Source organism: Dendropsophus ebraccatus, chromosome 6 (genome assembly GCF_027789765.1).
Source record: "Dendropsophus ebraccatus isolate aDenEbr1 chromosome 6, aDenEbr1.pat, whole genome shotgun sequence".
Taxonomy (NCBI): Eukaryota; Metazoa; Chordata; class Amphibia; order Anura; family Hylidae; genus Dendropsophus; species Dendropsophus ebraccatus.
The window spans coordinates 48296265-48404913 of NC_091459.1; the positions used below are offsets into that span (position 1 = coordinate 48296265).

The 108649-nt window shown below is 47.2% G+C and overlaps 2 protein-coding genes, 1 long non-coding RNA gene, 6 other non-coding genes and 2 pseudogenes across 12 annotated transcripts; 1 reads left to right on the top strand and 10 right to left on the bottom strand.

Moving 5' to 3' along the window:
* Nucleotides 1-18053: 18053 nt before the first annotated feature.
* Nucleotides 18054-71998, top strand: LOC138794806 (uncharacterized). Of its 4 annotated transcripts, XM_069973687.1 has the most exons (7): nucleotides 18054-18477; nucleotides 50958-51091; nucleotides 53789-53942; nucleotides 55627-55721; nucleotides 69889-70030; nucleotides 70237-70387; nucleotides 71010-71998. In XM_069973687.1, the coding sequence occupies exons 4-7, from the start codon at nucleotides 55638-55640 to the stop codon at nucleotides 71728-71730; spliced, it is 1098 nt and encodes a 365-aa protein (XP_069829788.1). In that variant the 5' UTR covers nucleotides 18054-18477; nucleotides 50958-51091; nucleotides 53789-53942; nucleotides 55627-55637; the 3' UTR covers nucleotides 71731-71998. The 4 variants fall into 4 exon arrangements, with proteins under 4 accessions (XP_069829788.1, XP_069829786.1, XP_069829787.1 ...); XM_069973685.1 differs by lacking the exon at nucleotides 53789-53942 and having other exon boundaries at nucleotides 50958-51087; XM_069973686.1 differs by lacking the exons at nucleotides 18054-18477; nucleotides 53789-53942 and adding an exon at nucleotides 22599-22618 and having other exon boundaries at nucleotides 50958-51087.
* Nucleotides 43965-44145, bottom strand: LOC138796078 (U2 spliceosomal RNA; annotated as a pseudogene).
* Nucleotides 44749-44930, bottom strand: LOC138796184 (U2 spliceosomal RNA). Its single transcript, XR_011363771.1, has one exon. It is a non-coding gene; the product is annotated as a U2 spliceosomal RNA (small nuclear RNA).
* Nucleotides 57891-58072, bottom strand: LOC138796084 (U2 spliceosomal RNA). The gene has a single exon (XR_011363714.1). It is a non-coding gene; the product is annotated as a U2 spliceosomal RNA (small nuclear RNA).
* LOC138796076 (U2 spliceosomal RNA) lies at nucleotides 63287-63468 on the bottom strand. Its single transcript, XR_011363712.1, has one exon. It is a non-coding gene; the product is annotated as a U2 spliceosomal RNA (small nuclear RNA).
* Nucleotides 71999-72949: 951 nt separating the features above from the next.
* Nucleotides 72950-74887, bottom strand: LOC138795616 (uncharacterized). Its single transcript, XR_011363641.1, has 3 exons — nucleotides 74811-74887; nucleotides 73526-73652; nucleotides 72950-73107 (listed from the first exon to the last, which is right to left on the bottom strand). It is a non-coding gene; the product is annotated as an uncharacterized lncRNA (long non-coding RNA).
* Nucleotides 74888-75746: 859 nt separating this feature from the next.
* LOC138795204 (uncharacterized) lies at nucleotides 75747-81616 on the bottom strand. The gene is made up of 3 exons (XM_069974201.1): nucleotides 81522-81616; nucleotides 77857-78003; nucleotides 75747-76635 (listed from the first exon to the last, which is right to left on the bottom strand). The coding sequence occupies exons 1-3, from the start codon at nucleotides 81614-81616 to the stop codon at nucleotides 75747-75749; spliced, it is 1131 nt and encodes a 376-aa protein (XP_069830302.1).
* Nucleotides 80733-80914, bottom strand: LOC138796177 (U2 spliceosomal RNA). Its single transcript, XR_011363766.1, has one exon. It is a non-coding gene; the product is annotated as a U2 spliceosomal RNA (small nuclear RNA).
* Nucleotides 81617-92096: 10480 nt separating the features above from the next.
* LOC138796075 (U2 spliceosomal RNA) lies at nucleotides 92097-92278 on the bottom strand. Its single transcript, XR_011363711.1, has one exon. It is a non-coding gene; the product is annotated as a U2 spliceosomal RNA (small nuclear RNA).
* A 13171-nt stretch (nucleotides 92279-105449) lies between these two features.
* LOC138796170 (U2 spliceosomal RNA) lies at nucleotides 105450-105630 on the bottom strand (annotated as a pseudogene).
* Nucleotides 105631-106236: 606 nt separating this feature from the next.
* Nucleotides 106237-106428, bottom strand: LOC138796181 (U2 spliceosomal RNA). The gene has a single exon (XR_011363768.1). It is a non-coding gene; the product is annotated as a U2 spliceosomal RNA (small nuclear RNA).
* Nucleotides 106429-108649: the final 2221 nt, after the last annotated feature.

Consider the following 108649-nt stretch of genomic DNA (forward strand, 5'->3'; position numbering starts at 1 on the left):
TTGCTCATGTTTTATTTTTCTTTATGTTTTGTCAATCGGTGCAGCCTATACTATGTCTCATATGTTCCTGTTGTCCGTTCTTCCTTCCCTGAGCTGATATTTCTTACCCCTTGGAGTTTTTTCATACTGCTGTTTGTCTACTTATCCTTCCTGATCTACTTGGCATTTTCCTCTGTTATTTTCTATGTGTAGAATAATATCTCATAATGTCAGGGGGTTTAATTCCCCTGTAAAAAGGAAAAAAAGCGTTCAGGGATTACATTAAACACAAACCTGACATTATTGCACTACAAGAATGCCACTTTACTCCTGACTCCCATCCTAAATATTTTCACCCTCAGTACTCGGAGTATTATATAGCCATATATCATTCTAAATCCCGTGGAGTAAAGTTATTATTTCATAATTCTTTTTCTATAAAAATTCATACTACCATTGTAGATCCTGATGGTAGGTTTCTTGTCCTACTAGGGAGAGTATATGATAAAAATATCTGTTTGGTTAATTTATACGCTCCGACAGATGATCCCCTGACTTTTTTTACTTCCTTATGCACCACCCTCTCCACTCTCCAATATGACATGTTGCTTTGGGCGGGTGACTTTAATGGTGCGTTCACACCTACAGGATCTGCAGCTGATTTTCTGCAGCAGATTTCATTTAAATAACTGAACACAGCATCAAATCTGCTGCAAATCTGCTGCAGATCCTGTAGGTGTGAACGCACCCTAATATGGTATATAACGGTAAACTGGATAGATCTAATACAGCTCCCTTACGACGTACAGGTACCCAACACTGTCTCTTAACATCGTCCTTCCAGAATTTAGGCATTGCAAATGTTTGGAGGGAATTTAATGGCACAGCTAGGGGGTACTCTTATTTCTCCCCTTCCCACCACCACTACAATAGGATAGCCACTAGGATAGACTGGATCCTGACTAATTCCTCTGCCCTACCGCACTTACTGTATGCTAGGCATGTTCTTTCTGCTTGGTCAGACCACAAAGTGGTGTTAGCAGAGTTTGATCTTACAGGAAAATTATCTACGCCATTCAAGTGGCGACTTAATGAATCTTTGCTTACTAATCCCCGCATTAGACAACAACTGCAGGATGATCTTCAGTCCTTTTTTCAGACTAACACCACGTCGTCATCGGATCCTTGCTGGGTTTGGTTGTCCCATAAGGCCTATATTAGAGGACGGCTGATTGCTGTTGCCACTGGAATTAAAAGGGACCGTAATAAAACTCAAATTGCCCTAGAAAACAAACTTCTTAGGCTGCAGATTGCACACCAGCGTAACCCTACTGTATTTCTGTATAAAGCTATATCTGATACTAAATTGCAACTTAATGCTTTACTTTGCCACAGAACTGAGAAGGCACTCCGTTGGACCCAAGCTACATATTATAAATGGGCAAATAAGCCAGATAGACTCCTGGCTCGCATGCTGGCACAGAAACAAAAACTGAACCAGATTCTGAGACTACAGGTACGTCTGGGACTTTATTCCTCCCATCCTGACCGCATTTATAAGGCATTTTATTCTTTCTATTCTTCTCTTTACTCTGAATCTTCTCCTCCCTCCCTATCTAAGATACAGGACTTCCTGCGTACTCTTCCTCTCCCCACCATTTCTCAGGAAGCTTGTGATGCTTTAAGCTGCCCCATATCCTCTGAAGAGCTTTCTGCGGCTATCAGATGTCTGAAACTGGGGAAAACCTCAGGCCCTGATGGCTTTTCAGCATTGTACATTAAGAAGTTTCTACCTCTCCTCCTTATTCCTCTTCTTTCCTTTTATAATTCACTATATGGGAATAAACGTAGTAGAAATAAGAGAAATCCAATGTGGTTAACTACAGCTGTAAGGGGTGCAATAAATGATAAGAAACAAGCATTCAGACAATTAAAACAAGAAGGTAGTGGGGAAGCATTGAGCAACTATAGACAGAAGAATAGAATGTGTAAAACGCAAATAAAAGAAGCAAAAATAGCAACAGAAAGAAGGATAGCCAAAGAAAGTAAAACAAATCCCAAAATGTTCTTCACCTATATAAATAACAAAAGACTTAAACCGAAAATGTTGGTCCCCTCAAAATAATCTGGGTGTAATGGTGGAGGGGGAAGAGGAAAAGGCCAATCTACTAAATACATTCTTCTCTACTGTATTCACAGAGGAGAATCCCATAACAGACGATATGACTAGGGATAATGTTAATCCTCCCATAAATCTCACCTGCCTAACACAACAAGAAGTGGGGAAACGCCTTAAAAATATTAAAATCCATAAGTCACCGGGCCCAGAAGGTATCCATCCTAGAGTTTTGCAAGAATTAAATACTGTGTTAGACAGACCGTTATTCCTATTATTTAAAGATTCTATTACGACAGGGATTCTTCCACAGGACTGGCGCATAGCTAATGTGGTACCAATATTCAAGAAGGGGTCAAGGAGTGATCCTGGAAACTACAGGCCCGTAAGTCTAACATCTATAGTAGGTAAAGTATTTGAGGGGATTGTAAGAGATGCTATACTGGAGTATCTTAATGAAAATAATCTTATGACTCAGCACCAGCATGGATTTATGAGGGATCGGTCCTGTCAGACTAATCTGATCGGCTTCTATGAAGAGGTAAGTTATAGACTGGACCTGGGGGAGGCTGTGGATGTTGTGTATCTGGACTTTTCAAAGGCATTTGATACTGTGCCGCATGAAAGGTTGGTCTACAAAATGAGGATGCTGGGACTCGGGGAAAACGTATGCAAATGGGTAAGTAACTGGTTGTGTGATAGAAAACAGAGGGTGGTCATTGATGGAACATATTCAGATTGGGTTTTAGTTACTAGTGGGGTACCACAGGGGTCAGTGTTGGGTCCACTTCTTTTTAATATTTTTATTAATGATCTTGTAGAGGGGCTACAGAGCAGAATCTCCATTTTTGCAGATGATACTAAACTGGGTAAAGTAATCAGTACAGAGGAGGATAATATCATATTACAGAGGGATTTGGAGAAGCTAGAGGCTTGGGCGGAGAAATGGCAAATGAAGTTTAATGTGGATAAATGTAAGGTTATGCATTTGGGCCATAGAAATAATAAGTACAGTTATGTGCTAAATAATAAAACACTGGGTAAAACTACTTCCGAAAAGGACCTGGGGGTATTGGTGGACAGTAAACTCAACTTTAGTGATCAGTGCCAGGCAGCAGCTGCCAAGGCTAATAAAATAATGGGATGCATCAAAAGAGGTATAGATGCTAAAGATGAGAACATAGTTTTGCCTCTTTATAAATCACTGGTCCGACCACACTTGGAATACTGTGTACAGTTTTGGGCACCGGTATATAAGAAGGACACAGCTGACCTAGAGCGGGTGCAGAGGAGGGCAACAAAGGTCATTAAGGGAATGGGTGGGTTACAGTACCAGGACAGGTTATCACGCTTGGGGTTATTTACGCTAGAAAAAAGACGTCTTAGGGGCGATCTGATCACAATGTACAAATATATGAATGGACAGTACAGAGATTTTTGTAGTGGTCTTTTTACTCCTAGGTCTGTAACAATGACAAGGGGGCATCCTCTACGTCTAGAGGAAAGAAGATTTCATCATCAGCATCGACGCGGGTTCTTTACTGTACGAGCGGTAAGACTGTGGAACTCTCTGCCACATGATGTTGTCATGGCTGATTCAGTAAATAAGTTCAAGGGAGGCCTGGATGCTTTTCTTGAAAAATATAATATTACAAGTTATGGGCATTAGATTTCTGGTGATGCGTTGATCCGGGGATTGTTCTGGTTGCCATTGCAGTCGGGGGAGGGGGGGGGGAGTTTCTCCCTGTGGTGGGGCGTTTGTCTTCTGCCCCATAGGGGTTTTTCGCCTTCCTGGATCAACACAGTAGGATTTTCCTAGGTTGAACCTGGTGGACTCTTGTCTTCTTTCAACCTTATTTATTTACTATGTTACTATCCGACCATACTTCAATTCCCTCTGAATTCCTTGATGCACTGATCACAGTAATCCCAAAGCCCAACAAAGACCCTACCGTAACTGCAAATTATCGCCCCATATCGCTCATAAATTTAGATGCCAAGCTCCTCACTTCTATTCTCTCTTCCCGTCTCAATCTCCTTCTTCCTTTGCTAATTCACCTAGATCAGGTAAGCTTCATCCCAGGGAGGCAGGCTCCGGACAACGTCCGCAAAGTTTTAGACCTAATACAATGTTCTAACGCCCACTCACAGCCTTTGATGTTATTGGGCCTTGATATAGAAAAGGCGTTTGATAGTTTGTCCTGGGCCTATCTCTTCGAAGTCATGCACTGCATGGGATTGGGAGGTTCTTTTATACGTATTCTTCACCTTCTGTATTCCCCCCCTTCTGCTCATCTGAAGCTTCCCTCTTCTTCTGCCCATCTTATACAGATAGCTTGTGGAACTCGCCAGGGGTGCCCACTTTCTCCTGCTCTCTTTGCGCTTGCTATGGAGCCCCTGGCGGCTTCCATTCGCTTGCACCCAGATATTAGGGGAGTGGACATTGCAGGGCGCTCCTATAAATTGCATCTCTTTGCTGACGACTCACTCCTTACCCTAACTTCTCCCTTATCCTCTTTACCAAATCTTTTTGCTACTTTGGCAGACTTTGCCAAACTTTCTGGTCTTAGGTTTAACCAGTCTAAATCAGAGACTTTGTATTGCAATATTCCCTCTTCGCAACAACAGCTGATTAACTCCAATTTTGTTATTTTCCTCTCATTTTTGCACATTGTCTTACTTGGGAGTCAAACTTTCTCCTTCTCTTTCTACCCTTTATTCTTCTAATTATCCATCTTTTCCTCAATACGTGCAGATCTTAAGAAATGGAATGTCCCTCATCTTTCTTGGCTAGGAAGAATAAATGTGGTCAGGATGGTGGTACTCCCGCGTGTCTGATATTACTTTAGATGTCTGCCAATACCTGTAGTGAATTCAGATTTAGTTAGCCTACAGCGTGATCTTTTACGTTTTATTTGGAATGGAAAGCGTCCACGGATCGCTAGGTCTGTAATGTTTATTCATAAGCGTTCTGGGGGCCTATCTGTTCCTCACCTTCGTCACTACTATAATGCTGCTCAATTGGCCCAAGTACTCTAGGTCAATATCAAGGGTACTGCTCCTAGCTGGGTCCAACTAGAGTCTGACTTAGTTTTGCCTTACTCTGTACAAGCTTTGATGTGGTCCTGTACGCCTACTATACCACGATTACAAGCATCTGCACAGATAGTATTATATTCTCTTGCATTGTGGAGAAGGGTAAGATTTAAGAATAAGCTCCAATCGGGGGTTTCCCCTCTGACCCCCCTTTTGGGTAATCCTCATTTTCCACCCGGTCTTTTGCGATCTCAATTTACCTTGTGGAAAAATAAAGAAAGCTTTTGTATACTATGGAGGAATGTGATCGCCAGTTTAGTCCACCCCTATCTGAGAGGTTTCGTCTCCAGCAAATTTACTCATTTTTTGGTTCACTCAAGGCATTGGGGGTCGATATTTCCCCCACTGATTTTGAGCGCCTGGCACTATACACCCCTGGTAGATCCGGCATGCTGTCTACACTTTATTCATTATTGAGTGCATTGCCTGCTGACACCAAACTCCCTTATATGACCCAATTGGAGTCTGATTTGCATATAACAATGTCACCATTGCAATGGAAAACTAGTAGTGGAAAACTAGTTGCCTAGCAAAGGGAGTTGGCAGGTGACCCTTGCAGAGACTGCCCTTAAGATACTACATAGGACTTACTATGTTCCTGCTAGGTTGCACCTACCCAGAGGTGACTACTTTTTGTTTCCGAGGCTGTCAAGCGATTGGAGACATGCACCACATTTGGTGGTCCTGCCCTGTGGTCCAAAGACTGTGGACGCAGGTAGTTCAGTTGGTGGAGGACGTGATTGGCCGATCCTTCCCTAGGACACCTCAAGCGTGTTTATTTGGAGTTAAGCCCTCCAGGCTTCCTTATAGGTTTTTAAATTGGCACAATTTATATTACTAGCAGCTAGGATTTATGTAGCTTCTTGTTGGAAAAAGCCTCATCTTTTTCTTGGTAAGGTTAAAGATCGTGTAAATGATATTATGCTTTCGGAAAAAATTGCGGCTGTGAGGGGGGACTCTGTGGAAGCTTTTGAGAAGACTTGGACACCCTGGATTACTTCAGCTCATGTGAAGGACATCTCATATTACATCACCATATCATAGAGGACACTGGACTATTATGCTTGTATTCTTGCACCTATCTGCACCTGATTGTCATGTTATTGTTTGTTTTACTCTTTTCATTTCGGAGGCGGTTTATAGTCCCATTGGCTTTGTACTATGCTTCTTTATGCTTTTAATAAAATTGATATGTTTGATACTAAAGGGGAGTAAACAAGCCATGTCAGAACCAAACAGGCAACAGAGTACAAAATCAGGAAACAATCGGATAGTCAAAGATCAGGCGGGAGGTCAGGTAACAAGTCGAGCAAGCAGAGAAATTAGGAACGGGGATCACAGGAATAGACAGGGGGAGCTGGGATCAGGTTATAAAGCTTAATAGCCAGCAGAGAAAGACTGTCTCTGCTTTCATTTATGAGGATCGACTGAGGTAACCGGTGAACCACTCAAAAATTTAGTTGGCCCACAGAACTATGTCCTCTGCAGCTAACGGTGTCAGATGGGTAGGATAGTTTCAGCTTGTGCACCAGGGCCTGTTAATATTGATTCACTCTCATACTACTTTCCTCTGCAGGAATAAGAGTGGAAAAGTTCTGCTTGTACCGGGGGTCCAGGAGGGTGAACACCCAGTAATCGGTATTGTCAAAAATGTTTCTAACGCGAAGGTCACGGGAAAGGCAGCCTAACATGAAGTCAGCCATGTGCGCCAGAGTCCCAACACGCAAGAATTCCCTCTCCTCAATAGGCTGACTCTCCATTTCCTCCTTCTTCAACCTCTCCTCTTCACTCTGTTGCCAACCCCATGCTGTGTCAGGCTTCATTTTTTGGGTGGTTAAGCTGCTAACTCATCTAACTTGGTCACTCTGTTGTCACTGCCTGGCGTGGCACAGGTTGCACACCACACCACGTGGCACAGTCCATAGGTCACCCTCACTTTCTTTAACCCCTTAAGGACCATGCCTGAAATGGCCTTAAGGACCGGGCCAATTGTCACTTTTGCTTTTTCATTTTTTCCTCCTCGCCTTCTAAGACCCATAACATAACCCACATTTTTTCACCTACAGGGCGATGTGGGGGCTTGTTTTTTTCAGGAGTAGGTGTACTTTGTAATGGCATCTTTCAATCAGCCATAAAATGAATGACGGAACCCCCAAAATATAATTTATGGGGTGAATTTGGGTCAAAGAATGCGATTCCGCAAATTTTGGGGGGTCTTCATGTTTACGTAATGCACTTTACAGTAAACTGGCATTTTTCCTTTATTCTATAGGTCAGTCTGAACACAGCGATATACAGGTTTACTAGGTTTTCTATAATTTTACCATTTTTATTAGCAGTAAAACATTTTTTTTGCAAATAGGCATATTTAAAATGGCCCTATTGTAACTCCTATAGCGCTTTTATTTTTTCACCTACGGGGTCGTATGGGGTGTCATTTTTTGCGTCATTATCTCTAGTTTTTAATTAATAACATTTTTTTCTAGATCAAACGTATTGATCGCTTTTTATAATTTTTTTTTATACATAAAATGTCATTTAAAGAAAGCAATCTCTGTGGGTTTTTTTAACGCTTTTTGTTCACACCGTTCACCGTGTGGGAATAGTATTAGTTTTTTTTTAATAGATCGGGTGATTACGCACTCTACGGTATATAATATGTTAATTAACTTTATTACTTTCTATGTGTTTAATGTGTGAAATGGGAAGGGGGGTGATTTTCACTTTTATTGGGGGAGGGGCTTTGGGGCATTTTGTAAAACATTTATTTATTTTTTTACACTTTTATAGTTCCTTTAGGGAACTATCACTTTCATACATTGGATCAGTAACACTGATCCCTGCTATGCCATAGCATTGCAGGGATCAGTGTTATCTGTGATCTGTGAGGAAATGCGATCGGGACCCCCGCAGACACGCTGTGGGGGTCCTGATCGTTAAGTGACCGGAGATGCTCCGGTCACTTATACTTAAACGCTGCGGTTGCGGCGCGATCGAGACGTTTAAGGGGTTAATGGTGGCCGGCTGCGCGATCGCATCGGCCCACCATTGAGGGTGAGCGCTTGGCTGCAGATAGCCAATGTACGCCCGCGGTCCTTAAGGGGTTAAATAACCTCCAGACTTGTGAACATCTAGGCCTTGACACGGGAGCTTCACTCCGAGAAACAGTTGCTGATCTACTTGCTCTGGCCCTGCTTCTCACTCTGGCCACCCCATTGCCTCTTCCAACCTGTTCTGGTGCTGCACTTGCCTCCCCCTCAGAAGCACTGTCTTGACTAGGGTTACCAACCCAGCTCAGGTCAGTCACCTTATCATCCACCAGCTCTTCCTCCAATTCCTCCCTCTACTGCCCCCTCGGACTTACAGCCCTGACAACAACGTCACTGTCTGACAACCGTGTCTCATCATCATCATCATCTCACACCTCTTCACACACTACTTGCAAGTCCCCACTCTCATCACCCACAGACTGCAAAAGTTTAATATTTTGGTCATCGGGACAGAACAACTGCTGAGGTTGCTGCTGAGCAGTGGTTTGTGACTCTGAGAAGGGTCCTGAAAAGAGTTCCTGGGAGTATACCGCATCTGAATCCCTAATTTCCATGGAGGGGCCAGGCTGGGGGGAAGGAGGTTGAACTGAACGAGCCACAGTTTTACTTCCTTGGCTAGCATGGATGGACTGCGTGGAAGACTGAAGTGAATGTAACTGAGAGGACACACTGATTCACTGGACTGGAGTGAATGTAACTGAGAGGACACAAACATTCACTCAAGAGCAGTGAATCAAACAGATAGCAGAAATGTATTCACTAGACTATTGTGAATAGTACGGAAGAGCACACATCAGTATTTCACGAGCCTACAATGTACTGCTAAAATGCTTTTATAACTAACAGCACTCATAACTAGACAGCACTCATTAGCATTAAAGGGGTAGTGCACCAAAAAATGTTTTCTTTCAAATCAACTGCTGCCATGAAGTGCCAGAGATTTGTAATTTACTTCTATTAAAAAATCTCAAGCCTTCCAGTACTTATCAGCTGCTGTGTGTCCAGCAGGAAGTGGAGTTTTCTTTCCTGTCTGACACAGTGCTCTCTGTTGCCTCCTCTGTCCATGTCAGGAACTGTCCAGAGAAGGAGCAAATCCCCATAGAAAACCTCTCCTGCTCTCCAGACTGGAAATAATACCACTTCCTGCTGGGCATACAGCAGCTGATAAGTACTGGAAGGCTTGAGATTTTTTAATAGAAGTAAATTACAAATCTATGGCACTTCATGGCAGCAGTTGATTTGAAAGAAAACGTTTTTAGGTGCACTACCCCTAGCGTTTAGACGGTACTATATATCGTACGGAAAAATCGTTTTGCGACCGCACGCCCGCAGCCCGGCCCGCTCGCTGCCCGGCCCCCCGCTCGCAGCCCGGCCCCCCGCTCATCCGCAGCCCGGCCCCCTGCTCATCCGCAGCCCCCTGCGCCGGCTCGATCGCCACCCCCGCCACTCTCATCGCCGCCGCTCCGGTCGCTACCCCCGCCGCTCCGGTCAAAACCCGCCCCCCCCCCGGTCGCCGTCGCCTCACCGATCGCCCCCGCCGGCCAACGGTCATACGTTACCTGCTCCGCGCAGCAGGTCTTCAGCCATCCCCGGCTCCGCTCTTCAGTGCACTGATTGGCTGAAGAGGGGAGCCGGGAATTTCAAACGCCTCCCCTTCAGCCAATCAGTGCTCCTCTTCCGCACTGATTGGCTGAAGAGGAGCTGTTTGAAATTCCCGGCTCCCCTCTTCAGCCAATCACTGCTGCCTTGCACTGATTGGCTGAAGAGGAGCCGTTTGAAATTCCCCGCTCCCCTCTTCAGCGGGCAGCACTGATTGGCTGAAGAGGGGATCCGGGAATTTCAAACGGCTCCTCTTCAGCCAATCAGTGCTGCCTTGCACTGATTGGCTGAAGAGGGGAGCAGGGAATTTCAAACGGCTCCTCTTCAGCCAATCAGTGCGGAAGAGGAGCACTGATTGGCTGAAGGGGAGGCGTTTGAAATTCCCGGCTCCCCTCTTCAGCCAATCAGTGCACTGAAGAGCGGAGGCGGGGATGGCTGAAGACCTGCTGCGCGGAGCAGGTAAAGTATGACCGTGGGCCAGCCGGGGCGATCGGGGCGGCCCCGGCGCCAGGGGGTTGGCGACCGGAGCGGCGGCGGGGGTGGCGATCAGAGCGGCGGGGGTGGCGATCAGAGCGGCGGGGGTGGCGATCGGAGCGGCGGCGGCGACCGAGGCGGCGGTGGCGATGAGAGCGGCAGGGGTGGCGATCAAGCCGGCGCAGGGGGCTGCGGATGAGCGGGGGGCCGGGCTGCGGGCGGCCGGACTATCGCGCGACGACTGTTTACACGGAACGATCGGCGAATTTTTTGCGAACGACGATTTGATGACATGTTGAAAGATCAAAATGGACGATTTCTCGTTCGTCGTTTGATCGTTCGCTGCGTTTACACGTACGATAATCGTTCGAATTCGACCGTTATCGTGCAAAAACGAACGATCAATCGTCCCGTGTAAAAGTACCATTAGTGAGGTGTGTGTGTTTTAGTGAGGTGTGTGTGTTAGTGAGGTGTGTGCGTTAGTGAGGTCTGTGTATGTGTTAGTGATGTGTGTGTGTTAGTGAGTTGTGTGTGTATTAGTGAGGTGTGTGTTAGTGAGGTGTGTGTGTGTTAGTGAGTTGTGTGTGTGTTAGTGAGGTGTCTGTGTGTTAGTGATGTGTGTGTGTGCGTTAGTGAGGTGTGTGTGTGTGTTAGTGAGTTGTGTGTGTGTTAGTGAGGTGTGTGCGTTAGTGAGGTGTGTGTGTGTTAGTGAGATGTGTGTGTTAGTGAGGTGTGTGTATGTGTTAGTGAGGTGTGTGTGTGTTAGTGAGGTGTGTGTGTGTGTGTGTGTGTGTGCGTTAGTGAGGTGTGTGTGTGTGCGTTAGTAAAGTGTGTGTGTATGTGTGTTAGTGAGGTGTGTGTGTGTGTATGTTTGAGAATTGGGGGGTCGTCTGGAGTGGGAGTTAGGCTACCACCCTGTGCACACCAGATAGTAATGGTGAGCACAGCTCTGGATATCTGTATCCTCAGCCCCTCTGTGCTGTATGCTGAAACTTGTACAATTATAGCTAAAAGATGATGCTTGGTTCTTTATAAAGTGAGAGGCTTATGAGGTTCTGTAGCAGGTGGAGGTGTGTATTATGAGGTTCTGCTGCAGGTTGAGGTGTATGATGAGGTTCTGCAGCAGCTGAGAGGTGTGTATTATGAGGTTCTGCTGCAGGTTGAGGTGTATGATGATGTTCTGCAGCAGCTGAGGTGTATGATGATGTTCTGCAGCAGATGAGGTGTATGATGAGGTTCTGCAGCAGCTGATGTGTGTATTATTAGATTCTGTAGCAGCTGAGGTGTAGTATGAGGTTCTACGGCATCGCTATCCAGGCTAAACAATGGTTTGGTACACAGATTTCCTGGTATTCATATCAAGCTGCATAATAGCGCAGTGTAACATAAAGGGGGAGATTTATCAAAGGGTGTAAATATACACCTGGTGTAAACTGCCCACAGCAGCCAATCACAGTTTAGCTTTCCTTTCACCAGAGCTGGAAGGTGAGCTGTGATTGGTTGCTGTGGGCAGTTTACACCAGGTGTATATTTACACCCTTTGATAAATCTCCCCCAAAGTATAGTACAGAGAACACATCGGGCAGCTTGCTGAGCGACAGCCATGTTCTCTGTGCGCCCCTTGCCCCTAGTGTCACCTCCGCTGCCCGGCCCACTCTCCGCTCCCAATGGCCCCAACTTCAAATAGTCGGCACTTAGCGATCACTTGTGACGGCTATTTTACAGTATATGGTCCAGCCCCCCCATCCTCTCCCTAGGACCCGCCATTGCAGTGGCCCTTCATCTCCACCCAGGGATCGCTGGTACAGTGGTACAGCAACTCCCAGCATACCTCTTTGTGCACAAGGAGGTATGCTGGGAGTTGTAGTGCACAAGAAGGTATGCTGGGAGTTGTTGTGTCGGGAGGCTGTTGCTGCAGCATATCTCCTTGTGCACTAGTATGAGGTTCTGCAGCAGCTGAGGTGTAATATGTAGTTCTGCTGCAGCTGAAGTGTATGAGGAGGTTCTGCAGCAGCTGAGGTGTGTATTATGTTCTGCAGCAGCTGAGGTGTATTATGATGTTATGCAGCAGCTGAGGTGTAGGATGAGGCTCTGCAGCAGCTGAGGTGTATGATGAGGCTCTGTAGCATCATAATAAACCTCAGCTGCTGCATAACATCATAATACACCTCAGCTGCTGCATAACATCATAATACACCTCAGCTGCTGCAGAACATCATAATACACCTCAGCTGCTGCAGAACATCACAATACACCTCAGCTGCTGCAGAACATCATAATACACCTCAGCTGCTGCAGAACATCATAATACACCTCAGCTGCTGCATAACATCATAATACACCTCAGCTGCTGCATAACATCATCATACACCTCAGCTGCTGCATAACATCATCATACACACCTCAGCTGCTGGAGAACCTCATCCTACACCTTAGCTGCAGCAGAACATCATAATACACCTCAGCTGCTGCAGAACCTCATCATACACCTCAGCTGCTGCAGAACCTCATCATACACCTCAGCTGCTGCAGAACATCATAATACACCTCAGCTGCTACATAACATCATCATACACCTCAGCTGCTGCAGAACATCATAATACACCTCAGCTGCTGCAGAACCTCATCCTACACCTCAGTTGCTGCATAACATCATCATACACCTCAGCTGCTGCAGAACATCATAATACACCTGAGCTGCTGCAGAACATCATAATACACCTCAGCTGCTGGAGAACCTCATCCTACACCTCAGCTGCTGCAGAACCTCATACTACGCCTCAGTTGCTGCATAACATCATCATACACCTTAGCTGCTGCAGAACCTCATAATACACCTCAGCTTCTGCAGAACCTCATCATACACCTCAGCTGCTGCATAACATCATAATACACCTCAGCTGCTGCATAACATCATCATACACCTCAGCTGCTGCATAACATCATAATACACCTCAGCTGCTGCATAACATCATCATACACCTCAGCTGCTGCATAACATCATAATACACCTCAGCTGCTGGAGAACCTCATCCTACACCTTAGCTGCAGCAGAACGTCATAATACACCTCAGCTGCTGCAGAACCTCATAATACACCTAAGCTACTGCAGAACCTCATCATACACCTCAGCTGCTGCAGAACCTCATCCTACACCTCAGCTGCAGCATAACCTCATAATACACCTCAGCTGCTGCAGAACCTCATCATACACCTCAGCTGCTGCATAACATCATCATACACCTCAGCTGCTGCATAACATCAAAATACACCCCAGCTGCTGCAGAACATCATAATACACCTCAGCTGCTGGAGAACCTCATCCTACACCTTAGCTGCAGCAGAACGTCATAATACACCTCAGCTGCTGCAGAACCTCATACTACACCTCAGCTGCAGCAGAACCTCATCATACACTTCAGCTGCTGCAGAACCTCATCATACACCTCAGCTGCTGCAGAACATCATCATACACCTCAGCTGCAGCAGAACCTTATCATACACCTCAGCTGCTGCAGATCATAATACACACCTCAGCTGCTAAAGAACATCATAATACACCTCAGTTGCTGCAGAACAGCAATAATTTTACCCTCAGGCAGCAGAAAAACTAGAATTGGCCCTGTGTATTAGTAGTATGGATGTAAATATAAAATGTACATACGTGTATATATCTGTTTAGGCCAGGTTCAGACTATGTAACTGTGCGGCTGTATTTGCGGCTGTAATTGTGCGGCGGTATTTTTGGTGGTTCATGCGTACGCTGGAAAGTATAGGATATACGGCTGAACAGTGCACACTATGTATGAATCTACGGCCCGATCGTAAACGGACCCGTAAAAAATGAACAAGACCATTGTTTGCGGCTGGACATGCGGCCGAGGATTGACAGGCGGTCCGTACGGAGTACTTCAAAAATAGCCGGCAATGATGCCGAATGCCGATGCCTCTAATAGTTAATATATTAAATTAATAAAACACTAAAATAAAGTCCCTTTCGTTTGTCAATAATTTAATTCTAACGAATCCATCATTTGGCAATTAAATATACTGTTAAAATAAATAGATATATAAATAAATGTATATTTATATATATATTTATTTTTTGACAGTATATTTAATTGCACAATGATGGATTCGTTAGAATTAAATTATTGACCAATGAAACAGAATTTATTTCATCGAAAATGTGTTTTCTTAATTAAATATTAATTAGTAGAGGAAGCTCCATAAGCCGTTAATTCATATTGCCGGCAAAAGAGCTTTCTGTACTAATCATCACTTTACTTTAATGAAAACATCAAATGTTTCTTCTAATTATGTTATGACAATAGCATTATTAGAAGAAACATTTAGAATTATATGTGCGCTCAGCTGATTGGCTGATCGGCTGAGCGCACATATAATGAGCCGGTCCGCAGCACAGTGACTTCATTGTGCTGCGGACCAGCGAAGAGGCAACATCGGGGTGAGTATAGAGCTCTCCCCACCCCCTCCCCAGCACTGCACCCCTCCCAGCAAGGAAGGGGGGGTCAGTTAACCCCTTCCTTGCTGGGATGGGTGCAGTCTGACATCAGTCTGGCCCCCAAGGGGTTAAGGGGGATGCAATACATCCTCCCTTAACCCCTTGGGGGCCAGACTGTAAGCAGCGATCTGTAAAGATGCTGCATACTGTAAGGTGCACAACACCGCTCACAATGATGGGTGTTGTGCTCCTGTTTGTGTGTTTTTTGTGTGTTTCTCCCTTTTTGTTTTTCAGATATCGGTATCCTGGGGATTACGTCGATTTCCGTGGACTACGTCGATGACCAGCGTTTTTTTAATGTTTTTTTTTAATAATATGGTCAATGAGGGGTGTGGGGGTGTTTTTATTTGAATAAAAAATTTTTTTAACTTGTCTCTTGTCTTTATTTCTTTACTTTATAGACTTAGTAGTGGAAGCCGTCTAATAGACGGAATCCATTACTAAGTTGGGGCCTAGTGTTAGCCGGTATAAAATGGTTAACACTAACCCCCTATTATTACCCAAGTACCCAATGCCACCAGGGGTACTGGGAAGAGCCGGGTGCCAGTGGTCCCGGAGCGTCAAAATTGGCGCTCCTGGACCGGGCGGCAGCAGGCTGGTAAGATTTAGGCTGGGGAGGGCCTAAACCAATGGCTCTTCCCACCCTGGTGTTACCAGGCTGCTGTCGTTTGGTTTTTAACCCGGCTGGTTATAAAAATAGGGGGGACCCTATGCGGTTTTTTTTTAAATAAATAAATAATTAATTAAAAAACGCATAGGGTCCCCCCTATTTTTATAACCAGACAATCTCCTGCAGTTCAAACCGAGCATCAGTATGGGGAAGAAAGGTGATTTGAGTGCCTTTGAACGTGGCATGGTTGTTGGTGCCAGAAGGGCTGGTCTGAGTATTTCAGAAACTGCTGATCTACTGGGATTTTCACGCACAACCATCTCTAGGGTTTACAGAGAATGGTCCGAAAAAGAAAAAACATCCAGTGAGCAGCAGTTCTGTGGGCGGAAATGCCTTGTTGATGCCAGAGGTCAGAGGAGAATGGGCAGACTGGTTCGAGCTGATAGAAAGGCAACAGTGACTCAAATAGCCAACCGTTACAACCAAGGTAGGCAGAAGAGCATCTCTGAACGCACAGTACGTCCAACTTTGAGGCAGATGGGCTACAGCAGCAGAAGACCACACCGGGTGCCACTCCTTTCAGCTAAGAACAGGAAACTGAGGCTACAATTTGCACAAGCTCATCGAAATTGGACAGTAGAAGATTGGAAAAACGTTGCCTGGTCTGATGAGTCTCGATTTCTGCTGCGACATTCGGATGGTAGGGTCAGAATTTGGCGTTACCAACATGAAAGCATGGATCCATCCTGCCTTGTATCAAGGGTTCAGGCTGGTGGTGGTGGTGTCATGGTGTGGGGAATATTTTCTTGGCACTCTTTGGGCCCCTTGGTACCAATTGAGCATCGTTGCAACGCCACAGCCTACCTGAGTATTGTTGCTGACCATGTCCATCCCTTTATGACCACAATGTACCCAACATCTGATGGCTACTTTCAGCAGGATAATGCGCCATGTCATAAAGCTAGAATCATCTCAGACTGGTTTCTTGAACATGACAATGAGTTCACTGTACTCCAATGGCCTCCACAGTCACCAGATCTCAATCCAATAGAGCATCTTTGGGATGTGGTGGAATGGGAGATTCGCATCATGGATGTGCAGCCGACAAATCTGCGGCAACTGTGTGATGCCATCATGTCAATATGGACCAAAATCTCTGAGAAATGCTTCCAGCACCTTGTTGTATCTATGCCACCAAGAATTGAGGCAGTTCTGAAGGCAAAAGGGGGTCCAACCCGTTACTAGCATGGTGTACCTAATAAAGTGGCCGGTGAGTGTATATGGTGTGTGTTATGTGTATACGATGTATGTAATATATATGGTATATGTTGTCTGTATATGATGTATGTAATATATATGGTATGTGCTGTGTGTATACGATGTATGTGTGTTATTTTAATGGGGGTCATCTCTTCATGGTAAGCCAGGATATATTGTCAGTCTGTTATTTTACCCAGCAATGACGTCAGCACTTGGGAAACCATGACTTCTTCGCCACATGACTACATGGGGTAATTTACATATGGTTTTTCAAAGTGTTTTTTTTGGGGACGACTACAGCACGGTCCACTCCCGCTCTGTGTTTGAAAAAAAAAAACAGGCTTATAATGTTAGTCGTCTATGGTGTCTTTTTTTTATTACACAGAGCGGGGGAGAGGATGCGCTGCAGCAGTCTTCTCCTGATCGGTATGGGTCTGAATACTCGGACCCAGACCGATAAAACTTTTGATATGTCTCTATAACATGTCAAAAGTTTTTCTTTAAATGACAGGTACACTTAAAATGGTACCTGTTACAAAGGTGATGTCTCTGGTGTTCAGACGCAGGTGCTGCTGGGAGATTGGGTGGAACTGGTCTGGTGTGGGACATATCGAATGAAACCCAATCCTCTATATGCGGCTGCATCTGCACACCATACCAGAGACATTAGTCAAAGATATGTCCCAGATATTTTGTTAATGAGGGGCCCAGACACTTTGGGTGTTTGTGGCCCAGAAATTCCTGATGGCGGCCCTGCTAGGAGGTCCGAAGCCTCCCCTGCATGTTGATTGGCTGAGAAAAAGCCACCAAACATGCAGGAAGAGGAAGATGCCATTTCGTCACAGGCACCTTCGAGTACACTAATACTTGAATGAGTACAAAGTTCGGACAAGCACGTTTGCTCATCTCTATTATCTATGTATCTAATCTATGTACAGTATGGATAGCTACACATTGATAACTAATTATGAAAAACTATGGTGAATCTTCATCAGTGCAGCCGTATTAACGAAAGCATACACTGACCCCCAAAGAATCCAAATTAAATGGTTTAACCCCTTAAGGACCGGACCTGAAATGGCCTTAAAGGGGTTCTGCCACGAACGGACTTAAATATATTTTACTCCAGAACAGGAATTTAAACATATTTGTAATTTACACTTCATTAAAATAATGCCCCCCTATCAAGATAAATACCTGTCAATAGAGGAATGACACCCCCTGCTGGTTGTAGTAAAGGCTCCTCTGTCCGACCATCTAACAGATTTTCTGGTCGAGCATGCGTATATCTGCCTTCCCTGTGTGTGTGTGTGCTGTAGTGAAATCCCTCCACCTGCCGGATCTACAACAAGCCGGCATTGCTGTCAGCAGGGCTGCCATCAAAACAGTACTGGTGTATGGGGCCGCACTGCATCCCACACACGTCTGAAAAGCCTGGGTTACGCAGGGGCAGGGGACAGACAGCTCCCTGATGCAGAGGCCCCCTCCCTCCTCCCCCCTGCACTCTGTGGACCGGACTGCAGAACTCCCCCTCCCCCACTGACCGGGCTCCCTGCTCAGCAGCTCAGCACAGACACAGCGACTGCCACCCTCTCAGGTGACAGGAAGATGCAGTGGGCCCCCTCTATCCTGCCTCCCCCCTCCCAGCTGTGACGTCTGTTCCCTCCTGTATACAGCTGCAGTCGGAGCAGGGGAGGAGGGGCTGCAGGCAGCTGGACTGGGAGCAGAAACTTCAGTAGTAACCCCCCAGGAGCATCTTGCATAGAAAGTGTGTGTGTGTGTGTGTGTGTGTGTGTGTGTCCATATGTCTGTGTAATCTGCCTGTGTGTGATTGATCATGTATCTGTGTAATCTGCCTGTGTGTGACTGACCATATATCTGTGTAATCTGCCTGTGTGTGACTGACCATATATCTGTGTAATCAGGAGGTGACCGCAGGGGGGCAGGGGGCGGCACACAGAGAACACGGCCGGCGCTCACCTAGCCGCCGGCTGTGTTCTCTGCTCTATACTTTATATCAAGCTGTGTTATTATGCAGCTTAATATAAAATATCGATACCGGGAAATCCTGGTACCGAACCGTATTTTTGCCCGAAATATCGATAGTATTATCGATATTTCGGTGCATCGTGCATCCCTACACTGTAGTGACTATATGGGTCTAATGTTGGTCTTTATATTGTGTTTTGTATAATAAACAGTATGATAGTGCTATCCAGTCATTTGGCTGTGGGAATTTGTGGTCATGGTGTAGCTGTAGTATTTTCTGGTAATTTTTATTCAGTATTGGTATATGGCATCATTATTCATTCAATTGGGATGATTGTATATGAATATATGATGTGTCAGTATTTGTGGAAAAAAACATGACATTTTCAGCCATTCTTGTATAAAACAATAGTTATTTTTAAGGCTGAAAACATGGCCTAATTGACTCGTAATTTAGCACATATTATGGGCTTTAAATAGCCAAACGTATGTCCTGAGTTGACTGTTTTTTTTTGGATTATTGCTTTTGGTAAGGTGGGGGCCCAGACATGGCCGGCGTTAGGGGGGGGCAAGCAGGGCAAATGCCCAGGGCCCCCATCCCCCAGGGGCCCCCTCCCGCAGTTCCAGTAGGAGAGGAGAGCACAGACAGCGTCCTCCAGCGTCTGGCAGTGATCCCCGGCTGCTGCCATCAGGGGTCACGCAGAGGCTGCAGGACGCTGGGCTCCGTGTGTGTAGCTCCCCCTCCCCCTCCCCCTCCCTCCAGCTCCTCTCTGCACGTGACTTCCTCCTCTGGTCTGGAGCTGTCGGGACGATGGAGGAGAGGGCTGCCGGGTGAGGATGACAGCCTGCTGCTGCTGCAAGGAACATGAGGGGGATTCACCACTACAACCAGCATGCTAGAGGGAGTAAGTATTCTGTACATGTAGTGTGTAATGTGTATGAATGTAGGTGTATAATGCATGAATGTAGTGTGTGTTACATGTCATGTGTATAGTGTGTGGACTGGATGGTTTGTATCTGTATAATGTGTTTTCATGGATGTGTGTGTGTGTGTATATATATATATAGCTGTGTGTGTGTATATGTATGTATGTATATATATATATATATATATATATATATATATAGCTGTTTGTGATTGGGTGAATAAATTCTCACTATACACTACTGGAGTGCCGTCCTCGTGTTCAATTTTTATATATATATATATATATATATATATATATATATATATATATATAATGGTGTGTGTGTATATATATATATATATATATATATATATATATATATATATATATAATGGTGTGTGTGTATTAGCACTGCTGACTCCAAGTGTTGAGGTGAATAGACTGTATATAGGAGCTGCAGCCATTCTCTGGCCTCATCAGTCCTATGTAATTGCTGCAGGTGACCACTGAGGCCGCTGATTGGCTGCAGCTCCTATGTATATAAGGCAATACGGTGAGAAAAAAAAATAAGGTGGTATTCAGTCCTTAGGTGGTGGTCACTGTATGGCGGTAATATTGGTCTGTATATAGAGTCATTATGTGGCGGTCACTCTTTGGCATTAATATTGCTCTGTATATAGTGTATATATAGTCATTACTGCCATAGATTGACTACCACATAATGACACTATATAAAGACCAATATTACCGCCATACAGTGACCACCACATAATGACTATATACACTATATACAGACCAATAGTACAGCCATAGAGTGATCGCCACATAATATTGGTCTGGATACAGAGTCATTATGCAGTGGTCAATCTATGGCGGTAATATTGGTCTGTATATAGTGTGTATATAGAGTTATGTGGCGGTCACTCTATGGCGGTAATATTGGTCTGTATATAGTGTGTATATAGAGTTATGTGGCGGACACTCTATGGCGGTAATATTGGTCTGTATATAGTGTGTATATAGAGTTATGTGGTGGTCACTGTATGGCAGTAATATTGGTCTGTATATAGAGTTAGGGTACTATTACACCAACAGATCTGACGAAAGATTATCTGCCAAAGATTTGAAGCCAAACCCAGGAGTGGATTTGAAAAGAGGAGAAATCTCAGTCTTTCCTTTATGACCTGTTCTCTGTTTATAGTCTGTTCCTGGGTTTGGCTTCAAATCTTTGGCAGATAATCTGTCGTCAGATCTGTTGGTGTAATAGTACCCTTATTATGTGGTGGTCAGTCTATGGCGGTAATATTGGTCTGTATATAGAGCCATTATGCGGTGGTCACTCTTTGGCAATAATATTGGTCTGTATAAAGTGTCATTATGCGGTGGTCACTCTTTGGCATTAATATTGGTCTGTATATAGTGTATATATAGTCATTACTGCCATAGATTGACCACCACATAATGATATTGCCAAATTGCCGCCATACAGTGACCACCACATAATGACTCTATATATAAACTATATACAGATCAAAAGTAAAGCCATAGAGTTACAGACACATAATATTGGTCTGTATACAGTGTATATAGAGTCATTCATTATACAGTGGTCAGTCTATAGCGGTAATATTGGTCTGTATATAGTGTATATAAAGAGTCATGCGGTGGTCACTCTATGGCGGTAATATTGGTCTGTATATAGTGTATATAAAGTCATTATGGGGCGGTCACTTTATGGTGGTAATATTGGCCTATATATAGTGTGTTTTCATCAATAACGGTATGGAGGTAATATTTGGTCCTGATTATAGTGATTTTTTTATTTTATTTTTTTAATGCAATTCATATAAATAGTTCTTGTGTTTACACCACTAGCGGCAGTCCTGGCATGTAGTGGCAGTCCCATAATGTAGCGGCAGTCCCAGAATGTAGCGGCAGTCCTGCCATGTAGGGGCAGTCCCATAATGTAGGGGCAGTTCCATAATGTAGGGGCAGTCCCATAATGTAGCGGCAGTCCCGGCATGTAGGGGCAGTCCCGGCATGTAGCGGCAGTCCTGACATGTAGCGGCAGTCCTGACATGTAGCGGCAGTCCCGACATGTAGCGGCAGTCCCGACATGTAGCGGCAGACCCATAATGTAGCTGCAGTCCTGACATGTAGCGGCAGTCCTGGCATATAGCGGCAGTCCCGGCATGTAACCTTCTGAACTGAGTAAGGGCCCTAATACATGGAGCGAAAATTGTCCGAATCAGGACGCTATCGCTCTGTGAGGACACTGGGGAACATAATCAGGTAGTATATATCACAGACAAGGCCTGAGGACACCGGGGGACCTTAATCAGGTAGTATATATCTTTATTGTTTACTATATACAGCAAGGATTGCACACACATCACTAATGATATACTGTATATATACACATAGGGGGGGAAATTTATCAAACATGGTGTAAAATGAAACTGGCTCAGTTGCCCCTAGCAACCAATCAGATTCCACCTTTCATTACTCACATTCTAAGTAGGTGGAATCTGATTGGTTGCTAGGGGCAACTGAGCCAATTCTTCTTTACACCAGTTTGATAAATCTCCTCCATAGCTTTTGCTGCATCATAAAAGAGCCATGTAGTAGGCTCTCTAAGCGAGCTCCATTCTACCAGATTGGCGCTCGCTTCTGCGGAATATCAGGCCGTGTAATACGGCCTTAAAAGTGGCCGTACACTTCCAATAACTGCTGGCTGAACAATCCTTCAGCTGACAATTATCTGTCCCATCCGGTCCCGTCCTCCCCATACACAGAAATTTGGCACATCTGAGTGTTCCTGTGTTCTCTATGAGAGGGGAAAGCCATAGCCATACAGATCTGATGCCGGCTTATCTCTCTGAGAACAAAGAGGTTGGGCGTTGATTTTCCATCAAGCTCGACCCCCTATGTCCACTGATATCATCTGTCAGAGGACTGTGCAGAGAGCCCCATACACCTTACGCTGATGGCCGAACCCACCAGGAGCAACAGGTACCACCAACAAAAGAGTAACATGTATGGGGACCTTAAATTGTTGCTAAAATATTTCAGCATTTGGGGCCCCACCTTTAACTTTGCCCAGGGCCACATCTAGTCTAAAACCGGCCCTGGGCCCAGACAAGTTGGCAGTATGGGGCCCTGGAATTCCTGATGGCGGCCCTGGCTGTCAGTCCTCACAGACACACAGTTTGTGCCTTTCCCCTCACACAACATAAGAAGTGAGTCTTGTGAGGTAAAACTAGTTTGTAGGACAGTATACTAAGTTTCTGTGTCAGGGACAGTAAATCATTGTGACAACTGAAGGATTTCTGCAGTGGCTAGTCTGTATATTGAAATAGCATATACAGCTCAGCCACTACAGGGAGCCATCAGATCAGGGGCGGACCCACCGCCGTAGCAGCCGTAGCGGCCGCTACGGGGCCCCTGGCCTGGGCCCCCCAGAGCTGACTGTCTGAAGCACCCGGGGGCCGAGCGGGCCTCCCGGGTGTTAAGTGTCGTGATTGACAGCGCGAGAAACCATAGGCTTCCCGCGCTGTCAATCACTCTTGTGACCGCAAGCAGCGTTTTGCTTGCGATCACAAGAGTTTCCGCCCGGCCCCCGCCCGATGTGCAGCTCCCTGCCAAAGTCCCGGGCAGCACCATCATTGAGCGCCGCGGCGGCTGGGACTTCCAGTTTGCGTTCCCTGTACAGGAAGTCCCAGCCACCGGGGCGCAGCCTGAGCTCAGTGATGGCGCTGCCTGGGACTTCAGCAGGGAGCGGCTTATTGGTCGGAGGAAGAGAGAAGAGGAGACCGGCGACCGACGGGGGAGCGTGTGGTTAGGTGAGTTGTATTTTGTTTATTTTTATCAGAGGGGAACACTGGGGGCTATATGGGGGCTGAGGATGCACAATACTGGGGGCTATATGGGGGCTGGGGATGCACAATACTGGGGGCTACGTGGGGGCTGGGGATGCACAATACTGGGGGCTACGTGGGGGCTGGGGATGCACAATACTGGGGGCTATGTGGGGAAGGGGATGCACAATACTGGGGGCTACGTGGGGGCTGGGGATGCACAATACTGGGGGCTATATGGGGGCTGGGGATGCACAATACTGGGGGCTACGTGGGGGCTGGGGATGCACAATACTGGGGGCTACGTGGGGGCTGGGGATGCACAATACTGGGGGCTATGTGGGGAAGGGGATGCACAATACTGGGGGCTATGTGGTGGCTGGGGATGCACAATACTGGGGGCTATGTGGGGAAGGGGATGCACAATACTGGGGGCTATGTGGGGGCTGGGGATGCACAATACTGGGGGCTATGTGGGGAAGGGGATGCACAATACTGGGGGCTATGTGGGGAAGGGGATGCACAATACTGGGGGCTTTGTGGGGGCTGGGGATGCACAATACTGGGGGCTATGTGGGGGCTGGGGATGCACAATACTGGGGGCTATGTGGGGATGGGGATGCACAATACTGGGGGCTATGTGGGGAAGGGGATGGACAATACTGGGGGCTATGTGGGGGCTGGGGATGCACAATACTGGGGGCTATGTGGGGAAGGGGATGGACAATACTGGGGGCTATGTGGGGGCTGGGGATGCACAATACTGGGGGCTATGTGGGGAAGGGGATGCACAATACTGGGGGCTATGTGGGGAAGGGGATGCACAATACTGGGGGCTATGTGGGGAAGGGGATGCACAATACTAGGGGCTATGTGGGGGCTGGGGATGCACAATACTGGGGGCTATGTGGGGGCTGGGGATGCATAATACTGGGGGCTATGTGGGATGGGGATGGACAACACTGGGAGCTATACGGGGGGGGGGGGGGCGGGACATCATAAGGGGGCTATGTGGGGGAGTGGACAACATACAGGGTCATCTCTAAGAGGACTACACAGAAGTAATCTCGGCTCTCCAGCTGTTGCAAAACTACAGCTTTAGCTGTCCAGGCATGATGGGAGTTGTAGTTTTGCAACAGCTGGAGAGTCGAGGTTCCCTCCCCCTGATATAGGTGATGCACATGGGGCCATCTATACGGAGCACTGAACAAGGGGCAATCTATAAGCTGTCTACACAGAGGGGGGCATATACTATAAGGGATATATATATATATATATATATGTTCCTATACAAGGAGTCAGGGCTACTCACTGAAAGAGGGTACAAAGGGGCCATTACAGATGTGCAGTTTGTATACAGATGAGGATGGTGTCAGTGTGAGGAGCCTAATATGTCTGTCTGGCAGATTCTGTGGATTCGTGGCTCCGAGAAGTTCTCATAACGGCCCAGGACAGATGGAGAAGATGATGAAAAGGGAAGAACTCCGATCAGAGAAGACGTCCCCTGTGAGTCACCTGATGTAACTGCACTGTAATTTATATGGAGTACAGAACCTGTGTAGATCTGGGTGTGTTGATGGCGTAGTGGTCGGTCAGGGGTGGGGGTGGATTTGGGGTAGGGGGGGGCCCCAATCAAAGGTTTGCTATGGGGCCCAGCCATTTCTAGTTACGCCCCTGCATCAGATGTCACACTGATGCCTGACCAAATATTAAAGCCATAATCCCCTAACCGTTGTACCTGAGAGGAATCCCTTTCCACCATCACAGAACCCCCCTCCCCCCCAGAAAGCACCCCCAGCTGAGAGGCAATCTCCTCCTACCTCATAGAAAATGCCTGATTTTACAGCAACCAGGGATTGCCTATCAGCTGGGGGGCTATGCTGGGGCATTTTCTATAATGCTGCTGCTGTGGGACACTAAATATGATCTATAATGCTGCTTGATGACTGTAACAGCTGAGGGCACTCTGGCAGACGGACTGTATATACAGGGCTGATGGGCCCTGGTGCAAAATTTTAGTTTGGTCCCCCCCCCCACCCTATAGTCACTCTAAGGTGCCGCCCCCTAATGTGGCACTGTGTCCCCTCATGTACTGTACTACTGCCCCCTATTATTAATTGACTGTACTGTGTCATTCTCTAATTGTTTTCTAACCTTTGAATCAACAGCTGTATCCCTCCCTGTGTCCCCCTGTATATAGCAGACCAGTATCCCTCCCTGTGTCCCCCTGTATATAGCAGAACAGTATCCCTCCCTGTGTCCCCTGTATATAGCAGACCAGTATCCCTCCCTGTGTCCCCTGTATATAGCAGACCAGTATCCCTCCCTGTGTCCCCCTGTATATAGCAGACCAGTATCCCTCCCTGTGTCCCCTGTATATAGCAGACCAGTATCCCTCCCTGTGTCCCCTGTATAAAGCAAACCAGTACTCCTCCATGTGCCCCTGTATATAGCAGACCAGTACTCCTCCATGTGCCCCTGTATATAGCAGACCAGTATCCCTCAATGTCCCCTTGTATATAGCAAAACAGTACTCGACCCTGTGCCCCCTGTGTATAGCAGACCAGTACTCCTCTATGTGCCCCCTCTGTGTGTGTATACATATATATGTAGTGGTATCTTTCCATATCCCCCCACTGCACTCCTCTCCTCCATGGCATAAGCAGGATCCTGCAGGGCTGAGGCTCCTCCCCCTGCTCGGATCCCCATACCCCTCAGCCCTGCAGGATCCAGCATACACCACTGAGGAGAGGAGGATGGCAGCGTCCCTGCAGTCAGCACCTCAGAGGAACTTGAGTGGATTACGCTGCTGCAATCCTCCTCTCATCTCCTCATCACTGTGAGCGGCTCCTGCAGGGTGGAGGCCCCTCCCCCAGACAAGGTCATGACCCCATACTCACTGATGCTTTCCTTTCCTGCTGCACAGCGTTGTTACCTGACCTGGGAGAGGGGGCTCCACCCTGCAGGAGCCGCTCACAGTAATAAGAAGATGAGAGGAGGATTGCAGCAGCGTGATCCTCTCAGATGAATGGCCGCCTGCACGGAGGAGGCAGGAGGAGAGGACGCTGGTACTTGCTGTCATCTGACTAGGTAAGAGATCCAGTCAGATGACAGCAAGTGCCATCAGTTATGTGTGTGGGCTGGGGGCCCACAGGAGGAAGTGGCGAGGGGGGCCCGCGTAGGGCCCGACCGCCATGGCGACCGTTGCGAGCCCTATAGCTACACCACTGAGCCCAGCCACAGGGTATCCCCAGCTGTAACAGTCATGTGGCAGCATATTGGATAGCACCCCTATTCAGTGTTCCCCAGCAGCAGCATAATAGATTATACCCTTATACAGTGTCCCCCAGCAGCAGCATGATAGATAGACACTGAATGGGGGTATGATCTATAATGCTGCTTGATGACTGTAACAGCCGGGGGCACTCTGTGGCAGATGGACTGTATATATTATGTGAGTATGTAGCCTGGCCGCCACAGGGTATCCCCAGCTGTAACAGTCATGTGGCAGAATGAGAGATAATGCCCTTATATAGTGTCTCCCAGAAGCAGAATAATAGATCATACCCCCATACAGGATCCCCAACTGAGAGGGAAATCCCTGTAGCCTTATAATATCCAGTATTCTCTATATGTGCTGGGGCACATGAATCGCTTGTCCCATGGGACCATCTAATACGGCCTTTCGAAAGGAGTAGAGATTTTTTTAAATAATTTAAGGGTGCTTTCACACTTACCGAATCTGCAGAATCGCTGCGGATCCAGTGCCATTCACCCCAATTATAACATATACTCGCAGCGGGATTGACATCCCGCTGTAAATATGTGGTTTAACCCCCTGGCGCCCGCATCAGCCCCAGCATCCCCGCTTGCAGCCCCGGCATCTCCGCCCCTATCAGCCCCGGCATCCCCGCCCGCAGCCCCCATCAGCCCCGGCATCCCCGCCCGCAGCCCCCATCAGCCCCGGTATCCCCGCCCGCAGCCCCGACGCCGCCCCCATCAGCCCCAGCATCCCCGCCCCCCCTGCACGCCCGATCGCAGCCCCGGCCCCAAGCATACATCACCTGCTCGGGCCGTGGCTGTGTGATGCTCCCCGCTGCCCATCAGCATCAGTGCTGCCTTGCAGGGGAGCCAGGAGCATCACACAGCCACGACCCGAGCAGGTGATGTATGCTCGGGGCGGCGATCGGGCGCTTGGGGGTCCGGGGCTGAGATCGGGCGTTCGGGGGGGGGGGGGTTGTTTCTGCGATCAGGCGTGCGGGGGGTCCGGGGCTGCCATCGGGGGTGCGGGCAGGGATGCTGAGGCTGATGGGGGCTGCGGGCAGGGATGCCGGGGCTGATGGGGGCGGAGATGCCGGGGCTGATGCGAGCACCAGGGGGTTAAAGCACATACTCACAGGGGGATGTCAATCCCACTGCGAGTATGTGCTATCATTGGGGCGAATGGTACCGGATTTGCAGCGGTTCTCGCTGCGCATCCGCAGTGCGAGATCCGCAGCAGATCCGGTAGGTGTGAAAGCACCCTAAAGCAAATATATCAACACAAAAAATCATTGACAATCTCTGATCGGAACCAGCTCCTGACGAAGTTGTATAGCGCAACGTAACGCGTTGGGACATTTGTCTTTGTCTGTCGGACATCTATGCTTTGCAGGTTGTATTGATTTTGTATTACCATGCTGTAGCATTCTCATATACAGGGGTTGGGCCACTGCTTAAGGTGCGTTTACACGTAACGATTATCGTGCGAATTTGCGAAACAAATGTATGGTGGCACAGTGTTTGCTGCACTGAATCTATTTGTTTTGATATTTATTATTAGTGAGACCGTATAGAAGTATGGGGTCTCTTTCCACATTTAGCAGCTGGCAATTTATTCTAGCACAGCGCTGTGCCCTTGGCTTTGTGAGGAACCATATTGTATTTTATTTTGTACGTAATATGGATGATTGTGCCCCTTACCAAGGCCTCTACTTCCGCTAGCATACTCTATCTATCTACCTACCTACCTACCTATCAATCAATCTCCTATCTATCTACCTACCTACCTCCTATCCAGGCCTGTATTTAGAGTTCATGCTGCCCTAGGCACTTTGCAAGCAGAGGCGCCCCCCCCCTCACCCCCCCCCCCCCGCCGCGCCGTTACTGTACATGCACGGTATATACCCTGGCACTTGGGTGCTGCTCTGCTTGATGCCCGCTGTTCTCATCAAACAGACGTGATGGAGGAAGGAAGGAGGCCGGGGACGTCTTAGTTTGGGGACTGGTTCTGTCCAGTGTTGGACTGGGGTACCTGGGGCCACCAATATACAACCAGTGAGACACGACATGCTGACCCACTCCTTTCCTGAATTCATCTGTATCTGTGACAAATCTCAGAACACCCTCCATTTATACAGCTCTCAGGGTATGCTGGGAGTTGTAGTCTCTGAGAGGACAACCCTGTAATAAATCACTGTGTGCAGAGGCTCCTGGTGGCTGCAATCTGTGGGTGACAACCATCAGCCCTGAAGGTCCAGCAATACATCTGTCTACAGCGGCAGCTATTAGAGGATTGTACTTCTGTACTACAACTCCCAGCATATCCTGAGGGCTGCAGACTGTCACTACATGCTGGGAGTTGTAGTGCCTGCAGCTGTTGTAGTTGGGTCCTATACACTGAATGCTTTGTGGCATATAAGAATAAAGAGATCTGTGGAGGCTCAGTGTAGGGAAGTGACCCCAGAACATCACTAATAGGGGAAAGAACAAAAACATCTCCCCCCCCCCCCTATTAGTGATGTTCTGGGGTCACGTCCCTGCACTGAGCCCCCACAGATCTCTGTATTCTTATATGCCACAAAGCATCCAGTGTATGATGCACCTAGGACCCAACTACAACAGCTGTAGGCACTACAACTCCCAGCAAGTACTGACAGTCTGCAGCCCTCAGGATATGCTGGGAGTTGTAGTGCCTGCAGCTCTTGTAGTTGGGTCCTAGTTTAAAAGTTTGCACTAGTGTACTGTAGTGACCGCAGGGCTGTGTCAGTACACTACCGCAAACAATAAACTGACCCTTATAGACCCCAATGGTACACAGGCTCTGCACACTATAGAAGTGATTACAGTGCAGTTACTAATGACTCACAGGTGACGTCTTCTCCCATTGCCGTCGCTAACTTTTTGCTTTCTTCTCCATCTGGCGCAGCATCATGAAGACTTCTCCGACCACAACTTGTCTGCAAGCGGGCAGCTGGGGGGGACTGGGGAAGGGAGGCAGCTGGGGGGTGACTGGGGAAGGGAGGCAGCTGGGGGTGACTGGGGAAGGGAGGCAGCTGGGGGGGGGCTGGGAAAGGGAGGCAGCTGGGGGTGACTGGGGAAGGGAGGCAGCTGGGGGGGGCTGGGAAAGGGAGGCAGCTGGGGGTGACTGGGGAAGGGAGGCAACTGGGGGTGACTGGGGAAGGGAGGCAGCTGGGGGAAAGGGAGAGCAGCTGGGGGAAAGGAAGAGCAGCTGGGGGGCAGGGGACCAGCAGGGAGGGGCAGCTAGGGTGGCAGGGGAGAAGCTGGGGTTCAGGGGGGGCTGGGGCTCAGGGGGAGAGGCTGGGGGTCAGGGGGAGCGGTAGGGGGGCAGGGAAGAAGCTGGGATTCAGGGGGAGAGGCTGGGGGTCAGAGGGAGAAGCTGTGGGTCAGGGGGAGGGGCTGGGAGGCTGGGGAGCAGCTGAGAATGCAGGGGAGAGAGGCTGGGGGCAGGGGAGAGGCTGAGAATGCAGGGGGGAGAGGCTGGGGGCAGGGGAGAGGCTGAGAATGTAGGGGGGAGAGGTTGGGGACCAGGGGAGAGAGGCTGGGGTCAGGGAAGAGGCTGAGAATGCAGGGGGGAGAGGCTGGGGACCAGGGGAGAGGCTGAGGGTTAGGGGGAGAGTCTGGGGGGGGGGCAGGGGAAAGGCTGGGGGCAGGGGAGAGGCTGGGGGGGCAGGGGAGAGGCTGGGGGGGGGCAGGGGAGAGGCTGGGGGGGGCAGGGGAGAGGCTGGGGGGGCAGGGGAGAGGCTGGGGGGGCAGGGGAGAGGCTGGGGGGCAGGGGAGAGGCTGAGGGTTAGGTGGAGAGGCTAAGGGGTTAGGTGGAGAGGCTGGGGGGGCAGTGGAGAGGCTGGGGGGCAGGGGAGAGGCTGGGGGGCAGGGGAGAGGCTGAGGGTTAGGTGGAGAGGCTAAGGGGTTAGGTGGAGAGGCTGGGGGGGGCAGGGGAGAGGCTGGGGGGCAGGGGAGAGGCTGAGGGTTAGGTGGAGAGGCTGGGGGGGGCAGGGGAGAGGCTGGGGGGCAGGGGAGAGGCTGAGGGTTAGGTGGAGAGGCTGGGGGGGGGGCAGGGGAGAGGCTTGGGGGCAGGGGAGAGGCTGAGGGTTAGGGGGAGAGGCTGGGGGGCAGTGGGAGAGGCTGAGGTTTGGGGGGAGAGGCTGATGGTTAGGTGGAGAGGCTGGGGGGAGCAGGTGAGAGGCTGGGGGGCAGGTGAGAGGCTGAGGGGCAGGTGAGAGGCTGGGGGGCAGGTGAGAGGCTGAGGGGCAGGTGAGAGGCTGGGGGCAGGGGAGAGGCTGGGGGGGCAGGTGAGAGGCTGGGGGGCAGGTGAGAGGCTGAGGGGCAGGTGAGAGGCTGGGGGGGCAGGTGAGAGGCTGGGGGGCAGGTGAGAGGCTGAGGGGCAGGTGAGAGGCTGGGGGGGCAGGTGAGAGGCTGGGGGGCAGGGGAGAGGCTGGGGGTAGGGGAGAGGCTGGGGGGGCAGGTGAGAGGCTGGGGGGCAGGTGAGAGGCTGAGGGGCAGGTGAGAGGCTGGGGGGCAGGTGAGAGGCTGGGGGGGCAGGTGAGAGGCTGGGGGGGCAGGTGAGAGGCTGGGGGGAGCAGGTGAGAGGCTGGGGGGGCAGGTGAGAGGCTGGGGGGCAGGTGAGAGGCTGAGGGGCAGGTGAGAGGCTGGGGGGCAGGTGAGAGGCTGAGGGGCAGGTGAGAGGCTGGGGGGGCAGGTGAGAGGCTGGGGGGCAAGGGAGAGGCTGGGGGGGCAGGTGAGAGGCTGGGGGGGCAGGGGAGAGGCTGGGGGGCAGGTGAGAGGCTGGGGGGGGGTAGGGAAGAGGCTGAGAATGCAGGGGGGAGAGGCTGGGGACCAGGGGAGAGGCTGAGGGTTAGGGGGAGAGTCTGGGGGGGGCAGGGGAAAGGCTGGGGGCAGTGGAGAGGCTGCAGGGGGGCCGGGGGGCGGGCAGACGCTGTGGGGCTGGGGGGAGACGGGGCGGCCGGGAGTAGGCTGGTGGGCAGGCTGGTTCCCTCCCCCCATGCAGCGCCGAGGTCCGGGGTCCGGGGTGCGAGGCAGGGGGTGAGCTTCCGGCACACACAGTGTGACAGAGGCCGGAAGCTCACAGCTGCAGCCCCGCGTTCCTGGATCTTCTCTCCTGCTAGGCGATGACGTCACATCACGTGAGCGCCGCCGAGCAGGAGAGAAGATCCGGGACCGAGGGGCTGCAGCTGGGAGCTTCCGGCCTCTGTCACACTGTGTGTGCCGGAAGCTCAACACCTGCCTCGCACCCCGGACCCCGGACCTCGGCGCTGCATGGGGGGAGGGAACCAGCCTGCCCACCAGCCTGCTCCCGGCCGCTCCGTCACACCTACAGCCCCCCCCCGGCGCGGACTAGGCACCCGTGGGCCGGTGCCTACGGACGTTTTTTTTTTTTTTTTTTTTTTTAATAATAAAAAAAGTGTTCCCTGCGGGTGCCGCCCTAGGCACCGGACCACGGGTGCCTAGTGACAAATACGGCCCTGCTCCTATCTATCAATCAATCAATCTCCTATCTATCTATCTATCTATCTATCTACCTACCTACCTCCTATCTATCAATCAATCAATCTCCTATCTATCTATCTATCTATCTATCTAAAATGTCATGTCATATGTATGTAAATATCTAAAATGTCAGGCTGTGTGTGTGTGTGTGTGTGTGTATGTGTATATATAAATATATATATATATATATATATATATATATATATATACAGTGGCGGTCTTCGGCACCAAGCACCCCAAGCGATCGCTTGGGGCCCCCAACATCCAAGGGGCCCCCAAGCCCCGCTCTTGTGCTCAAGACCGCTGGACAGGGCTGCTGCCCCGCTCGCTGCTGCCATCTGAACTGTAACTATGAGCACTCGTAATGAGTGCTCATAGTTACATGCAGCAGCACTGACAGGGCGGGAGACATTGGCTCCCTTCCTGTCAGTCACTCTTGTGGCCGCAGGAAGGGTTTTCCCTGCGGTCACAAGTGGCAACTTTGTCCTTGTGGTGCCGGCGCTCCAGTGACATCACTGGAGCATCGGCGCCAGGACAAGGGGAGTGTGGTCTCTTGTGATCGCATGTGTTTATCCCGCGCTTCATAGCGGGAGAAACACCCAGGGCGTACAGTTACGCCCTAGGTCGTCTGGGGACAGACTTCCATGGCGTAACTATACGCCCTGGGTCGTCTAGGGGTTAAAGAGAACCAATCATGGGCGAAAAATAAAATTTTTTTTTTAGCCAATTAGATGTAAAATGTGATTTTATTAATATTTGTAAATATAATTAATTATTTTTATTGTTTCGTTTTTTCACTATACACACTGTCATTTTCCTGTCTCGAGCCGGCTCTTTTCAAAAGAGCCGGCGCGAGACAGGAAGCTCCCGACATGCAGAGCGGCGGTTTAGGGTCACATGATCCTTTAGCCGCTCCGCTGCCAATCACTGAAATCGCGCTATGCGCGCGATGCCAGTGCTTTGCATTGCTTATATATAAAAGGCGCTGTATTCAAGTTTCTCGGCATGTTACCTAAACAGTAATACAACAAATCGTGCAGCCAGCGGAGAGTGAGCAGCAACACAAACAGTACTTTTCAGTACTATTTTTTTATTTTATTTTTTATTTTTTCCCCCTGTCTGGCGGTTCCCAGAAGGAGGAGGAGGAGTGGGTTCCCGGCGGGGAGGGGGGTGGAGAGAGAACGTGCTCCCGGCGGAGCGGAAATGCCGGAGGCCGACACCAGCGAGCACCAGCCGGCAGCACCTAGCCAGCCTCCCCCCCAGCCCCATCTCCAGCCCCATCTCCAGCCTCCCCCCCAGCCCCATCTCCAGCCTCCTTTCCCCATCTCCAGCCTCCCCCCAGCCCCATCTCCAGCCTCCCCCCCAGCCCCATCTCCAGCCTCCTTTCCCCATCTCCAGCCTCCTTTCCCCATCTCCAGCCTCCTTTCCCCATCTCCAGCCTCCTTTCCCCATCTCCAGCCTCCCCCCCAGCCCCATCTCCAGCCTCCTTTCCCCATCTCCAGCCTCCCCCCCAGCCCCATCTCCAGCCTCCTTCCCCCCATCTCCAGCCTCCCCCCCCAGCCCCATTTCCAGCCTCCTTCCCCCCATCTCCAGCCTCCTTCCCCCCCATCCCGGGTGTCAGGGGCCCCAAAATATCCGGCACCCACCCCTCACAAAACAGACATATAAATACATTTCATAATCACCAAATGAGGCTCTTCTTCTTTATTCTTCTATCTTCTGCTCTTCTATCTTCTGCTCTTCTATCTTCTGCTCTTCTTCTTTATTCTTCTATCTTCTGCTCTTCTATCTTCTGCTCTTCTATCTTCCTACTCCTTTGCTATGCACTCCGCTGTGTTCCGGCCAGCCACTGCGACTGCGCATGCGCCGGAAGATCCAGAAGAGGCGGGACATCAGTGGAACGCACTGATGACCCGCATGGAGGGAAACAAAGATGGCGGACAAGATGGCGGCGCCCGACGGGACCCAACCGGAGCAGCAGAATACCGTAACTTCTTAGATACAGACTGCAGAAGTAGTCTGTATCTATAGAAAAGCATTATGGCAGCCAGTTAGAATAATATTACCTAGTAAAAAAACTAGGACCGAGACAAATTTCAGGAATATGACCAGTGTCACTTTATTCATTAATAACTTCGGGATGCTTTTACCTATCCGGCCGATTCTGAGATTGTTTTCTCGTGACATGTGGTACTTTACATTTCTGGTAAATTGGAGTCGATACTTATAACGTATCTTTATGAAAAAGAAAAAAAAATTGAAGAATTGTGAAAAAAAGCATTTTTCCAACTTTGAAACTTTCCTGCTTATACAGAAAATGGTTATACCACATAAATTATATATTAAATAGCATTAGCAACATGTCTACTTTATGTTGGCGGCATTTATTAAACTATCTTTAATTTTTTTTAGACAATAGGAAGCTTAAAACATTAGCAGCAATTTTCCAAATTTTCAGTAAAATTTAAAAATCATATTTTTTTAGGGACCTGTTTAGGTTTACAGTGTATTTGAGGGGACTGTATGTTAGAAAGCCCCACAAAGCACCCCATTTCAGAAACTGCACCCCCCAAACTCTGCAAAAGCACATAACCCTTAACCTTTTAGGGAAGTCACAGAAATAAAAGCTAAGTGTGTAAGAAATTTGAAAAATTTAATTTTCTGTGCAGAGATTTTATTGTAATCCAATATCTTTCATAATTTTAAACCTATTATCAGAGAAATGCACCCAAATATTGATTGCCCCGTTTCTGCAGTTTATAGAAATACCCCATATGTGGCCCTAATGCGTTGTTTGACGCAACCACAAGCCTCAGATACAGAGGAGCATTTTTGACTGTACCACTTCAGGTTGGCAGAGGCTCTGGGGTGCCAAAACATAAAAAACACCCCTAAAGGGACACCATTTAGAAAACTACATCCCTCAAGGAATGTAACAAGGGGTTCGGTGAGCATTTGGACCCCACAGGTGCTTCACAGATTTTCAGAACAATGTGGCGTGAAAAAGGAAAAATTAAATTTTTTACACTAAAACGTTGTTCTAGCCTTCAATTTTTCATTTTTATAAGGGGATAAAAGAAAAAAAAAAAACACAAAATGTGTAGCGCATCCGCATGGCACTTTAAGTCACATGTGGGGTATTTTCGTACTCAGGGGAAATTTCTCTACACATTTGGTGTTTTTTTTAATCTTTTAACCCCTTGTGCAAATGAAAAAATCAAGACAAAATCAATGACTTAGTGTAAAAATTAAAAATGTTTTACACTAAATGTTGGTCTGGCCTTGATTTTTCTATTTCCACAAGGGGTTAAAAACGCAAAACGTGTAGGGTAATTTCCCCTGAGTAGGAAAATACCCCGCGTGTGGACATAATGTGACATATGGGCATAGGGCAAGCCACCAAAAGGATAGAGCGCCATTTAGAGGCTGGAATGGAGGATGGAGGCAATTACAAAGCTCCTGTGCTGCCAGGACAGTAGAAACCCCCCCCCACAAGTGACCCCATTCTGGAAACTACACCAGGAAGGAATCTAACAAGGGGTGCAGTGAGCATATGGACCCCACTGGTGGCTGGCACATATGTAGAACATGTGCTGTGAAAATAAAAAATACCATTTTTTTATTTTCACAGCACAAATGTGCCCGTCACCATGGGGCCATATCCCGGCTGCACCCCTTGTTAGATTCCTTATGGGGTGTAGTTTCCAGAATGGGGTCACTTGTGGGGGGTTTCTACTGTCCTGGCAGCACAGAGGCTTTGTAATTGCATCATGGCAAGTCTCTAATGGGAATGGCGGCCATACCTACTTAGCTGAGGAAAAGGGACAATTATTAAAGGACAACTCCCACGAAAAAATTTTTTAGCTTATTTAACACACATTACAAAGTTATATAACTTTGTAATGTGGTTAAATACCCGGTCTGGCCCCCTTCCCCCACTTTCGCACCCCCGACCCCCCCGCCCGGAAGTTAAAGAATATATACATTACCTATTACGATCGTCACGGTCCTCTTCTCCCGGGCGGCATCTGGTGACGACGACGTCAGAGCCGGGGGGCGGTCCGGGTCTTCTTCCTCCTCGGCGTCTTCATAGAGAGTGAATGGGACGGAAAAGGCTGCTGGTGCACATGCGCACCAGCAGCCTTTTCATTGGCTGGAGCGCATCACATGGCTTCCAGCTTCGTCAGCCCTGATTGGCTGAGGTTGCTGGAAGCCATGTGATGCGCTCCAGCCAATGAAAAGGCTGCCGGTGCGCAAGCGCACCGGCAGCCTTTTCCATCCCCAGGACCCGGAAATCAGAAACATCGCTGAACGGCGGACGGCGGTGACGGTGAGGCGGGCGGCGGGCGAATGGAGTGGCGATCGTCACCGGAGGGATGGTGAGTATGGTGTCTGTGTGTGTCTGTGTTTTTTTTTTTTGGGGGGGGGGGGGTCCCGCGGGAGTTGTCCTTTAATTTATTTGGGGGTATTAGGCCAATTATTAGTTTATAAGGTTGAAAATGACAGGTGTCCATCAAATTCAACCTGTGTTGATCCAGAGGAAGACCCTTGTGAGGCAGACGACAGTAGCCTTATCACAGGGAAAAAATTCCTTCCTGACTCCATAATGGCAATCAGAATAATCCCTGGATCAACGTGACCCCTGAAATAGGAATAAGAGACAGAATTTAGAAAATGTAGAACTCCGATGACGTGTGGTACGCCTTGAAGTGATCCAGTATGCAGAGGCCGGGGTGATCAGGACAGGTGTCACACTGGAAAATGGTGTCCCTCCTGATCCCTCTGTTACACCACACTATGCACTTCTTCTGGGGTCTCCTGTTTTTCAGTGTGGGGGACGTCACCCGGAAAATGTTGCCCTGGTGCGATACAAAGTCCTTCATATCCGGAAGCGCTGGGTCCGCTCCATGGCTGCTAAATATTAGGGCTCGATTACTGCTTATGATATTTTCGGATTGTGCCGCAAGCTACAGTAGCTCAGGCAGCAAGGGACCGGAAGAGGGGGTGCTGGTATAAAAGTTATCCCCGTACAAGTGGTAACCTTTATCCAGCAGTGGGAAGATCAGTTCCTGAACGATCTTCCCACTAACTCGGAGGATGGGGGGGGGGGGGGGTATCTGGGGGCTGGATTCGGGTTTCCCTTCCTTCATACACTCTAAGGGTACGTGCACACTGCGGAATGGTAAAGGATAACCCTTTGTGCATTCCGCAGCTGGCACCCGCCGGCGTACTGATGGAGGCGCGCGTCTCCGTCCGTGTCACAGACTCCATCCTATGCAGGGGCGGATTCCGTGTTCATTCTTTGGACAGACGACGGAATCCGCCGGCGGGTGCCAGCTGCGGAATTCACAAAGGTTTATCCTTCGCCATTCTGCAGTGTGCACGTACCCTCATAAATCTGTAAGTGTACCCTGAGGTATTCTCACAAAGTTTGTAGAATTTCACGCCATACCGTCATCTCCTATTGGGACGGTACTGGCGGAAAAGACGTGTCTGGGGGGCAGCGTACACTACACTACCCCCAGAAACGTCACTGGATGATGAGGATGAATGGAGGAAAAACAGATCCCCCCATGCATTCTCGCTGGCTGTTTCGGTGTCGGAGGCAACAATAGCATATGCCTCCACCGCCGAAAACACTCTGGGGGTCATTTTTATAAGGGGATTAGTATATGGGGTATGTAAATGTGTAGTGTAAAAATTTATTTCGTGTAGTGTAGTGTTTTTTACATTTTTTTTTAACAGTAGGAAAAAAAAAAAACCTACGCCAAGAAAGGAGTTGCTGATCCGTGCCGACGAGCAGAGATGGCCTGCTATACATTATAGCAGACCATCTTCCCCGATTGCTGTGTGTGTACACACAGCGATCGGGGAAACCGCGGGCGTACATTTACGCCCTGTTGCCTTAAAGCCCAGGCAGCCGGGGCGTAAATGTACGCCTGCGGTCCTTAAGGGGTTAATCCGCACCTACCTGCGTCTTCCTTGCTGGCAAGCAACCAAGCAATCAACCAGCCTACCTGCTTGGTTCCTGCCTGCAGATGAACTGCTAGCCTTTCTGTCAGCTGTATATGTCAGCACAGCCTTGATGACATCACCAGCCCTGCCCTGGCAGGCTAGTGGTAAACAACTTTGTTGCCATGGCAACAGGCTGCCAGAGACAAACAAGTGTTTACTAAACAAACCTTTATTAGCAATGCCAAGTCTTAAATCTTGAGGTGCAGCTGTGCACCCCACTTGGGGGGTTTTCTTGCAATGCTGGTGCAGCTGTGTTAACAAAAGCATACACTGGCCCCCAAAGAATCCAAATTAAATGGTTTAAATCTCACCTACCTGCGTCTTCCTTGCTGGCAAGCAACCAACCAGCCTACTTACTTGGTTTCCTGCCTGCAGATGAACTGCTAGCCTTTCTGTCAGCTGTATACAGTATGTCAGCACAGCCTTGATGACATCACCAGCCCGGCCCTGGCAGGCTAGTGGTAAACAACTTTGTTGCCATGGCAACAGGCTGCCAGAGACAAACAAGTGTTTACCAAACAAACTTTTATTAGCAATGCCAAGCCTTAACCCCTTAAGGACAGAGCCTGAAATGGCCTTAATGACAGAGACAAATTTTATGAATATGACCTGTGTCACTTTATTCATTAATAACTTCGGGATGCTTTTACCAATCCGGCTGATTCTGAGATTGTTTTCTCGTGACATATTGTACTTTACATTTCTGGTAAATTGGAGTCGATACTCATAACGAATCTTTATGAAAAAAAAAACAAATAATGTGAAAAAATGCATTTTTCCAACTTTGAAACTTTTTTGCTTATACAGAAAGTGGTTATACCACATAAATTATATATTAAATAGCATTAGCAACATGTCTACATTATGTTGGCGGCATTTATTAAATGATCTTTCATTTTTTTTAGACAATAGGAAGCTTAAAACATTAGCAGCAAATTTTCAGTAAAATTTCAAAATCAGATATTTTTAGGGACCTGTTCAGGTTTAAAGTGTATTTGAGGGGCCTGTATGTTAGAAAGCCCCACAAAGCACCCCATTTCAGAAACTGCACCCCCCACACTCTGCAAAAGCATATCCAGAAAGTGTTTTAACCCTTGAGGGGAGTCACAGAAATAAAAGCCAAGTGTGTAAGAAATTTGAACATTTTAATTTTCTGTGCAGAGATTTTATTGTAATCCAATATTTTTCATAATTATAAACCTATTATCAGAGAAATGCACCCCAATAATTATTGCCCTGTTTCTGCAGTTTATAGAAATACCCCATATGTGGCCCTATTGCGCTATTTGACGCAACCACAAGCCTCAGATATAAGGGAGCGCCTAGTGAATTTCAACGCCTCCATTATATTTGGTCATTTTTGACTGTACCACTTCAGGTTGGCAGAGGCTCTGGGGTGCCAAAACCTAAAAAACACCCCTAAAAGGGACACCATTTAGAAAACTACACCCCTCAAGGAATGTAACAAGGGGTGCGGTGAGCATTTGGACCCCACAGGTGCTTCACAGATTTTCCGAACAATATGGCGTGAAAAAAGAAAAATTTATTTTTTACACTAAAACATTGTTCTAGCCTTCAATTTTTCATTTTCTTAAAGGGATAAGAGGAAAAAAAAAGACACAAAATGTGTAGCGCAGTTTCTCCCGAAAACGGAAATACCCCACATGTGGCGATAGAGTGCCAAGGGAGCGCAGGACGAGCCTCCAAAGGGAAGGAGCGCCAATTGGCTTTTGGAAGCTGGATTTCACTGGAATGGATTTCAAGGGCCACGTCGCATTTACAGAGCCCTCGTGCTGCCAAGACACTGGAAACCCCCCACAAGTGACCCTATTCTGGAAACTACACCCCTCAAGGAATCTAACAAGGGGTGCAGTGAGCATATGGACCCCACTGGTGACGGGCACAAATGTGGAACAATTTGACGTGAAAGGGAAAATTTTAATTTTTTCACTTTCATGGCACAAATGTGCCCGTCATCAAGGGGTCCATATCCTCACTGCACCCCTTGTTAGATTCCCTGAGGGGTGCAGTTTCCAGAATGGGGTCACTTGTGGGGGGTTTCCAGTGTTTTGGCAGCACGAGGGCTCTGTAAATGCGACATGGCGTTCATCATCCATTCTAGCCAAATCCAACCTCCAAAATCCAAATGGCGCTCCTTCCCTTCGGAGGCTTGCCCTGCGCCCACATGGCGCTTTATGTCCACATGTGGGGTATTTACGGACTCGTGGGAAATTGCTCTACACATTTTGTTTTTTTTTCCCCTCTTTTAACCCCTTGTGAAAATGATAAATTCAAGGCTAAACCAACATTATAATGTAAAAAATTTAATATTTCATTTTCACGCCACATTGTTCCACATTTGTGCCCGTCACCAGTAGGGTCCATATGCTCACTACACCCCTTGTTACATTCCCTGAGGGGTGTAGTTTCCATAATGGGGTCACTTGTGGGGGGTTTCAACTGTCTTGGCAACACAGGGGCCTTTTGAATGCAACATGGCCCCTCGAAATCCATTCCATCCAAATCCAGCCTTCAAAAACCAAATGGCGCTCCTTCCCTTTGGAGGCTTACCCTGCACCCGCATGGCGCTTTATGTCCACATGTGGGGTATTTCCGTACTCAGAGGAAATTGCGCTACACATTTAGTGTTTTTTTTTATCTTTTAGCCTCTTGTGAAAATGAAAAAATCATGACAAGATTAATGATTTAGAGTAAAAATTTTACAAAAATTACACTAAATGTTGGTCTAGCCTTGATTTTTTCCATTTCCACAAGGGGTTAAAAAAGAAAATGAACACAAAACGTGTAGGGTAGTTTCCCCTGAGTACGAAAATACCCCACATGTCGGAATAATGTGCCATATGGGCACAGGGCAAGCCACCAAAGGGACAGAGCGCCATTTAGAGGCTGGAATGGAGGATGGAGGCCATGTCACATTTACAAAGCTCCTGTTCTGCCAAGACAGTGGAAACCCCCAACAAGTGACCCCATTCTGGAAACTACAGCCCATAAGGAATCTAACAAGGGGTGCAGTGAGCATATGGACCCCACTGGTGACGGGCACTTACGTAGAACATGTGCTGAGAAAATAAAAAATACCATTTTTTTCATTTTCACGTCTCAAATGTGGCCGTCACCAGGGGGCCATATCCCCGCTGCCCCCCTTGTTAGATTCCTTATGGGGTGTAGTTTCCAGAATGGGGTCACTTGTGGGGGGTTTCTACTGTCCTGGCCGCACAGAGGCTTTGTAATTGCATCATGGCATCCTCTAATGGGAATGGCGGCCATACCTACTTAGCTGGGGAAAAGGGACAATTCTGATTTATTTGGGGGTATTAGGCCAATTATTGGTTTATAAGGTTGAAAATGACAGGTGTCCATCAAATTCAACCTGTGTTGACCCAGAGGAAGGCAAAAAACCCTCGTAAGGCAGACGACAGTAGCCTCATCACAGGGAAAAAATTCCTTCCTGACTCCATAATGGCGATCAGAATAATCCCTGGATCAACGTGACCCCTGAAATAGGAATAAGGGACAGAATTTAGATAATGTAGAACCCCAGTGACGTGTGGTACGCCTTGGAGCGATCCAGTATGCAGAGGCCGGGGGGATCAGGACAGGTGTCACACGGGAAAATGGTGTCCTTCCTGAACCCCTGTTACGCCACACTCTGCACTTCTTCTGGGGTCTCCTGTTTTCCAGTGTGGGGGACGTCACCTGGAAAATGTTGTCCTGGTGCGATACGGGGTCCCTCACATTCAGAAGCGCTGGGTCCACTCCATGGCTGCTAAATATTAGGGCTTTATTACTGCTTCTGATATGTTTGGATCGTGCCGCAAGCTACAGGGCAGCGAGGGACCGGAAGAGGGGGTGCTGGTATAAAAGTTATCCCCATACAGGTGGTAACCTTTATCCAGCAGTGGGAAGATCAGTTCCCGGACGATCTTCCCAATTGTTCCGAGGATGGGGGGGAGGGGGCATCTTGGGGCATCTGGGGGCTGGATTCGGGTGTCCCTTCCTACATACACTCTAAGGTTACATGCACCCTGCGGAATGGCGAAGGATAACCCTTTGTGCATTCTGCAGTTGGCACCCGCCGGCGGAGTGATGCGGGCGCACGTCTCCATCCGTGTCATAGACTCCATTCTATGCACGGGCGGATTCCGCTCTCCGTCAAACGTGTTCATTCTTTGGACAGACGATGGAATCCGCCCGTGCATAGATTGGAGTCTATGACACGGGTGGAGACGCGCGCCCGCATCAGTGAGCCGGCGGGTGCCAGCTGCGGAATGCACAAAGGGTTATCCTTCGACATTCTGCAGTGTGCACGTACCCTAAATCGGTAAGAGTACCCAGAGGTGCGCTCACAGAGTTTGTAGAATTTCACGCCATACCGTCATCTCTTATTGGGACGGTACTGGCGGAAAAGACGTGTCTGGGGGGCAGCGTACGCTAAGCTACCACCAGACACGTCACTGGATGATGAGGATGATGAGGATGAATGGAGGAAAGAAGGACCCCCCCATTTATCCTCACTGGCTGTTTCGGTGTCAGAGGCAATAATAATGTATCCCTCTGACACCGAAAACACCCTGGGGGCCATCTTTATACGGGGATTGGTATATGGGGTATGTAGTGGTGTAGTGTCAAACTTTATTCAATGTAGTGTGGTGTAATGTAGTGTTTTTTACGTGCTTTTTTTTAAAGTAAGTATAAAAAAAACCTACGCCAACAAAGGCGTTGCTGATAAATGCCGCACATATGTGCGGCACTTATCAGCAGACCGTGGCAGTAGGATATAGAAAAAAACACCCTACGCCAAAAAGGAGGAGTTGCTGATTAGCAGCGCACTTTCATGCGATGCTGATCAACACTTAGCGGCGATAGGGTGCGGAAAATAGAAAAAAAAAATTTGGAAAAAAAAAACAAACCTTTTCTACATTCTGAACATCCCTGTAGCTGCTGATAAGTGTATTACACATATCAGCCGCTAGGGGGCAGCAGAGCGCAAAATCCGGAAAAAGACGAGGCTGGAGCCAAAAAAAGCCGATGGGGACCGCCGGAAATAGCCGAAGACCGAATGAGAAGGCGGAGGACGCCGCGAACCCGGAAGACGCCGATCAGGACCCCGGGACAGGTGAGTAATGTACAAATACCAGAGCAGGTATTTACTATTTTGGGGGACTCTGATCGCCGTGCCACCGGCCGGCCGTTCACGGCGATCGGGCCGGTGGCACCGTGACCACCATTACTTTTTACAGTAATGGCGGTCGGTGCCGTCCTCTGACAGCACCGACCACCATTTTTTCCGGGTCATCGGTTCCGATCGCCGCTATTGGCTGATCTGAATTGATCAGCCAATAGCGGCGATCGTAAGCACGGGGGATGTTAACCACCCTCCGTGCTGAGAAGCTAAGATGGCCTGCTATGATTTATAGCAGGCCATCTTCCCCGATCGCTGTGTGCGAACACGCAGCGATTGGGGAAACATCGGGCGTAAATTTACGCCCTGATGCGCTAAGTACCAGGGCGCGAGGGCGTAAGTTTACGCCCGATGTCGTTAAGGGGTTAAATCTTGGGGTGCAGCTGCGCACCCAACTTGGGAGGTGTTTCTTGCAATGCCGTTTCGGGTGCAGCTGACTTTATTTGGAGGTGCGGCTGTGCACCCTTGAGGGGTTCTGATTTTAGGCAGCACATTTGGGGGGTGCACTAAACCTGGAAGAACTGCATTACTAGATCAATGCCTGGAGAGGATAGAGCAAGCTCTTTTACCATCTCCCTGTTCTAAACATTCATTCTATGGCCTCCAGATAGGGGACGTATCAGATATTAAACTGATAAGAACAGTTTTTTTTATTTATTTATTATTATAAAGAGTCTACCTCTGTTCGCCTCAGTCTGCCTGTCTGTCTTCCTGCCTCGTTCTGTCTACCTGCATCTGTCTGCCTCTCCATCCATCCGTCCAAGGGTCTATATGATTATCTATGTATCTAATCTATATATAGATAGCTACACATTGATAACTATTTAATAAAGAAAAACTATGGTGAATTCTCATCGGTGCAGCTGTAGTAACAAAACCATACACTGGCCCAAAAGAATCCAAATTAAATGGTTTAAACCGCACCTACCTGCGTCTTCCTTGCTGGCAAGCAACCGAACAATCAACCAACCAACCAGCCTACCTGCTTGGTTTCCTGCCTGCAGATGAACTGCTAGCCTTTCTATCAGCAGTATATGTCAGCACAGCCTTGATGACATCACCAGCCCTGCCCTGGCAGGCTAGTGGTAAACAACTTTGTTGCCATGGCAACAGGCTGCCAGAGACAAACAAGTGTTTACCAAACAAACTTTTATTAGCAATGCCAAGCCTTAAATCTTGGGGTGCAGCTGCACACCCCACTTGGGGAGTGTTTGTTGCAATGCCGTTTCGGATGCGGCTGTGCACCCTTGAGGAATTCAGTTTTTTTAGACAACACATTTGGGGGGTGAACTGAACCTGGAAGCATTGCAATACCAGGTCAGTGCCTGGAGAGGACAGAGCAAGCTCTTTTACCATCTCCCTGTTCTAAAAATCCATTCATTATATGGTGCCCAGATAGGGGACTAATCAGATATTAAACTGATACGAACAGATTTATCATTATTATTACTATTGAGAGTCTGTCTCTGCCTGCCTCTGTGTGCCTGTCTCTGTTTGCCTGCGTGCCTGTCTGTCTTCCTGCCTCGTTCTGTCTACCTGCATCTGTCTCTCCGTTTATCCACCGGTATATATCAGTCATGTCAAACTCTGGCCCGCAGTGCCATCATTTTTGGCCCACCAGGCAATTCAGAGTTTGAATTACATCTGGCCCGCCATAGCTACTATATAAGAGACTAGGGGGAAGGGCTGGCTAATATATGAGACTATGGAGAGGGCTGGTTATTATATAGGAGACTATGCAGGAGGGCTGGCTACTATATGAGACTACTGAGGAAGGCTGGCTACTTTTTAAGAGACTATGGAGGAGGGCTGGCTACTATATAAAAAACTATGGGGGAGGGCTGGCAAGTATATGAGATTATGGGGGAGGGATGGCTACTATATAAGAGACTATGGGGGAGGGCTGGCTACTATATGAGACTACTGGGGAGGGCTTGCTACTATATAAGAGACAATGGGTGAGGGCTGGCTACTATATAACAGACTATGGCAGAGGGCTGGCTATTATATAAGAATACAGTGTAGGGCTGGCTACTATATGAAAATACAGTGGAGGGCTGGCTACTATATGAGACTATGGGGAGGGCTGGCTACTATATGAGACTATGGGGGAGGGCTGGCTACTATATGAGACTATGGGGGAGGGCTGGCTACTATATGAGACTATGGGGGAGGGCTGGCTACTATATAAGACAATATTGGGAGGGCTGGCTACTATATAAGAGACTATGGGCGAGGGCTGGCTACTATATAACAGACTATGGCAGAGGGATGGCTATTATATGAGAATACAGTAGAGGGCTGGCTACTATATGAGACTATGGGGGAGGGCTAGCTACTATATGAGACTATGGGGGAGGGCTGGCTACTATTTGAGACTATGGGAGGCTGGCTACTATATAAGACACTATTGGGAGGGCTAGCTACTATATAAGAGACTATGTAGGGGCAGGCTACTATATAAGAGACTATGGGGAAAGGCTGGCTACTATAGAAGAAACTATGGGGGAGGGCTGGCTACTTTATACGAGACTATGGGGGGCTGGCTCATATATAAGAGACTATGGGGGCGGGCTGGTCACTATATAAGAGAGTATTGGGGAGTGCTGGCTACTATATGAGACTACTGGGGAGGGCTGGCTACTATATGAGACTATTGACGAGGGCTCGCTACTATATGAGAGTATTGGCGAGGGCTGGCTAGTATATAAGAGACTATGGGGGGCTGGCTACTATACAAGAGACTATAGGGAGGTCTGGCTACTATGTAAGAGACTATGGGGGAGGGATGGCCACTATACGAGACTATGTTGGAGGGCTGGCTACTATATGAGACTATGGTAGAGGGCTGGATACTATATGAAACTCCTGGGGGGGGGGCTGGCTATAATATAAGAGACTATGGGGAGGGCTAGCTACTATATAAGAGATTATGGTGAGGGCTGGCTACTATATAACAAACTATGGGGGAGGGCTGGCTACTATACAAGAGACTATGGGGCAGGGCTTGATACTATTTGAGACTATGTGGAAGAGCTGGAGACTATATGAGACTATGGGGGAGGGCTGGCTACTATATGAGACTACTGGGGAGGGCTGGCTACTATATAGGAGACTATGGGGGAAGGCTGGCTACTATATAATAGACTATGGCAGAGGGCTGTCTGTTATATGAGAATACAGGGGAGGGCTGGCTACTATATGAGACTATGGTAGAGGGCTGGTTATTATATGTGACTATGCGGGAGGGCTGGCTACTGTATAAGAGACTATGGAGGAGGGCTAGCTACTATATCAGAGACTATGGGGGAGGGCTGGCTAATATATGAGACTATGGGGGAGGGCCAGGGCCGTATTTACCACTAGGCACCCGTGGTCCGGTGCCTAGGGCAGCACCTTGCAGGGGGGCAGCACCAGGGAGCAGGGGGACAGAAAAAACAAATTTTTTATTTTTTATTTTTTTAGTTTCCCTCGTCCCGTTCAGACTTGCCAGTAAATCTGGTGTCTTTTCCGGGGGGGTGGGGGGTATGGTCGTTTTGGTCATGTCTGGTATCGCCAATAGGTGCGTGTAGATGGGGCGTCTTCAGGTTTAGTGCCTAGGGCAGCAGCAGCTGTTAATACAGCTTTGGCGAGGGCTGGCTACTATATGAGACTACTGGGGAGGGCTGGCTACCAGTAGTGGATTATATTAGGGGCGTTTCGGGCGGTAGCCCGGGGCCCTGAGCTCCTGGGGGGTCCATGACCACCCAAAAAGACTTATACTTTAAGTGGTGTACTGTCTCCTTGCTACACTTCCGCCATGATTTGCAAAAATCACAGTTTTTTTTAATTTGCACAAATCAGGACATCATGACATTATCTGTCCTGTACTATGAACACCAGGCTAGTGCTGCTATAGTTACAGTGGGGTGGGGGGGCCTAGGCTTGGTGAACAGCCCGGGGCCTACGGTAAAGTTAATCCACCCCTGCTGGATACTATAAATGAGGAGACTGTGGGGGAAGGCTGGCTACTATATAACAGACTATGGCAGAGGGCTGGCTATAATATGAGAATACAGGGGAGGGCTGGCTACTATATGAGACTATGGGGGGCTGGCTACTATATAAGTCACTATTGGAAGGGGCAGGCTACTATATATGGCTATGTTCACATTACGTTAACACCCGGCCGTTCGGTGCTTAAGTAACGGCCGGATGATCTTTCCGGCCGCAGAGCTCTGATGCGGGCATGCGATGCCCCCCCCCCCTAAGGGCCACTCCGCTGAGAGGGTGTTGTTGCGGGCAGGAACTGGGGAAGCTGCTAGCTAGATGGTTGTCACGGTTTAGGCACGAGGGATCACAGCTGGAAACCGGGCTCCTGACCGAGTGGAGACTAGGCATGCGATTCTTCGTTGTCCTTAGTCAGGGCACCAATTATCACACCAATGCCAAGGTTCAGAAACAACGGTAGTTGCATATTTATTGTAACGGTGGTAACTAGTAGCAACAGTCTCTCCGGATGCAACCGGGTATAAGGAAAACTTGAATAAAGCAGAGCAATGGGTGATGCTGCAATAGGCTGTGAGAGTAGCGTGCTGAATGATGGGAGTAGTAGTGAAACTGAAGATGGGATGCTGGGTGGAATGAGACTTGAACTAATTACCTGCTGTTGACGATTAGAGAAGATGATGAGAGGAATGACTGAAGAATCGACACCCAGATGAGAATCTTGAGACTTGATAGAGGAACACAGCCAGTGGACTGGAGCAGCAGAGCACACGCAGGCCTCTCTCTTAGCAGGGAGAGAGAACAGACACAGAACTTGTCCCCTGAAGGTGGAGAACAAGACTGAGGTAGAACAGGAAGTCACATGGTAACCCCAGCCAAAACTCGATGACCATTGGGGGTACCATGGCAACAGGGCACAGTCACGTGACATCCAGCCATTGCATCATCACACCATTAGGCATATACAGAGAAATATACATGAGAAGTACCATACTTAAAAACTGGGGGGCGACATAATACCATTAGGCACTGATAACTGAATATGCATACAAGAAATGAATGGAATAGCAGACCTGAAAACTGCAGGGGGGGTGACACAATACACGCAGTTAGCAGTGGACCATAGCTTTCCAGAACAGAACCGGTCATAATAAAAGTGTGAGTATAAGAGGGCTGTTCTGGGACACTGCAGGCGCATCAGCGTGCGCCCGCATCAGAGCTTCCCACAGCCCACAGTGAAGCAAGTGGCCGGAGCCACTTGCTTCACTGTGTGAACTAATAGGTCTTTCTGCGGCCGGAATTCACTGAATTTTGGCCGCAGAAAACTGACATGTCAGTTTTTTTCGGCGCCGCATGGGATCGCGGCCGGAGCGCATAGGATGTGTGTATGCTGTGGCCGGGATCCCATTGAAAATAAGGCATTGTTCCACTCCTCAAAACTACATCCGTAGTTCTGCAGCGAGAACTACGGCCTTAGTTTTACGTAGTGTGAACATAGCCTAAGAGACAATGGGGGAGGGCTGGCTACTATATAAGAGACTAAGGGGGGGCTGGCTACTATATGAGTTTATTGGGAAGGGCTGGCTACTATATAAAAAACTATGGAGGGGGGCTGGCTACGATCTAAGAGACTATGGAGTGGGCTGGCTGCTATATAAAAGACTATGGGGAGGGCTGGCTACTATATAAGAGACTATAGGGGAGGGCTGGCTACTTTATGAGACTATGGGGGAGGGCTGGCTTCTATATAAAAGACTATTCGGGAGGTCTGGCTACTATATGAGACTATGTGGGAGGGCTGGCTACTATATGAGACTATGTGGGAGGGCTGGCTACTATATGAGACTACTGGGGGGTGGCTACTATATAAGAGACTTTGGGGCAGGGCTGGATACTATATGAGACTATTGGGGAGGTCTGCATACTATATGAGACTATGGGGAGGGCTGGCTACGATATGAGACTATAGGGAGGGCTGGCTACTATATAAGACTATGTGGGAGGGCTGGCTACTATATGAGACTACTGGGGGGTGGCTACTATATAAGAGACTATGGGGAGGGCTGGCTACCATATAAAAGACTTTGGGGCAGGGCTGGATACTATATGAGACTATTGGGGAGGTCTGCATACTATATGAGACTATGGGGAGGGCTGGCTATTATATGAGACTACGGGGAGCGCTGGCTACAATATGAGACTAAGGGGGGTCTGGCTACTGTATAAGACTATTGAGGAAGGCTGGCTACTATATAAGAGACTATGGGAATGGGCTGGCTACTATATGAGACTACAGGGAGGGCTGGCTACTGTAAGAGACTATGGGGGAGGGCTTGCTAATATATAAGAGACTATGGGGCAGGGATGGCTACTATATGAGACTGCAGGGGAGGGTTGGCTACTGAATGAAACTATTGGGGAGGGCTGTCTACTATAGGAGACTATTGGGAGGGTTGTCTATTATAGGAGACTATTGGAGGTGTGGCTAGCGGCATGACTGAGTAGCCGTACACATTGCTATCTCTCTCTGCCCAATGAGGATCCTGAGCTGCCCATATGAGTGCGGGGATGCCGGGCTGCACCGTGCCGGCCTCTGATGAAAACTTGGAATGGAGAGAAGAGGAGGCATATGGTGGAGGAGGCAGCGGTGGGAGTCAGCCTTCCGGAGGTGCTGGCGGTTGTGGAAGATGCCGGGCCCAGGAGTTGGTGGATCCTTCAGGCGTGTCTGGGGCGCTGCATTCTCCCGGGAAGGACGCTGGGGGCTCTGCTTATGTGCACCCCCTCCCCTTGCTGAGAGGGAAGAGGGGTGAGAGAACACTGGGCTATAAAAATCTGGCTGCTGGCAGTTAAGGCTGATGGTGGGGTCTGCAACGCCGGCGTCCGTGGCTGCACAGCTGGCGCTGAGCTGTTTTGAGGTTTGGGTGAGCAAGAGCACCGGTGTATTTTGAGGCTGGAAGCCAGTTCTTGACAGTATACTTTTTTTTTTTTTTTTCTCTGCCTGTTTTGCTTTGTAGCCCTCTTCCACAGGGGCAGAAGGTGTTAATTGGGGCAGCTCATAGCTAAATCAGCACACTCCTCCTCAGCTGATCAATCTCTGGACACTAGGACAGAACTGTTCTGAAACAAGGCTGCAGAAATGGGCTCCAGTGGTAGGGTGAGTCTGCTGGCTACCAGTTTATAATACCATCTCCTTGGGACTCCAATGTGATTTATGATACACGCAGCACCGCTGATAACTATAGGAATAGTGTTGAATTAGTCCTAAGTAACTGTTCAGATTAAGAAAATTGCTGAATCTGCGGACAGCATGTTTTTTTTTTTTTTTTTTTTTTTGCAAGTTATGAACTAAAAAGGTGTGCTCTCAGCAACCACTCTGGCTGAACAGGAGTATGAAAAGAACTCCCTCTGCTAAACCCCTTATCTTTTGGGGGATGGAACTACTGTATGCAAGGTGCCCCGCTGCCCCTAGTGGTGAACTATAATTACCTTTTTTCCTTTTCAGTTGCCTGGACACAGTATGTTACCTCTGTTTGGGATTTATGCCCCCAGGTGAACACTAAGCATGTGACCCATAAGAACTTCAACCCCCTCAACAGAGAACTCACACAGAAGAGAGGAAGCTGAGATGGCCAGTTGGTACTCTTATATGAATTGAAATGTTTGATAAGACTGTGTCTCGCCTTCATGTACTGTGTAATCAGCTCTCAGTATTAGAGGAGGGGTTGAATGATGTTATCAGAGGAACACATGGATGTACAAAATCACTATGGTCATCTAGATGCAATTGAAATCTAGATTTTTGTTTTCTATCTGTTGGGTAGTAACTAACTCCTATTGGGTGGCCTGAGGAGAGGCTACTTCATTTATGTTTAGATAATTTATTTTTGGTCCATTTATTTATAGTAATTCAGTTTTTTATTTTTATTTTTTATTTTTTTTTCACAATGCTTCTGATTTGACTGAGTGGTTGGATGCTGAGGTTGCTAAAAATTAATTAATTTAAAATTAATTGTTTGTGATAACCTTAGGGGCAGCATAGTATGGTTTTGGTGTATGACATTTATGATGTGGAGCAGGGAAGAGCAATGTGCAGCCTGGTAGAGGGTGGTGCATGGTATCATGCGGGAAGGGTGGGGGTGGGAGGGTTTGGGAACGACAGATTGGTGGGAGGGGATTTTTTTTTTTTTTTTTTTTTGATCTATGTGCACTAGGATTGTGATCTGGAACACCCGGGGTATGGCCGACACTGTGCGATAGCAGATAGGATTGGTAAATATCTCCCTGCCATAATTGTCCTTATAGAAACACATCTGGCCCCTGATAAGGTGGATAGCATGAAGAAGAAGTGGGCTAAGTTTGAGTACCACTCGGCTCTGTCGTCATATTCTTCAGGCGTATCTGTTTACTTTCATAAAAAAAATCTAATTTAAACCTTGGTGTACAACCTATAGAAGTATAAAAATGCTGGACAACAAAATCTCAATAAACAATGAATACTTTATTATTACATATCAAGGATAATATTTAAAAACATTAAAAAGGGAAGCAGAAAAATATACATAACATGTATCAAATGGTATACAAGGCAGGAAATAAATAGATGTTAAGTACACTACATACTGAATACACAGTGGTATGTCAATTGACTCCCAGAGGAAAGTGCACTAGTGCAATAAACAAAAAACTAAAAAAGTGCTAAAGTAACCTCTATATATTGCTGCAAGTGCAGTACAAGTGCAGGGTCACATGTGCTAAAGTAAACTATAGGTTGAACTGAAAAAATAACAGTAATCAATAATACTTAAACCTCGGGGTCCACACTGTATGCTGCCAAGTATTGCCACTCACCCTGAGTGAGTGGCAATACTTGGCAGCATACAGTGTGGACCCCGAGGTTTAAGTATTATTGATTACTGTTATTTTTTCAGTTCAACCTATAGTTTACTTTAGCACATGTGACCCTGCACTTGTACTGCACTTGCAGCAATATATAGAGGTTACTTTAGCACTTTTTTAGTTTTTTGTTTATTGCACTAGTGCACTTTCCTCTGGGAGTCAATTGACATACCACTGTGTATTCAGTATGTAGTGTACTTAACATCTATTTATTTCCTGCCTTGTATACCATTTGATACATGTTATGTATATTTTTCTGCTTCCCTTTTTAATGTTTTTAAATATTATCCTTGATATGTAATAATAAAGTATTCATTGTTTATTGAGATTTTGTTGTCCAGCATTTTTATACTTCTATAGGTTGTATATCATTGTGTTTGATGCTAATGGATAGTAGTGACTTTTTAGTCGTTTGCTAGGTCATTTAAACCTTGGTGTGTTAAGGTTGATGATCGGGGTAGATTTGTGTTGCTCCATGGTTCTCTGGAAGGTGTAAACACAATATTGACATTCCTTTATATAGCACCCCCTTTCCCGATGGATGTCCTATTCGCAGTCGCTGAATTTATTAAAGACAAATCCTTTACTCAGTTATATGTGGGTGGTGACTTCAACTGTATTATGGACCCCCTGTTGGATAGTCACAGCTCAGGTAAACCTCGTGACTATGGCCGGTCCCCTTTACGGAACTTTTGTGAAGAAATGGGGTGGTGGGAGGTATGGCGTATCTTGAACCCAGATAAGCGGGAATATTCATGCTTTAGCAGCTCGTATGATGCGGCTTCACGCATAGACTCGTTACTGTGTAATCTTCCAGCTTTGTGGCAGGTTAAAAGGATTTTTTATGCTCCTAGATCCATATCTGATCATACCCCTCTTGTTGTTGAGTTAGGGGAAGATCAGAGGTCAGGTGCTCATAATAGGATAAAAATTAATCCCCATTGGTTGTCGGTTATCGATCAAGAACAACATATAGTTAAGGAAATTATTGGGTTTTCGTCTTCCAACAAGGGGTCTGCATCATTATTAGTTATGTGGGATACTTTTTAAGGCTTTTTTGAGGGGAATCCTAATCCAAAATATCAAGAGGGGTAAAAGGGGGTTTGCGTCTAGGGAATTGGAGTTGCAGGAGGCAGTACACCAGAGAACCATGGAGTATGCGGAAAGGGCTTCTGTGGAGAGCTGGGACAGCTTAAAAGTCGCACAAGAGGCCTTCGGGAAGTTTATAAAGGAGAAAGTTCAACAGATTTGTTTTTTTTTTTTTTTTTCTGGGCAAGATAAATTTGTACATTGGGGGGGGGAAACCCAATAAATTGCTGGCCAGAATTTTGACAAATAGGGCCGACAACCAGGAGATAGCATCAGTTGTTGGTAGAGATGGGAGTTTGGTGGTGGATGAGTCGGGTATTGCTGAAGAATTAAGAGGTTTTTTTTCAGAATCTGTACTGTTCCGAGTCCTCAGGGTGGGATAAGCGGATTGCCAGCCGGCTTGCAGAGGTGGAGCTGCCCGTGGTGGCGGAGGAGGACAGGGATCGCTTGGAGGGGGAGATCACACTGTCAGATTTAGAGGAAGCTCTAGCATCTATATCAGGTAATACCTCACCTGGTCCAGATGGGTTACCTTTCCAGATATATAGGAAATATTCCGCCGTAATCTTGCCCACACTTGCCGAGGTATTAAATGAATCCTGTAAAGGGGGGATGTTATCTCAGTCTATGAGAGAAGCCCATATAATTTTGCTGGGTAAAAAGGGGAAGGATCTGAAATTGGTCAAATCATACCGCCCCATCTCGCTCCTTAACACTGACGTCAAGCTTTTTGCAAAAGTGCTGGCAAAGAAAATTAATAGAGTTATCCCCCAGCTGATAGGTGAGGAGCAGGGGGGTTTCATGCCCAATAAGACAGTGCAAGATAACATCATTGAGGTCCATTCGGCTATCTTGGAGCGTGGGGAGGGGTCCCACTCCATCCTGTCGTTGGACGCAGCTAAGGCCTTCGACAGGGTGGAGTGGGGGTACCTCTGGGAGGTCCTAGCTAAGTTTGGCTTTGGGACGGTATTTCTGGGGCAGATTAAAACACTATATCATGATCCTATAGCCTGTTTATTAATTAATGGTAACCCTTCAGAACCCTTTGCGCTCAGCCGAGGAACTCGGCAAGGCTGTCCACTCTCCCCTTTTTTTTATTTTCACTGTATATAGAACCTTTGGCACAGTGGGTCAGGACACGGTTGGACTATGAGGGGTTCGGTATAGAAGGTAATAAGAACAAACTCCTGTTGTATGCCGATGACATTCTATTGTTGGTTAAGGACCCTGACAGTAAATTATCGCGTATTGTAGATGAACTGAGTGAGTATATTATCCCGTCTGGGTTATCCATCAACTGGGATAAGTCTTCCTTACTAAATTTGGGATCCTCCTCCACGGTCGCGGGTAAGTTAAGGGCTTTAGGGCCCATGGAGACGCTGGAATATCTTGGTATCAAGGTAGGGCCCAACGTTAGTGACTTTTGTGAGTTGAATATTAAGCCATTTTCTAAAAACCTTGAAAAGAGAATTAATGTGTGGAAAAGGCTACCAGTTTCGATGGCAGATAGACTTGCCATTGTAAAGATGGTCGTCCTTCCCCAGCTACTCTTCTTTGAAGCTTCCCCTGTATGGGTGAGTGATAGGTGGATTAGGAAGATTGAGATCCTACTGGGAAACCTCATATGGGGGAGGAAACGGGTGAGACTTAAATACAGAGCTTTCAGTGGCCCTAAAAGGGTAGGTGGCTTTTCCATGCCCGATCTTAGATTATATTTTATTTCTTCACATTTAAGTAAGTTAGCAGGATGGAAAAGTATTTCCCCTCTTCAGCACAAGGTTGGGATTAGTAATTATGACAATGTATTTGAATTGCTTGAAACTGGTTACTGGGGTGGTGGGGTAACTAACAATTCACTATGTAATCTATACGATAAAGAATGGTCTTACACTAAGCAAAGATGTGGTATAGTGGGTAGTATGAGTTGTTCTCCATTATGGAACAATTTCCACTTGTTGGAATTTATGAAGATTCACAACTGGAAATTTTGGCACGTAAAAGGGATTAAGTTGGTATTGCAGCTTTTTCAGAGTGGCAAGCTCATGACTTTCCAAGAGGTTAAGGAATGTTATGGGCTAGAAGATAAGCACAGTTTTTTTTTGTTTTTTTTCTACAACTAGAGCACGCGTGTAAAGCATCAAATGGTGCGAGTTATTTCGTGATTAATGAGCACAGAATATTTTCAGTGTTACAGGGCATGGGAAAGGCAAGAAGAGGTCTCTCTTTGATCTACAAAATTTTGGCTAATGAAATTAAGTACGCCGCACTAGATAGTAAGAAGGTAAAGTGGAAACAGGAAGTTGGTAATCTCGGGGAGGAGGCATGGCAGAATATATGTGCAAACTTGGATAACGTTTACATGAATGAAGCTCACAAGCTGATTCAATTTAGAATTCTTCACCGTAACTACTATTCACCTTTAATTTTGTTTAAGATGGGGATAAGAGAGTCGGCGAACTGTCCCAGATGTGGTTGCGATGATGCAGACTTTTTTCACATAATCTGGGGATGTAGGAAAGTCCAGGGTTTCTGGAAAGCGGTTTTTGATACACTGAATTGTATAACCAAGCAGAACATCCCAAGGTTAGCGGTAATTGGGATTTTGGGCGGGTCCTGGGATATACCAAAGAACAGAGCGTTGTATACCAAATGTCTATTCTGTGCCAGGTTGCTTCTTATGAGGGGGTGGCTGTCACAGCAATCCCCAGTGTTGGAAGCCTGGAAGAATTTAGTTTCCCAGACTAAGCAGTAAGAACTTCTGAGGTATAAAAGTAAAAAGGATGGAATTCGCAAGCACCTGTTTATTTGGAAGGATTGGGTGTAAATGATCTGCCTAAAATAATTTGTTACCCTGGATGTGTGTATTTTTGTTTTCCTTTTTGCGTTTTATTTATTTTTTATTTATTTATTTTCCTCTCACATCTGCCGCTCTGGGGGTGGGGAGGGAGGGGGATGTTTATTGACATATGTTGGCAGCAGCAGAGGAGGGATACTTCTTATGTGTTTATGTTTCGCACAATGAGATTCTTAGCAGTGTATCACCCTTTGATGTAATGCTCCGCTCTGCCGCTGGATGTTGAGTACTGTTTATTTGTGTGGAATGTACTGAATTGTTTGTCACATAGTTGTCCTTGTTGTTGAGGACCCCACTGCCTTTCCAACTTTTTTCTTTGTTAATGGAAAAACTAAAATAATAAAGAGTAAAAAATAAAATAAAATAGGAGACTACTGAGGAGAGCTGGCTACTATATGAGACTACTGGGAAGGCTGACTACTAAATGAGACTATTGGGGAGGGCTGGCTAGTATATAAGAGACTATGAGGAGGGCTGGCTACTATATAAGAGATCTCTATGAGGAGGGCTGGCTACTATATAACAGACTATGGGAATGGGCTGGATACTATATGAGACTATGGGAATGGGCTGGATACTATATGAGACTATGGGGGAGGGCTGGCTACTATATAAGAGACTATAGGGGAAGGCTGGCTACTATATAAAGAGACTATGGTGGAGGGCTGGTTACTATGTAAGAGACTATGGGGCAGGGCTGGCTACTATATGAAACTACAGGGGACGGCTTGCTACAATATGAGACTACTTAGGAAGGCTGACTACTGTATAAGACTATTTTGGAGGGCTAGCTACTATATGGGACCTTGGGGGGCTGGCCCCTATTTTGGCACTACTGGGAGGGCTGACTACTATGTCGGGCAGTTTTGGTTGGGTTGGCTACAACATAGGGCTATATTTGGGGGGTTGGGTATTACTTGGGTTGGTTTTAATCATATTATAGCAATTTTTGGTGTCATTTATCATAGTACACCTGGCTGGGAGACGCACACCGCTGACCGTGCCAGGAACACTGCATGCTTCTCTGACAGTGCCAGGACCGCCACATTCGCGCTTCAATAATTATCAAGGTTGGCCCGTGACTTTGTCCAATTTTTTAATTTTGTCCCACTGTGTATTTGAGTTTTGACTCCCCTGGTTTATATGATTATCTACGTATCTAATCTATATATAGATAGCTACACATTGATAACTATTTATTAAAGAAAAACTATGGTGAATTCTCATCGGTGCAGCCGCACCTACCTGTGTCTTCCTTGCTGGCAAGCAACCGAACAACCAACCAACCAACCAGCCTACCTGCTTGATTCCTGCCTGCAAATGAACTGCTAGCCTTTCTGTCAGCTGTATATGTCAGCACAGCCTTGATGACATCACCAGCCCTGCCCTGGCAGGCTAGTGGTAAACAACTTTGTTGCCATGGCAACAAGCTGCCAGAGACAAACTTAAGTGTTTACCAAACAAACTTTTATTAGCAATGCCAAGCCTTATATCTTGGGGTGCAGCTGCACACCCCACTTGGGGGAGTGTTTGTTGCAATGCAGTTTCGGATGTGGCTGTGCACCCTTGAGGGGTTCTGTTTTAGGCAACACATTTGGGGAATGAACTGAACCTGGAAGCATTGCAATACCAGGTCAGTGCCTGGAGAGGACAGAGCAAGCTCTTTTACTATCTCCCTGTTCTAAAAATCCATTCACTATATGGTGCCCAGATAGGGGACGTATCAGATAATAAACTGATACGAACAGATTTATCATTATTATTATTATTATTATTATTATTATTATTATTATTATTGAGAGTCTGTCTCTGCCTGCCTCTGTGTTCCTGTCTGTCTGCCTGCGTGCCTGTCTGTCTTCCTGCCTCGTTCTGTCTACCTGCATCTGTCTCTCTGTTTATCCATCGGTCTATATCAGTCATGTCAAACTCTGGCCCGCTGTGCCATCATTTTTGGCCCACCAGGCAATTCAGAGTTTGAATTATATCTGGCCCGCCATAGCTACTATATAAGAGACTAGGGGGAAGGGCTGGCTAATATATGAGACTATGGAGAGGGCTGGTTATTATATAAGGGACTATGCGGGAGGGCTGGCTACTATATGAGACTACTGAGGAAGGCTGGCTACTTTTTAAGAGACTATAGAGGATGACTGGCTATTATATAAGAAACTATGGGGGAGGGCTGGCAAGTATATGAGACTGTGGGGGAGGGCTGACTACTATATAAGAGACTATGGGGGAGGGCTGGCTACTATATGAGATTATGGGGAGGGCTGGTTATTATATAAGAGACTATGGGGGAGGGATGGCCACTATAGATGACACTATGGGGGAGGGCTGGCTACTATATAAGAGACCAAGGGGGGGCTGGCTACTATATAAGAGACTATGGGGAAGGTCTGGCTACTATATGAGACTATGGAGGGGGGGGGGGCTGGCTACTATATGAGACTGTGGGAGGGCTGGCTACTATATAATACTATGGCAGAGGGCTGGTCATTATATGAGAATACAGGGGAGGGCTGGCTACTATATGAGACTACTGGGGAGGGCTGGCTACTATATAAGAGACTATGGGGGAGGGATGGCCACTATAGATGACACTATGGGGAAGGTCTGGCTACTATATAACAGACTATGGCAAAGGGCTGGCTATTATATGAGAATACAGTGGAGGGCTGGCTACTATATGAGACTATGGGGGAGGGCTAGCTACTATATGAGACTATGGGGGGCTGGCTACTATAGAAGAATCTATGGGGGAGGGCTGGCTACTATATGAGACTATTGGCGAGGGCTTGCTACTATATGAGAGTATTGGGGAGGGCTGGCTATTATATAAGAGACTATAGGGAGGTCTGGCTACTATGTAAGAGACTATGGGGGAGGGATGGCCACTATATGAGACTATGGGGGAGGGCTGGCTACTATATGAGACTATGGTAGAGGGCTGGCTACTGAAAATGAAACTACTGGGGGAGGGGGGGGCTGGCTATAATATAAGAGACTATGGGGAGGGCTGGCTACTATATAAGAGATTATGGGGAGGGCTGGCTACTCTATAAGAAACTATGGGTGAGGGCTGGCTACTATACAAGAGACTATGGGGCAGGGCTTGATACTATTTGAGACAATGGAAGGCCTGGAGACTATATGAGACTTTGGGGAGGGCTGGTTATTTATATAAGTGACTATGCGGGAGGGCTGGCTACTATATGAGACTACTGGGGAGGGCTGGCTACTATATAAGAGACTATGGGGGAGGGATGGCCACTATAGATGACACTATGGGGGAGGGCTGGCTACTATATAAGAGAGCAAGGGGGGGCTGGCTACTATATAAGAGACTATGGGGAAGGTCTGGCTACTATATGAGACTATGAAGGGGGGGGGGGGGCTGGCTACTATATTGAGACTGTGGGAGGGCTGGCTACTACATGAGACTTCTGGGGGTGGCTACTATTTAAGAGACTATGGGTGAGGGCTGGCTACTATATAAGAGACTATGGGGGAGGGCTGGCTACTATATAACAGACTATGGCAAAGGGCTGGCTATTATATGAGAATACAGTGCAGGGCTGGCTACTATATGAGACTATGGGGGAGGGCTAGCTACTATATGGCTGGCTACTATAGAAGAATCTATGGGGGAGGGCTGGCTACTATATGAGACTATTGGCGAGGGCTTGCTACTATATGAGAGTATTGGGGAGGGCTGGCTATTATATAAGAGACTATAGGGAGGTCTGGCTACTATGTAAGAGACTATGGGGGAGGGATGGCCACTATATGAGACTATGGGGGAGGGCTGGCTACTATATGAGACAATGGAAGGCCTGGAGACTATATGAGACTTTGGCGGAGGGCTGGTTATTTATATAAGTGACTATGCGGATGGGCTGGCTACTATATGAGACTACTGGGGAGGGCTGGCTACTATATCAGAGACTGGGGGAGGGCTGGCTAATATCGGAGACTATGGGGGAGGGCTAGCTACTATATGAGACTACTGGGGAGGGCTGGCTACTATATGAGACTAATGGGGAGGGCTGGCTACTATATGAGTTTATTGGGAAGGGCTGGCTACTATATAAAAAACTATGGGGGCGGGGCTGGCTACTATATCAGAGACTATGGGGTGGGCTGGCTATTATATAAAAGACTATGGGGAGGGCTGGCTACTGTATAAGAGACTATGGGGTGTGCTGACTACTATATAAAAGACTGTGGGGAGGGCTGGCTACTATATAAGAGACTATGGGGAGGGCTGGCTACTATATAAGAGACTTTGGGGCAGGGCTGGATAATATATGAGACTATTGGGGAGGTCTGGCTACTATGTAAGAGACTATGGGGGAGGGATGGCCACTATATGAGACTATGGGGAGGGCTGGCTACTGTATGAGACTATGTGGGAGGGCTGGCTACTATATGAGACTATGGGAAGGTCTGGCTACTATATGAGACTAAGGGGGGTCTGGCTACTGTATGAGACTATTAGGGAGGGCTGTCTACTATAGGAGACTATTGGGAGGGTTGTCTATTATAGGAGACTATTGATGAGGGCTGGCTACTATATAAGAAACTAGGGCAGGGATGGCTACTATATGAGACTGCAGAGGAGGGTTGGCTACTGAATGAGACTATTGGGGAGGGCTGTCTACTATAGGAGACTATTGGGAGGGTTGTCTATTATGGCAGATTATTGGGGAGGGCTGGCTAGTATATAAGAGACTATGGGGGGCTGGCTACTATATAAGAGACTATGATGAGCGCTGGCTACAATATAAGAGACTATGGGGAGGGCTGGCTACTATATAAGAGACTATGGGGCAGGGCTGGCTACTATATGAGACTATAGGGGAAGGCTTGCTACTATATGAGACTACTAAGAAGGGCTGGCTACTGTATAAGACTATTGGGGAGGGCTAGCTACTATAGGAGACTATTTTGGAGGGCTGGCTACTATATAGGACCTTGGCCCCTATTTTGGCACTACTGGGAGGGCTGGCTACTATGTCGGGCAGTTTTGGTTGGGTTGGCTATTACTTGGGTTGGTTTTAATCATATTATAGCAATTTTTGGTGTCATTTATCATAGTACACCTGGCTGGAAGATGCACACCACTGACAGTGCCAGGACCGCCACATTCGCGCTTCAAAAATTATCAAGGTTGGCCCGTGACTTTGTCCAATTTTTTAATTTTGTCCCACAGTGTATTTGAGTTTTGACTCCCCTGGTTTATATGATTATCTATGTATCTAATCTATATATAGATAGCTACACATTGATAACTATTTATTAAATAAAAACTATGGTGAATTCTTATCTGTGCAGCCGTATTAACAAAAGCATACACCGGCCTCCAAAGAACCCAAATAAAATTGTTTAAAAGGCACCTACCTGCATCTTTCTTGCTGGCAAGCAACTGAACAACCAACCAACCAACCAGCCTACCTGCTTGGTTGCCTGTCTGCAAATGGAACTGCTAGCCTTTCTGTCAGCTGTATATATCAGCACAGCCTTGATGACATCACCAGCCCTGCCCTGGCAAGCTAGTGGTAAACAACTTTGTTGCCATGGCAACAGGCTGCCAGAGACAAACAAGTGTTTACCAAACAAACTTTTATTAGCAATGCCAAGCCTTAACCCCTTAACGACATCGGGCGTAAATTTACGCCCTGATGCCGGTAAGGGAGTTCAGAGCTCTGAACCGCGCCGGTCTCGGGTGCCTCATGTAGCCCGGGACCGTAGGTATTAGCGGGCACGGTCCGATTGCCGTGCCCGCTAATACAGTAATCAGATGCAGCTGTCAAACATGACAGCTGCATCCGATTACCGGACGCAGCGTCATCCCTGGTGTCTAGTGGGGAGATCGCTCCTCCGGGATGTTATCCCGGAGGAGCGATCTCGTAAATGAAGCCGGCCGGGGACCGCTCCAAGATGGCGCCGTCCCCGGCTCGGCACTCGTTTACTTCCGGCTGCTATCTCATGGATCTCTGCAGCATATCTATGCTGCAGAGATCTCAATGAGAGATCAAAGCACTTATACTAGAAGTCCCCCTGGGGGACTTCTAGTATAAGTGTAAAAGTTAAAAAAAAAATGTCATTATTAGTAAAAAGCCCCCTCCCCTAATAAAAGTCTGAATCACCCCCCTTTTCCCAGGTTATAAATAAAAGTAAACAAATAAATAAATAAACATGTTTGCTATCGCCGCGCGCGTAATCGCCCGAACTATTAATTAATCACATTCCTGATCTCGTACGGTAAATGGCGTAAGCGCGAAAAAATCCCAAAGTGCAAAATTGCGCATTTTTGGTCGCATCAAATCCAGAAAAATTGTAATAAAAAGCGATCAAAAAGTCGTATATGCGCAATCAAGGTACCGATAGAAAGATCACATCATGGCGCAAAAAATGACACCTGACACAGCCCCATAGACCAAAGGATAAAAGCGCTATAAGCCTGGGAATGGAGCGGTTTTAAGTGTCGTATATTTGTTGACAATGGTTTAAATTTTTTACAGCCCATCAGATACAATATAAGTTATACATGTTACATATCGTTTTAATCGTAACGACTTGAGGAACATATATAACAAGTCAGTTTTACCCCAGGGCGAATGGCGTAAAAACACATTTCCTCCAAATAAACAAAATGCGTTGTTTTTTTTTTAATTTCACCACACTTTGAATTTTTTTCTGGTTTCGCAGTGTACTTTATGCAAAAATTCAGCCTGTCATAGCAAAGTACAATTAGTGACGCAAAAAATAAGGGCTCATGTGGGTTTCTAGGTGGAAAAATTCAAGTGCTATGGCCTTTTATGCACAAGGAGGAAAAACCGAAACCGCAAAAATCGAAATTTGCTCTGTCCTTAAAGGGTTAAATCTTGGGGTGCAGCTGCACACCCCACTTGGGGGAGTGTTTGTTGCAATGCAGTTTTGGATGTGGCTGTGCACCCTTGAGGGGTTCTGTTTTAGGTAACACATTTGGGGGGTGAACTGAACCTGGAAGCATTGCAATACCAGGTCAGTGCCTGGAGAGGACAGAGCAAGCTCTTTTACTATTTCCCTGTTCTAAAAATCCATTCAATATATGGTGCCCAGATAGGGGACGTATCAGATAATAAACTGATACGAACAGATTTATCATTATTATTATTATTGAGAGTCTGTCTCTGCCTGCCTCTGTGTGCCTGTCTCTGTCTGCCTGCGTGCCTGTCTGTCTTCTGCCCCGTTCTGTCTACCTGCATCTGTCTCTCTGTTTATCCATCGGTCTATATCAGTCATGTCAAACTCTGGCCCGCAGTGCCATCATTTTTGGCCCACCAGGCAATTCAGAGTTTGAATTACATCTGGCCCGCCATAGCTACTATATAAGAGACTAGGGGGAAGGGCTGGCTAATATATGAGACTATGGGGAGGGCTGGTTATTATATAAGAGACTATGCGGGAGGGCTGGCTACTATATGAGACTACTGAGGAAGGCTGGCTACTTTTTAATAGACTATGGAGGAGGGCTGGCTACTATATAAGAAACTATGGGGGAGGGCTGGCAAGTATATGAGACTATGGGGGAGGGCTGGCTACTATATAACAGACTATGGCAGAGGGCTGGCTATTATATGAGAATACAGTGGAGGGCTGGCTACTATATGAGACTATGGGGGAGGGATAGCTACTATATGAGACTATGGGGGAAAGCTGGCTATTATAGAAGAAACTATGGGGGAGGGCTGGCTACTATATAAGAGACTACTGGGGAGGGCTGGCTACTATATGAGACTATTGGCGAGGGCTCGCTACTATATGAGACTGTGGGGGAGGGCTGGCTGGGACTATGGGGAAGGGCTGGCTACTACATGAGACTATGGTAGAGGGCTGGCTACTATATGAAACTACTGGGGGGGGGGGCTGGCTATAATATAAGAGACTATGGGGAGGGCTGGCTGCTATAGAAGAGATTATGGGGAGGGCTGGCTACTATATAAGAAACTATGGGGGAGGGCTGGCTACTATACAAGAGACTATGGGGCAGGGCTTGATACTATTTGAGACTATGTGGAAGGGCTGGAGACTATATGAGACTACTGAGGAGGGCTGGCTACTATATGAGATTATAGGGGAAGGCTGGCTACTATATAATAGACTATAGCAGAAGGCTGGCTATTATATGAGAATACAGGGGAGGGCTGGCTACTATATGAGACTATGGGGGGCTGGCTACTATATAAGACACTATTGGGAGGGGCAGGCTACTATATAAGGCTATATTCACATTACGTGAACACCTGGCCGTTACGTGACCCCGGCCGGGTTACGGAACGGCCGGTCTCAGCCCGGATCATCCCGTCCGGATGATCTTTTCGGCCGCGGAGCTCTTATCAGCGTGCGCCCGCATCAGGGCTTCCCATAGCCCACAGTGAAGCAAGTGGCCGGAGCCGCTCGCTTCACTGTGTGAACTGACAGGTCTTTCTGCGGCCGGAATTCACTGAATTTTGCCCGCAGAAAACTGACATGTCAGTTTTTTCCGGCGCCGCATGGGATTGCGGCCGGAGCGCATACGATGTGTGTACGCTCCGGCCGGAATCCCATTGAAAATAAGGCATTGTTCCACTCCTCAAAGCTATGGCCGTAGTTCTGCGGCGAGAACTACGGCCGTAGTTTTACGTAGTGTGAACATAGCCTAAGAGACTATGGGGGAAGGCTGGCTACTATAAAAGAGACTATGGGGGAGGGATGGCTACTATATAAGAGACTAAAGGGGGGCTGGCTACTATATAAAAGACTATAGGGGAGGGCTGGCTACTATATAAGAGACTATGGGGAAGGGCTGGCTGGTATATAAGAGACTATGGGGAAGGGCTGGCTACTATATAAGAGACTATGGGGTGGGCTGACTACTATATAAAAGACTAGGGGAGGGCTGGCTGCTATATAAGAGACTATGGGGAGGGCTGGCTACTATATGAGACTATGGGAGAGGGCTGGCTACTATATGAGACTATGGGGATCTGGCTACTGTAAGAGACTATGGGGGGCGGCAGGCTACTATATAAGAGACTATGGGGCAGGGCTGGCTACTATATGAGACTACAGGGGAAAGTTGGCTACTGTATGAGACTATTGGGGAGGGCTGTCTACTATAGGAGACTATTGGGAGGGTTGTCTATTATAGGAGACTATTGAGGAGTGCTGGCTACTATATGAGACTATGGGGCAGGGCTGGCTACTATATAAGAGACTATAGGGGAAGGCTGGCTACTATATGAGACTACAGGGGAGGGCTTGCTACTATATGAGACTACAGGGGAGGGCTGGCTACTGTATAAGACTACTGGGGAGGGCTAGCTACTATAGGAGACTATTTTGGAGGACTGACTACTATCTGGGACCTTGGGGGGCTGGCCCCTATTTTGGCACTACTGGGAGGGCTGGCTACTCTGTCAGCAGTTTTGGTTAAGTTGGCTACTACATAGGGCAATATTTGGGGGGTTGGCTATTACTTGGGTTGGTTTTAATCATATTATAGCAATTTTTGGTGTCATTTATCATAGTACACCTGGCTGGGAGACGCACACCGCTGACAGTGCCAGGAACACTGCATGCTTCTCTGACAGTGCCAGGAACGCCACATTCGCGCTTCAATAATTATCAAGGTTGGCCCGTGACTTTGTCCAATTTTTAAATTCTGTCCCACAGTGTATTTGAGTTTTGACTCCCCTGGTTTATATGATTATCTATGTATCTAATCTATATATAGATAGCTACACATTGATATAACTATTTATTAAAGAAAAACTATGGTGAATTCTCATCGGTGCAGCGGTATTAACAAAACCCTACACTGGCCTCCAAAGAATCCAAATAAAATGGTTTCATCCGCACCTACCTGCGTCTTCCTTGCTGGCAAGCAACCAACCAGCCTACCTGCTTGGTTTCCTGCCTGCAGATGAACTGCTAGCCTTTCTATCAGCAGTATATGTCAGCACAGCCTTGATGACATCACCAGCCCTGCCCTGGCAGGCTAGTGGTAAACAACTTTGTTGCCATGGCAACAGGCTGCCAGAGACAAACAAGTGTTTACCAAACAAACTTTTATTAGCAATGCCAAGCCTTAAATCATGGGGTGCAGCTGCACACCCCACTTGGGAAGTGTTTGTTGCAATGCCGTTTCGGGTGCGGCTGTGCACCTTTGAGGGGTTCTGTTTTAGGGTGCCTTCACACCTACCGGATTAGAAGCGAATGGGCCTCTCCGTATTTTCTGCAAAGAAATACGCTGCGACATCGAGCACAATTAAAGTAAATGGGCAACGATATTCGCAGCGGTTTGGTTGCGTATTTTTATTAGGCGACACTTTTGGTGCATTTTTAACAGCGTATTGGATGCTGCTAATAAAGAACACAACAAGGATGTCATTTCCGGCCAGCCACACAGACAGGCGGAAGTCGCAGAGCAAGGTGGTCGTTAGCTGAAGGAGAAGCGCCGGCCCTATTGGATTCTCTTACTATGGCCTCATACAGCAGGATGGGGATAAATGTCACCCGCTTGATTGGGTTGGTGAGTATTGGTGGCCTATGTGTACTTTGTGGGATATTATATAATCTCTGTGTATTGTGAGGTAATTTCGGCGGGCTGCAATGTGGTCTTCCAGCATGTTTTGCTTATTTCATGTATGTACTGCAGCTTGGTCTTTTTCTCTCCCTCTGTATCGATGTATCTATCCAATTTTCGGCCACATCCCCTCTATGTATTTGTATGTTTGTATGGATGTCGTATATATATATAAGTTGTTTTTTGTATTTTTTATATTATTTTAAAATAATTAGTAATGTAATTTATTTACATGTTGTCTGTGGCCGGGCTGCGAACTACAGTGTGGATGGGGGGGGGCTACGGCTGACAGGCTATGTACATAGACTGTCAGCCACAGGCCGCCATCTGCAGAGTAGCGTACTTATTGGGGTCGTAACAGTCGCCATGGCAACCGTGCCAATACACTAGGGGGGCCCGTCGCCCCCCCGTCGCCACTTCCTCCTGTGGGCCCCCAGCCCACGCACATAACTGCTGGCACTTGCTGTCATCTGACTGGATCTCTTACCTAGTCAGATGACAGCAAGTCCCAGCGTCCTCTCCTCCTGCCTCCTCCCTGCAGGCGGCGCTTCAACAGAGAGGATTGCGCTGCTGCAATCCTCCTCTCATCTCCTCATCACTGTGAGCGGCTCCTGCAGGGTGGAGGCCCCTCTCCCAGGTCAGGTCACAACGCTGTGCAGCAGAAAAGGAAAGCATCAGTGAGTATGGGGTCGTGACCTAGTCTGGGGGAGGGGCCTCCACCCTGCAGGAGCCGCTCACAGTGATGAGGAGATGAGAGGAGGATTGCAGCAGCGCGGATCCACTCAAGTTCCTCAGAGGTGAAGTGCTGACTGCAGGGACGCTGCCATCCTCCTCTCCTCAGTGGTGTATGTGCTACGCCCTGGCCCCTGTGGGCCACTTCCGCAGTGCAGATGTTGTGAGGGTGCAGGAACCGGGGCAGCTGTAGGATGTAGTGTGGTCACGGTGTAGGCACGAGGGTGATACAGCTGGAAACCGGGCTCCTGACCATGCGGGAATACTGGGCGTGCGATTCTTCGTTGTCCTTAGTCAGGGCACCAATGAACACACCAATGCCAAGGTTCAGAAACAACGGTAGTTGTATATTTATTGTAACCGTTGCAACTAGTAGTAACAGTCTCTCCGGATGCAACCGGGAATAAGGCAATCTTGGATAGAGCAGAGTAATGGGTGATGCTGCAATAGGCTGTGAGAGTAGCGTGCTGAATGATGGGAGTAGTAGTGAAACTGAAGCTGAGATGCTGGGTGGAATGAGACTTGAATGAAATACTTGCTGTTGATGATTTGAGGAGATGATGATGAGAGGAATTGAAGAATGACTGAAGAATCGAAACCCAGATGAGAATCTTGAGACAGGAACACAGCCAGTGGACTGGAGCAGCAGAGCACACAGAGGCCTATCTCTCAGCAGGGGGAGAGAGGACAAAAGCACAACTTGTCTCCTGATGGTGGAGGACAAGACTCGACTCACAACCTACCCCCTCTGTGGCAGGGAATAGACTGAGGTAGCACAGGAAGTCACATGGTAACCCCAGCCAAAAGCTCGATGACCATTGGTGTTACCATGGAAGCAGGGCACAGTCACGTGACATCCAGCCATTGCATCATCACACCATTAGGCATATACAGAGGAATATACATGAGGAGTACCATCCTTGAACACTAGGAGGCGACATAATACCTTTTGACACTGATACCTGAATACACATGCAATAAATGACTGAAATGGCAGACCTGAATACTGAGAAGGGGGACACAATACACGCAGTTTGCAGTGGACCATAGCTTTCCAGAACAGAACTAGTTATAATAAAAATATGAGCATAAGAATGGCTGTTCTGGGACACTGCATATGCTGGATCCTGCAGAGCTGAGGGGTATGGGGATCCGAGCAGGGGGAGGAGCCTCAGCCCTGCAGGATCCTACTTATACCATGGAGGAGAGGAGTGCAGCATCACTGGAGTAAGTGGGGGGATATGGAAAAATACCACTACACACACACACACACACACACACACACACACACACACACGGAGGGATACTGGTCTCCTATATACAGGGGGACATGGAGGGATACTGGTGTGCTATATACAGTGGGACATAGAGGGATCCTGTTCTGCTATATACAGGGGGACATGGAGGAGTACTGGTCTGCTATATACAGGGGGCCACACGGAGAGATACTGGTATGCTATATACAGAGGGCACATTGAGGCATACTGATCTGCTATATACAGAGGGCACATTGAGGGATACTGGTCTGTTATATACAGGGGGACATGGAGGGATCCTGTTCTGCTATGTACAGGGGGACATGGAGGATTACTGGTCTGCTATATACAGGGGGACACAGGGAGGAATACTGGTCTGCTATATACAGGGGGACACATGGAGGGAAACGGCTGTTGAGTCAGAGTCAAAGGTTGGAAAACAATTATAGAATGACACAGTACAGTCAATTAATAATAGGGGACAGCAGTACAGTACATGAGGGGACACAGTTCCACATTACTTGCCGTCAACTTAGAGTTACTGTAAGGTGGGTGGGGGGCCCTAATTTAAATTTGCCACCTGGGCCCATCAGCCGTTAGCTATGCCCCTGGATATGTACATTACTACATGACAGAAAGTGGCAGCCTGCGTGCATTCGGCGCACTATCTTTGTTCCTGTGGCGCTGCTGTTGTTTTGCTAATAATGTTGGTATACATTTGTTTACCACCACTAAGTTTACATTTATATTCTGTAGGACTGGGGTCTCAATATTATGACCCTCCAGCTGTTCCCAAGCTCCTATTGCAATCCTGGGTGGACAGGTAAACCTTTTAGTTTTGGCTGTCCAGCCATGATGGGAGTTGTAGTTTGCCAACAGCTGCAGAGGCATGAGTTTAACACCCCTGGTGTACAGTATACAGTGTTGTAGATTTTATTTACAAAATCAACAGTGAAAATATTGTGTGGATGACATGTCATATTTATTCAAGGTGGAGCAGCACCCTCCAATATGGGATGTCAACAATAAAAAGTACAGTGACCGACATGCCAAAAATGAAATTTGGAAGCAGATCATCCTGACCTTATATCCGGAATGGGATACATTGACTCCAAAGCTGAAAAAGCAGATCGGTTAGTGATTTACACTTGTCCTGTGGCCCAATTGTGTGGTCACACTGGTAACTAGCTCAGTATTGGATAAATGAACATCTAGCTGCAATTAGCACTCCATGTTTATATTTGTGGATAGCCCCAGAAAGAGTATTTGGACGTTGCACCCTTTATTGAACAAAGGTGAGTGTTTATTTTTTTTTTACTCTGTGTTTTTTTTTTTCTAGGCAAGGATGTCAGAAATCGTTGGCGCTCTGTACGTGACCAGTTTCGCAAAAGTTTGAACGATTTAGGAAAAAGTGGATCATCCCCACCCAAGCGAAAGTTACCCTCTTCTGACCTTCTACAGTTCTTAAATATTGGCCGGGAACTCAGGCAGTAAGTATATTTTTTTTATATACAAACAAAAAATAAAAAACAAAGACCATGTGCACAATTTTATGTGACAACAGGCTTGTTTGGCTGAAAGGGTCCTATGACATTGTGTTTTAAATTTTGATGTACACGTAGAATGCCTCTGGTGCACTTACCTACCAATCAGAGTCTATCTACTTTATTGTAAATAGTCACAGTGGTTTGCAAGATAGAATCTCTGTATTTGCTTTCTCCAAACGATCATGAGTCACTTTTTACAATATTTCTAAAAACATTGCATTTATCTCAGCAAAAAATTAGCCTTTATCGTGTATGTGTGGTGTTACCTTCTGATGTTGGTGGTGTTGGGGATGTTAAACAAAAATGGCAGTACACAATAATGCTAATGGGAAATGGGATTATACTGATGTTGATTACCAGACTCTTGGCCCGAGTGGTGGAGTTAAGTGACCTTGTCCCTGCAATATCCTCACCGCCTGAGCAAGTATTACTAGTTACTAAATTACATACATTTAATAATGTATGTATGCATTTTTGTACATTATTATATTTGACTGTTATTTTGGCTGCATTAATAAGTCAGTATGAATCAATTAAATTTTTATTCCTTTTTTCTTTGTTACAGAACCGATGGCAATATACCAACCCAAGAATCAGCATGTGAAGACAGCAACCCACTGCCGTCATCTGCATCTGAAGATGAAATTGACACATCCCAGGATGTGAGTGTGTCCCAGGCTGCTCCCTGTAGCCAAGGTGATGGCCACCCATCCACATCATCTGGGGGCCCTCGCCGCAAAGGCCGTGCACACTTTCAAACTAAAACACACTCAGGTAGTGTAATGCCAACCGTAATGGAGAAAGAGGCCCTAAATATGATAACCCGTGTAGAAAAAGAAGACCACTGGGACAGGTTGGTTGGCTCTATTGCAGAGCAAATACGGCAGCTACCAGAGTCACGCCAGTGGTTATCAATTCCACCAATTTTTGAATTGCTAACCTTATTTGGAAACCCTTCTCCAATTCCAAACAATGCCGAAATATTATTCACCATGAGAAATCTCTTCGAGAAATACAGCAATGCAAATATTGGTGAAAGGGATACCTACCGCTCTAACACTGAAACCTCCTATATTGGGCCACGTAGCACACGCATGGGTGGCACACACATGACACAATCTTTGGAACGGGCCACCAGCAGCCACATCCAAGATGCTAGCACTTCCCAGGGAAGCTTCATGGAGCTTCTGACCTCCTCTCCTCTGCCGTCGCCTGGGATAACCAAAGTGTCTTTAACATCTCAGCTAAGTCAGCTTTATGACACACAAAAGTCTCACTCAGCATAACTCATCTTATGTTTCCCCACAAACATTTGACCCTTTGAATTAATGTGATTGTGTGGTTGTTGTGGGTCTTTGCTAACTTTTAGTTATGTTAATATACAGTTTTATGTTATGCTACGTTAGCATGTTACAATGATGCATCAGTTTTCTCAGATGCTTGTTCCTCAGGTTATTTCTAATATTCAGTATGTCTTTGGCTGCATTACAAAGTGATTAATATGTGCCTGAACAGTCTGTGTCTGTATTGGCCAACATTACCAGCACTGTGACAAATTGCACTACTTTTTGGTTATTTTCAACAATCTTGTGTTAATAATTTTGCCTAAGTCAGTTCACAGAAAGTTTTTGTGTTATATTCAAAAATTGGTCTTCCTCAACATGTGTCTTGTACTTTGCTCCCTTGTGATGCATCTTATTTACATTGCCCATCACACATTACTTTCACCATTGTTCATTTCTGGTTAGCACAACAACTGTTGGTCAACTGTATGGCGACACATGCTGTATGACACAAGCACATCAAGCTGTATGGTTGGATTGCTTTTTTGACACCACCATTTATTCAATGCAAAGTGTGCGTGGCCGAATATTCACAATGGCAGCTGATGTAGCTACCCGCTTCTGTATGTGTACTTGTACCATCCGTGTTAGGTAACTTGCACACAGAATGTTAATGGCTATAATTGTGTCACCTTACACCATTGTTGGACATGTTATTTGCTGCTTTGAGAGATTTTCATGCATATGTATGTTTAATACTGTGCTGATTAAGCATTATTTTAAGGGTGGACTAGTTTTCATGGTAATCTTATCTCTTTACTAACTTGCAGCATATTATAGCATGTCCTGCAATGATGATTAGGGACACGTTTGACTTTATACAACAAACTTGTTTGTCTACCATTTACTGTTACATGCTAATGACACTATCAGATACTGGTAGTGTTGTGACTGAAAAACCTTTTTTTGGGTCAAACCCCAACTCCTAACTATTTCAAAATTATATACAGTAATTGCACATTAATCCATATGACATTCTATATTCTACGACGTACTAAACTTTTACATTGTGCCTCCACCACACACCTTGAATATGCTTTTGTGCACAATATTTGCCCTACAGTGTTGTTCACCTGCACAGCAGTATAGTTATGTTGTGTGTACTTATGTGTGTTTTGTAGCTTACTTTCTAAATATTTTATAAAAGGAACATACAAAAAGCTTAACAGTTTGCATATTGTATTTTATTGCAGTGCCTTTATAAAGTGTTATTATAAAAATATCTCATAGTAACAATAAAGATGTTATGTAGAGGATGGCGGACGCAACGGTAGGGCCTTCAAGGCAGGAGTCCCTGCACCTTTCTTGCCACTGTTGATCCTACAAAGACAACAGAAAACACCAATTAGCAAAAAGATTTTCTCCACTTCTTGAGCTGCAATATATGTATGGTGAATACAATATACTGGTCTGTTGTGAGTTTTGTAATAAATATTTGTCAACATAAGATACGTTTTTGCGTTTTGACTGTTTTTTTTTTTACAAATGAATGTTACATTTTTAGTCTCCACAAAGTTTTATGGAAAGCAGTTTAGATTATGGATATCAAATTACTGGGGAAACATCTTCTTCTGCAGTTGGATCTGTTGGCTAACTCTATTCCAAACCATTATTTACTTGACCAGTCCAGGTATGCACACATCCTAATGGGCAATGCAACATTTACAATGTACTTTGTGAAATATCCACACTGGACAGACTTTTGGAGTAGATTTCAGCAAAAAGTTGAACTACTCACTTTTTCCTAGGCTTTGTAGTGCATTACATCATTTTAAGTTTGACTGTAGACTTGGGCTGCTGGTAACACGTACATGTCTGTTTATGTCCAATCACAAACTGTCTTTGCAGTACTGTTTCCAGGCGCACTAAGTACAAGTGATCGTTTAATGCGTTATTAGAAGAAATTGCAATACACACACAAAATACATCAGTCAAGTAATTTATGTAACATTTGTCAAAGCATGATAATAGTCACCAAAGTTTACACATCTGGATGTTAATAACCTGCATTTTTCTTTAAAATATTGGTTCACAATTTAATATAGAGATGGTTAATTAAGCTCCACTATGTCCATGGATGCAATTCAAACTACACATACTATCCTTTTTGGAATGCTGCAATGGTTAAGCCACCAAGCTTCCATGGTAGCAGAAGTCAAAATTGGCTATAGTTGCACGGCTAATATTGTATGTTTAAAAAATTATTTTTTTTAACTTTTAACATTTCAGATTACTGTATTATTATATTCTAATTATGCTAGGTGCAGCAGTAGAGGCATCGAGAATCAGTGGTATTGTAACAGCAGAAGCAGAGTAAAACAGCCGTCAATTAGTAGTGGCAATTGTAGTAGTATTATTACTAGGAGTGTGCCAAATGGTAACAATGGTTGTTGGAGTAGGTGTATAAGATTAGTAGCATTCGTATTAGTAATGGGGGTACTAGTCGAGTGACATAGGATAGTATTAGTATAGTTGTAAAAGGTGTATTATTGGGAGTTTCAGAACAGCAACATTTGCAGCAATATTGAGCAGCATGCAGGGGAAAAAGGGATGTTGACCATATTAAGGGCAGCGATGCTCTATGTCAAAACTTTACTCGATGGGGACCTTGGACTCATTCAAGACGCGGCTTGTGTACAGGCAATATCACGTACTATGCCGCCCTTATGCATTCTTCAACGTGTGTGTGTGGGGAGGGGGTTAAAATTATATGCAAAGGGCAGATACAGGGGTGGCAGTTGGAGGCCACAAAACAAACGCCACAAGAGGAGTACACAAGGGAGTTAGAGTCAACATATCATACACTTCCTCAGATCAATCATGAAAAACACGTGAGGTCTGGTAATGTTTTTATGACCCTAGAAACTGCATCCACAATTCAAACCCATGTAGATGTGACCAATGTGTATACAATTGTTATTGCTTGTCTCCAAATGTATAACATTGCAAATTTACTAACTCTATATTTGCACGACATGTCTGCACAGAGTAGTGCTACAGTGTGCATGATCATTGGTACTCACCAAACTATATAGCACAATAGATTATACTGCAAGTTCACAGTGTTGAGTCTGTCAAACAGAGGCTGGTGTGATTTCCTCCCGGCCAAAAAACTATTGCTAAAATTATAATTAAAATAAGGATTTACCATGTTTAAAAAGCAAATATTCATCTTAATTTCATTGCATGCTGTAGACGTTCAACTACTTGATTGCACACCATAATTGTATTGCCTAATGGGCAATACATAAACCAATCTGGCAAATATTATATCATTGACTTTTCCTTTATTTATGGGCATGGCAATAATTATGAGTAAACCAATCTGCAACACTAGGATGTAACTGGGGTGCCCAACCTCTGAGTTACAAATGGAGAGTCAGCATACATTCCCTGGCAGAACATCTTCACCCCTTCTCTATTGCCGGGACTTGCATGTATCAGCAGCTTCAAAGCTGGACTGTATGAGGTCTCTAACCACTCTGGCTTTCATTTGGTGGGACCACTGTGGCCACTGATTGGCAGACCGCTCAGACTCCTGCACCTTAATAGCTGAGAGAATGAAAAAATGGTGGATAAGCCCGGTCACGAAATGATTGATACCAGGGCTACTAGGACATTGGTATCGATTTACATGCAGGCCTCAGTTATGGATCATTGGCCCGTGGAATAGGGCAAGTGCATTGGTGTGGATATAGCAGAGTATAGCTTGTGTAATACAGAGATCAGGTCCAGCTTGGTATGCCTGGTAGGACCCTTATGTTAAGATATTGCATAAACAGTTATGTGAGCGATTATTTTTTAAAAAAACATCTTACCATAAAGGGCCTGGAAAATAAGTTTCTTCAAAAGTGGTCTGTATTGCTGTCTGCCATGACAAACGGGAACCAGTTGCACCAGTTTCATCAGCCCCAGATTGTATCTTTCCTTACTTGACTGCCTAGATTCGAGGAGCCAGACTACTCATCACCCACACAGGAGTATTGCCAGGGCACAGCACCTTCAGGAGACATGAAATAGTCAGCATACCTCTCACGAATAGCAGCCCCCAGGTTGGAGGGAGGAGGCAAATGCTCCTCAACTACAGATTCAAGTGGAGATTGCTGGTTGTCCACAACTACATTGGTCATATTAAGGCGGGTATAGTTATGGAGAACACAGCAAGCCTTAATGACCACATCTGTAGTATTAACGTCCACTCTGAGTGCTGTATTCAGGACCCGCCACTGACTACACATGATCCCAAAGGTGCACTCCACAACTCTACGTGCTCTGGAGAGCCGAAAATTAAAAATCCTCTTCCTGGTATCCAGGTCCCTTCGAGGGTATGGGCGCAACAGGTTTGGCATCAATGGAAATGCCTCATCCGATACCATCACAAAGGGATATGGATATGTGGAGCCAGGAAGTGGTTCGGCTCTTGGGAGCGTAACGCCCGCTCGAAGAATTTGCTGTCCAATCTGTGATGTTTGCAGCACCCGAGAATCTCCAGTGCTGCCATAGGCACCAACGTCAATGGCAACAAAACGACAGTTTGCATCAGCCACCGCCATCAGGACCACCGAGAAATATTTCTTATAATTATAATACCGGGATCCTGAGTGCGGTGGCTGCTGAACCCTGACGTGTTTGCCATCGACGGCACCTAGACAGTGTGGAAAATTTGCAACATTTTGAAAGCCTGTTGCAACATGCCGCCAAGTCTCCTCGGTTGGGCTAGGCATCACCATGGGCTGCAATTTCTGCCAGATGACGCTGCATGTACACTTAACAATTCCGGAGATGGTAGAGACACCAACCCGGAATTGAAAATGCAGGGATGCATAGCTCTCTCCTGTGGCTAAAAATCTGGATGACAAATAGTAAAGAAGGGTAAGGGAATAAAAAAGAAAAAAAAAATTATATATATATATATATATATATATATATACAGTATATATATATATACAGTAATTTTTTTTTTAAAGTTATATTCTTAAAAAATCTAAGGTTGTGACCAGCCATGATTCTTGCTGCAATTATAGCCGGTAGAGCATTAAACAGAGGTGTAACTGTACTAAAAATGATAACATTGACAACGTCTACAAGTGACGTCACATCATGATGGGTAAGGCCGGGTTTACATTTGTCTGGCGGTGCGGCGGTCTTTCCCTCCGGCGCATGAGAAAAGCGCCGGAGGGAAACGCATTATTGAACTGATCCCATTATTTTCAATGGGATCGTTCAATGCATGCGGCGTGTAAATATTGACGCGCACCGCCGGACAGGCCACACGGGAGAACGCAGCATGCAGCGTCTTCCCGTGCGGCCCGCAAGGATGTGCGGCACAGCATCCACTAAAGTGAATGGAGCGCCAGATGCCTCTCCGGCCAGGACGCATGCCGTTTGGCTCTGGCATCCGGCGTTGAGGCAAATTGCAGCACAATAAACATATATCTCCCCCTGTGTGCTCTCCCCCTCACCTATAGCCCCCCGTTGCTCCCCCAGTAGTATATAGCCCCCCCTGTTGCTCTTCCAGTAGTATATAGCCCCCCTGTGGCTCCCCCAGTAGTATATAGGCCCCCTGTGGCTCCCCCAGTAGTAGATAGTCCCCCCATGTGAGCTTCCACCATTAGTATATAGCCCCCCCCCCCTGTGTGCTCCCCACCATTAGTATATAGCCCCCCAGTGTGCACTGATGTCTGGGGGGCTGCCACTATACCATCAGTTGTCACACTTTGCGCTCATCAGTTGTCAAGGTCCTCGCAGCGTATTGTCATCACGCTGTGAGGACCTTAAAATTCCATGGAAAATGACAGAAAAACATAGGGGGAAAAAATGACAACTGATGAGAGCAAAGTGTGACAACTGATGGCAACTCATGGCAACTGATGGAAACTGATGGTTTTTATTGAAAAAAAAAGATAGGAAAACTGATGACAACTGATGCATTTTTGGCATCAGTTGTGGACAGTTTTTATAGAAAAAATGCAACTGATGCCAACTTTTATATGTAAGCCCAGCATTAGTGAACCCATATAATTACACAATATCACAGGTTTTGCCCCACCAAACACTTCACATACTTACCGCAAGGTGATGAATAGACGTTCCTCCACACAAATTGCCCGCCGCATCCGAGTATTTGTGAAGGTAAGGTCTGGCCGCACAAGGTTGGCTAGTTCAGCAAACTGCTCAGGTGACATTCGGCAGAAAGCAACAAATTTCTCGGGATAACTATAATTTTGAACAACCACAAGAAAAAATGACATGGATTTTAGAATGAATCTGTCACTGCAGAGTAGAGATGAGTAATATATTGTATTAATTTAGGTCTTGTTTTTGGCCACATATGAAATGCTACAAAATGCAAGTGTAAGATACTTCATCCATATCTGCAGGGGCATCATCGCCCTGTGTTGTATTAAGTTTTTTTCTGCTGTGTTATGATGTTGGGAAAATAAACGATACTGCCATGTTGAATTGGCGACTGTATACTAGGACAGGACCTTTCTTTTCACAGCAGTTGCAAAACATTAGGACATATTACAGCACACTTCAAAGACCCAAAGCATGTTGTCCATGATACTGATAGGATGGTTTTACAGTACTGAATGCACAATAGAATTTTTTTAAAAAAATTGGCCCGCTGTACCTACTCACGGAGATGATTTTTAACACCTCCACCATTAATAGCATTCTATATGCTGCCTTTTTCAACGTTGCACCACAAGGATTGCCATGTCAGGGTTCAATCTTGGGAAATTCTTGCAGAAAATGTAGGCACCATTCTGGTGTGTGTCTGCACACAATGTCGGGTGATTTTCAGCCAGCTCCATAGACTAGTGGCCGGCGTATACCTCATTTTGGCTAAAATATTGACATGTCACATATTTTGCCAGACCATGGCAAATGTAATGTAATATGTAATATGTAACATGTAACCTGTAATAATTCTGTAATGTGAACACATCCTTATTTTGAATGCTCCCGGAAAATTCCACAACCCAACTAAATATATTTGTCAAAAATTTTTTTTTTTTATAATGCAAATCCCATTATGTCTGGACAGGCAAGGCTGGCAATTTTCAAATACTGACATTGTAATGTGGAAGCAGAGGGAGAGCCAGCGGTGCTTGTCCCTGTTCTTAAAAGAATGGCCACAGCTTGGATCGTGTGTGTACTGACTAAAACACTGCTCCTACGTTCCTTGCCTTAGGGGAGTAACAATACATATAGACAGAATTTTCTATTGTTGAGAGATGGTGTCATCAACAAGTTAGGCATACCAGCAACTGGCATGATGTATGTTGGGCAGTCTTGCAGGAACAGCAACATCCCATGGCACATTGTCACAATAAAGAATAAGAGGATATTGGGAAAAAAATTTTATTTTACGTTAGATTAATGTAAAAAGTACAAATTCTTCATGCCTAAAATATCTTGCAAATAAAATCATGACACATACACAAAGGATAACAAAGGCATTTGTGACACACTAGTAATGCTACTTATTTTAGGTCACAATACATAGGGTTATTGTGTAAATGTTTTGCATTACCGTTTTAAATCTTTAAACAGTGTATGAAAACACCCTGTGTCCTCATGTGTCCGCAGCAATGGATGGACCCAATAGCGGCGGGAAATATTCTCCTGTCAAGTTTACATACATAAATATGATATCAGTCACAACCTTTTCTATTCACCCTGTGATAACACACAAAAACAGAGGAGTATACATTGAAACTGAGTATAGATAGAATGTCTTGAGCAGCGGTGGGTAAACTACAGGCGGCGGCCAACAATCGTCCCCCGAGTTCTCTGGATGAAACCTGAGGACCTGTTGAGGCAGCGCAAAGCATCCTTCTATGCCCTGCATCCTCAGGCACGTCATCACTGTGTGCCATGGCTGCCTGACACAAAGGATGATGGTGTATCTGCCAGCTCCTCTCAGCCTTACTGATGCACATCTCCTTAGGGCCATGCTGGATTCTGTCATATAATCATGCACCGCCGACATGAGAAGACGTGCCCGGCACTCTCCCCGTGCTCCTGTTCACTCAAGCGGGCTGTCAAGAGCCTCCAAGTGCCACCGCCGCCAGGGATGGTACCACTGCACTCTGCTGACTGTATAAGATGGCTAAGCATCCGGACAGCTGTGGAGTGAGGAAAAGGGGCATAGGGGTTCTGCCAGGGCATGACATGAGGGGGTTACTACAGCTACCTGTGCAGACTGGAGGAGTTTAAAGTGACTGTACCACCAGTCCCAGGATGAAGCAGTGGAGGTGGGCCGACCCACCCTTAGTGTGAGGAAAACCTAGCCCCTCAATGATAGGGTCCTATTGATTGTAATGGAGTCATGTCATGGAGGGGCTGGAGTTTCTTCCCACTAAGGGTGGGCTGGCTGCCTCCAGTGCTTCAGCCTGGGCCTGGTGGTACCAGACACTTAATATACAGCTACCAGGTCATGACAGGAGGGGGTTACTACAGCTACTAGTGCAAGACAGCACCACTTTGACTTGGAGAAACAAGTAATAATAAAGTACATAATTCAAACCTGATAACGACGACGCACCATACTGAGCGCTACTTGTAACAGTTATTTAAAATATCGGCGACGCAGGCGTAATGGGCGAAGCTCCGACATAATGAAGCTGACACGTATTTGTAACTGGCCGGAAGACTGTGTGACTAACAAAATCCAGTCATGAAACATCTGGTTGATAATTAAAAAATTGCTTCAGCCATCAAAAATCTTTATTGTTCACACAATAAATTCGCAATAACACAAAATATGACGGAAATTCCGCATGAAAATACGCATTAATAAAACCGCAATTCAACAACGGCTGCGATTAAACCGCAAACAAATTCGCCCGTACTGTTCATGCGAATTTTCATGCGGATTTTTTCCGCCCATCCGCAGCGATACGGTAGGTGTGAAGGCACCTTTAGGCAACACATTTGGGGGGTGAACTGAACCTGGAAGCATTGCAATACCAGGTCAGTGCCTGGAGAGGACAGATCAAGCTCTTTTACCATCTCCCTGTTCTAAAAATCAATTCAATATATGGTCCCCAGATAGGGGATTTATCAGATATTAAACTGATACGAACAGATTTATCATTATTATTACTATTGAGAGTCTGTCTCTGCCTGCCTCTGTGTGCCTGTCTCTGCCTGCGTGCCTGTCTGTCTTCCTGCCTTGTTCTGTCTACCTGCATCTGTCTCTCTGTTTATCCATCAGTCTATATCAGTCATGTCAAACTCTGGCCCGCTGTGCCATCATTTTTGGCCCACCAGGCAATTCAGAGTTTGAATTACATCTGGCCCGCCATAGCTACTATATAAGAGACTAGGGGGAAGGGCTGGCTAATATATGAGACTATGGGGAGGGCTGGTTATTATATAAGAGACTATGTGGAGGCGTGGCTTAGCCATGGTGGTGTGCGGACGCGTCTGAGAAGAGCTCCGGAAACAGCAGCACAGCTCCACGGACTTGCAGACCCCATCCACTTTTCTGGAATGCCCGGAGGGCGCAGACGTCCCGCCAGCAGAGCCACCCGCCGCCCGACACGCTAAACTTCGCTTCAGAGCACCCTGGATAGGTTCCGGTGCCCGTCCAGTCAGAGCGCGCCGCAAGGCCCCAGCCCTGTCATGGCGCCGACGCGACAGGAAGAAGAGGACAGTACGGGCTCCCCCCATCCTCACCAGGCAGCAGACAGGGTGAGTCGTCCCTTGCGGGCTCCCCTCACCGGGCTCCTTTGCCCTGGCCCACAGCCACAGTGTCCTCCTCGTCTTCCCGCTCAGTCGCGGAAGCGGCAGGTCTGAGTGCCTCGGCAGCCGCCATTACTGCAGGCTCCCTGCAAGGCGAGCTACAGATGCTCCGGGAGCTCATTCAGGCGCTGCCCTCCAAACAGGACTTACAAAGTGTAGTCCAGAGGATTGAAGCTGCACAGCAGCAAGCCATAGACAGTGTGAGGGGGGAAATTGAACAGCTGGCTGCCAGAACAAACACTACTGAGACTGCTACGGCCTCCTTGGATGCTAGGGTCCTGCTGTTGGAACAAGAGGCTGTGGTGAATCGGTGCCATTTGCAATCTCTAGCCCTGCACCTTGATGACCAAGAGAACAGAGGCAGATGGAACAATGTCCGTATCAAGGGTATGACTGAACTTTCCTCTGCTGATAACCTAATTACTAGAGTGTCATGCCTCTTTAACCAGCTGACTAATAGGCCGCCTGATGCCACGTTCAAGATTGACCGAGTACATCGTGTTTCCAGAATGTCTCAGGGACTCCAGTCAGCTCCTAGAGACGTGGCCTGCCGTTTACATTACTAAACTGACAAGGAGATGATCCTCAGGGCTGTACGAGATGTTAATCACATTGACTTTGAGGGGTCTGAGATCCATGTGTACCCCGATGTCTCTGCGCGCACTCTCTATATGTGCAGGCTGGTCCAACCCCTGTTACTTAAAGGGAACCATTCACCCCGTGGCCCCCGGCAGAAACTGACATACAGTGACATAAAGGTCAATATACTTACCACATCGCTCCCGGTCCCGTCCCGGATCCCGTTGTTGACACGAAGAAATTGCCGATTCTTCTTCTCCCGACCATTATGGTAATGAGCTGAGATGAGTCCAACGTCCATAGGAAACGACGGACGAGTCCAACTTATTCATGAGGTCCTCTTCTCGTCACCGCCCATCCACGCCTCCTGGAACTTGATTGACGTCTTCAGTCTTCAGTCTTCTGCCGAATTCCCGCGCAGGCGCCGCTGCGATGGTCTCGTCGCCTCTTCTGCGCCTGCGCGGTAAACAGGATACGTGTTCGAGCCAATCGGCGCACGCGCAGTAAACAGTGAAGCTGCAGAGCGGCTTCAATTGTGAACTGCGCATGCGCCGAAAACGACTGTCACGGCGCCTGCGCGGGATCCGGCGAGAAGAAGACGAGGAGGAAGAGGACCTGGCGTCAATCAAGTGTCGGAGGCGGGGAGAAGGCTGGATTTCGGACCCGGCGGCGCTCATTACCATAATGGGCGCGAGAAGAAGAATCGTCGATTTCTCCGTGTTAACAACGGGCTTCGGGACGGGACCGATGAGGTAAGTATATTGACCTTTATGTCACTGTATGTCAGTTTCTGCCGGGGGCCACGGGGTGAATGGTTCCCTTTAAGATTAGAGAGGCTGGAGCCACCTATAGATGGGGTCACCCCTTCCACATTGTTGTCAGAAAAGACTCTGCCTCATTTGTTCTGCGACACCCGGAGGAGCTGCCGGATCTGTTTGGGTTCCTTAACATTCCAGCGGTACAGGTCCCTGATTGGCTTGCCATGGGTCGCCAGGATCACCCAGGCAGCAACAGTAGACGAAGGAGACCCTCGCGTAGAACCTTGAGGGAGGAGTCGGATCACCCGTCACCGGATCTCCTGGGGGCCGACCTCTCTCTGCCGTTCCCGCTGGAAGCCTAAGTCGCGCTCCTAGGATGGAGCCCTGGGAACATTGGCTGCAGTTGAGCCCATGCCTAGTGAATAGACTGCCCTTGTTCTCCCGGGTCCGGGACTGTGCCTAAGTCTGTCCTAGTTGCTACGGAACTCATTCCCTCTTGGAGGGGCCCGACTTGAGGGCATTGTATTATTGCACCTTGTTGCCGGGTTCCTGATGGGGGTGGGGGGGGGGGGGAGATGCCTATGCAGTATTGGCTCAGTACTGGGGGAAAGCCTCCCCACGTTGTTATGCACTCAGCCTGCTCACATGTTATGTCGTGTTGTTGAGGTTAAGTTTTATATTAGGCATCTTGGAAGATGACTCCCAAGGTCCCCAGAGTTGTTAGACCTCGACCTCCCCTCCCTTCTCCCCCCCTCCCGTCCAATGTACAGGTCGCTTTCCTCCAGGAAACTCATGTAACCGCTAACGTTCTGTACCGCTTGTCTAATAGATGGTACCCGACGGTATACCACAGCTTCACGGATGACTCCAAGGCGCGGGGTGTGAGTATTTTACTCTCCCGCTCTCTCCCCTGGGAATTCGTAGACTCCCGTGGTGATGATAGCCTCAGCTATGTACACTTTAGCAGTTGCTTATTTACCAAACACGGGCCAGGATATCTCCCTGAGACGGTACTTGGATATGATGGATGACTTTGCCGAGGGGGTGTGGGTGTTGGGGGGCGACCTGATTGTAGCTGTTGAGCCACATATAGATACGTCCATGGGATCCTCCCACCTCCCTAGACCACCGATCCACAGATTCAATAACACCCTACTTGATCATCAACTGGTAGATACGTGGAGGACGTTACACCCTAGAGACAAAGACTTCTCTTTTTACTCTCCGGCCAGGGACGTATACTCCAGACTAGATTATTTTCTACTCAAACATAGACACCTTCATCTCGTTTCCTCAGCAGAGATAGGGTGCATCACCTTTTCCGATCATGCGCTAGTCAAGATCAAATTGTCCTTTTCCCAACCCATTCCTAGACAATGGAATTGGAGATTAAATGACTCTCTCCTCTCGGACATAGTGGTCCTAGCTGACTTGAAGAAGACTCTCACGGAATACTTCCTTACCAACAATTCTGCGGATGTCTCCCCCGGGGTTCTCTGGGAGGCCCACAAATGTGTAGCTAGGGGGGTATTAATACAACATGGAGCTAGGCTTAAGAAGGAGCATGCGGTAAAAACTCTGAAACTGATACGGTAAGGGAATTGGAGGCCCTACATAAACAGCTACCATCGGAGGACAATCGGGTAGCTTTACTGCAATCTCGAGATCTCTTGCGTACACATCTTACCAAAAAGGCCAAAGCCAAACTAGCCAAGTGTCGTCGACACTTTTATGAATACGGAAACAAATGCAGCAGGTCATTAGCCAGGGCGCTTAGGACACAACAACAACAATCCTACATTCCTTTTATTCAATCCGCCCCGCACACGTGAGTTCACACCTCCTCTGCCATCGCGGAATCGTTCCAGCGATTCTATACAGAGTTGTACTCAGTGGACAAGGGTAACCCAGCCACTGCAGACCCCCTTTTTGGGGATAAGATCCGTCAGTATATTGCACGGAGTGGCATGCCCACTTTGTCCCATGAGGATATGGAGTGGCTGGAGGCACCAATAACAGTAGAGGAACTCGCAGTGGCAGTGCAGTCCACACAAGCGGGCAAATCCCCGGGGCCTGATGGGTTCGGGCTGACATATTACAAGACATTTCTAGACATGAACTGGAGAGAGTGGAACGGCTGCACATCCCATCTATGGCTGATACTAATGCCGCTAGGCCTATATTAAAAATCAACACCAGAGTGTCTGTATATGAATTGATCAAGCCATATTGCCCCGTGTACCACCGCGCAGGTCCTCTGGTCCACACGGGTCCCTACGCTAACTCCACACCGTGTCGGTCAGCAACCGCCAACCCCGCAAAGCGTGCACATGCAGGGAAGGGAGGCCATGGAACGGCCCTGCAACCCCAATGTCACAGGACCAGACCCAAAAAGCCCCACCAAAACCCAGCCAGCACCACCGGCGGGGAAGGCTGCCCCCAAACGACACAAGTATGGATGTGGTATTACACTTACCATTGCTGCTCTCACAGAATGGGGAAGACATAGGGTCCAGACATGTGAGCACAGACATATCCTGCTAATTTTGGTCATGTGGGTCTTATAAAGGAGTGCTAGCTGTTCAGAGAGGGAGAACTGTGAAACACGAACTGGAGAGAGTGGAACGGCTGCACATCCCATCTATGGCTGATACTAATGCCGCTAGGCCTATATTAAAAATCAACACCAGAGTGTCTGTATATGAATTGATCAAGCCATATTGCCCCGTGTACCACCACGCAGGTCCTCTGGTCCACACGGGTCACTACGCTAACTCCACACCGTGTCGGTCAGCAACCGCCAACCCCGCAAAGCGGTGCTGGCCGGGTTTTGGTGTGGCATTTTTGGGTCTGGTCCTGTGGCATGGGGGTTGCAGGGCAGTTCTTTGACCTCCCTTCCCTGACTGTGCACGCCTGCGGGGGTGGTGGTCACTGACCGGCACAGTGTGGACTTAGTGTAGGGACCCATGTGTATCAGATACCTGCACGAGGTACATGGGGCAGTGTGGCTTGATCAATTCACATACAGAATTCTGATGTTTTTTATGCAGCCGAGAGGTACTAGTATCAGCCATAGGTGTGAGGTGCAGCACTCTTTTTCTTCCCTGAACCGTATTTTGTTTCTCTCTTTTCTCCGTGTTTTGCACTCCTCCTGGTGAGACCCACATGACCGCAATTAGCAGGAGACACCTGAGTGCTCATGGTTTTAATCCCTCCTGTCTGTCCCATTCTATCTTTGATAGCTATGGTGAGTGCAATACCTTATCCAGACTTGTGCTGTTTGGGGGCAGCTTCCTCCGCCGGTGGTGCTGGCTGGGTTTTGGTGTGGCATTTTTGGGTCTGGTCCTGTGGCATGGGGGTTGCAGGGCCGTTCCTTGGCCTCCCTTCCCTGACTGTGCACGCCTGCGGGGGTGGTGGTCACTGACCGGCACAGTGTGGACTTAGTGTAGGGACCCATGTGTATCAGATACCTGCACGAGGTACATGGGGCAGTGTGGCTTGATCAATTCACATACAGAATTCTGATGTTTTTTATGCAGCCGAGAGGTACTAGTATCAGCCATAGGTGTGAGGTGCAGCACTCTTTTTCTTCCCTGAACCACATTTCTAGACATACTCAGTCCCCATTTCTTGGCGGCCTTTAACTCTGTGTCGGGGGGGCTTCCCTGGATGCTACGCGGGCTCACATTGCGGTCATACCCAAGCCGGGCAAGGATGGTGCCCACTGCTCAAGCTACAGGCCTATATCCCTTTTGAATGTGGACCTGAAGCTCTTCTCCAAAATCCTGGCCTCCCGTCTGTTGCCCCTCCTTGATTCCATCATACACCCAGACCAAGCTGGCTTTATGCCAGGGCGGGAGGCGAGAGACGTCACCATGAAGACCATTAATCTGATCCACAAAATGAATCTTTTGGATTCCCCTTTAATGTTGTTGTCCACCGATGCCGAAAAGGCATTCGACAGGGTTAATTGGTCCTTCATGGTGGAAACTCTAAAGTATGTGGGCGTGGGGCCGTCCTTCCTTGCTTGGGTGTCCTCGTTGTACGTGGCCCCTAGCGCCCAGGTTAGGGTGAATGGGATCCTATCAGACAGCCTACAGATTCACAACGGCACCCGGCAGGGATGCCCTCTCTCCCCTCTGATATTTACACTTACTCTGGAGCCCTTCCTGTGTTATGTCAGAGCGAACCCGAACATAGAAGGCGTCAAGCTGCGCAGAGCCCACTACAAAATTGCGGCTTACGCCGATGATTTACTCTTTTTCATTTCTAACCCACGCGTGGCACTCCCTAGCTTGATGACGGAATTCGCCTCCTATGCTAGGCTTTCTAATTTTAAGATCAACTTTACAAAATCGGAAGCCTTAAATGTCTCGATCGCGGACGAGTTGGTAGTCCAGCTCCGTTCCTCGTTCAGTTTCACGTGGGCGACCAGTTCCATCAAATATCTCGGAGTACACTTGGCAAGGGATCTGAGTACCCTTTACCAGCTTAATTATATACCTCTGTTGAACACCATTAAGACAGATTGTGCTAGGTGGATGAAGGGCCTTCACACATGGTTCAGTCGCTGTGCGATTTATAAAATGAATGTCCTCCCTAGGTTGTTGTTCCTTTTCCAGTGCCTTCCGATTCGTGTCCCCTCTGCGTTCTTCCGCTCCCTGTCAGCGGCTCAGACGCAATTTATCTGGGGAGGCAAACCGGCACGCATTCGGAAAGCGTCTCTCACCCGCCCCAAAGACCTGTGGGGGATCGGTCTCCCAGATACTAAGAAATACTATCTGGCTGCCCAGCTGGCACATATAGTGGACTGGTGTAGAAATGGGGCAAGGAAACCGTGGGTTGAGATTGAGCAGTCGTATACGGGGCTGCCGCTGAAGGGTCTCCCGTGGATACCCGGGGACCGCCTCCCGGATCTTAAATATCATCCCACTGTGGGTCCTACACTAGCTGCGTGCACGGAAAAGGTGATAAGGAAGCATTTTGTCCCTCTAACATCGAGTATGACACCCATTCTGGGACACCCAGATTTCAGTCCTAGTCTGACGGATAGGGTCTTCCGTGACTGGATAGGGGCCGGGACTTTCAGGGCAGGTCACTTCATGCAAAATGGTCAATGGTTCTCGGCGGAGACCTTGGGAGATCTATCTGCACCTTGTGGGCTAGGTCCCTGGCGCGTTGCACAACTGCGTCACTATATGGCCTCTCTACCAGCCTCCAGCTGTTTTATGGGCTCTCCCACCCCTTTTGAATCTATATGCGCAGTTAATGAACCGATTCGCCATACATTGTCCCTGACTTATCAGCTATTAATTACTACCCCGGAGGAACCCCCTCCCGCCTTCCTGCTGGCGTGGGAATCTGACTTGGGGATTACCCTGACTGACTCTCAGAGACAGAGAATTTTACACTTGGCTCATAAGTCATCCATCAGCTCTAAGTATCAGGAAGCTGGATATAAATTGTTATCCCGCTGGTACAGAGTACCCTCCAAACTGCACAAAATGATACCCCAGGTAGACCCGGTCTGCTGGAGATGTGAGGCTGATGAGGGGACGTTCTTGCACGTGTTTTGGGAATGTCCGCAACTGCACCACTTCTGGTCGGAAGTAGCGAGAGTGACCAAAATAGTCACTAACACGGCTTGCGATCTGGGCCCGGCTCTGTTCCTTCTTCAGCACTGCGAGATTCCGCTAAAGATATACAGACGGTCATTACTGAGTTTCCTGGTGATGGCGGCCAGGGCATGCATACCGTTGTGTTGGAAATCACGCTCTCCCCCACCGGTGTCGTTGTGGGTATCTAAAGTAAATGATTTGATGCACATGGAGGATCTCACTTCTGAATTACATGCCAAAAACAAACGCTTCCATTCCACTTGGTCATCCTGGTTGCAGTTTCAGGAATCGGCCGAGTACAGAGACCTTCTGAGATCTCAGTCCTAAGTTTTAGAGGAACATTCGGGCAGCTCCTTGAGACAGTGGGGGGCACTATTCCCCTGTGCTGCAGGAGCAGCCGAGGGCATACCATACCCCCTTATTCCCTCTCCCTCACCTCCCCGTTTCCTGACCCTTTCTTTTCTTGCTGTCTTTATATTTTTTGTCTTCTCTGCCTTCCTATTTTGTATGTCTTTTCTGTTCTCCTTCTGGTATTTACTGTTCGGTGGTGGACTCCACCGCCGATTATGTTATTGGATAATTGGAAAAGGTGTATTGGGCTGGGCGGGATTGGCGGGCCCTCTGGGGCGGACCCAGCTGACTTGTTGCTTAGTGACTTTTGCTTACTGACTTGTTGTTTTTTTTTAATTATTTTTGATGTATCACCATGTTTAACTCTGTTTTCCTTCTGGTCCTCGACCCATGGGACCTGCTGTATTCCGTTTGGTTCAATGCTGTGGATAAATAAAGAATTAAAAAAAAAAAAAAGAAGACTATGCGGGAGGGCTGGCTACTATATGAGACAACTGAGGAAGGCTGGCTAGTTTTTAAGAGACTATAGAGGATGACTGGCTATTATATAGGAAACTATGAGGGAGGGCTGGCAAGTATATGAGACTATGGGGGAGGGCTGGCTACTATATAAGAGACTATGGGGGAGGGCTGGCTACTATATGAGACTATGGGGGGCCGGCTACTATATAGGAGACTATGTAGGGGCAGGCTACTATATAAGAGACTATGGGGGAAGGCTGGCTGCTATAGAAGAAACTATGGGGGAGGGCTGGCTACTTTGTAAGAGACTATGGGGGGGCTGGCTACTTTGTAAGAGACTACTGGGGAGGGCTGGCTACTATATGAGACTATTGGCGAGGGCTCGCTACTATATGAGAATATTGGGGAGGGCTGGCTAGTATATAAGATACTATGGGGGGGCTGGCTACTATATAAGAGACTATAGGGAGGTCTGGCTACTATGTAAGAGACTATGGGGGAGGGATGGCCACTATATGAGACTATGGGGGAGGGCTGGCTACTATATGAGACTATGGTAGAGGGCTGGCTACTATATGAAACTACTGGGGGGGGGATGGCTATAATATAAGAGACTATGGGGACGGCTGGCTACTATATAAGAGATTATGGGGAGGGCTGGCTACTATATTAGAGACTATGGGGGAAGGCTGGCTACTTTATAATAGACTATGGCAGAGGGCTGGTCATTATATGAGAATACGGGGGAGGGCTGGCTACTATATGAGACTATGGGGAGGGCTGGTTATTATGTAAGTGACTATGCGGGAGGGCTGGCTACTATATGAGACTACTGGGGAGGGCTGGCTACTATATCAGACTAATGGGGAGGGCTGGCTACTATATAAGAGACTATGGGGGAGGGATGGCCACTATAGATGACACTATGGGGGAGGGCTGGCTACTATATAAGAGACTAAGGGGGGGCTGGCTACTATATGAGTTTATTGGGAAGGGCTGGCTACTATATAAAAAACTATGGGGAGGGATGGCCACTATATAAGAGACTATAAGGGAGGGCTGGCTACTTTATGAGACTATGGGGGAGGGCTGGCTTCTATAAAAGAGACTATGGGGAAGGTCTGGCTACTATATGAGACTATGGGGGAGGGCTGGCTACTATAAGACTATGTGGAAGGGCTGGCTACTACATGAGACTACTGGGGGTGGCTACTATATAAGAGACTATGGGGAGGGCTGGCTACTATATAAGAGACTTTGGGGCAGGGCTGGATACTATATGAGAGTATTGGGGAGGTCTGCATACTATATGAGACTATGGGGAGGGCAGGCTACTATATGAGACTACGGGGAGCACTGGCTACAATATGAGAACAAGGGGGGGCTTGCAACTGTATAAGACTATTGAGGAAGGCTGGCTACTATATAAGAGACTATGGGGCAGGGCTGGCTGCTATATAATAGACTATGGGGAGGGCTGGCTACTATATAAGATACTATGGGAGGGCTGGCTACTATATGAGACTACTGGGGGTGGCTACTATATAAGAGACTATGGGGAGGGCTGGCTACTATATAAGAGACTTTGGGGCAGGGCTGGATACTATATGAGAGTATTGGGGAGGTCTGCATACTATATGAGACTATGGGGAGGGCAGGCTACTATATGAGACTACGGGGAGCACTGGCTACAATATGAGAACAAGGGGGGGCTTGCAACTGTATAAGACTATTGAGGAAGGCTGGCTACTATATAAGAGACTATGGGGCAGGGCTGGCTGCTATATAATAGACTATGGGGAGGGCTGGCTACTATATAAGATACTATGGGAGGGCTGGCTACTATATGAGACTACAGGGGAGGGTTGGCTACTGTATGAGACTATTGGGGAGGGCTGTCTACTATAGGAGACTATTGGGAGGGTTGTCTATTATGGGAGACTATTGAGGAAGGCTGGCTACTATATGAGACTATTGGGGAGGGCTGGCTAGTATATAAGAGACTATGGGGGGGGCTGGCTACTATATAAGAGATTATGAGGAGGGCTGGCTACTATATAAGAGACTATGGGGAGGGCTGGCTACTATATGAGACTACTGGGGAGGGCTGGCTACTATAGATGAGACTATGGGGGAAGGCTGGCTACTACAGTGCCAGGAACACCGCATGCTTCTCTGACAGTGCCAGGACCGCCACGTTCGCGCTTCAAAAATTATCAAGGTTGGCCCGTGACTTTGTCCAATTTTATTTTTTTGTCCCACAGTGTATTTGAGTTTTGACACCCCTGGTCTATATGATTATGTATCTAATCTATATATAGATAGCTACACATTGATAACTATTTATAAAAGAAAAACTATGGTGAATTCCCATCGGTGCAGCCGGATTAACGAAACCCTACACTGGCCTCCAAAGAATCCAAATAAAATGGTTTAATCCGCACCTACCTGCGTCTTCCTTGCTGGAAAGACACCAACCAACCAGCCTACCTGCTTGGTTTCCTGCCTGCAGATGAACTGCTAGCCTTTCTGTCAGCTGTATATGTCAGCACAGCCTTGATGACATCACCAGCCCTGCCCTGGCAGGCTAGTGGTAAACAACTTTGTTGCCATGGCAACAGGCTGCCAGAGACAAACAAGTGTTTACCAAACAAACTTTTATTAGCAATGCCAAGCCTTAAATCTTGGGGTGCAGCTGCACACCCCACTTGGGAAGTGTTTGTTGCAATGCCGTTTCGGATGCGGCTGTGCTCCCTTGAGGGGTTCTGTTTTAGGCAACACATTTGGGGGGTGAACTGAACCTGGAAGCATTTCAATACCAGGTCAGTGCCTGGAGAGGACAGAGCAAGCTCTTTTACCATCTCCTTGTTCTAAAAATCCATTCATTATATGGTGCCCAGATAGGGGACGTATCAGATATTAAACTGATACAAACAGATTTATCATTTTTATTATTATTGAGAGTCTGTCTCTGCCTGCCTCTGTGTGCCTGTCTCTGTCTGCCTGCGTGCCTGTCTGTCTTCCTGCCTCGTTCTGTCTACCTGCATCTGTCTCTCCGTTTATCCATCGGTCTATATCAGTTTGAATTACATCTGGCCTGCCATAGCTACTATATAAGAGACTAGGGGGAAGGGCTGGCTAATATAGGAGACCAGGGCCGGATTAAGGTTGGTGGAGGCCCCGGGCGACAATTTTGTTTGGGGCCTCTCATCCCCCCCCAAAAAAAAAACAAAAAAACTATACAGCCATCCATACAAATGGCTGCCTTACTGTAGAGGATTTATAATGTTCATGAACATTATACACGGCTGTGACACAGAGCTCTTCATGAATTGCAGTGAAAATGTTTGTAGATGTTTCATTTATTTCAAATTCAGTGTTGAAAACTGTCAGTTTTCATTTAATTTCATGCGGCGTCCCCCTTCTCCGTGTATTATCAGTGTGATGTGGGATCCCCCCTCTCTGTGTATTATCAGTGTGATGCGGTGTCCCTCTTTGTGTAGTATCAGTGTGATGCGGGGTCCCCCCTCTCTATGTGTACGCAGTGTGAGATCAGTGGTCCAAAGTCAATTTTATTTTTAAATCATAATTTTGTGTTTTTACTTTGATGCCCATTTTTATCCCAACCGTGGGCTCCTTTTGGCCATATTTATCACCAATCCCCTCAGGGCTCCTCACTTACAAGCAGGTTATGAATATTATCCATTTTCTGTAAGAATAATGGCTAAAACAGGAAAAATAAAAATCCTCTAAATAAGAAACTGCTGAATAAAAACCCAACTTCAGTCTGGTTAATCTCGATGCTATATAACAGCAAGATGGCAGACATCATGTGGTAATGTGGACAGAGGCTATTTGTCCAGCAGTACGGCAATACTGTGCACTGTGCAACTGAGGGGGTATTGGGTCTCACCACAAAATGTGGGCATTGTTGTGGAAACTGGGGGGGGGGGGAGATGCCTTTAAGGGGGCAATGTGGAGAGTACAGAGCGTGCAAGTGTAGATAGCAGAGCTGTATGTGTGTGAGCATTAATAAAAGATATGTATGTGTAACAGGCAGTGCTGTGGCGTGTCTGTGTGTGTGTGTGTGTGTGTACATTGAAGGGCTGGTTACCTGCTCATACGGACATGAGCTCCTCTCCATACACATCCCCTCCGACAGCTTGCAGAGTCTGGCTCCTCCCTCATCACATGGGCCTGACATGACCGCAGGTCCTTTCCCTCACACTGAGCAGGGTATCCTGTCCTGCAGCTGCCCTGGTGTCCTGTCTCTCAGCCATATCACAGTCCTCACAGGGAGAAGCAGGACTCACAGGACACACAGGCTGCTGCAGCCATGGTTAGCAGCAAACAGTGAGGATACACAACACTCTGTGTGAGGTTGTGTATCCTCTACTGTTTGCTTTTTTTTCTACAAACCCTACTTCCGGGTTTGGGCTGGTGGAGGCCCCCTAGTGGTGGAGGTCCCGGGGCACGTGCCCCTGGTGCCCTCCCTTTAATCCGGCCCTGTATGAGACTATGGAGAGGGCTGGTTATTATATAAGAGACTATGCGGGAGGGCTGGCTACTATATGAGACTTCTGAGGAAGGCTGGCTACTTTTTAAGAGACTATGGTGGAGGGCTGGCTACTATATAAAAAACTATGGGGGAGGGCTGGCAAGTACAGTAATACTTCGGTTTTCGAACGCTTTGGAACTCGAACTGCTTGGTATTTGAACGAAAATTTACCCAGAAGTAGCGTTTGGAATTTGAACTTTGCTCGGCTTTCGAACGTCTTTCGAACGTTTTTGCGAGTGTGGATGGTGGGTTGTACCTGGCGAGATAAGCAGTGGTGAGGCTTCACATACAGTACAGTGCTGTATAAGAATGCTGGAGTGCATATACAGTGCAGTAGTAGTACAGGCAGTGCACCACCATCTCCCATACATTACAGTGCTTGGATGGGGGCGGACGCTATACAGTAAAGCAGTGCTTCTCAAACTGTGAGGCGGGCCTCACCAGTGAGGCGCCCCCTCTTTGTTGATGAGGCCCAGCTGGGGAGCCAGTTTTCACAAAGTAACTATGATCTGCACAGTCCTTTTGCTTTTTGCAAAAATCTCCATTTTAGTAATAATATTAATTTATTTTTTACCTAATTTATTAGTATATAGAGCTTGGGAGACGGGTGACAGGTAACCCTAGCATTATTTTCAGCTTTTAAATGGAATTTTACCACAGATAATGAGGCCCAGGCGCCCTCTTGGTCAGTCTGGTGAGGCTCAGGCATTGCCTTGGTTTGTTGGGTGAGGCTCCAGTAGAAAAAGTTTGAGAAGCACTGCAGTAAAGGATGGGTGAGGAGTTGGTGACTACTGTACTATAATTGCTGGTTCTGATGAACATTTCTTATGTTTAATGTCCTGTACAGTATAGTGCTGTTCTGTACTGTACTTTAGTGATTATACTGAGTACTTATCAGTGTAATAAATGAGGATTGTAGGTAATTATTGGTGGATGCTGGAACCAATTAATCACATTTACATTATTTCCTATGGGAAGACACTGCTCGGTTTTCAAACTGCTTGGTTCTCAAACTGCCTTCCGGAACCAATTAAGTTCGAGAACCGAGGTACCACTGTATATGAGATTATGGGGGAGGGCTGGTTACTATATAAGAGACTATGGGGGAGGGCTGGCTACTATATGAGACTACTGGGGAGGGCTTGCTACTATATAAGAGACAATGGGTGAGGGCTGGCTACTATATAACAGACTATGGCAGAGGGCTGGCTAATATATGAGAATACAGTGGAGGGCTGGCTACTATATGAGACTATGGAGGAGGGATAGCTACTATATGAGACTATGGGGGAGGGCTGGCTACTATATGAGACTATGGGGGGCTGGCTACTATATGAGATTATGGGGGAGGGCTACCTACTATATGAGACTATGGGGGAGGGCTGGCTTCTATATGAAACTATGGGGGGCTGGCTACTATATAAGACACTATTGGGAGGGCTGGCTACTATATAAGAGACTATGTAGGGGCAGGCTACTATATAAGAGACTATGAGGGAAGGCTGGCTACTATAGAAGAAACTATGGGGGAGGGCTGGCTACTTTATAAGAGACTATGGGGGGGTTGGCTACAATATAAGAGACTATGGGGGCGGGCTAGTCACTATATAAGAGACTATTGGGGAGTGCTGGCTACTATATGAGACTACTGGGGAGGGCTGGCTACTATATGAGACTATTGGCGAGGGCTCGCTACGATATGAGAGTATTGGGGAGGGCTGGCTAGTATATAAGAGACTATGGGGGGGCTGGCTACTATATAAGAGACTATAGGGAGGTCTGGCTACTATGTAAGAGACTATGGGGGAGGGATGGCCACTATATGAGACTATGTTGGAGGGCTGGCTACTATATGAGACTATGGTAGAGGGCTGGCTACTATATGAAACTACTGGGGGGGGGCTGGCTATAATATAAGAGACTATAGGGAGGGCGGGCTACTACATAAGAGACTATGGGGAGGGCTGGCTACTATATAAGAAACTATGGGGGAGGGCTGGCTACTATACAAGAGACTATGGGGCAGGGCTTGATACTATTTGAGACTATGTGGAAGAGCTGGAGACTATATGAATTAATCCATTATTAACTATACGGTAAATCCGCACCTACCTGCGTCTTCCTTGCTGGCAAGCAACCAACCAGCCTACCTGCTTGGTTTCCTGCCTGCAGATGAACTGCTAGCCTTTCTGTTAGCTGTATATGTCAGCACAGCCTTGTTGACATCACCAGCCCTGCCCTGGCAGGCTAGTGGTAAACAACTTTGTTGCCATGGCCACAGGCTGCCAGAGACAAACAAATGTTTACTAAACAAACCTTTATAAGCCCCTTCAAGACTAAGCCTATTTGGGCCTTAATGACCAGGCTCATTTTTCAAAATCTGACCTGTCTCCCTTTATGTGCTCATAGCTCAGTAAAGCTTTAATGTATGCTAGCGATTCTGAGATTGTTTTTTGGAGCAAAGTATTCACCATTAGGCCGTAAAAAAATGGAAAATTAAAATTTTCCAATAATATATACGTTTAGATTAAAGTTTCTCATTTTCAAAAGGAACATGAGAGAAAAAGCACCCCAAAATTTGTAACACAGGTTCTCATGGGTACAATGGTACCCCATATGTGGGCGTAAACCACTGTATGGGCACACAGCGGGGCCCAGAAGGGAAGGAGCGCCAATTAGTTTTTTCAGTGCAGATTTTGCTGTAGAAGTTTCTCAGCGCCAGGTGCGTTTGCAGAGCCCCTGTAGTGCCAGCAGAAAGAAAAACCCCCATAAGTCACCCCATTTTGAAAAGTGCACCCCTCAGAGAATTCATCTTGGGGTAAGATGAGCATTTTGACCCCACAGGTATTAGAGGAAAGTATTCAAAATTAGACAGTAAAAATGAAAAACTCGAATTTTTCCAATAATATGTTCGTTTAGTTTGAAATTTCTCAATTTCTCAAGGAACAAGAAAAAAAAAGTACCCCAAAATTTATAACGCAGGTTCTCCTGAGTAGAACGGTACCCCATGTGTGGGCATAAACCACTGTATGGGCACACAGCGGGGCTCAGAAGGAAGGGAGCGCCAATTAGCCTTTTCAATGCAGATTTTGCTGAAGAAATTTCTGAGCGCCGGGTGCGTTTGCAGAGCCCCTGTAGTGCCAGCGAAGTAAAGTCTCCCCATAAGTCACCCCATTTTGGAAAGTGCACCCCTCAGAGAATTCATCTTGGGATGTGGTGACCATTTTGACCCCACAGGTATTAGAGGAAAGTATTCAAAAGTAGACAGTAAAAATGAAAAACGCGAATTTTTCCAATAATATATTCCTTTAGTTTGAAATTTCTCAATTTCTTGAGGAACAGGAGAGAAAGTTCACCACAAAATCTGTAATGCAGGTTCTCCTGAGTAGAACAGTACCCCATATGTGGGCATAAACCACTGTATGGGCACACAGCAGGGCTCAGAACGGAAGGAGCGCCAATTCGCATTTTCAGTGCAGATTTTTCTGAAGAAGTTATTGAGCGCCAGGTGCGTTTGCAGTGTCTCTGTAGTGCCAGTGGAGTGAACCCCCCCATAAGTCACCCCATTTTGGAAAGTGCACCCCTTAAAGAATTCTTCTTGGTGTGTGGTGAGCATTTTGATCCAACAGGTATTGGAGGAAAGTATTCAAAATTGGCCAGTAAAAATGAAAAACTCGAATTTTTCCAATAATATGTTCATTTAGTTTAAAATTTCTAAATTTCACAAGGAACAGGAGAAAAAATGTACCCCAAAATCTGGAAAGCAGGTTCTCCTGAGTACAACCATATGGTACCCCATATGTGGGTATAAACCACTGTATGGACACACAGCGGGGCTCAAAAGGGAAGGAGCGCCAATTTGCTGCAGCAAAAATGCAGCTAGTAACAGTTATTAGAATAGCGCAGTTACTAAAATACAATAAAAAAAATGAGATTACAGGTAATGTGGGGTGGTTACGGACAGTCTGGGGTGGTTACGGGTAATCTGGAGATGGTTCCGGGCAACCTGGGGTGGATACGGACAACCTGGGGTGGTTACGGGTAATCTGGGGAGGATACGGTGAACATGGGGTGGTCACGGGCAACCTGGGCTGGTTACAGGCAACCTGGGGTGGATACGGACAACCTGCTGTGGTTACAGACAACCTGGGGTTATTACGTGTAATCTGGGGTGAATACGGTCAACATGGGGTGGTCACGGGCAACCTAGGGTGGTTACGGGCAATGTAGGGTGGATACGGACAACCTGCTGTGCCTACAGACAACCTGGGGTGGTTACGGGTAATCTGGGGTGGATACGGTCAACATGGGGTGGTCACGGGCAACCTGGGGTGGTTGTGGCAACCTGGGGTGGTTACAGGCAACCTGGGGTGGTTACAGGCAACCTAGGGTGGTTACAGGCAACCTAGGGTGGTTACAGGCAACCTAGGGTGGTTACGGTAAACATGGGGTGGTTACGGGCAATGTGGGGTGGTTACGGGCAATGTGGGGTGGTTACTGGCAATGTGGGGTGGTTACGGGCAATGTGGGGTGGTTACGGGCAACGTGGGGTGGTTACGGGCAATCTGGGGTGGTTACGGGCAATCTGGGGTGGTTACGGATAAACTGAAGTGCTCCTAGGTAATCTGAGGTGGGTACCTGTAATCTGGCGTGGTTACGGGCAATCTAGAGGGGGTCATTGGCAATTTGGAGTGGTTAGAGGCAACGTGCGGTGGTTAGAGGCAACGTGCGGTGGTTAGTGGAAAGGTGCGGTGGTCAGTGGCAAGGTGCGGTGGTCAGTGGCAAGGTGCGGTGGTCAGAGGCAAGGTGCGGTGGTCAGAGGCAAGGTGCAGTGGTCAGCAGGGCCGTCTTAACCATTGGGCATGGTAGGCGGCTGCCCGGGGGCCCATGCGTCCTAGGGGGCCCCTGCCCTGTGTCATATTCCCTGGCCCTTTAACTGGGAGTGCTCCTGATCAGCGCTGGTAGATAGGGGCTGTGCACAGCTCGCTCTTGTGGCCGGAAGCTGCATTCTGCTTCCGGTCACTAGAGGTCTCTCTCACCCCCTACATTCCCGTGCGGAGCAGGAGAGTGACGTCACCAGCAGAGCCCTGAGAGAAAGGAGAAGCTGGAGGCCTGAAGCACAAAGCCTGAGTGAGTATGTGCTGATACCAGAGGGGGGAGGCTAGCTGGCAGGGAAGGTGTTAATCATGGGAGTGCTCTCTGCAGGGATGCAGACAGGGCCGTGGGTGAACTGGTAAACAGGGAGGGGGAGGGATCGGGGGTGTAACTCCTCTGAGTGTGTATATATCTCCATTCAGTGTATACAGCAGTGTATTATATACTTATCCTCCTCCTGAGTGTGTATATATCTCCATTCAGTGTATACAGCAATGTATTATATACTTATCCTCCTCCTGAGTGTGTATATATATCTCCATTCAGTGTATACAGCAATGTATTATATACTTATCCTCCTCCTGAGTGTGTATATATATCTCCATTCAGTGTATACAGCAGTGTATTATATACTTATTCTCCTCCTGAGTGTGTATATATATATCTCCATTCAGTGTATACAGCAGTGTATTATATACTTATCCTCCTCCTGAGTGTGTATATATATCTCCATTCAGTGTATACAGCAGTGTATTATATACTTATCCTCCTCCTGAGTGTGTATATATATCTCCATTCAGTGTATACAGCAGTGTATTATATACTTATCCTTCACCTATCACTACATTGTTGTCTCCCTGTATGTATACTGTATAATACAATATACAGGGAAACAACACAGCTTATATATAGAGAAGGGCAAAACAACATGTCTTATATATACAGAGGGGCAACAACATGACTATTATATATGAGAACCATGTTGTTTTGCCCTTCTCTATATATGAACCATGTTGTTTCCCTGTATATTGTATTATACAGTATACATACAGGGAAACAACATGGTTCTCATATATAATAGTCATGTTGTTGCCCCTCTGTATATATAAGACATGTTGTTTTGCCCTTCTCTATATATAAGCCGTGTTGTTTCCCTGTATACTGTATAATACAGTATACACAGACTCCCTGTATTATACAGTATACAGGGAGACAACATGGCGTATATGCAGAGGGACAGCAACATGTCTCATATATAGAGAGGGGCACCAATATATATTAATTAGGCTTTTACCCACCACCTGTATACCCCACATATACCTGTACCCCCCATATATATATTTGTACACATATATCACTATTATAGGCTATATAACCACCTACCTACTGCTCCACCCTTATACCTGTATCTATATGGTAGATAAATAGTTGGTAAGGTATATTGCCTGTAATAGTGATATACTGTATGTGTGCAACATATATGACAATCACTATTATAGGCAATATACAGTGGTGCCTTGGATTACGAGCATAATTCGTTCCAGGACCGTGCTTGTAATCCAAATCACTCTTAAACCAAAGCAAATTTTCCCATAAGAAATTATAGAAATGCAGACAATTGGTTCCACACCCAAAAAATAATGATTTATTATTCTGAAAACCATGTAAAACAGATGAAACAAACATATTGTGATATTATAAGTTACTGTACAGTAATGGAGCGGATGAGAAACACAAGGGCTGATAGAGACTGCAGGGAGCATGAAGGAATGAGCAGGACATATGTGGGCACATACATGCAGCACTCTCTGTCCGGGGAGAGAGGGGTTACAGCTATGGAGAGATTACCCCCACAGTCCTGTCCCCTGATGTAGGCCCCAGCCTGAAGTGGATCTGCTATGATTTGGCAGGTGAGGGAGACTTCCTGGGTCAGAGTACAGAGCTGTAGACCCCGCTATTCAGACCATGTCCCTCCTCCACCCGCCCTCCCACCCAATACAGGGAGCTCTTAAACCAAAACAATGCTCTTAAACCAAGTCACAGTTTTGAAAAACTGTGAGCTCTTAAACCAAGTTACTCTTAAACCAAGGTACCACTGTACCTTACCAGATAAGAGGGGCGGCGGCTGCTAGGGGGGGGGGGTTAATTCGCACCTCTGCCCAGGGGCCCATAATGCTGTTAAGACGGCCCTGGTGGTCAGAGGCAACCTGCGGTGGTTGCGTGCAATCTGGGAGGGGGTTACATGTAATCTGGCATGATTATGGCAACCTGGGGTGGTCACGGGCAACCTGGGGGGGGGGGGGGTTACAGACAATCTGGCATTGTTACGGATAAACTGAAGTGCTTATAGGTAATCTGGGGTGGGTACATGTAATTTGGGGTGATTACGGACAATCTGGAGGGGGTCACTGGCAACATGCGGTGGTTAGAGGAAATGTGCGGTGGTAACTGGCAACGCGCGGTGCTTACGGGCAACGTGTGGTGGTTACGTGTAATCTGGGGGGGTTACGTGCAATCTGGTGTGATTACGGACAACCTGGGGTGGTTACGGGCAACCTGCGGTGGTTATGGGTAATCTGGGGGGGGTTAGGAGTAATTTGGGAGTAAACTGCAATTATTACTATAATAAAAAGTGTGTGTTTTATTTTTTTGTATGTTTGTCACTTTTTGTACTTTACACATTCATTTTCACTATATTACTATGATTACTGTGATATTTTCTATCACAGTAATCATAGTTTAGTGACAGAGACCAAATTGGTCTCTGTCACTTTAAATTTTCAGAGTTGGCTGGTTCTGACGCGCATGCGCACATCAGAACCAGCTAGGACACCGAAGGAGGAAGGAGCTCCAGGATCAGGTAACGTATAAGGGGTAGGGGGGTGACTGGGGGATGGGGGGTGACTGGGGGGATGGGGGGCGACTTGGGGGACGGACAGCCGGCCCCCGCCAGGGATGACAGGAGTGCAGCTCCTGCGCCCCTGTCATCCCGTGGACGTACCGGCACGTCCATCTGCAGGAACTGTATGCAGATTTGGACGTGCCGGTACGTCCATATGCGGCAAGGGGTTAATGACCAGGCTAATTTTTCAAAATCTGACCTGTCTCACTTTATGTGCTTATATCTCAGTGATGCTTTAACGTATGCTAGCGATTCTGAGATGGTTTTTTCGTAACATATGGTACTTTATGTTAGTGGCAAAATTTGGTCACTGTCTTGTGTGTTTTTTGTGAAAAACATCAAAATATCATGAAAATTTTGAAAAATTTGCACTTTACAAACTTTGAAATTCTTTGCTTCTAAAAACAGAAAGTCGCAAGACATAAATTAATTACTAAGTCACATTTTCAATATGTCTTCTTTATTCTGACTTCATTTCATAAACATATTTCACTTTTTTAGGGTGTTAGGGGGCTTAGAAATGTATCAACAAATTATCAAATTTTCATGAAATTTCCAAAACTGATTTATTTACGGACCAGTTCTTTTTTTAAATGGAGTTAAAAGGCTAGTATACTGGAAACCCCCATAAGTGACCCATTTTACAAACTACACACCCTAAAGAATTAATCTAGGGGTATCATGAGCATTTTAACCCTACAGGGGCTGGAGGAAAGCATTCACAATTAGGCTGGGTTCACACTATGTATATTTCAGGCAGTTATTGGTCCTCATGTCAGGTCCTCATAGCAACCAAAACCAGGAGTGGATTGAAAACACAGAAAGGATCTGTTCACACAATGTTGAAATTGAGTGGATGGCCGCCATATAACAGTAAATAACGGCCATTATTTCAATACCACAGCCGTTGTTTTAAAATAACAGCAAATATTTGCCATTAAATGATGGCCATCCACTCAATTACAACATTATGTGAACAGAGCCTTTCTGTGTTTTCAATCCACTCCTGGTTTTGGTTGCTATACAGCCTCACAAATACAGCCTCAAATATACATAGTGTGAACCCAGCCTAAGGCCGTAAAAAATGGAAAATTGAAATTTTCCAATAATATATTTGTTTACATTAAATTATCTCATTTTCACAAGCAACATGAGGAAAAACGCCCCCCAAAATCTGTTACGCAGGTTCTCCTAAATAGAACGGTACCCCATATGTGGGCATACACCACTGTATGGGCACACAGCGGGGCTCAGAAGGAAGGGAGCGCCAATTAGCATTTCCAGTTCAGATTTTACTGAAGAAGTTTCTGAGCGCCAGGTGCGTTTGCAGAGCCCCTGTAGTGTCCGCAGTACAGAACCCCCCCAAAAGTCATCCCGTTTTGGAAAGTACACCCCTCGAAGAATTCATCTTAAGGTGTGGTCAGCATTTTGACCCCACAGGTATTGGAGGAAAGTATTCAAAAGAAGACAGTAAAAATGAAAAAATAGACTTTTTCCAATGTTATGTTTGTTTAGTTTAAAATTTCTCAATTTCACTAGGAACAGAGGAGAAGATGCACCCCAAAATCTGTAACGCAGGTTCTCCTGAGTAGAATGGTACCCCATATGTGGGCATAAACCACTGTATGGGCACACAGCAGGGCTCAGAAGGGAAGGAGCGCCAATTAGCATTTTCAGTGCAGATTTTGCTGAAGAAGTTTCTGAGCACCAGGTGCGTTTGCAGAGCCCCTGTAGTGTCAGTAGAATAGAGCCCCCCCAAAAGTCATCCCATTTTGGAAAGTGCACCCCTTAAAGAATTCAGATTGGGGTCTGGTGAGCATTTTGACCCCACAGGTATTAGAGGAAAGTATTCAGAATTAGACAGTAAGAATGAAAAAAATTATTTTTCCAATGATTTGTTTGTTTAGTGTAAAATTTATCAATTTCACTAGGAACAGGGGAGAAGATGCACCCCAAAATCTGTAACGCAGGTTCTCCTGAATACAACGGTACCCCATATGTGGGCATACACCACTGTATGGGCACACAGCGGGCTCAGAAGGGAAGGAGCGCCAATTTACTGGATTTGTCATTTTGCTGGAGCAAAACCGCAGCTATTGTCGGTTATTAGAATAGCAAAGTTGCTAAAAAAAAATTAAAAAAATTGAGATTACAGGTAATCTCGAGGTGTTTGCGGGCAGTCAGGGAGTGTTTACTGCCCATCTGGGGTGGTTACGGGCAATCTGGGGTGGTTATGGGCTATCTGGGCTGGTTACTGGCTATCTGGGCTGGTTACTGGCTATCTGGGGTAGTGATGGGCAATCTGGGGTGGTGACGGGCAGTCTGTGGCAATCTGGGGTGATTAAAGGCAATCTGGGGGTGTTTACTGGCTATCTGAGGGTGGTTATGGGCAATCAGGGGGTGTTTACTGGCTATCTGGGGTAGTGATGGACAATCGAGAGGGTTATGGGCAGTCTGTGGCAATCTGGGGTGGTTACGGGTAATCTGGAGTGGTTACAGGTAATGTGGGGTGGTTCCAGGTAGCCCGGGGTGGTTCCAGGTAGGCCGGAATGGTTCAAGGTAGCCTGGGGTGGTTATAGGTAGCCTGGGGTGGTTACAGGTAATGTGGGGTGGTTACAGGTAATGCGGGGTGGTTACAGGTAATGCGGGGTGGTTTCAGGTAGCCCGGTGTGGTTACAGGTAATGCTGGGTGGTTACAGGTAATCTGGAGTGGTTACAGGTAATGTGGGGTGGTTACAGGTAATCTGGGGTGGTTACAGGTAATGCGGGGTGGTTACAGGTAATCCGAGATGGTTACAGGTAATCCGGGGTGGTTACAGTTAATGTGGGGTGGTTACAGGTAATCCGGGGTGGTTACAGGTAATCTGGGGTGGTTACAGGTAATGCGGGGTGGTTACAGGTAATCTGGGGTGGTTACAGGTAATCTGGGGTGGTTACAGGTAATCTGTAGCTGTGACACCAGGAGGCTTCGGGGAAGCCTCCTGACGTCACAGCTCCATCGGGACTGTGCGATCTCACCGCACAGCCCCGATAGAGGAGGAAGGGAGGATTCTCCCTTCCTGTAGCACTATAGGTGCTGCGATCGCACAGATCGCAGCACCTATAGGGTTAACTGCCGAGATCCGGACTCGGCCCAGATCTCGGCAGTTGCGGCAGGGGCCCGGCTGACAGCCGGGCCCCGCCGGGAATGACAGGAGTGCAGCTCCTGCGCCCGTCATTCAGAGGACATGTCGGCACATCCATCTGCAGGAATGGGCTGCAGATTTGGATGTGCCGGTACGTTCTAATGCGGGAAGGGGTTAGCAATGCCAAGCCTTAAATCTTGAGGTGCAGCTGTGCACCCCACTTGGGGGGTTTTCTTGCAATGCTGGTGCAGCTGTGTTAACAAAAGCATACACTGGCCCCCAAAGAATCCAAATTAAATGGTTTAAATCGCACCTACCTGAGTCTTCCTTGCTGGCAAGCAACCAACCAGCCTACCTACTTGGTTTCCTGCCTGCAGATGAACTGCTAGCCTTTCTGTCAGCTGTATACAGTATGTCAGCACAGCCTTGATGACATCACCAGCCCTGCCCTGGCAGGCTAGTGGTAAACAACTTTGTTGCCATGGCAACAGGCTGCCAGAGACAAACAAATGTTTACCAAACAAACTTTTATTAGCAATGCCAAGCCTTATATCTTGGGGTGCAGCTGCGCACCCCACTTGGGAGGTGTTTCTTGCAATGCCGTTTCGGGTGCAGCTGACTTTATTTGGAGGTGCGGCTGTGCACCCTTGAGGGGTTCTGTTTTTAGGCAACACATTTGGGGGGTGCACTGAACCTGGAAGAACTGCAATACCAGGTCAATGCCTGGAGAGGACAGAGCAAGCTCTTTTACCATCTCCCTGTTCTAAACATTCATTCTATGGCCTCCAGATAGGGGACGTATCAGATATTAAACTGATAAGAACAGTTTTTTTTATTTATTTATTATTATAAAGAGTCTATCTCTGTTCGCCTCTGTCTGCCTGTCTGTCTTCCTGCCTCGTTCTGTCTGCCTCTCCATCCATCCGTCCAAGGGTCTATATGATTATCTATGTATATAATCTATGTATGGATAGCTACACATTGATAACTATTTATTGAAGAAAAACTATGGTGAATTCTCATCGGTGCAGCCGTAGTAACGAAAGCATACACTGGCCTCCAAAGAATCCAAATAAAATGGTTTAAACCGCACCTACCTGCGTCTTCCTTGCTGGCAAGCAACCGAACAACCAACCAACAAGCCTACCTGCTTGGTTTCCTGCCTGCAAATAAACTGCTAGCCTTTATGTCAGCTGTATATGTCAGCACAGCCTTGATGACATCACCAGCCCTGCCCTGGCAAGCTAGTGGTAAACAAATTTGTTGCCATGGCAACAGGCTGCCAGAGACAAACAAGTGTTTACCAAACAAACTTTTATTAGCAATGCCAAGCCTTAAATCTTGGGGTGCAGCTGTGCACCCCACCTCGGGGGTATTCCTTCCAATGCTGTTTCGGGTGCAGCTGACTTTATTTGGAGGTGCGGCTGTGCACCCTTGAGGGGTTCTCTTTTTAGACAACACATTTGGGGGGTGAACTGAACCTGGAAGCATTGCAATACCAGGTCAGTGCCTGGAGAGGACAGAGCAAGCTCTTTTACCATCTCCCTGTTCAAAAAATCCACTCAATATATGGTCCCCAGATAGGGGATTTATCAGACATTAAACTGATAAAAACAGATTTATTTTTATTATTATTCAGGGCTGTATTAACAGCTGCTGCTGCCCTAGGCACTAAACCTGAAGACGCCCTCTCTTCACGCACCTATTGGCGATACCAGACCTGACCAATACCACCATACCCCCCACCCCCCTGGAAAAGACACCAGATTTACTGGCAAGTCTGAACGGGAGGAGGGAAACTAAAAAAAATAAAAACAAAAAAATTAGTTTTTTCTGTCTCCCTGCTCCCTGGTGCTGCCTTCCTGCAAGGTGCTGCCCTAGGCACCGGACCACGGGTGCCTAGTGGTAAATACGGCCCTGTTATTATTAATGAGAGTCTGTCTCTGCCTCTCTCTCTGTCTGCTTTCCTGCCTCATTCTGTCTACCTGCATCTGTCTGCCTCTCCATCCATTGGTCTATATGATTATCTATGTATCTAATCTATGTATGGATAGCTACACATTGATAATTATTTATTAAAGAATAACTATGGTGAATTCTCATCGGTGCAGCCGTATTAACAAAACCATACACTGGCCTCCAAAGAATCCAAATAAAATGGTTAAATCCGCACCTACCTGCGTCTTCCTTGCTGGCAAGCAACCGAGCAACCAGCCTACCTGCTTGGTTTCCTGCCTGCAAATGAACTGCTAGAATTTCTGTCAGCTGTATATGTCAGCACAGCCTTGATGACATCACCAGCCCTGCCCTGGCAGGCTAGTGGTAAACAACTTTGTTGCCATGGCAACAGGCTGCCAGAGACAAACAAGTATTTAGGCCCCCTTCACACGTCCGGAAAAAACACCCGGATTTCCGGACCCACACACTTAATTAAGCACGGACACCCTTCCGGATTTCTCTGGAAGGGTGTCCGTTCCGGAAAAATGATCCGGAAAAAATAGGACATGTCCTATTTTTGTCCCGAATTCCGGCCCGGACGCCCCGATAGAAGTCTATGGGAGTGCCAGAATCACGGGCACTTTCCTGATGTACATCAGGAAAGTGGCCGGGATTCCGGACTGCCTACGCACCCCCCACCACCTATACCCTTCTCCCCCACAACTCACCCTGTGCCCGGCTCCCCCATCCTCCTGCTCCCTGGTGCCGCGCGTCCTGCTGCTGCTCCCCCCCCCCCCCCTCCCCCGGACCTCAGGTGTGCTGCCCCGCTCGGCACTCGACGGACCCCCCTCACCCCCCCCCAGACCTCAGGTTGGCGGCCCCCGACCAGCAGCAGCAACCACAATCATCCCCCCCCCCCCCCCCGGAGCCCGCTCACCCAGCAGAAGACCAGGACAGGTGAGATCACTGCTCTGCCCCCCCCCCCAAAAAAAGTAAAACTCCCACCATGTCCTGCTGACAGGACATGATGGGAGTTGTACTTCTGCAACCTGGATGGCCACAGGCTGCAGTAGTACAACTCCCATCATGACCTGTCAGCAGGGCATGTTGGGGGTTATACTTCTGCAACCTAGATGGCCACAGGCTACAGAAGTACAACTGCCATCATGCCCATCTGACAGGTCATGATGGGAGATGTAGTTCTGCAAACTGGATGGTCACAGCTTGCAGAAGTACAACTCCCATCATGCCCGGCTGACAGGTCATGATGGGAGTTGTACTTCTGTAGCCTGTGGCCATCTAGGTTGCAGAAGTATAACCCCCATCATGCCCTGATGACAGGTCATGATGGGAGTTGTACTTCTGCAGCCTGTGGCCATCTAGGTTGCAGAAGTATAACCCCCATCATGCCCTGCTGACAGGTCATGATGGGAGTTGTACTTATGCAACCTGGATGGCCACAGGCTGCAGAAGTACAACTCCCATCATGACCTGTCAGCAGGGCATGATGGGGGTTATACATCTGCAACCTAGATGGCCACAGGCTGCAGAAGTACAACTCCCATCATGACCTGTCAGATGGGCATGATGGCAGTTGTACTTCTGCAAGCTGTGGCCATCCAGTTTGCAGAACTACATCTCCCATCATGTCCTATTTTTACTTCTTCCATCAGGAAATCCTGAAGGTTTTTCCTGATGGTTTCCTGATGGTTTCCTGAAGGTAAAAACGGATTACTGTCAGGAAATCCTGATTCCCTATCGTCCCATTGGCATCACAATGTATGGGGTTAAATCGCCCCTGTGAGCCCCTGGGACGAAGGAATTTTAATGAATATAATTAGCATAAGCTTTTAATCCCCTCCTACAGATGTATAAATAAGCCCCGCCTCCCCTCATCATCAGTCTTTTTTCTCTTCGTACTCTGTAAAGCCCCAGGGGAC

Excerpts from the sequence above, each read along its gene's own strand:
- LOC138795204 (XM_069974201.1), bottom strand. The coding sequence starts at position 81,616 with ATGGCGGCTGCCGAGGCACTCAGACCTGCCGCTTCCGCGACTGAGCGG. Across the intron at positions 78,004-81,521 it reads GGCCAGGGCAAAGGAGCCCG|TTATCCCGAGAAATTTGTTG; the intron begins GTGAGGGGAGCC and ends TCAAAATTATAG. Across the intron at positions 76,636-77,856 it reads CGTCTATTCATCACCTTGCG|ATTTTTAGCCACAGGAGAGA; the intron begins GTAAGTATGTGA and ends TTTGTCATCCAG.
- LOC138794806 (XM_069973685.1), top strand. Across the intron at positions 70,031-70,236 it reads AAAGCTGAAAAAGCAGATCG|GCAAGGATGTCAGAAATCGT; the intron begins GTTAGTGATTTA and ends TTTTTTTTCTAG. Across the intron at positions 70,388-71,009 it reads ATTGGCCGGGAACTCAGGCA|AACCGATGGCAATATACCAA; the intron begins GTAAGTATATTT and ends TCTTTGTTACAG.